The sequence below is a fragment of the Hyla sarda genome, chromosome 9 (genome assembly GCF_029499605.1).
Source record: "Hyla sarda isolate aHylSar1 chromosome 9, aHylSar1.hap1, whole genome shotgun sequence".
Classification (NCBI taxonomy): Eukaryota; Metazoa; Chordata; class Amphibia; order Anura; family Hylidae; genus Hyla; species Hyla sarda.
This window is the reverse complement of record NC_079197.1, coordinates 162,111,748-162,246,203: the sequence shown is the minus strand read 5'-3', so window position 1 is coordinate 162,246,203 and position 134,456 is coordinate 162,111,748. Positions and strand designations below refer to the sequence as shown.

The following is a 134,456-nucleotide window of genomic DNA, read 5'->3' as shown; positions in this document are numbered from 1 at the left end:
ACATGCAATATTAATATCTAATGGCTATGTTAGACATCAGGTTTTTAGAAAGAAGTAGATGGTAATTTAATGTTTTTATCTCATTTGTGTCTATTTAACCTCTATATAGTGGCTAGGTCTCCAAACTGTGAACTTCCAGCTGTTGCAAAACTACAACTGATACAGGTGAGGCGGGGGACGAACTAGGGCGGGCTACAGTTGTTTCACACCAGACTGGTGCCTACAGGCCAGAAGAAACACCAGTCTGGCGTGAAACAATTGCAGCCCGCCCTTGTTCGCCCCCCGCCTCACCCATACCCCCGCTCCCCTGCATGTCTCCCTGTTATGCGTTTTGTGAAGAAGTAAAGACAGATTTTTCTTGTGATCCCAGTGATTTTAAGCTGTTCTGTACCCTGACTTCACATAATATACCACCCAGTTTCGCATTTAGAATTTTTCAAGCCTTTAAGACCCCGGTATTTACCACATAACCTACAACATCGTGTCAAAGATCCATTCCACATGATGATAATAAATACTGTACTATACCACCACATGTACGTGTTATATCCCTATGTCTATGTATTTTAATCCTATGTATATGCACCAGTCCATAGTTTCTATGTATTACACTAGGGATGCACCGATATATCGGCGGCCGATACATATCGGCTGAAAATAGCTGTTTCGGGGAAATGCCGAAACGACAAAAAATTTGCCGATAATGACCACCTCCCCTGCCCGCCCACAGCACAAGTTACAAACACTGCCAGTGGCAGAGGCACTCGTGGGCGGTGCAGGGGGGGCCGGGCGCAACATCTGGGGGGGCGCGCTCTCCGGGATAGGAATACTTCTTTTTATGTGCCCGGGCCGGCTCCCGTGTATGGCTGCAGGCGGGGGCCGACCAGAGCATATAAAACCTAATACTGTATACTAAAAACCAGGGGGCCTCCAGCTGTTGTGAAACTACAACTCCCAGCATGCCCGGACCGGCAAAGTCTGTCCGGGCATGCTGGGAGTTGTAGTTTCACAACAGCTGGAGGCCCCCTGGTTTTTAGTATACAGTATTAGTTTTTATATGCTCTGGCCGGCCCCCGCCTGCAGCCACACATGGGAGCCGGCCCGGGCACATAAAAAGAAGTATTCCTATCCCGGACATCCCTGTGTCCCTGAAAAATCTTTTCAAGACATAAGGATGTCCGGCGGTCACTCACCATTCCCCGGCGTCCTCCTGCGATCCTCCTTCGGTTCTTCGCTTCTCCGCCTCTATGGTCGTACGCACGGGACGTCACTGACAACCATAGAGACGCAGGAGGACCGCAGGATCGTCGCAGGAGAACGCGCGCTGGCCGGGGCCTGGTAAGTGACCGCGTCATCTTCTTGAGTGTTCCAGTCACCACTCCTCCGGTCCCGGCACCTACTGATATGGTCCATAGGCCATAGCAGTAGATTTGACCCCGGGCCGGAGGAGCGGTGACCGGATCACTGTGGGGGCAGCAGTACAGACATACAGCCTCCAGCCATACACTGTATATGGCTGGAAGCTGTATGTCTGTGGGGTGGGGGGAACTGCTGACCTAATGTGGGGGGGAGCTGCCTAATATTGTGGGGGGGAGCTGCCTAATATTGTGGGGGGAGCTGCCTAATAATATGGGGGGGGGGCTGCCTACAAATGTGGGGGGAGCTGCCTACAAATGTGGGGGGAGCTACCTAATATTGTTGTGGGTAGCTGCCTAATATTGTGGGGGAACTGCCTACTATTGTGGGGGAACCTGCCAACTATTGTGGGGGAACTGCTGACCTAATGTGGGGGGGAGCTGCCTACAAATGTGGGGGGAGCTGCCTAATATTGTTGGGGGGAGCTGCCTAATATTGTTGGGGGGAGCTGCCTAATATTGTTGGGGGGAACTGCCTAATATTGTTGGGGGGAGCTGCCTAATATTGTTGGGGGGAGCTGCCTACTATTGTTGGGGGGAGCTGCCTACTATTGTTGGGGGGAGCTGCCTAATATTGTGGGGGGAGCTGCCTACTATTGTGGGGGAACTGCCTATTAATGTGGGGGAACTCCCGACCTAATGTGGGGGAGCTGGCAATCTAATGTGGGGGAATCTAATGAGCGGAGCGCTGCATTTTACCAGAAGACGAGGAGAAGTCATTTTCGGTTTCGGTATCGGTTTCGGCCGGACATTTTTTTTTTATTTCGGTTTCGTTTCGGTTCTGAAATTTCCATTTCGGTGCACCTCTATATTACACCACCATGTCTATATCATTTAATCCAATGACTATGTACACATATGCCTACGTATTACTCTGCACATACTGGATTTCTATGTGTTACTCCCCCGTGTGTATGTAGTGCACCTCTACGTCTATGTGGTGGCGGGGTGTGTGGTGCAGGGCAGATGTTGTTACCCTAGGGGCAGATGGCATTAGCCCCTTGTATTCGTGACGCCAGGGTGTGGTTTAGCCTATAACCACCTGAAGATATACCGCTGTATCCTGGGCTAGGCTTGCCCCAATGAAGACTCCGACGCCAAGTTACGGACAACGGTAGCTTTACTGTGGGTAGACAGATGGTAAAGTCTATACAGTTCAGCCAGGGCCCAAGGAGGTGACCAGTGACGCAGAGACCTTAAGGACTTGCTGGGACTTGTAGTAGGACTGGACAATTGAATGTAGACCACGCTGACTTGACAGATGACAGGGACTGACTTGACTCATAAAGCTGTGACTTTATCTTACATGACTTGATGGCGGCTGCAGGACTGGACTTTGAGGTCTCCAACACTCTGGACACACACACTAGACAAGACTGCACTGGACCTTAGCAGAAGAGAGAGAAGAGAAGCTCCACCCAGGGCTTATATGGGGGAGACTAGCAGGGAGCCCATAGGTCACCCCCAGGATCACCTGGTCACTGGTCCCTCCTGGGTAACAATCACATGACATATCACATGGTATAACTCTTAAAGCAACATTACATTTTATAACACTTCACATGGTAAAACATATTTACAATGGGGAAACAAGTGCAGGGGCCTTGGGGACACTGAAGGAGGCTGCCTGACAGGACAGCAGGAGCACGGGGGTAACACCTCCCGTACTGGGCCACCTATTCTATGCATAACACCACCATGACTATGTACCCTATACATATGTTTACCTATAACTCCGCAATGTGTTACGTATTACTCCGCACCTCTCTGCCTATGCATTACACCACCATGCCTATGTTTTATACCCCTATGTCTTTGTATTTTATCCCTGTATCTATGCATTTTATCCTTATGTCTGAGCATTACTCCATTTTCCAATATTTCCCATTTTAACGTATTACATCGCTATGTCTATGCATTGTACCACCATTTCTATTTCATTTACTCCTATGACTATGTACTCTACTGAGGTGACCCAGTACAGAATCATATGTTCTTCTGTACTCCTGCCCATCCTGTTTGGCAGATGCTGCTTCACTGTCCGTCTTGGGCCCACTCTCCTTAGAACTCTCCATTATGCACTAAATAATGTAATGTTACATAAGGGTTAATGTATTGTATTTTCTATGCACTTGTTACCTTAAGAAACCTGTTGTCAATGACCTTGTTGTTAAGGGGAGTATGCAGTGGGGAACATGTGACTTATCTGCCCAATGGGATCTCTCTAAATTCCTCCCTCATATAGTGAGGTCAGAGTTCAGTTCAGTCTCTTAGTGTTCTGCTGAGGTACAGTTTGGTGAGGAATGAAGTCTGTGAGGTGGATCTGAAAGTAGGTCTGAGGCCTAGTCCAGCAACCCTGCATCAACTACCAGTTAACCCCACTACCGAGGTGAGAGTCAAAGCCTTGCGGTAAGCCTATAGTCTCGAGCATTACTTCAGTCAAGTTAGTCAAGTCCAAGTCCCTAAAGTATAGTGTGGGCTACCTACCAGTCAAGTCAATTATATACAGCACAATCAACTATAAGTCCCAGCAAGCTGATAAGCTTCAGTAAGTTCACCCTGCAACTCCTTCACGCTAATCTGAGCTGTAACGGATTGCACCATCTTTTCAACCTCAGTAAAGCAAGACAGTTAACCGTAACCTTGTGTCGGAGTGATTATTTGCCCCATGACTGGCACAGGTGAAGCTGGCCTACCTCAGGTTGTGTATAGGTCAACCACGCCCTGGCATCACGATAAGGTTAATTACACATTACCCCGTCCAACACCACACTACACATATGTCTTACTCTGCCATGTGTATGTATTACACCGCTATCTCATGGAAGTTTTAAATATTCACAATTACTATATAGGAGGAAGTGGAGATTGTGGTTTCCGTCACTGCACAGATACTCACACTGTAATCTTATAATGATACAGCTATAAATATACTATGTTGGATGATGAAACGCGTCAGTTTCCTCGGAGACTATCTGGTCATCAGAGGACTTCTCATTGCTCACCTTCTTTATGCTCTTCCACATATTGTTTCCTGAGAAATGCGGTCTGGCCTGTGACGCTGTCCTCAAACCCTGAATAGCTGCAGTTCTCACAGACATAAAGAAATAAAGATCTGTTCTAAGTATCTAAGGCCCTGTTCACATTACGGAAATTCTGAAGATTCCGTTTATGGCGGCCTCCTTCAGAATCGGTGCCTAATGGCTTAAAGGGGTACTCCCATGGAAAACTTTTTTTTTTTTTTTTTTTTATCAACTGGTGCCAGAAAGTTAAACAGATTTGTAAATTATTTGATACAAAAATTGCCTACACCTCAAGGGCAGTATTCACATTAATAAATTGGTTGACTGAGACCGCGCTTCAATTATGAACCAAGTTTTATTAAAGTACAGCTTATGTTGCATAAAATATAGTGCATAAAATATTTCCCACACAGGGGAAAATAACAGTTGCCATAAGAATAAATGTGGAGAGCAGAAAACAAAAATGAATAGACAGTAAAATTGTGTTGTGACCGATAGTCCGGCAATTTGGAAAATCTGATAGTCCGGAAAACCAGATGGAATAGTCCAGCAAATAAGAAGATGGAATAGTCCAGAGAATAAGAATAGTATTTCCAGATGGTGGATTAATGTGACATGAAATTAATATTACCGGATAATTGGAGGTCCCGCTCTGGTGGGCTGCTTTGTGAGCGCTTGCATGCGCCGGCACGTCTGGTTCTGATGGCACTCGAACCCGGTGTATGACGTTCTCGTCTGCAGTAAATCGGAGGTAACCGAAGTAGATGGTTCCTGCTGGGTTATCTCGTGGTGATAGCGTGTGACGTCAGCAGTGGACGGAAACAGATCACAGGATCAGCAGTTCTCCCATAGCAGGCGGACCTCGATAGCAGTGAGAGATACCGATGGCAGAGACGGTTTTTTGATTAAAAACAATCTTTAGTGTTGGTTGGTATAAAAGTCCATAGAGTGGTCACTCTACACAAAGGCTAAACGCGTTTCGGGGTGCTTAAGAGCAAAGTAAATGACCCCTTCCTCAGTAGCTTCATTCCGGGGCATCACTGTGTATAAATTGGTGTATTGACATGTGTTATTGTAACGTACTGACCAGTGGATGTTATCCTGTAGGAAGATAAGGGGATAAGATGTCTGATCGCGGGGGTCCCGCCACTGGGGACCCCCGCGATCTCCCTTCTGCAGCCGGTGGTCGTTTAGAACGTTAGGTGCAACCCCGGAGGCTCGTGACGTCATGGCCATGCCACGCTCGTGCTGTCACGGCCACGCCCCCTCAATGCAAGTCTATGGGAGGGGGCGTGACGGCCATCAAGCCCCCTCCCATAGACTTGCATTGAGGGGACGTGGCCGTGACGGCACGAGCATCGAAGTTCGCTCCATACACCGGATGTCTGGGGTGCCACAGCCGAGATCGCAGGGGTCCCCAGCGGTGGGACCCCCGCAGTCAGACATCTTATCTTCCTACAGGATAACATCCACAGGTCAGTACGTTACAATAACACAGGTCAATACACCAATTTATACACAGTGATGCCCCGGAATGATGCTGACCTCTGGCTCAAAAATAACACAAAGACCGGATGGAGATCAAAACACATATTGCAATTCCGGCCATAAACACATTAACCCAATAAATACGTAAAACTACAAAAACTTACTTAAAGATATAAAATCAAACTCACCAATTACATGTAAAATACATTATCTACATATTACTAATGATTCCTGGACCGGAAGACGATTACAGTCTCTCTAGATAAGGACGCAGAACGCGGTTAAATAAAAACAAGTTGCTTTTTATATTATTCTTATTTCTAGCACTAGTTTATATGTTATTTGTACTTTATAAACTCGGCTAACCTCTCACATATTGGTTGCACTAGGGTTTGAAATATGACAACAAATAAAGAAATTAATAAAAGGTGAAAAAGGACATCAATTAATAAAACACCCAAACGACATCATCATTTGCCTCACTAACCACGGGATCCGGTTCGACAAAGATTAACTCCCAGAGGCAGCTCTCCATGTTGACAGGTTAATATATATATATATATATATATATATATATATATATATATACACTCTATGGGGGAGATTTCTCAAAACCTTGATTGCTTCTTTCATTTTTAACAAGGCCTCTGCAAAATGAAAGAAGCGATCTGATTGGTTGCTATGGGCAACGGGGCAACTTTTCCTATGCACAGGTTTTGATATATCTCCGTAAGCTACTTCGCGCCATCATGCGCTTAGTGAGGCTTAAAGGGGTACTCCGCTGCTCAGCATTTGGAACAAACTGTTCCGAACGCTGGAGCGGGCAGGGTATGACATCATGAGGGGGCGGGGCTATGACGTCACTAGCTCTCGGCACCGGCTTTAGTGTTCGGAACAGTTTGTTCCAAACGTTGAGCAGCGGGCAGGCTGTTTTATCCTCGGCCAGGCATGAGTGCCCTCCCATGGGGCTATCTTCTTGCTAAATCCCCATATGTGCCCCTGTATAGGACATAAGGGAATTGTTAATTTCTAAAGATAATTTGTTTTCCCTTAGTCCTAACAATGGCTCAACAATCCCTCCCTATTTTTTGTTGTTTTTTCTTCTTCTGCCTGCTATAACACAAGGGGGTTGGGTTTCTCTCCTCCTTTTATGGGGGAGGTGGGAGGGTCTAAAACAATTAATAATTTGAGGTTGTCAATAAATTTCCACCGGTCCTAACCAGTTTCACGGGAGGCAAAATACCCCATATGTGCCACTGTTAGGACTAAGGAAAAACAAATTATCGTTAGAAATTAACGAATATAATGGAGTTTCCAATAGGAACAGTTTTGGTTTAATTTTTACAGAAAGAAAACTGAATTTCCCTTTGTTTCCATTTTGTGCCATAGAGTTCTTCCTAATTACAGACAGAATAGAAGACTATTTCCCAGCCAGGCAATTGCTGTTCCGAGTTTGAACACTAGAGGGCTTTGATGTACAGTAGCACACTGCCATCTAGTGGCACACTAATAGAACAGTGCCAAGGTTGTGTTGGTAAAGCCAATCAAATAAAAAACATTCTGTCAGTCATATGAACTAGTTGTAAATGTAACACAGCTAAATCCTAGTCCTATGTACCTACACTGAGGTCGTAATTGACATTAATGATTTTGCGGAGAGATTATGTGGTTTAGGAGATGGAATATTATCAACTGGGGCCTGATAGTCTTCAGCTCTAGCCAAACTTTTTCCAAGACGGAACTAAGGCAGATCTAACACATCTTCTCTTATTTCTGGAAATTGGAATGGTAATAAAATGGGAACAGTGCATCCACTCAATGACTTTTTTTCACGTTGTCAGCGGGTAACACCATTTGGCAAGTGGACCCCATGTCAGTAGGACATTAGACTCTTTCACTGCAGACTTCTTCTCGTATAGTCTGACAGTCTTCCTGCTGCCACAGCTTCTTACCATCAGGGCTCAGGGCCTCTAGCTCCCCCCATCTCATGTGGTAATCACCCTGTGGCCATTCCTTCACTCTGTTATTCTGTTGGTCCCGAGGTTTGTGTTCCTGCCTCTCTTCACTGGTCCCTTCTATTGGAGCAGAAGCCTCATGCGCTTGTGGTAGCCACGGGGGGGTGCTAGGAATACCTGATCCCTTCGTGACACCAGGGCACCGTTAGCCTATACACGGTTCGAGGTTGGAGACAGCTTTCCTGGGCCAGACACGGGGAGTAAGGAAACACACCAATGTCAGGTTATGGATAACTGTCTTTTACTATGCTGGGTGCAGATGGTATTACATGCCAACTGTATGGTGCAGAGGATGCAGTGTCACCCCTTGGGAGCCCTGTTGCCTTGCTGGGACTTATAGTGCTTTTCACCCAATAGATTAATAAGCTTAAAGGGGTACTCCCCCCCTAGACATCTTATCCCCTATCCAAAGGATAGGGGATAAGATGTCTGATCGCGGGGGTCCCGCCGCTTGGGACCCCCGCAATATAAAACGCAGCACTCACCTGTTACTACTCCGGAAACGCTGGAGGGTCTGGCTCCCGACAACGGGGATAGAAGATCGTGACGTCCCGACTCCGCCCCGTGCGACGTCACGCCCCGCCCCCTCAATGCAAGTCTATGAGAGGGGGCGTGACGGATGTCACGCCCCCTCCCATAGACTTGCATTGAGGGGGCGGGGTGTGACATCACACAGGGGCGGAGTCGTGATGTCACGATCTTCCGTTCCCGTGGTCGGGAGCCAGACCCTCCAGTGCTTCCGGAGCAGTAACAGGTGGGTGCTGCGTGCTATATTTCAGGGGTCCCCAGCGGCGGGACCCCCGCGATCAGACAGCTTATCCCCTATCCTTTGGATAGGGGATAAAATGTCTAGGGGTGGAGTACCCCTTTAAGCTTTTTCCAGGTTGTTAGGATTCTGACAAGGTCCTGTAGCTTTCTCCCTTAAGGCTTGAATTTCCACCGTGCGGGTGATCCGTGTAGAATGACTGGATAAGACTTGGAATGATAAATTTGTTCTGTTCTTCCCTCTGAGCTTCTCCACATACAGCCCACATCTTTACTACACTTGTGCTCTGCGTAGACTCAGCTTAGACTGGGGAAACTCCTCCCTCACTACACTATAGAGCAAGCAATTATGGTTTCCCATTGGGCATGCAGGGTCACATGGGCTTGCACTGTTCCACTCTCTTAAAGGTACAACACATAATTTAACACATAACACATACATATGAAAATATATTGAACATCTGATAAAGTGCTTAAACATAATAACAATAACGACCAGTCCTTTAGGGGGGCCCAAAACCTGTGCTGCAGGTCCGCCCGAGGAAGTCCGAAGCCCACCGGACAGCCTTTTGTGCTGGGGCACCACACACTAGTCACAGGATTAGAGTGACTTCCCATACTGGAGTCACCTGCATGAAGTCTGGAGTCTTATTTCCCCCCTGGTCGAGCTCAGTGAGCCCCCTAGGACCCTCCACAGGGGTCTGGGGCAGAGCGTCAGCATTGGTGTTCTCCTGGCAGAGCTGGTGACTTGTGATTTGGATGTGAACTTGTTGAGGCGAGCCATTCACTGCTGTTCCAAAGCTCCATACTTGGCTGTGTCCAGGTGAATCAATGAGTTTTTGTCTGTCATCATTTCTGTAATCACTCGATCTCTCAACCTTCCTGCACCTTGGTGGGCACTGAGCCCAATCCCTGAAGGCTCCCACCCATCTATAACACAACGGGCTTTGTAAAGTCAACATAGGCTATTATGGGAGCACTGGTCAACAACCTCTTTAATTCTTAGAAAGCATGGGGAGCCTCCTCATCCCAAGGAAGTAGTCTCTCTTTTGTCTCCCAAAATGTGCCTCCAGCAAGACGGCATACAACAGTGCAGCCATCTTGGCAAAATCCATGATAAACCTTCTGTAGTAGTTGATCAGCCCCAGAATGGACCATAATTATCTTCATTTTGTGGGCACAGGCAAATGTTCAGATCTTTGAGTCTACGGGTCAGACTCCCTCTTTGGAAACCTTGTTGCCCAAGTACTCAAGGCTCTCCCTTAACAGATGACACTTGTGACCCAATTCAGCTGCTCCAGATGTTCTTTAAAACAGGCAGAGAACATGATAATGTCATCAAGGTAGATACGCACTTGTGATTTATTTCCCTTGGGCACAGATCTATTAGCCTCTAAAAGGTTTCTGGAGCAATGTTCAGCCAAAAGGGCATTCTCAGAAACTCGTACAGAACCATAGGTGTGAAATACATTGTTTTCTCCCAGTCCTTTTCTGTGACCGGGACCTGACATTATGTGGTGAGGGTGTGATGAGGACAGCTGGAATTACCCTGGAGGCAAATGGCATTAACCCCTTGTGTTCGTGACGCCAGGGCATGGTTTAACCACTACACCACCCAAAGGTATACTGCTGGATCCTGGGCTAGGCATGGGGGCAAATAATGACTCTGACGCTAGGTTACGGAACGACTGCAGCTTTATTGAGTAAGACAGGTATAACAGTCTATACAGCTTGGCAAGGCCCAAGGAGGTGACCAGTGTTTTCAGAGACCACAGGGCTTGCTGGGACTTATGGTGTACTTGGACAATTTGATGCAGGGCCACACTGACTTGAGACAGATTGACTTGGACTGACTTGACTGAGACTGACTATGACAGACTTCATCCTGTTTGCAGCTTACCAGGTTTTGACTTTCTCCTGTGGGGCAGTAGACCTGTGGATCTGTGGCTGAGTGGTAGACTTTGGGCCTTCTTAGGACACCAGACACTCTCTCAGGACTTGACCTCAATGCAACTCAGCAAAGACTTCACCCGGGGCTTACATGGGGGGGGGGGGGGGGACTCTGGAGGGGTCCCACAGGTCTAAAAGGTCCTTAACTTTAGCATTTAGCCCTTGGGGGGGGGGACTCTGGAGGGGTCCCACATGACCTAAAAGGTCCTTAACGTTAGCATAACACATTTACTATAGATCACATGACCTAAGGTTCTGTAAGTAACCGTTATATTATTAAACATATTAAATATATACAATAAATTACATTTTGATGAGGTGACTGAGGGTTATCCCACTGAGAGAATCCTAACAGCACGAAGGAACTCTGACTATGGGGACTTACGACACAAGGTACAGGACCATGTCCAGTACTGAGACACCACAACAATATATGTACATTACACTAAATAACATAGGCACTTAAGATAATACATAAGACACAAGTACATGGGGGGCCCAGAGGTCACTGACATGGAGCCTGCCTGACAGGGCAGCAAGGGTAAAGGGGTGCAACTCCTGTACTGGGCCACCACAATTACCCACTAGTCAGATTGTCTGGGTCCCAGCGCTGCCAAGAAGTCTTCAATCCGGGGAAATGGATAGGCATCACATACCGTACAGTCATTCAGGCATCAATAACTGACACAGGATCTTATGGCCCTGTCCTTCTTTTTGACCCACACAATGGGAGATGCCCATGGGCTTTTACTGGGCTTTAGCACTTGACTTTCCTATATCTGTTTGGGTAGCATTTTCCCCTCTTGGCACTGTCAGATGGGTGTTGCCTCCTCTGTCAGGATTTCATGCTCCAGTGTCTGTGTCACCCCAGAATCAGCTTCATAGTGGGAAAAAATATTTGTGTGCGCTCCCAGAACTTGAGTTAACTGGTTCTGCACCCTCAGGGACAGGTAGGTTATGTCCAGGTGTACCTTCTCCAACAGTTTCCCACCAGTCATTGGCTCTATGCAAACATCTATTTGACATAGGGTAAGAGTGAGCATATGAGTGTCAGTAGGCTCGACACATTAATGCTGTTCCTGAGCTATCTGCACTCCCTCGATTGGATATACGCTGGTAATCACTTCCCTTGGAGTCACATCAAAATTATTAAGGTTCATACATGTTACCAGAACCCTTCCTTTAGAACTGTACCCAGGGTTTAACCTACTGCCACCCCCTCTTTTTGCACCATTGGGTCAATCATAACTACAGCACCCTGTATTTGATAGCTAGTACCTACTGGAAGGGGCAACATGGCCTCCCGGCCAGCCTGTTCAACTAGGGATATAAATAGAGGAATCTTCACTGAACCCACACACCCTATCAGTTCAGAAAAGTTGTCCTGTAAGTTACACTCTTATGTTCTTTGTAGGGCTATTTTCGGGGGTTATTGGTTTGGTACCTCCTACCAGTCCTTGGGTCCCAGCTTTTGAGCCATCATCTATCTAATTCTGGAAGCATGTTCATGCCCAAAATCACCGGCAAGTTGGGGTTTACAACGTCCTCTACTGCAACCACCCCCTTCTCTTTTATGGTACGGCCCCAGACCTCAGTGTAAGCACACATATCACCAGTCTGTCAGGTGAAAAAGTGGGCCAGATAATAGGTTTTGGTTCATCCCTTCTCCTGGGAATAGAGGCTGGACTAGGGACTTCTCCCACAACCACTGACTTGAGAGAATCATGTGACCAATGCATCTTTAATCTGGTACAATAATTAATCTGTGTCATTTTAGTGTATGCTATAAATGTTAAGAAATGCTCAAAACACTTTTGCAAATAAACCTATAGTACTCTAAACACATTTATTCTGTTTGCAGAAAATTTTCCTCTCAGCCACATGACTTATAGATTTCAGCTGGAACACTGGGACACTACAGGCCCAATAAAAAAAAAAAAAAAAAAAAAAATCCAGTATTAACCGTCCTCATCACTTTGCTTAAAAATAATTTCAAAATCCAGTTATGCAACGAGAATTACTAATGTTATTCAACTGCCAGTTTATCCCCATGTCCTGTCTATTGGCGGTTGGACCTTTTTATGAACAGTCATCTTGGGTTTCTCTATAGCACTTTCTAATTATTGAGCAAGAGAACTCCACCATAGCTGAGGGCTACGCTGACTGTAACTAACGTTTACTATAAAGAACCTGACACTTATGTTGCTTCGCTGGACAACAGTTGCCGTTTGGGCTGTGCTAACGCTTCAACTTCCCCTTAGATGGGCCAGTTGAAGCGCTAGCACAGTGCAAAACCATTGCCCAGCGGAGCAATCCCTGTGGATGTCTGTCCGTGATCGTTTTGTTATGCACTTATGTTCTTTGTGTAATTCAATAAAAAAAACTGAATGTTTAACAATGGGGAGTGTTTTGGCTTCTATGAGAATGATTATACTATAAAGGTATGTTCACACTGAGGAACCTACGAGGAATTTACTTGCATAATTCCGCTCCAGTGTCCATCTCCAATTCCGCCTTGAATTACTGTTCCATTGATTTTAATGGTCTTTCCGCCACTCTGTTCAAACTGTGAAATTTACGCAGATGACATCTGATGCTGAATTGTATTCTGCATCTAACACGTTCATTTTTCTGGAGGAATCCACGGTAAAAACCAGTAGAACTAACATTTTTCTGACAAAATGAGTTTGGAGAGGATTTGATGTGGAATCCACGTTGAATTTTTGCGCAGATCAAACCCCAAAGTGGCTGAACTTCCTCTGCAGCATTTCCTGATCCTCCCCGATTTCTTCTTCAAATTCCACCATAAATTCTACACTATGACTGCACCATTCCGTGACAAGCAGAAGACGGCAGACTTGCTGAATTTCCTGACTGAGGACTCTAGTGATTAATAATGATGCTATCTGGCTGACTAGCTATCTGGCTGAATAAAAAAAAAAAAAAGTGCAATCTCCACTAATTTAAAGGATTCTTTACAGTAAGAGCAGTAAAGCTGTGGAATTCTCAACTCAAGAACTTGTGTAGCAGATACATAAGAACATGGAAGATTTGTGTATGCTGTCAAAAAGTTTTATAAAGCAACTTGCATATAAGCTGAACTGTTTGGCTTGTAGCTGTGACATCACATCACACTCTCTGAATGCAGAGCTCCCATTCCTGCTCTCCCCTCTCCTCCTGTCTGCTCAGGACAAAGCCAGTAATGTGAATGAAAGTGCTGGTATTATTGCTCATTACATTTATGACTCATTTAATAAGGCAGCAGGATGCCTGTTCTAATGGATAGAATTATAAATGAGATCAGGCTCCCTGCTGCCTTATCTAATTGGTCACAACATTTGCAGTAATATCACTGAGATCGTCCTGTGCTGACAGAAGGGGAGGAAGGGTGATGCCACAGATTAGAAGCTAGACAGCACAGCTAATATGGAAGATCTCTGCACTATAGCTAATAACATTAAATTAGTAAATTGCTTTATTATAATGTTGATACTATACACAGGTTGTTTCTTTCAATAGACAACTCCTTTAAGGTCAATGTCGGTATGTTTAGCAATCTGGTATCCAACACCATGGAAAATATGGTGTCTCCCTCTCTACTGCCACAGATCCTAAGTACGACACCAACAATGCTACCCACTGCGGTCATCTCTTGGTTCTCTGTTACGGCATCCTCCTTGCTGTTGTCCTCCACTGGCTGTGCTACCTTGTGGGACCATGGACTTTTGGACTCTTAAAGAACCCACGTGCACTGAAAATCTAATTCCTGCACCAATGCTTTGTAGTCAAAAGGTTCCTATGTTCCTCTTGATGTGTATTTGTGATCTCTGTTCCCATTTCATGCCCTGAAAGTCAAAGGTATCCATTAGAATTCAGCCGGCTTAGCTGTCACACCTCCATTGTAAACAGAAGAGATGACAACAGTGGGGAGCAACAATAACATTAATAGCGCTATTTTGGGAGTCATTGATGTCTAAAGGACTTGTCCACTTTTGGGCAAAAACTTTTTGCAACGAATGTCATAGGATTCGTCTGTCATACAATCATCTGTAGGCAAAAACGTCTTTATTTTGAAATCCTCCTGTTTCCTGCACTAAATGCTGCAACCACTAGGATGACTAGAGCTATAAAAGGAGAAAAGGGAAGAGGTCCCAATTGTATTGGAAGCAGAGACATCAGACCACCATGGGGCTCACACAACTCTTATCCATTTCCATTCTCCTCTTGTTCAGCTTTCAGACTGGTAAGTAAGGTTGGGTATAAAGGTAGAGGTGCCAGCACCTGTCTCTATTATACTGTCCCCAGACTGTCTATTGGTGTAGTAGTGTATGAGGAGTTGACACTCCTATGTGTCCTCTTGTTTGTCTATTTGTATTAGTGAACAGCAGTAGTTTTAGAACACTACTAATATTCCTTATGTGGTAGAGGGTGTGATGCATGGCAGATGGAATTACCCTAGGGGCAGATGGCATTAACCCCTTATATTCATGACGCCAGGGCGTGGTTTTTCCTCAATATCACCCGGAGGCAATAATGACTCTGACACCAAGTTACGGACTACGGTTGTAGTATAAAATACTACAACCTGGCACAAAAGATAAATGTGAAGAACCCGATAACAGATTATGGCGCTAGAATTGGGCTCCGGATGGACATTTTATAGGCCTGCGGTTTGATGTAGAGTATTTTCTCTCTTTGCAGTTGATTCCCTGAGATGCTATACATGCAGGGATCCTCCGGAATGTACAAGTACAACTATCAGGACATGTCCTCCAGGAGATTCCTGCTTCATAGCTATTGTGGAGATCGGTAAGTACACCTACACAAGGGCATAGGAACCCCCACAAATCTGGGGGAAGATAGCAATGGGTGTGGCTATGCAGGGGTGGAGCCACAAAAGGGGAGGTCCAAAGGGAGAGGAGCCAAATTGGAACAGAACCGTTCAATATTGCATGACAGTAAAAAATTTAGCTTCATTATTGCTTAATTTATTTTTGCTCCTGTGCAGTCATAATGCCCACTCTGTAGCCACTATGCCCCCTTTTGCAGTCATAATGCCTCCTCTTTAGCCACTATGCCCCTATATACAATCATAATGCCCCCTGTACACTCATAATGCCCCCTTTGTAGCCACCATACCCCCTGTACAGTCATAAGGCCTCATTGTAGTCACTATGCCCACTGTACACAGTTATAATTCCCCCTCTGTAACCAGACAGTAATATGTCCCCTGTACAGTCATAATGCCCCCCTGTAGTAGCTATGCCCCCTGTACACATCATAATGCCCCTCTGTAGCCAATAATATGCCCCTACTATACAAGGGGCATATTAGTGGCTACAAAAGGGGCATTATGACTCTACAGGGGGCATTGTGGCTACATAGGGCATACAGGGGGCATATTACTGGTTACAGAGAGGGAATTATGACTGTACAGAGGCCATAGTGGCTACAGATTGGGCAGTTTTTCCCCTTTATAGTCACTATACCCCCTGTACAGTCATAATGCCCCCATCCCCTCTGTAGCCCCTATGCCCCCCCCCCCTTACACAGTCATAATGATCCCACCTCCCTGTAGCCACCAGCCAGATATCATATTCCTTCTTTACTCGGAATGCCCCTTCAATAACCACTAATATGTCCCCTCAGAGTCAGACAGCAGACTAAAACTATCCCCATCATGATGTGGAAGTGGTGTGGTGCACATTATTCACACAAGTACCTGCCTGTATACACACACCACTCATCTCCGCCAGGGCAGCTGCCATTGCCTGACTCTACAGGTCACATGATGAACGGTAGATATTAGGAAATACCACAGAATCGGGCAATTAGAGATGTGTGCTCAGTAGGGTAAAAATGAAACGTGTACACAGTGCCTCTCCCCAGTGGGATCCCACCCACACTGTGTTCCTGCACCCCGGGGTCACCACTTGTAGGGCACTTCTGTAACTTGAGCTTTGTCCAAACCAGTCCCTAATAGCCCTCTGTGTAGATCCATCCAGTCTCAGTGCCCCTGGCATCTACCACTGATAAGAACAGATACTACACTTGATCTTAGCCAAAAGGCAGAGAAGATAATACCATAACCAAGAGTTACCCATCTCTTTAAAGGGGTACTCCACTGCCCCAGCGTCCGAAACATTTAGTTCCGAACAATGGGTGCGGGCTGCGGGGGTCGTCACGGCCACGCCGCTCGTGATGTCACGCCCCGCCCCCTCAATGCAAGTCTATGGGAGGGGGCGTGACATGCATCACGCCCCCTCCCATAGACTTGCATTGAGGGGGTGTGGTGTGACGTCACGAGGGGCGTGGCCGTTACGTCACGACCCCCACAGCCCGCACCCAGCATTCGGAACTACCAGTGGAGTACCCCTTTAAAGCTGTTTTGATGTTCTTGTCCCTTATGAACACAAGGTACAGGTTTGGGAGCTGCAGCTATGGAGGATACTGATTCTCATTAAAGGAAAACGGTCACCCGTTCACCCGCACTATAACCCAATACACCGGGGTATAGTGCGGGTGAACAGGAGACCGATGTGGGGTCTCGGACTGCTATACCTACCTGCAGTCTGGTGCTCCGATCCCCCGAAGGTCCCCCTCTTCCAGCACTGACTTGTGCTTTGAGGCGGGCCCGCTGGCTAGATTTAAATATTTATAAGCGCTGCTCACGTGAGCGCTCAGTAGGCACGAGTGCTCATGTGACCGGCGCTCATAAATATGTAAGTGGGGCTCCGGACTGCAGGTAGGTATAGCATTGCGAGACCCCACATCAGTCTCCTGTTCACCCGCACTATACACGGTGTATCGTGTTATAATGCGTATGAACGGGTGACCGTTTTCATTTAACGAGCTCTCCTCGAGAAGGAATACTGGAGTGGTGCACAAGAAGGAACAAGAACCTCGAAGCAGCTGTCTAGAGATGGGCGACTCTTCCTTTTAGAGGAGACTCTGTTCTGGCTATTATCTATGCAGGGGATTTATAGCTTTGTATGAGAACAACTTGAGCTTCAACTACTGTCCTGATGGATGATATTCAAGTGATGAAATGTCTTAATCCCATTATAATATTTATCTCACAAATCTGTACTTTATACTGCACGATCTTATTCTCTCTCTCTCTCTCTCTTGAAGGTTATTTCGATAAGCTTTACCAAAAGTGTACTCGTCCATCAGATTGTGGTCGGGGTCATTTGCCTATTGGGGCTTCTTCAGCTACTCAATATTGCTGTAATGAAGATTTATGCAATTCTGCTGTAACCAACAAGATGTCCCTCTTTACTGGTGGCTTCTTGGTCCTGGTGTCATTATATGTTTCCAGGTTTTGATCAGGTCGTTGACTACTCGTCTCAGCAGAGTGACTTGACTTGACTTACCGAGTGCCCAAATGCCAGCCATTTGAGATATATATATATATATATATATATATATATATATATATATATATATATATCTTATGTATATTTAATAAAGCAAATTCTGCTTGATATATATTAAAAAAAAATTATATTTCGCCAAATTCTGTTCACTCTAGTTCTCACTGCTGTTATTGAGCTCATTTTAGCCCCCTCCATGGAGCACAGCTATTTCTCATTCACTATATTTTAGGGCCAAAGCAGAACTGTTTGCCAGCAGTACTCACACCTGGACTTCCTTTCCCTTACTTATTGGTCCAATCACAGCATAACACATACCCCTCTCAGCTATGCTATAACATAGTACTGGTAAAAACACATCGAATAGGCTGGCACTGTGTTGGGTTGATGATTTACACAGTATAATACTAGAGATGTGAAGAGATAGTTGAGTACCGATGCATTGGGTTTGCAAGGTGTTATGTAAGCAGAAATAAAAGAAGAAGCTGCACAGCATATAAGGAGTACACTAAACTGCTGCTACTGACAAGCTTAGGGGGGTTACACAGCAGAACTGTGGACATGGCTTCAGAGGACTAGAATAGGTAAGTATTGTTTATTTTTTATTCTTAGCAGCTGATTTCTTCTGAAAACAGTACCACACCTGTCCTGAGGACAGATGTGGTGCTGTTTTTGAGAAAATCGGTTCTGTTTTTCTAAATCTGGATAACCCCTCAAAAGTTACTGTCATTTGGAAAAACTTTTGTCATATTGTCCAGACATGCCAATAGTTTAAATCACACAGAGTCTTAGTTCTGAGACCTCCTGCGATCGCAAGTTACAGCCGAGAGAAGTCATTCAAACTTGACTCAATCACATGGACTCTAATACAGAGAATGAAACAGATAATAGCACTTCAGGGGGACCAAACCACTAAGTTCTTAGTGAATGGATTAACAGGCGCCAATAAGAAGGAGAAAGATTTAATAAACCTTCTATGCTACAAAAAAAAAAAAAAGACAAAAAGTGCCAGCAGGAGACATGGAAGAACCACTAAATTCCTTCTTCAAATTTTCCTTAATATATTGCTCCACGGCTTGTGTTTAATAAGGGAAAGGACATTAACATTCTTATAAATAGATAGTTGCCCCCCTTGTAGGTAATTGCCCCCCTAGTAGATAGATAATCCCCCCCTAGTAAGAAGATGTTGACCACTAGGTAGATAGCTGCCCCTAGTAAGTAATTGTTCCCCACTAGGTAGATAGCTGCCCCCTAGTAAGTAATTGTCCCCCACTAGGTAGATATCTGCCCCCTAGTAAGTAATTGTCCCCCACTAGGTATATAACTGCCCCCTGGTAAGTAATTGTCCCCCACTAGGTAGATAGCTGCCCCCTATTAAGTAATTGTCCCCAACTAGGTAGATAGCTGCCCCCTAGTAAGTAATTGTCCCCCACTAGGTAGATAGCTGCCCCTAGTAAGTAATTGTCCCCCACTAGGTAGATAGCTGCCCCCTAGTAAGTAATTGTCCCCCACAAGGTAGATAGCTGCCCCCTAGTAAGTAATTGTCCCCCACTAGGTAGATAGCTGCCCCCTAGTAAGTAATTGTCCCTCACTTGGTACATAGCTGCCCCCTAGTAAGTAATTGTCCCCCACTAGGCAGATAGCTGCCCCCTAGTAAGTAATTGTCCCCCACAAGGTAGATAGCTGCCCCCTAGTAAGTAATTGTCCCCCACTAGGTAGATAGCTGCCCCCTAGTAAGTAATTGTCCCCCACTAGGTAGATAGCTGCCCCCTAGTAAGTAATTGTCCCCCACTAGGTAGATAGCTGCCCACTAGTAAGTAATTGTCCCCCACTAGGTAGATAGCTGCCCCCTAGTAAGTAATTGTCCCCCACTAGGTAGATAGCTGCCCACTAGTAAGTAATTGTCCCCCACTAGGTAGATAGCTGCCCCCTAGTAAGTAATTGTCCCCCACTAGGCAGATAGCTGCCCCCTAGTAAGTAATTGTCCCCCACTAGGTAGATAGCTGCCCCTAGTAAGTAATTGTTCCCCACTAGGCAGATAGCTTCCCCCCTAAGTAAGTAGTTGCCACACACTAGGTAGATAGCTGCCTCCCTAAGTAAGTAGTTGCCCCTCACTAGGTAGATAGTTGCTACCCCTAGTAAACAGTTGTCCCCAGCTAAATACATAGTTGTTCCAAAAAGGCATATAGTTGCCTCTCTCCCCCCAGTGAAGAGTTAACCCCCACTAGATAGATGGTTGCTTCCCTAGTAAACAGATGTGCTAACTAGGTAGATCGTTGCTCCCATATTAACAGTAACCTATACTAGTTAGATAGGTGTCCCCCATATTAAACATTTGCCCCCCCCCCCACTAAGTAGACAGGTGCCCCCAAATTAAATAGCTGTCCCTTAGTAGGTACATAGGTGCTCCCTATATTAATAACTTGTCCCCCACTAGGTAGATAGTTGCCCACCATATTAAACTGTTGTCCCCCTAAAAATAAATATACTTACTATCTCTGTGCTCCCACGATGACGAGGTATTTTCTTCTGCCTTCCTTTGTTTCTTTCTTGAGGTCTTCGACATGAACGCAGCGGGTAGTACACAGAAGATGTCACCATCGTTCAGCCTTGGGGGTAAAGTGTTTATTCTGTTGAAGCGGACCCCTATCCTCCATTTGATGTGCTGAGTTTGTATAGTTAGAGAGAACTCAACTTATTTTGCATCCAACCTCCTTGCAGTTCTGATTTTAGATACTAGAGAAGTGGTCTTCAAACTGCGGACCTCCAGATGTTGCAAAACTACAACTCCCAGCCTGCCCGGACAGCCAACGGCTGTCCGGCAGCATAGGGGTGTGAATCGCCAAGAATTTGGCGATTCGATTCGAATCGCGATACCAGTGTGGCGATTCGATATATCCCGATATATCGCGATACCGTCTAGGTGACGATACATCGCGATATATCCCGATATATCGCCCACCTGGGAGCATTCATAGATCCCAATAGTCGCCGCTGTCAGCTTTGACAGCGGCGATCTAGTACTCCGGTGCGCACTTTTCTCATGTTATCCCGTCCGGGCTGCAAAATAAAATAAAACGCACTTTCTCTTACCTGCCAACGAGCCCCCGGAGCTCCGGTACACTCCGGGACAGGTGTTGGGTCCCCAGGCTGTATTCTTCTTACTTCCTGTTAGTCCGGCACGTCACATGGAGCTTCAGCCTATCACCAGCGGAGGCGGGACATCGCTGCGGCTGGTGATAGGCTGAAGCTCCATGTGACGTGCCGGGCTAACAGGAAGTAAGGAGAATACAGCCCGGGGACCGAACACCTGTACCGGAGCTCCGGGGGCTCGTTGGCAGGTAAGATAAAGTGCGTTTTATTTTGCAGCCTGGATAGGATAAAATGAGAAAAGTGTGCACCGGATACTCCTTTAATAGCCAGCCGCGGCGATTGCCGCATGCTGGCTATTAGCGGCGGCCCCCGGCTACTGAAATCAGCCGGGGGTCGCATAGTACGGAGTGGGCACGAGTCGGAGCCCGCTCCATACACCCAGAGCGCCACCGTGTCAGATCCGGCCTGCCCGGCTCCACAAATGTGGAACTTTTATCTCCTGATGCCCAAGACATGACATGCTGTTCCGGGCGTCCGCAGATAAAAATTTAACATCCCTAAAAGAATCGATTCAAAAATATTTTGAATCGATTCTGTATCGGCAAATGAAAAATCGCGATTATCGCGAGAATCGATTTTTTCTTACATCCCTAGCATGCTGGGAATTGTAGTTTTGCAACATCTGGAGGTCTGCAGGTTGAGGACCACTGCACTAGAGGATGAGTATTACTATAACACACCGCCATCTAGTGACACACATACAGAACGATACCCTAGTAGTCATATATATAGCTACGCTGATCCTGTAATTGACTTCACTGACTTTGTGGAGAGGTTGTGTCACTGGATAACCTCCTATGTTTATGTCACAGGTCTGCAGGCTATGTGTATGCATGGAGGAGCAGGGAATGTACAGCTTCTTTTAGCTGCCATATGTACGCTATCACCAGAGACATATGGGGAGACATACGGCTCCCCATATCTGACCCTACTTATAGCTGGATTATAATGTCATCTTTATGCTGCTAGTGAATTTCTAGCTAACTGCATGCCTGTGTTTTTCTTGTTTTCCACTGAGGGTATTGGTGGACTATTGTTGTGCGCAGACATTGGTCGGGGAATAGAAGTGAGCCAAATCCATTTATATCTAGCTTTTTTTTTTTTTTTTTTGGTTTACACATTTCTGCTGATTTTGAGTTGCAATCCACAGATTTTGGCAATACACATGATATGGGAGGGTTTTATGAACTGCGCCTTTTTGTGAAAAGGTGCAAAAAAGGCACAAAGCCATTGAAAAGTCTCTAAAACTTCACCAGCCCAGACTTAGCTTAACTTTTTGGTATATGTGAAGAGAGAAATTTCAGAAAATGTGACCTGAACAAAATTTATCAAATTCTCCGTGACCATTTAGTAAATTTGGTGCACCTACATATTACCAGCACACAAAAAAAGGTGTAGAAAAATGCTTCACTTACACCTACAATGATAAATGCTTCACTTACATCTACAATGATAAATGCTTCACTTACACCTACAATGATAAATGCTCCACTTACACCTACAATGATAAATGCTTCACTTACACCTACAATGATAAATGCTTCACTTACACCTACAATGATGAATGCTTCACTTACACCTACAATGATAAATGCTTCACTTACACCTACAATGATAAATGCTTCTTTACACCTACAATGATAAATGCCTCACTTACACCTACAATGATAAATGCTTCACTTACACCTACAATGGTAAATGCTTCACTTACACCTACAATGATAAATGCTTCACTAACACCTACAATGATAAATGCTTCACTTACACCTTGTTACGCCTAGCGCTCCGGGTCCCCGCTCCTCCCCGGAGCGCTCACGGCGTCTTTCTTCCTGCAGCTCCCCGGTCACTCCCGCTGACCGGGAGCGCTGCTCTGTCATGGCCGTTGGGGATGCGATTCGCACAGCGGGACGCACCCGCTCGCGAATCGCATCCCAGGTCTCTTACCTGACTCGCTCTCCCTCGGTCCTGTCCCGGCGCGCGCGGCCCCGCTCCCTAGGGCGCGCGCGCGCCGGGTCTCTGCGATTTAAAGGGCCAGTGCACCAATGATGGTGCCTGGCCCAATCTTCCCAATTAGCTTAATTGGCTCCCACCTGTGCACTTCCCTATATCTAGTCTCCTCCCTTGCACTCCCTTGCCGGATCTTGTTGCACTTGTGCCTAGTGAAAGCGTTCCCTTGTCTGTTCCTAGTCCGTGTTCCTGACCTCCTGCCGTTGCCCCTGACTACGATCCTTGCCGCCTGCCCCCGACCTTCTGCTACGTCCGACCTTGCTTCTGCCTACTCCCTTGTACCGCGCCTATCTTCAGCATCTTCAGCAGCCAGAGAGGTAAGCCGTTGCTAGTGGATACGACCTGGTCACTACCGCCGCAGCAAGACCATCCCGCTTTGCGGCGGGCTCTGGTGAAAACCTGTAGTGGCTTAGAACCGGTCCACTAGCGCGGTCCTCGCCATCCCTCTCTGGCACAGAGGATCCACTACCTGCCAGCCGGCATCGTGACAGTAGATCCGGCCATGGATCCCGCTGAAGTTCCTCTGTCAGTTGTCGCTGACCTAACCACGGTGGCCGCCCAGCAAGCCCGTCAGATCGCCCTTCTAACCCGTCAGCTGTCGGAAATGTCCACCATTTCGCACCAACTTCAGTCGCAACTTCTCCAGCAATCTTCTCCTCCGCCAGCTCCTGCACCTCCTCCGCAGCGAGTGGCCACTCCTAGCCTCTGCCTGTCCTTGCCGGACAAATTTGATGGGGACTCTAAGTATTGCCGTGGCTTTCTTTCGCAATGTTCCCAGCACTTGGAGATGATGTCGGACCAGTTTCCTACTGAAAGGTCTAAGGTGGCTTTCGTAGTCAGCCTTCTGTCCGGAAAAGCCCTGTCATGGGCCGCACCGCTCTGGGACCGCAATGACCCCGTCACTGCCTCTGTACACTCCTTCTTCTCGGAAATTCGAAGTGTCTTTGAGGAACCTGCCCGAGCTTCTTCAGCCGAGATTGCCCTGCTGAACCTGGCCCAGGGTGTTTCTTCCGTTGGCGAGTACGCCATTCAGTTCCGTGCTCTTGCTTACGAGTTGTCCTGGAATAGTGAGGTTCTCTGCGCGACCTTTAAAAAAGGCCTATCCAGCAACATTAAAGATGTTCTGGCCGCACGAGAGACTCCTGCTGACCTACATGAACTCATTCATCTAGCCACTCGCATTGACATGCGTTCTTCCGGATGGCGTCTGGAGCTCCGCCTGGATATGGACTTTGTTCGCACGAAGCGTTTTTTCTCTCCGGCTCCTCTCTCCTCTGGTCCTCTGCAATCTGTTCCTGTGCTTCCCGCCGCGGAGGCTATGCAAGTTGACCGGTCTTGCTTGACACCTCAAGAGAGGACACGACGCCGCATGGAGAATCTTTGCCTGTACTATGCCGGTACCGAACACTTCCTGAAGGATTGTCCTATCCGTCCTCCCCGCCTGGAAAGACGTACGCTGACTCCGCACAAAGGTGACACAGTTCTTGATGTCAACTCTGCTTCTCCACGCCTTACTGTGCCTGTGCGGATATCTGCCTCTACCTTCTCCTTCTCTACTATGCTCTTCTTGGATTCCGGATCTGCAGGAAAATTTTTTTTGGCCTCTCTCATCAACAGGTTCTACGTTCCTGTGACCAGTCTCGCCAGACCCCTCTACATCTATTGTTTTTACAATAAAAGATTGGACTGTCTCGTACGTTTCCACACAGAACCCCTCCTAATTTGCATCGGACCTCATCACGGAAAAATTGAGTTTTTTTTCCTCAGGTTCTTTGGCCCCAAGAAGAGGGGGAGACCCAAGGGGGGGGGTACTGTTACGCCTAGCGCTCCGGGTCCCCGCTCCTCCCCGGAGCGCTCACGGCGTCTTTCTTCCTGCAGCTCCCCGGTCACTCCCGCTGACCGGGAGCGCTGCTCTGTCATGGCCGTTGGGGATGCGATTCGCACAGCGGGACGCACCCGCTCGCGAATCGCATCCCAGGTCTCTTACCTGACTCGCTCTCCCTCGGTCCTGTCCCGGCGCGCGCGGCCCCGCTCCCTAGGGCGCGCGCGCGCCGGGTCTCTGCGATTTAAAGGGCCAGTGCACCAATGATGGTGCCTGGCCCAATCTTCCCAATTAGCTTAATTGGCTCCCACCTGTGCACTTCCCTATATCTAGTCTCCTCCCTTGCACTCCCTTGCCGGATCTTGTTGCACTTGTGTCTAGTGAAAGCGTTCCCTTGTCTGTTCCTAGTCCGTGTTCCTGACCTCCTGCCGTTGCCCCTGACTACGATCCTTGCCGCCTGCCCCCGACCTTCTGCTACGTCCGACCTTGCTTCTGCCTACTCCCTTGTACCGCGCCTATCTTCAGCATCTTCAGCAGCCAGAGAGGTAAGCCGTTGCTAGTGGATACGACCTGGTCACTACCGCCGCAGCAAGACCATCCCGCTTTGCGGCGGGCTCTGGTGAAAACCTGTAGTGGCTTAGAACCGGTCCACTAGCGCGGTCCTCGCCATCCCTCTCTGGCACAGAGGATCCACTACCTGCCAGCCGGCATCGTGACACACCTACAATGATAAATGCTTCACTTACACCTACAACGATAAATGCTTCACTTACACCTACAATGATAAATGCCGGCCACAATACCCGACAATCTCCCTTGGTCGGGGGGCTCCATGCAGAATCTCAAATTATAGTGTTTCAAAAATCATGAGGACCTTGTACAATGATCTCAAAGCAGCTGGGACCATAGTCAATCAACAATTGGTTACATATTAGGGTGCATGCACATGTTTTTTTTATACAGTTCCTGTATATGGTTTCAAGTTAAAAACCATACGGAACCATACAGAAAACTGTATGCATTGACTTAACATTGTAAACCCTATGTCAAACGCATCATCCGGTTTAGTCCGTTTTGCACCTCATACTGTTTTGTCCAGTTTTTTACCCTACCCAAAACTGTAGTCTACCACGTTTTTTGGTCCGGGTGAAAAACTGTATTAAACCGTATACGTTTTTTGTTTTTTTTAACATGGGAGTCAATGGGAACCGTACAGAACTGGTTTTTATTAAAATTTTCTAGTAGCAATTAACAGCATTATCATATCAACAGCAAAACTGTGTGTAAATTCGATCAATAAAACATATGCAAATAATGTTACATAAATCAGCAATGTACACAGAGAAAAGAATAAAGTAAACCAATAAGAATAACCATCCATTCCCTCTTTCTGTGAAGTCGACATGCTCATCGGCATAACACGTATGCATATTATTGGAGGAAATGAGAAGAAACAAAATCATATCCTAATCAAAGATAACAACAAAATAAAGAAAATAAAAGAAAGGTGGAAATTATAAGCATTAGTCATTTAAACTCGGAAATGTTAAATAGTTTACGGTGGAAATTATGAGCATAATACACCCCATGGGTGTCAGTGCATGCATGGATCCTGACACCATATAAGTATATATAACTGTCCAAACTGTCTTATACAGAAGAGTAGTAACTATCAACCAAACATCTACTAGGGCTTTCTGCAAACACTCCACCTTATCCAGTAGGTTTCACAGTTAAACCATACACTATCCCTTGGATACCATTGTCCTCAACCCCTGTGGTATGTCAGTCACCAGGTTATCATTTAAGAACAAGGAGAGCGCAAGCCAGTGGTGGGGGGGGGGGGGGGATAGGGAGAGGGAGACCAGAGAAGGAGCAGAGAAGCAGACTGCAGAAAAGAAACGAACATAGGAGTAGAGAGAGCTCAGAGAAGAAGGAAAAGATTGAGACGAAACAAGAAAAAGGAAGAGAGGAGAGGGGGGGTGGGGGGGGAGGGAATGGCGGGAGGGGGGGTGGGGGGGGAGGGAATGGCGGGAGGGGGGTAGGGGAGTGGCGGGAGGGGGGGTAGGGGAGTGGAAGGAGAGGGGGTAAGGGCATGGAAGAAGGGGGGGAGAGGAGGAAGGAATGGGAAAAGAGATGGGGAGAGCCGAGGATATGATTAACTCCTCCTAGTAGTCATCTCTTAATTAATTTACCGAGTACCAAGGTTCCCAAAGTTTCATATGCTTACTAATATTCCCTTGACCTATTGCCCAAGTCTCCTCCAGGCTACAAATATGGGCAATCAAGGAATCAAGGAAACCAAGTCCTCTAAGCTGGGGGAGTGGGCCGTTTTCCATTTACGGGTGATTAAAATTTTAGCTAAAACTAGGACCTTACAAAAAAATTGTCTTACGTAAGGAGGGAACTTCTGTAGGTCCATCAGCAGCAATGCTGTTTGGGGGGAAAGGTGTACCGATCCTCCCAATATGGTACCCAAGAACCTTTCTACATCTTTTCAATATTGCGCAAGACTTGTACATGACCACAACACATATAACAACGTGCCTCTTTGTGAGCATCCTCCCCAACACTTATCAGAACTCAGCGGATACATAGCATGAAGTCTAGCAGGTGTGTAGTACCATCTAAGGTGTGTTTTAACCGCTGCTTCCACATGAGAAATAGCCTTTAAAGACAAGCGGGAGTATCTAAACGCCCTAGACCATTCGTCAAGAGGAAGCTCCATATCCAACTCCAACTCCCATGCCTTCATATACTGTGTCTTTTCTAATAAGGTACATGAATTCAAATCCTCATATAACGGTTTAAGGCCCTTAATTCGTTTAGTAAAATATTCAAGGAAGCTGAGGCTCATAGGTGGTAACCCATGCCAAGATTGTTCCAAGAAATGCTTCATGCGTAAGTATGGAAATAACAATTGTACCGGGAGAGCAAACTTAGTTAGGAGATAAGGAAATTGTAACAAGACACCATTTTCATACAGATCAGCCACACAACAAACACCCTTCTCCATCCATTTCCTCACATCCAAATCATCCAGAGACAACACAGACAATGGAGCTGTTCTGTTCCCCGTAGGAGAGACCTTGGAAGTAATCTGCTGGGCGTATGCACAACATTGCTGAGCGGCCTTAGTAAACAGGGAGGTTCTAGGTGGAGTAGTGACTTGCCAAGCACGTAAAAATAACATACATCGAGGGTCGCATCTTGATAGTAAAAAACACTCAATTTGAACCCAGGGAACCTCCATTCTTCTCTCCCAACACGGTTTCAGCAGAGACATAAGTGTGGCCGTATGATATCTCCACATATCTGGGATTCCCAATCCCCCAACATCCCTATGTTTTGTGGCTACCAAATGTACAGAACTGTATGTGCGTACGGTTCCATCCGGTTTTCACCCTACGGTTTTGGACTTCGCACAGTTTTTTTTTCTTGTAATTTCAATCAAGTGAAACTTTATTCAAAATGGAGTGAAAAGTTAAAAACTTATAAGTTTTTTTCTTAAAAAACGGATGCAACCGGACATAATTTTTCAAACCGTATACGGTTTTCAACCGTGTATGGGTTAAAATTTGTACACACTTTTTGATACAGTTTAGTCCAGTTTTGAGGAATCCGTTTTTCATCAAAAACCTGATACAGGAACTGTATTGCAAAAACATGGTGTGCATGCACCCAGAAAGGACTGCAATGCCCACAAGGTCCTCCTGCTCAAGAAAGCTCATGTACAGGCCTGTCTGAAGTTTCCCAATTAACAACTGAATCCTTCTCTGATGTTTTGTAGCCCATTTCAGCCATGTGGAGATCTACAGTCTTGTCCAAGACATCCTTGGACGTCTTTTATACAGGTAACAGACTGGGATTAGGAGCACTCCCTTTAAGAGAGTGCTCCTAATCTCAGCTTGTTACCTGTATAACAGTCCCCTGGGAGCCATAAATCTTCCCGATTGATAAGGGCTCCAATACTTATTTCATAACTTATATAAAAAATGAATTTTTCTGGATTTTTGTTGTTGTCATTCTATCTTTTACTATAAACCTACCATTTAAATGATATACTGATCATTTCTTTGTCAAGGGCAAATGTACAAAGTCAGCGGAGGATCAAATAATTTTTTCCTTCACTGTAGAATATACATTGTTACGTGTTATAATCTCAGTTGTCACAACTAAACTGTCGAATAACAATTTGTAATTCTCCAACAGAAGGAAATGGGGGAAAATGTGCAACACTTGAACAGCAGCTGTTTGTTCACTAGTGTTCTGCAATCAGTGGAAGTGGCATTGAAGAAGAATTAAAGGGGTACTCCTCCCCTAAACATCTTATCCCCTATCAAAAGGATAGGGGATAAGATGTCTGATCGCAGGGGTCCTGCCGCTGGGGACCCCCGCGATCCCGGCTGCGGCACCCCAGACATCCGGTGCACGGAGTGAACTTCGGGGGCATGGCCTTGACGTCACGATCATGCCTTGCTCGTGACATCACGGCCACACCCCCCTTTTTACATTGTAAATTAATATTGAAGACACGAAAACTATAAAGGAACACATCTTAACTTGTTGACAAAAAATGTTAAACAATCCAGAACTTTTTTTTTTTTTTTTTTATAATTAAGGTTCTTCAAAGAAGCTCCCTTTGCTTTAAATGGGTACTCCCCTGGAAAACTTTTTTTTTTTTGGGCTGTATACTAAAGAGAAATCCAAAAAAGAAATGCATTTGCTCTGATGTCATGACCACAGTGCTCTCTGCTGACCTCTGCTGTCCATTTTAGGAACTGTCATGAGCAGCATATGCTTGCTATGGGGATTTTCTCCTGTGCTGGACAGTTCCTAAAATGGACAGCAGAGGTCAGCAGAGAGCACTGTGGTCATGACATCAGAGCAAATGCATTTCTTTTTTGGATTTCTTTTTAGTATACAGCCCCTAAAAAGTACTGGAAAGATTAAGAATTTTTAATAGAAGTAATTTACAAATCTGTTTAACTTTCTGGCACCAGTTGATTTAAAAAAAAAAAAAGTTTTCCACGGGAGTACCCCTTTAAGGCTGATGGCAGCCTTAACCCCTTAAGGACTGAGCCCTTTTTCACCTTAAGGACTCGGCCATTTTTTGCAAATCTGACCACTGTCACTTTAAACATTAATAACTCTGGAATGCTTTTAGTTATCATTCTGATTCCGAGATTGTTTTTTCGTGACATATTCTACTTTAACGTAGTGGTAAAATTTTTTGGTAACTTGCATCCTTTCTTGGTGAAAAATCCCCAAATTTGATGAAAAATTTGAAAATTTTGCATTTTTCTAACTTTGAAGCTCTCTGCTTGTAAGGAAAATGGATATTCAAAATAAATTTTTTTTTATTCACATATACAATATGTCTACTTTATATTTGCATCATAAAATTGATGAGTTTTTACTTTTGGAAGACACCAGAGGGCTTCAAAGTTCCGCAGCAATTTTCCAATTTTTCACAAAATTTTGAAACTCGCTTTTTTTCAGGGACCAGTTCAGGTTTGAAGTGGATTTGAAGGGTCTTCATATTAGAAATACCCCATAAATGACCCCATTATAAAAACTGCACCCCCCAAAGTATTCAAAATGACATTCAGTAAGCGTTTTAACCCTTTACGGGTTTCACAGGAATAGCAGCAAAGTGAAGGAGAAAATACACAATCTTCATTTTTTACACTCGCATGTTCTTGTAGACCCAATTTTTTAATTTTTGCAAGGGGTAAAAAGGAGAAAATTTTTACTTGTATTTGAAACTCAATTTCTCTCGAGTAAGCACATACCTCATATGTCTATGTTAATTGTTCAGCGGGCGCAGTAGAGGGCTCAGAAGGGAAGGAGCGTCAAATGGTTTTTGGGGGGCATGTCACCTTTAGGAAGCCCCTATGGTGCCAGAACTGCAAAAAAAACCCACATGGCATACCATTTTGGAAACTAGACCCCTCGGGGAACGTAACAAGGGGTAATGTGAACCTTAATACCCCACAGGTGATTCACGACTTTTGCATATGTAAAAAAAAAAAATTTTTTTTTACCTAAAATGCTTGGTTTCCCTAAAGTTTTACATTTTTAAAAAGGGTAATAGCAGAAAATATCCCCCAAAATTTGAAGCCCAATTTCTCCCGATCCAGAAAACACCCCATATGGGGGTGAAAAGTGCTCTGCTGGCGCACTACAGGTCTCAGAAGAGAAGGAGTCACATTTGGCTTTTTTGAAGGAAATTTTGCTCTGGGGGCATGCCGCATTTAGGAAGCCCCTATGGTGCCAGGACAGCAAAAAAAAAACACATGGCATACCATTTTGGAAACTAGACCCCTCGGGGAACGTAACAAGGGGTAAAGTGAACCTTAATACCCTACAGGTGTTTCACGACTTTTGTATATGTAAAAAAAAATAAAAAAATTTACCTAAAATGCTTGGTTTCCCAAAAAATTTACATTTATACAAAGGGTTAAAGCAGAAAATACCCCCCAAAATTTGAAGCCCAATTTCTCCCGATTCAGAAAACACCCCATATGGGGGTGAAAAGTGCTCTGTTGGCGCACTACAGGTCTCAGAAGAGAAGGAGTCACATTTGGCTTTTTGAAAGCAAATTTTGCTCTGGGGGCATGCCGCATTTAGGAAGCCCCTATGGTGCCAGGACAGCAAAAAAAAAAAACACATGGCATACCATTTTGGAAACTAGAGCCCTCGGGGAATGTAACAAGGGGTTAAGTGAACCTTAAAGGGGTAGTCCAGTGGTGAAAAACTTATCCCCTATCCTAAAGATAGGGGATAAGTTTGAGATCGCGGGGGGTCCGACCGCTGGGGCCCCCTGCGATCTCTCTGTACGGGGCCCCGGCTCTCCGCCGAGATAGCGGGTGTCGACCCCCGCACGAGGCGGCGGCCGACACGCCCCCTCAATACATTTCTATGGCAGAGCCGGAGATTGCCGAAGGCAGCGCTTCGGCTCTGCCATAGAGTTGTATTGAGGGGGCGTGTCGGCCGCCGCCTCGTGCGGAGGTCGACACGCCCCCTTCCAGCGGGCTGTCGGGGCTCCGTACAGGAGATCGCAGGGGGCCCCAGCGGTCGGACCCCCCGCGATCTGCAACTTATCCCCTATCCTTAGGATAGGGGATAAGTTGTTCACCACTGAATCACCACTGGACTACTCCTTTAATACCCCACAGGCGTTTCACGACTATTGCATATGTAAAAAAAATAAACAATTTTTTACCTAAAATGCTTCTTTTCACAAAAACTTTACATTTTTAAAAAGGGTAAAAGCAGAAAATACCCCCCAAAATTTGAAGCCCAATTTCTCGCGAGTATGGCGATACCCCATATGTGACCCTTAACTGTTGCCTTGAAATACGACAGGGCTCCAAAGTGAGAGCGCCATGCGCATTTGAGGCCTAAATTAGGGATCGCATAGGGGTGGACATAGGGGTATTCTACGCCAGTGATTCCCAAACAGGGTGCCTCCAGCTGTTGCAAAACTCCCAGCATGCCTGGACAGTCAACGGCTGTCCGACAATACTGGGAGTTGTTGTTTTGCAACAGCTGGAGGCTCCGTTTTGGAAACCGTGGCGTACCAGACGTTTTTCATTTTTATTGGGGAGGGGAGGGGGGCTGTGTAGGGGTATGTGTGTATGTAGTGTTTTTTACTTTTTATTTTATTGTGTGTTAGTGTAGTGTAGTGTAGTGTTTTTAGGGTACAGTCACACGGGCGGGGGTTCACAGTAGTTTCTCGCTGGCAGTTTGAGCTGTTGCAGAAAATTTGCTGCAGCTCAAACTTGCAGCCAGATACTTACTGTAAGCCTCCGCCCATGTGAGTGTACCCTGTACATTCACATTGGGGGGGACATCCAGCTGTTGCATAACTACAACTCCCAGCATGCACTGACAGACTGTACATGCTGAGAGTTTTAGTTTTGCAACAGCTGTAGGCACACTGGTTATGTATCACGGAGTTTGTGACCTTACTCAGTGTTTCAAAACCAGTGTGCCTCCAGCTGTTGCAAAACTACAACTCCCAGCATGTACGGCGCATGGTGTAAGGTGACTGCTGGGAGTTGTAGTTTGCAACAGCTGGAGGCACACCGGTCGTGAAACACTGAGTTAGGTAAAAAAAAAAAAACTCTAAGTTTCACAACCTGTGTGCCTTCAGCTGTTGCAAAACTACAACTCTCAGCAGTCACCGACAGCCAACGGGCATGCTGGGAGTTGTAGTTATGCAACCAGCAGATGCACCACTACAACTCCCAGCATGCACTTTAGCTGTTTGTGCAAGCTGGGAGTTGTAGTTAGACAACAGCTGAAGGTACACTTTGCCATAGAAAAAATGTGCCTCCAGCTGTTGCAAAACCATAAGTCCCAGCATGCCCATAAGGGAATGCTGGGAGTTGTGGTGGTCTGCCTCCTGCTGTTGCATATCTACAGCTCCCAGCATGCCCTTTTTGCATGCTGGGAGCTGTTGCTAAGCAACAGCAGGAGGCTGTAGCTCACCTCCTGCTGCTGCTCCATCACAGGACTGTCCCTCGCCGCCGCCGTCGCTCCTGGGGCCCCGATCCCAACAGGGACGCCGGGGATCGGGGTCCCCAGCACCCGGGGTCGTCTTCCCGCACCCGCTCACGTCCTCCGGAAGAGGGGCGGAGCGGGTGCGGGAGTGACGCCCGCAGCAGGCGCCCTGATTGGTCGGCCGGTAATCCGGCCGACGAATCAGGGCGATCGTGAGGTGGCACCAGTGCCACCTCACCCCTGCAGGCTCTGGCTGTTCAGGGCCGTCAGAGACAGTAATTCCGGGTCACCGGGTCACTGGAGACCCGATTGACCCGGAATCGCCGCAGATCGCTGGACTGAATTGTCCAGCGATCTGCGGCGATCGCCGACATGGGGGGACATAATGACCCCCCTGGGCGATATGCCGGGATGCCTGCTGAACGATTTCAGCAGGCATCCGGCTCCGGTCCCCAACCGGCTAGCGGTGGGGGCCGGAATTCCCACGGGCGTAATGATACGCCCTGCGTCCTTAAGGACTCGGGATGCAGGGCGTATCCATACGCCCTGCGTCCTTAAGAGGTTAAAGGGGTATTCCGGTGGAATTTTTTTTTTTTTTAAATGAACTGGTGCCAGAAAGTTAAACAGATCTGTAAATTACTTCTATTAAAAAAATCTTTATCCTTCCAGTACAGCAGCTGTATGCTACAGAGGAAATTCTTTGCTTTTTGAATTTCTTTTTTGTCTTGTCCACAGTGCTCTCCGCTGACACCTCTGTCCGTGTCAGGAACTGTCCAGAGCAGCATTACAGCTGCTAAAAAGCATACAGCTGCTAAAAAGTACTGGAAGGATAAAGATTTTTTTTTTATAGAAGTAATTTACAAATCTGTGCCAAATATCAAGGTAGAAGTGCAGGGAGAGCACACATGGGGAACTATATCACCTAATGGCGTCTGCAGCAAGGTCCACAGTGACCTCCGATACCAGTCTCCTGCGGGGTGCACGTACAAGATATGAAATATCAAATAGAACAACAATAGGAGACGCAGGTGCACTCACCGCAAAGATAAGACTGTCGCATCTCGGTGTCCGGTGTTGGGTAGCTGGGTCACGGCATTCGGCGCTGATATCTTGTGGCGCTCAGAGGCTCTGAGCGCCACAAGATACCAGCGCCGAATGCCGTGACCCGGCTACCCGACATCGAACACCGAGATGCGACAGTCTTATCTTTGCGGTGAGTGCACCTGCGTCTCTTATTGCTCTAATTTACAAATCTGTTTAACTTTCTGGCACCAGTTGATTTAAAAAAAATGTTGTCACTGGAGTACCCCTTTAAAGGGCTACTCCGCTGCTAGACATCTTATCCCCTATTGAAAAGATAGGGGATAAGATGTCTGATAGCAGGGGTCCTGTTGCTGGGGCCCCCCGCGATCTCCTGCAGCACCTGGCATTCTAAACAAATGCCGAGTTCCTGCGGCAGTGGATGTGGCATCACAGCCACGCCTCCTCTTAATGTCACCCCATGCCCCCTCCATTCATGTCTATGGGAGGGGGCTTGTCGGCCGACAAGCCCCTCCCATAGACATGAATGGAGGGGGTGTGGCGTGACCGTGACGTCACAATCACGGCCTCCGGCTCCGAGCATTCTGAACAAAATGTTCAGAACGCTGGAGCACCGGAGCTCCCCCTTTAAACACTAATGGCATTCTCTCAACCAACTTTATGAAGTAGTCACCTGGAATGGTTTTCAGGTAACAGCCTTGTCCAGAATTAATTTGTGAAATGTCCGGCCTTTATAATGTGATACCATCAATTGTGTTGTGCAGAGTTAGGACTGGTATATAGTTGTATACAGTGTTTATCCCAACATCAACTGTTCAGAGGAGACTATGAAAATCAGGCTTGACGAGGAACAGGAATAAGAAGAAGAGAATTGCTTAGGTTCAAAAATACATGGAATATTTTTTAGAGAGTGGAAATCTGTACTTTGGACCACCATGTCTTTGTGAGATGCACCTAAAAGTAGAAGGGAAAAAAAAGAGACGGAGGCGCCTCGTGTCTTACCACTAAACCTTTTGTGGAGTAAATTAAAGGGAAAAACTTATTATTTTTATATATATATATATATATATATATATATCAACTGACTCCAGAAAGTTAAACAGATTTTTAAATTACTTCCATTAAAAAATCTTAATCCTTCCAATAATTACCAGCTGCTGACGTTGAGTTGTTTTTTGTGTCTGGCAACAGTGCTCTCTGCTGACATCTCTGCTTGTCTCGGGAACTGCACAGAGTAGAAGAGGATTAGCTATGGGGATTCGCTTCTACTATGGGCACTTCCCGAGACAGGTGTCATAAGAGAGGACTTAGACAGAAAAGAACAACTCAACTTCAGCAGCTCATAAGTACTGAAAGGATAAAGATTTTTTTTAATAGAAGTAATTTACAAATCTAGGAAAAAGGAAAAAAGAATATGTGCAGCTCACAATTATATAACCTACCGAGGACAAGCGGGTAATGCACCTATACCTATGGTGCTAATATTAAAGATAAGAAAAAGAAGAAAAATACCCAGACCTCAAGGAAGGTATAAAAATATAATAAATTCAATAATGAACCAAGGATCGTGCTTCAATTATAATAACATGTATTTTATTAATTAATAAACATGAATATCCCCTTACAAGGGGCCCCTTGTGAGAAAGGTATGTATTTACCAATTAAAAAGTGAAAATATCACTGATGTATAAAAAAAGAAGGTATTTCTTCTGCTGGTGATTCCAGTAAGAAGTAAAGCCAAACCAGGGATAATATGAAACACTGGAGTGGTTTATTGAGCATACTGATCTGAGGAAGGGGGTGGCTCCCCCGAAACGCGTCATCCACATTTTTATTGTTTTTGTTTTTATACTTCTCAATAAACCACTCCAGTGTTTGATATTATCCCTGGTTTGGCTTTTACTTCTTACTGGAACCAGTAGCGCCACAGGAGGAGCATGCAGGAGGAGGTGTGACAGTGTGGAGGTCCTTTGCTGGTGTCACTGTCACGGTGACTTATTCAAAATTCAAGAATTCTGCAGCAACATGCCATCCCACCTGGTTTGTGCCTAGTGGGGCCATTATTTGTTTTTTAACTGGACAATAGGGGGTATTTATCAACTGATTTTTGTGTGTTTTATTGCGTTTCTTTGGCACATTTCTTTTGGCGCAGGGTCTTTTTGCACCAATGTATGGCGCATTCTCTCCTCTGTCAAATTGTAAACTTGCTATGACTTTGACTGTGTATGATTTTTGCAGTGGTCAGTAATTTATCAATTGCATCAATTGTTCTGTGGCGCTATATAAGTGGTATATGGCGCATGCTTGACACAAATCACCGCCAACAATATTCTGACATTGAAAACTCACAAACCAAAGGGAGAATATGGTAAGGCTCAATTCTACTATTAAAAAGGTTGGTGCTTTTAACACGATCGCATCTTTCCACAATCATTCACTAGTCCATTGCTTAAATTTTGCAGACTTCATACAGAATATTTTGAATGTAAAAAGGACATTCCATTTAACTAGGCAGCTACAAACCCCCCCCCCCAAAAAAAAACACTCACATCGCTTGCTGACCAGCTGTAGGAGAGACTCGGGAATGGCTGCTCTTCAAGGGTAAAAGACGCTGTCTTCTGTGGCGCCTATTTCTGTGTAAAAGGCGCTGTCCACAGCTGAATTTTGCCAAAATTACCAAAGGACATGAGCCAAATAATAAATTTGGCGCACGTCCGTAAAAACCAAAGTAAAAAAACAAAACAAAATGGGTCAATGGGTTAACCCCCCCTCTTCCATTCAGAACACACGTTAGCCTGAGTCAAGCATTTACGTGCATAGAGGGGCCAGGAGAAACAGCTGTCGGCAATTGTATGTGTATTGGTAGATAGCTGCCCCCATAGTAAGTGTCTGTCCCTCACTAGGTAGATAGCTGCCCCCATAGTAAGTGTCTGTCCCTCACTAGGTAGATAGCTGCCCCCATAGTAAGTGTCTCTCCCTCACTAGGTAGATAGCTGCCCCCATAGTAAGTGTCTGTCCCTCACTAGGTAGATAGCTGCCCCCATAGTAAGTGTCTCTCCCTCACTAGGTAGATAGCTGCCCCCATAGTAAGTGTCTGTCCCTCACTAGGTAGATAGCTGCCCCCATAGTAAGTGTCTGTCCCTCACTAGGTAGATAGCTGCCCCCATAGTAAGTGTCTGTCCCTCACTAGGTAGATAGCTGTCCCCATAGTAAGTGTCTGTCCCTCACTAGGTAGATAGCTGCCCCCATAGTAAGTGTCTGTCCCTCACTAGGTAGATAGCTGCCCCCATAGTAAGTGTCTGTCCCTCACTAGGTAGATAGCTGCCCCCATAGTAAGTGTCTGTCCCTCACTAGGTAGATAGCTGCCCCCATAGTAAGTGTCTGTCCCTCACTAGGTAGATAGCTGCCCCCATAGTAAGTGTCTGTCCCTCACTAGGTAGATAGCTGCCCCCATAGTAAGTGTCTGTCCCTCACTAGGTAGATAGCTGCCCCCATAGTAAGTGTCTGTCCCTCACTAGGTAGATAGCTGCCCCCATAGCAAGTGTCTGTCCCTCACTAGGTAGATAGCTGCCCCCTGTAGTAAGTAGTTGTCCCTCACTAGGTAGATAGCTGCCCCCTGTAGTAAGTAGTTGTCCCTCACTAGGTAGATAGCTGCCCCCTGTAGTAAGTAGTTGTCCCTCACTAGGTAGATAGCTGCCCCCTGTAGTAAGTAGTTGTCCCTCACTAGGTAGCTTGTAAACAGTTGTTAGGTATATAGTTGTCCCCAATAGGTAAATAGTTGCCCCCATATTAAAACAGTTGTCCCCCACTATGTAGATAATTGCCCCTCTAGTAAACAGTTTCCCCCACCCACTAGGTAAATAGTTGCTTCCATAATAAACAGTTGTCTCCCACTAGGCAGATAGTTGCACCCAGGTTTGTGGACAATGCTTATGGTAAACACCCAAAAGCCCCTAGAGAGGTCAGGGAATTCACTTAACATAATATACCAATACCATGGGCATAATATACCAATACCATGGGCATAATATACCAATACCATGGGCATAATATACCAATACTATGGACATAATATACCAATACCATGGGCATAATATACCAATACTATGGGCATAATATACCAATACCATGGGCATAAAATACCAATACCATGGGCATAATATACCAATACCATGGGCATAATATACCAATACTATGGACATAATATACCAATACCATGGGCATAATATACCAATACTATGGGCATAATATACCAATACCATGGGCATAATATACCAATACTATGGGCATAATATACCAATACCATGGGCATAATATACCAATACCATGGGCATAATATACCAATACTATGGGCATAATATACCAATACCATGGACATAATATACCAATACCATGGGCATAATATACCAATACTATGGGCATAATATACCAATACCATGGGCATAATATACCAATACTATGGGCATAATATACCAATACTATGGGCATAATATACCAATTATAATATGTGACCAAAACAAAAAGTGATTTAAAAACTAGCTGCCCTCATATTATATGCCAGTCCTATTGTGTTAACTGGATGCCCAATGTCATCCTATATATGGATATGGGATGACATTGAGCATCCAGTTAACACAATAGGACTGGCATATTATATGACGGCAGCTAGTTTTTAAATCACTTTTTGTTTTGGTCACATATATAATAATTACTTTTAGTGATCCTAATAAAAGTTAAGTTTTAAGGGAGGTACATAAAGGGTATTTTTGTGCCCTGGACTTTATGCCCATGGTATTGGTATATTATGCCCATGGTATTGGTATACAATTCTTTCTATACTGAAAGAGAACAAAGATTTTTTTCCACATCTAAACTCCTTGCAGTTGTGATTCTGGACACTAGAGGATGTGCATTACTGTAACACATCGCCATCTGGTGTCACACGAAAATACATTAGCTACAGGTAAAATTTACATATCGTGCAAAAGTCCATTGTATTTCATTAATGCAACTTAGAAGCAAAGGAAGCATGAAGTGCTCCAAAATCTCCTGGTAGACGGGTGCGTTGACCCTGGACTTAAAGGATAACTGCAGCGGCATTACACTTATCCCCTATCCACAGGATAGGGGATAAGTGTTTGATCGCGGGGGGTCTGACCACTAGGATCCCCCCGATCTCCCTAATGGGGCGCCACCATAAGCGCTCATGGTGAGCGCTAAGGCGCGTAGCGTCGACCTAGAGGTCGACGGTGACGCCCCGTCTCCTCCCCGTCCCCATACAGTTCTATGGGGGCTGCGGGGAGGCACGAATGCTGCCTCCCCGCCTCTCCCATGGAGATGTATGAAGGAGGCGTGTCGGCTGCAACGTCATGCTGCGGCTGGCACGCCCCCTGCACGGGAGAGCCGCGGCCCCGTACAGGAGATCGCCGAGGGCCCCAGCATTTGCCCCCCCCCCCCCCCGCGATCAAGGATAGGGGATAAGTGTTTGTAACGCTGCAGATGTCCTTTAATGAAGCACAGTGAGCAACACCAGCAGATGACATGGCCCCAAATCATAGTAATTGGGGGTTTTGGGGTTTTCATGAACTGTAACCCTAATCATCACAATTATGACAAATCACAGCTTGAACTATCTTGCTTTGCATTTAATGAGTCTCTCTCATCATTTATTAGTTTCACCTGCATTACTGAAAGAAATGAACTTTTTGCAGAATATTCAAATTTTTTCGAGTTTCACCTGTATATCAGACAAAGCACATAATGTTGCACAGCTAAATTAGTCATAGGTAGCTTCATTAATCCTGTACTTCCCAGACTTTGTGGAGAGCTTATACCATAGGTCTGCAGCCTAGACAAAGCAGGGAACTTACAGCTTTCTACTCCACCATTGCATTCAAGTGAACCTGTGTCTGGAGGACACAGATGCAGTTGAAGGAGACGGTTTCTTGGAGATCTGGAATACAATGCTAGAAACACCCTTAATAGTAAAATGTCCCCTCTGCTCAGAGCTGTAGAAGAGGGTGCCATATGGTGTTACATAGACAGTCAAAGTTATACATGAATATACATACAATTAGGGGCATAGTTCAGAAGACCAGGGGAGCTTGGAATGATAAAAACTGAACACAAGCCGCTTGGGATGCAGATGAATACATGATGAGGGGAGTAGTCCCTGAACTGTCACGGTATGGACTCATTGTGGTCACTGTATTTAGGGTCTTCCATCAGACCTCCCACACTCCTTGGGCTGGCACAGTGACATAGGGGTTGCAATAGGATGATTGTAGTAAAAGTTCTCTGGAGCACTTCCTGTGTATAATGCCTAATGGCTCGATTTGGTTGGGGTATTCTTGATGCGACATCATCACAATAGAGTACAGAGTCTGGCACTGTCACTGTGTATAGAGCAATCCCTTTCCGAGGGCGCCATTCCTTTATACCCAAGGATGCATAAGGTGTGGAGGAGTCCAAAAAGATGTCTGTTGGCATGTATAGGATGTAAGGCAAGTAATAGCTTCACAGAAAGAGGAGTAATGGAGCACTCACCCGGTCGGTTGATTGTAACAGAGCTTCTCAGATCATGGCAAGTCGGTGGTCGAGCAGGGAGGCGGCAGATGGAGATGGGGGGAGTTCAGATGCCGTGCCATGGACCGTATCGCACTGTTAGGTGCTTTGTGAGGCCCCCTCAGGACTGTATCGCACTGAAGGGGCCTGACGAAGCACCTAACGGTGCGATGCGATCCGTGGCCCGACGTCTGAACTCCCCCCATCTCCATCTACCGCCTCCCTGCTCAACCACCAACTTGCCATGATCTGAGAAGCTCCATTGCAATCAGCTGACTTATCCTTGAGGTGAGAGGGCTAGGCCACTCAGCTGTGGCGCCAGCACTCATACCTCCCAGAGGTGGAGAGTTACATTTTGCAACTGTTCTATCCTGTGCCTGTGATAGCGATTTATCCCCTTAACAGAGTTCCTTGTTCCTAGTGCCTTATTACTGTTTTGACCTCCTGTGACCTGACCTTTGCCTGTGCCTTCTTGTTTAATGTGCCAAACCCATGTGAGTGGATCGGAAACAAGCTATCGCCCTCTGTAATTTTAGTGGATTTTTGGGCTGGCTTAGGGAATTCTTTGATATGTCGATTTGGCTACTTGGTGCTATGGAGGTCTGGTGAATCTATCCATGGCCTTCCATAGACACCCGGTAAGTGCGTATTGAATCATTTTGTCACTGGTGTTTGGAGTGGGGTTCAAACACTTCCTGCTTTTTTGTGATTATTCTCTTCTGATCTTTGTCTGTGTCTTGACCTTTCTCCCATCTGCTGACTTTCTACAGTGCTATTTCTAGGTTTGATCCATTGCCTGTCTTGACTTTGTTTTGCCTCAGATTTTGTACTTAGCTGCCCTCTTGGTTATGACTCCTGGCTTGTTCCCATTTAATCTTTGTCTGCTTATTTTTGTACAGTCTTGCCTGAGTGTGTCTTGACCTGGACTTTTTGACAATTTTTGATGGCCCTGCACTTAGTCCGGCATAGGGAACATTGCCCAGTTGGGGGATGAAGTTTAGGGCGGCTAAGGCACAATGCTTATTGTGTCCCATATTTTGCAGGATGTGGTTCTTTCTATAGTTTGAGAGAACACAGCTTTTTCCACATCTAACCTCCTTGCAGTTTTGATTTTGAACACTAGAGTATTACTGTAATACACAGCCATCTGCTGTCACACAAACAGAACAATACCCTAGTTGTGTTGTAAAGCTGATGAAACAAAACTTGTCATGTCATTCTAAATGTATTAGTTATATCAGACAAAGAACATAATGTCCCTGATTTACTAAGAATGGAATGTCGTTTTCTATGTGGGTTTTAGTTCCCTACAATTTTCCACAGTATTTACTAAGGTTTCCCTACATTTTCCACTTTTCCCTACATTTTGCTTTTTTTTACACATGCTCTGATCTGTCGAGTTTTCCTCAGCCCAAATCCACCACATTTTATGTGGAAATCTTAGTAAATATTTTATGTAAAAGAAAAGAAAAAACCCTTGGAATTTGGCGCTGCAGAATCTTGAAGATGGATGAAGCAGATGCCAGAAGTAGTAGAAAAAGTCCTCAGGAGGACAGTTTACTAGTAAAAAATAAAAAAATGACAGGATTATGCATTTCGGGAGGAGCCCTCCCTTCCTTAGATCAGGGTAAGGTGTTGTCATAGGTTTATATAGGCCAAAAAGGGGCACCAAAAACAAAGGGGAGTGGTGTACATTGGAAGATTATTAACAACGTTATAAACCTTTATAACTTTCCACTGTACACCCCTCCCCTTTGTTTTTGGTGCCCCTTTTTTGGGCTATATAAACCTGTACCCTATGACAATACCTTACCCTGATCTGGCTCCTCCCAAAACGCGTAATCCTGTAATTTTATTATTTTTTATTAATAAACTGTCCTGCTGGGGATTTTTTCTACTACTTCTGGCATCTGCTTCATCCATCTTTAAGAGTCTGCAGCGCCAAATTCCAAGGGTTTTTTCTTTGCTTCTACATATCCTTCCCAGGATGACTGTTGTCTTCTCCTGCAACCCACTGGCCTAGCAGCGACTCGCACCACTGGTACCCTGACTATATCTGGGGTTACATGCGCATTTATGTTCTTTCTAAGGTGAGCGGTCATCTAAAAGCTCAATGGGGTTGCCCCCCACTTATCTTCCGCTATTTAAGGGTAATACACAAGGCGCCGTCCGTCGGTCTTTTTTCTTTCTATTCCTACAGATAGTAAATATGTTGGGTTTTTGTGAAAATGTCAGGGACATGGCACCTTTTCAGTGACCACGCCCCTTTTTCAGGTTTTCTCAGTAAAATGGAGAGTTAGTCGGGTTGTTTATTTTTCAATTCTGGCACAAATTCTGCGGCATATTCTGGCACAAACAGAATTTCTGGCGCACAACCCAACAACACATGTCGGATTTACAATAGTAAATCAGGGCCAATGTTGCACAGCTAAATTAGTCATATGTAACTACACTGATAATGTAACTGACTTCACAGACTTTATGGAGGGGTTATACCATAGGTCTGCAGTCTAGACAAAGAAGGGAACAGCTTTCTACTCTGCCATTGGATTCAAGTAAATCTGTCTCTGGAAGACACATATGCAGTTGAAGTAGACGGTTGCTTGGAGATCTAGGGCACCATGCTAGTAATGCCCCCAATAATAAATTTTTCCGTGGGTATTCTGATGGTGTTGTTCAAACAGAAGCCAGAGACAGGGGTAGCTCGCACCCTCTGCAGTTTCAGTGAATTTGGGGGATGACTTTTGGAGTTTTTGAAAATCTGACTTGGCTACCTGGTGCTATGGAGGGCTGGTGAATCTATCCATTGCCCTCCATAGACATCTGGTGAGTGTGTATTGAATAATTTTGGCACTGGTGATTGGAGTTGGGTTCGAGTGCTACCTATGTTTTGGATTCATTGTCTTCTGACCTTTATGCCTTGATCATTATCCCGTCTGTTGACTTTCTACTGTGCTACTTCTAGGTTTGATCCATTGCCTGTCTTGACTTTGTTTTGCCTCATATTTTGTACTTTGCTAACCTCATGGTTCTGACCCCTGGCTCGTTCCTCTTTACTCTTTGTCTGTTGATTTTGTACCGTCTTTCCCAATTGTGTTTTGACCTGGACTATTTGAGTATTCTTGAGGCACCTCCAACGTCAACCAGATGGGGGCCGCAGTTAAGGGCGGATCATCCCAGTAGGTAGAGACAGTGGCTGTGTTAAGATCTAGGTTTGTGCGGTTCCCTACCCCAGATGTGATAGTTGGCTCACAATTTTTATTTGTCTCTGTATCAATGGTAGTGCAATTCCCAGATGTGAGATGCAGAAAAAATCCCAGCTGTGGGGTGGCAAAGATTCCAAAATGGGACACCGCTATGGCCAGTGATTGACTAATCCATCAGGTCCAGAACAGAGCGCATTTTTTGGAAGCAGGAAGAAGATTGGAAGATGTGAGTTAAATGGGAGCAGCCTGGTAACAGGGTTAGGTGCATTTTTCATCTACATTCCTCCGTTCCAGTACCATATAGTTTATTAGAAAAAATAATCCCTTTAGGAACACCCCTTAAGAAAAAGATACCTAGCATTCACTGCAGTAGACATATTAGGCGTAATAACTGTTCATTCATGGTAGCAAGGCTGCGAACATGTAGGGTTTTTCAATGATTAATTCCATTTGACACTCGGAGTGGAAAATACAGACCCATAGAGACTCAATCTGCCACTTTACAAGCCTAAAACTTCCTCAGAGCCCCATCATCCCAGGCTGGGGCTCCAGAACACAGATCTGCCTTCCCTAGCTATCTAAAAGGAGACCCAGCCAGCTTCCTGTGATTTTTTTTATTACAAACTATTAAACTAGAATTACCAAATATTTATGTACAAAGTATTAGGTACGTAAGTAGAACGATTGCCAAAATATACAGATTCTAGTCATCCACCTTCTTAATTACCTTTAATACAAAACCAACATAAACAAGTACTGTGACGTCATTGGTTTCTTTGTCCCCAATTTAAAAACCACTGTGTCACACGTTCCTGGATGTGTATACATCGCTACACAAACATTATACAATGGAAAAAAACTTTAGACTTTTTAGGAAAAACAGGAATGTTTGGTTACAGAGTTTGTAGGGTGTAGCATTGTCTGTAGTATTTATTGGTTTGGATAACCATTTCTTATGTACCAGCCCCCCAATAATGATCTTATCATGCACCACCATGACATGACAATCACTGAAATCAATATACTAGTAGTGCACTGCACAGACAAGCCGGGTGCCCCAGACAGAGGCCTAAACTTCACAACTGCTAGGGTGCATTCACATTATGTTACACCCATATGGCAGTCAGAACTGGCGGGGAAATTTCAAAACCAGCCGCGGCTGTATCCCCACCGGACGCGCTTTTCATACATAGGCCGGATTTTTTCCCCCACAGATTTTTGCACTGTATCCGGTTTTGTGGCCAGACTGAAAACTGTGGTATGCTGCAATCTGGCATTAAAACAGAAGCGGTGCACAAATAAGCCGATCGGTGTAACTATGTCCCTGCCCGATCCGGCTGCTGTATGGCTGAAACATGGTGTGAATGCAGCCTTACCCACAGTGGCCATTGAGGGAAGTTTCAATGTGGGGACCCCTCTATAGCATCTCTAAGTTCTAGAAGTGCATATAGATAAGCATGAGTCAATATAAGAACAATCAACACCAGATTTATCACATGCCCTGTACCATGTAATAAATCTGGTGCCGGTAGACAGTTTCCAAAGATGTTCACCTACTCCACTCTTGATGGATACCATGGATACCCCCTTAGTGTGTAAGTGAATTTCCCCAATACATATTGGTTGTCCACACTTATACAGGAATGTGCAATTTCTATCGCCTGACGCCCGGGACATGTGGTTCCGGGCGCTGGGCAGGTGAATTTTGCCGACATTTAGCTCTGCTTCGGGCTAGTAGAGCCGGCCAGACAACCCGGAGGTGCTCAGGGTGTTTGTAGCGGGTTCCTGACTTGAGCCTGCTCCATACCCAGTAACCCCCAGCTGATTTCAGTAGCTGGGGGCTGCTGGTAATAGCCTGCATGTGGCGATGACAGCGGCGAACTAAAGGGTTAATAGCCACCCGCTGCGATCGCTGCATGCCAGGCTGTTAGCGGCGCCCCCCAGCTACTGAAATCAGCTAGGGGTTACCGGGTATGGAGCAGGGACCTTTTAACCATCTCTGTGGTCCAGTGGGGTGGATCGCTGCCCCACAGTGGGGGGGCGTAATCAGATCCACCATGGAGGTAGCCCGAGGGCTTACCTCTCCTTCCCTACTGCCGTGGATCTGTATTTTATTGATCCTGCCTGAATTGATCTGTACGAGGAATCTAGTGATTGCTCCAAAAATTCCCCTAAGGGACTAATAAAGCATTTAAAAAAAAAAAAAAGTTTAATAATAGTTAAAAAAACACACACGTTAAACCTTTCCATATTAAAAATTCACATAACCCGGGGGGGGGGGGGGGGGGGGGGGGGGGGGGGTTGTATGTGAATTTTTAATATGGAAAGGTTTAACGTGTGTGTTTTTTTCCCATTTTAAAAATTGCATTTTTTATAACATTATATTCAGAAAAAATAAAGTTAAAAGCGGTCAAAAAGTCCGATCAATACAAAAATTATACCGAAAGAAACAGAAGATAACGGCACAAAAAATTTGCCCCATACAGCCCAGTGTGCGGAAAAATAAAAATGTTATAGGGGTCAGAAAATGTCAATTTAAGTATGAAAATTTTTGAAAAGTTTAGAATTTGAAATTAGTAAAACATGGCGGAAACTAAACAAATGTGGTATTGTTGTGGTAGGGCGACCTACAGCATCAAAATACCATGTAAGTCAGATCACTAGGTGAATGGCGTAAAAAACTTAAAACCCCAAATTCGCAATTTCACCTTACAAATATTTTTTTCTTTGTTTCGGAGCATATGTTATAGAAAAATAAAAGGTGTCCTTACAAAGTACAATTGGTCCTGCAAAAAACAAGCCCTCATATGGGTCTGTAGATGGAAAAATTGGAGTTATGGCTATTATAGGGCTAGGAGGAAAAAACTTAAGTGCAAAAACTAATTAACTTAAAGACCTTTTTTTATAGACTATTTTGGTAAAAATTAGTCTGTGTACCAGGACAAGTGGATCGTCATTAGGGACAAGTAGATTTTGCTCCGTTTTAGTCCCTTGGACAAGTAGTTATTTATTAAATTACCACACCCCTGGTATATAACCAAAAAGAAGATAGCAAAGCAAAAAAACACACTCAGAACTTTAAGTGTAAATATTATCAGATCAGATAAAACGTTTAAAAACAAACACGCACAGGGTGGAGGAGGGATAAGCGCACAACACCCTCCCTACGGTAAAGACACCAAAATAGGCACAATTAATTAAGAAAATACACATAATAGGAGGAATTTATTAATTGTTTTACCACTTTTTTTTTTTTTGCTGTTCTTTGGCGCACAGTGATTTTTTGCGCCAGAGTTTTGCGACTTTCATTTAGAAGGTTTTCAAAAAAGAACATACCAAGCTGTGATTCCAGTTGACATCATGCAGTGGTCAGGAATTTATGCTGTGTGACTTTTCAGTTTGGCGCATCTATTTGGCGCAGATACACTTACTGAGGCACAAATCTACACCAGCCCTGACTTGGCTGACAAACTGGCTGTGGAGAGCATTATTTAGAAGTCACACATCTTGTCGCACAGGTTAAAAAGTTGCACATAAAGTCGCAGATAGAAAGTGGAGTACTGAAGTAAGCGATGTGGTCAGCACCATATTTATCGCCCTTCGCCCTTCGCCAGGTAATACATTTGGTGCAGGTACACAGTTTCCACCACATGAATTCATGGAGTAAAAAGATGTTTATAAGTCTATACGTAGAGCGTTAGAGAATGATACTAATAAATAAAGTCCTAGGAGCTAGTGTTATATATTTAGGTGGTCTTTGGGGGACACAATAAGGCTATGTTCACGCAGTGGAATGTCCACAAGGAACATTTTCGTGCGGACATTCCACAGACAGCAGAGTGTTGGCAAAACATGGCGGTGCTGGGACTACTCTTATAAATGGCATTGCATTGCCATGTGGACTCTGCAAAAACATTGAACAGGTCAAAGCGGTATTCCGGCCTTTCACATCTTATTTCCTATCCAAAGGATAGGGGATAAGATGTCTGATCACCCCTGGGATCCCTGTGATCTCGGTGCAGCCCCTGGCTTGGTGCGGCCCCCTTGTGACATGACGCCCTCTCCATTCATGTCTATGGGAGGGGGCGTGACGAATGTCACGCCCCCTCCCATAGACATGAATGGAGGGGGCGTGGTGGGACATCACGTCTCGGAAGCAGCGTCCAACACAGAATGCCGGGGGCTGCACCGAGATCGCCGGGGTCCCAGCAGCGGGACCCCTGCGTTCAGACATGTTATCCTCTATCTTTTGGATAGGGGATAAGATGTTAAAAGCCGGAATACCCCTTTAAACAACATGGATCCATCCTGGTGGTAGTGTAATGGTGGGGAGGACATTTTCTGTGCACACTTTGGGCCCCTTAGTACCAATTGAGCCTGGTATAAACACCACAGCCTGTTACTGACCATGTCCCTCCCTTTATGACCAAAGTGGACCCATCTTCTGATGTCTACCTTCTATAATGCCCCATGTCACAAAGCTCTCATCATATCTCAAAGCAAAGTGTAGCCAGTGAGTGTATATCTCTCAAATAGTCAAATAGTACATTTTCAGAAATTGTTGTATACAGCATATGAAATATATTTCATTTCACATAATGCATCAGTTACCCTTACACCAAGCTTTTTTTTGGGAGAACGAATGAAAATAGGGGATTCACAGGAGTAGGACAACTTGTTCTAGGCACCATTTAACCTTCCATTGACCTGTTACCTAATTCAGGCAAATCCAGGTAAGTGACGGTTTAGATAACTGATGCGTTGGAGTCAGAGTTATTTTGGGTGGAGTTAAATTTGTAAGAAATGCTCCATTGGCTTAAAAAAAAAAAAGAAAAAAAAAAAGATATATATATATATATTGTATAATATATTAGATGCATAGCTTGCTGAATATTAAATTCCATAAGTGATGAAAAGCCTGATTTTACCTTTTTACTGCAGTAAATTCATTACCAATTATGATACATGAGCCATTTATGAAGAAAAAGTTTGAGTCGGAATTTGGAAAAATAAGGTCGGGGGTGGACGTATGGCTTGTTGGCTCCACAGCCCTGTAGATAACAGGAGATTATAAAGGACCGTCATACTATGTAATAGTACCCTGAGAATATGATTTATTTTTGTCCACAGTAATCACTAAAACACAATATTTTGGTAACCGGCATCAATGACATTTGACCATTAAGTCAACAAAAATAAGCCAATCCCATTACCACAAATATGTACATCCTGGATTCCCTTCCTCCCACTCCTTGTATTTACCACTGAAACCAAAGCCCCACCTTGATACTCCTAGAGAGATAAAGGCCCCTCATATAAACGCACCCTACATAACCCACAACCCTACAGAATAGCCCCAACTTCGGACAATAGTCACCGACCAGCTATACTAGATACAAGGCTCCAGAACTTGGTTACAGACACAGGGATTTGAGACCACTTCAATACAAGAAGATGGCCCTTTACCTGCTGCTGTGTCTCCTGGCCATAAGTGTAGTCCCAGTTACAGGTATGTAGTCATATATTTTATATAATATAGAAGTTCTTATATTTAATTTTCCTAAACCGGTTAGTGGTAAGATCACAGAAGTCTTCAATGCTGAACAAGACAAAATCCATGGTAAAGTGGACGTCTGGTATCTAGGATGGAAAGTATTCGAGATACACCATGAGTTCTTCAACGTCCAAGGATCCATTGGTGTGTCCAGCCATATACAACCTCACTTGCTTAGGCAAAGGCAAACCAATGTGTACAGGTTGCGGCCTGTACCATAGTTTAGAGCTGCGTTCACAATTTTAGATGCTTCAGAGCTTTCTCATTATTTGTACAAACTTCTTTAGGTGGGAAGTACAGTCTTTACGTGAGATGTATAACCAACCCTATATGTAGTATAGTGGCTTACATAAGATGGTAGAGATGAGTTTGCTGACATGCTTGTCTACTAAAAACAACTGGCAGAACTGTAAATGCCGCTCTGAAGTATAAGGCTGTAGCCTAGAATAAGTGGCGCAACCTAACTTTTTATAACAGGTTTTGTTTTTTGATGTACTTCTTGAAGCCAAAGCTAGGAATCCATTCCTAGATGTGTGAACAAACTAAGTGAACTTGTAGTTGAAAGCTGGCCATACCCTTTATATCCTTCATTTTCCTAGAACTGCATATAATATCGTAAAGTCCGCAACTGTAATTTCATTATTTCATGTGTTTTTTTTTTTAACTATCTAATTTTTCTATGAGGCTATGTTCAAACACACTGTTTTTCAGCCTAATTTTGCACTGTAAATGGCAAAAAAAAAAAAAAACAATATATTGACCAAAAGCAAAAAAATGGCTGAAAAAACTGTGTGTGAACAGAAAAAATAAGGCTCAAAAAACGTGGGGGAATGTATATTTAAAGGCAATCAGGGAAAAAAAATCTGAAATATGCAGTACTCTGGAGCAGTGGCATCTCCAGATTTCAACATTTTTTTTTGTGGGGGGGGGGGGGGGGGGTTTGTGGGGGGGGGGGGGGGGGCACACTGGGGGCCAGGACAAAGAAAGGGGGGGGGGGGGGCAATTATGGCAATGCTACATTTACACACTGCTTTTCTCCTTATACACCAGTAGATAAGGAGGAATATTATCACCATCATATTGTTACTGACCAAATCCTGTATACTGAGGCCAATATTACCAATAATACCAGTATACAAGGAGGAATATTATCACCATACATATTGCCATAATACTGTTATTGATCAATAATACCAGTATTGATATTATCACTGTACAAATTACCACCATACTGATCAAAACCTGTATAATGAGACCAATATTACAAATATTATGAGTATGCAAGGAGGAATATTATCACCATACATATTACCTTCATACTGTTACTGACCAAATCCTGTATACTAGGACCAATTTTAACCATAATACCAGTATACAAGGAGGAAATATTCCTTCCTTACAGTGACCGGATTGGTTGCTATGGGCAACTCAGCAACTTTTCCTCTGGACAGGTTTTGATAAATCTTCCCCTATAGCCTTAAAAAGTGAAATTAAATGTGAAGGGATCAAGATAAGATAAATTGAATAATACTGTAATCCCGGGTGTCTGTTGGTATATTGAGAGTTTGTTACTTTTTACATATTTTCTCAGCTTATTATTATTATTTTTTTTTTTAAAGAACAGATGGCCATCTTTTACTTTGCCATGACGAAGGGACGTTCACCATTATAGTCACGTGGTCCTTGTCCTACAGGTTAAACTCGAAAAATTAGAATATCGCGCAAAGTTCATTTACTGTATTTCAGTAATGCAACTTAAAGGGGTTATCCAGGAAAAAAACTTTGTATATATATATATATATATATATATATATATATATATATATATCAACTGGCTCCAGAGAGTTACTGGCTACAGATTTGTAAATTACTTCTATTAAAAGATCTTAATCCTTTCAGTACTTATGAGCTGCTGAAGTTGACTTGTTCTTTTCTGTCTAAGTGCTCTCTGATGACACGTGTCTCGGGAACTGCCCAGAGTAGAAGAAAATCCCCATAGCAAACCTCTTCTACTCTGTGCAGTTCCCGAGACAAGCATAGATGTCAGCAGAGAGCACTGTTGCCAGACAGAAAAGAACAACTCAACTTCAGCAGCTGATAATTATTGGAAGGAGTAAGTTTTTTTTAATAGAAGTAATTTACAAATCCGTTTAATTTTCTGGAGCCAGTTGAGATATATATATATATATATATATATATATATATAAATATATATATATATATATATATATATATATATATATATATATAAAAGTTTTTTCCTGGAATACCCCTTTAACCCCTTAAGGACTCAGCCCATTTTGGCCTTAAGGACTCAGACAATTTAATTTTTACGTTTTCATTTTTTCCTCCTCGCCTTCTAAAAATCATAACTCTTTTATATTTTCATCCACAGACTAGTATGAGGGCTTGTTTTTTGCGCGACCAGTTGTCCTTTGTAATGACATCACTCATTATATCATAAAATGTATGGCGCAACCAAAAAACACTATTTTTGTGGGGAAATTAAAACGAAAAACGCAATTTTGCTAATTTTGGAAGGTTTCGTTTTCACGCCGTACAATTTATGGTAAAAATGACGTGTGTTCTTTATTCTGAGGGTCAATACGATTAAAATGATACCCATTATTATATACTTTTATATTATTGTTGCGCTTAAAAAAAATCACAAACTTTTTAACCAAATTAGTACGTTTATAATCCCTTTATTTTGATGACCTCTAACTTTTTTATTTTTCCGTATAAGTGGCGGTATGGGGGCTCATTTTTTGCGCCATGATTTGTACTTTTTTTTGATACCACATTTGCATATAAAAAACTTTTAATACATTTTTATAATTTTTTTTTAAATAAAATGTATTAAAAAAGTAGGAATTTTGGACTTTTTTAATTTTTTTTCGTTCACGCCGTTCACCGTACGGGATCATTAACATTTTATTTTAATATTTCGGACATTTACGCACGCGGCGATACCAAATATGTCTATAAAAAATGTTTTTTACGCTTTTTGGGGGTAAAATAGGAAAAAACGGACGTTTTACTTTTTTATTGGGGGAGGGGATTTTTCACTTTTTTTTTACTTTTACTTTTACATTTTTTTTTACACTTGAATAGTTTTTTTTACACTTCATAGCAATACCATGATTGCTAATACTGATCTGTTCTATGTATAGGACATAACAGATCAGTATTATCGGTCATCTCCTGCTCTGGTCTGCTCGATCACAGACCAGAGCAGGAGACGCCGGGAGCCGCACGGAGGAAGGAGAGGGGACCTCCGTGCGGCGATATGAATGATCGGATCCCCGCAGCAGCGCTGCGGGCGATCCGATCGTTCATTTAAATGGCGAACTGCCGCAGATGCCGGGATCTGTATTGATCCCGGCACCTGAGGGGTTAATGGCGGACGCCCGCGAGATCGCGGGCGTCGGCCATTGCCGGCGGGTCCCTGGCTGCGATCAGCTGCCGGGATCAGCCGCGCATGACACGGGCATCGCTCCGATGCCCGCGGTTATGCTTAGGACGTAAATGTACGTCCTGGTGCGTTAAGTACCACCTCACCAGGACGTACATTTACGTCCTGCGTCCTTAAGGTGTTAAGTCCAGGGTCAACACATCCATCTACCACAGTGGTCTCCAACCTGCGGACCTCCAGATGTTGCAAAACTACAACTCCCAGCATGCCCGGACAGCCAACGGCTGTCCGGGCATGCTGGGAGTTGTAGTTTTGAAACATCTGGAGGTCCGCAGGTTGGAGACCACTCGTCTACCAGGAGATTTTGGAGCACTTCATGCTTCCTTTCCTTTTAAGTTGCATTAATGAAATTCAATGGACTTTTGCACGATATTCAAATTTTTCGAGTTTCACCTGTATGTGTAATATCCTTGATCTGTATGAGGCTGGGTTCACACTACGTTTTCTCCCATACGGGAGCGCATACGGCAGGGGGGGGGAGCTAAAACCTCGCGCTCCCGTATGCCTTCGTATGCGCTCCCGTATGTCATTCATTTCAATGAGCCGGCCGGAGTGAAACGTTCGGTCCGGTCGGCTCATTTTTGCGCCGTATGCGCTTTTACAACCGGACCTAAAACTGTGGTCAACCACGGTTTGAGGTCCGGTCGTAAAAGCGCATACGGCGCAAAAATGAGCCGACCGGACCGAACATTTCACTCCGGCCGGCTCATTGAAATGAATTACATACGGGAGCGCATACGAAGGCATACGGGAGCGCGAGGTTTTAGCTCCCCCCCCCTGCCGTATGCGCTCCCGTATGGGAGAAAACGTAGTGTGAACCCACCCTGAGCCTGAATATTATCCTGAGGTTCCCCTGAATTATTGTGAGCATTGTGCGGAGTATGTAGTGTTCTTCATGGAGTCATGTCTAGTGGAGCACTAAATCTAATGGAAATTGGGAACTCTCTTTGTCCTTGGAGACACTTATTTTGGAATTTTCTTGCCAGACTATTAGTGACTATTTTATGACTATGATTTTGTATTTTAATGAACTGTCTTGTCAATACTGTATGTCATGGAGGGAAGGAAGTGAGATACAGTGGTCCCCTGACATATGATGGCCCCTACATACAATCATTTCAACATAGAATGCTTTTGTGTTTCGGGGGGGGGGGGGCATCGCAAAAACGGCACTTCAGCTGCCGCCGGATAGCCGTTTTATGTGCCCTGCTCAATGATACTTATATGTCCCCGCCGCTCCAGCCCTTCATTTTGCCGCTCCTCTGCTGCCGTGTGCCGTCGCTCTCCATCGCTGTCATCACGTCACCGCTCGCGCCGCCTCATCGTCCAATAGGGGCGGTGTGAGCGGCGAGGTGATGACAGCGACGAAGAGTAACGGCGCAGGTCAGCGGCGACATAGTGATACGGCATCAGAGGAGCAGCAAACTGACGGGCTGGTGTGGCGGGGACATGTGAATATGATCCATGGTACAAATCCCTCAACATACGATGGTTTCAACAAACCATGGTTCGACTGGAACCAATTACCATCGTATGTTGAGGGACCACTGTATTGGGATGCTCTGTAATAGCTTATGAAATTTCAGGTTTTGTGAGGAATTTTGGGTTGAATGAATGTTGTATGGGGCTTTCACATATTCTGTTTTGTAAACCTAAGAATAACAACAAAAACACAAGATTTCTGGCTACTATGGAGCCGCCTACACAAAGCAATGGAAGACGCATCTATAACCTCAGTCAACAAGCCAGTCTTTTTAATGCTGTCCAAAAACATCATCGTGTTAATTGCGCCCTGATGGTTTCCATCATTACATGTCCCCTGTTGGGTGTGGCGGCCATTAGTGGTAACGTCCTGATCAGATAGATGAATGACAGAGTGTGTGCGACTTTGCGTAAACAAACCACAATAGCGCACCCGCTACAATGTCCATGACCACAAGGTGATATCATGAGAAATACACATGATAAAGGATTAACCACTTACACTCCCATGACTTAGAAGTCTGTGACTTGGCAATTATAATGGCCCCAGTCGGGCTAAAAATATGACAAAGTCCTGTTTAATTCACAGATGGCTAGAGTGATGCGATGAACCCCAATGTCCTCTTAGAGTCACTGCAAAGTTGTAAAGGGTGTATATAGTGTATATTTTTTGGAGCACTTCCCTGGTGATGATGTCCTTGCCAATTGTGCAGTAGAATCCAAGATACTGGAGCTTAAAGGGTGTTGCTGCATAATGGGTACTCCACTGCACCAGCGTTCGGAACATTTCGTTCTGAACGTTGGGTGCGGGCTTCGGGGGTCGTGACGTCATGGTCACGCCCACTCAATGCAAGACTATGGGAGGGGGCGTGGCAGCTGCCACGCCCCCTCCCGTAGACTTGCATTGAGGAAGCGTGGCGTGACGTCACAAGGGACATGACCGTGACGTTAAGACCCCCGAAGTCCGCACTTCATTCAGAACACAAAATGTTCCAAACGCTGGGGCAGTGGAGTACCCCTTTAACCCCTTAACGACGCAGGACGTATATTTACGTCCTGCGCCGGCTCCCACGATATGAAGCGGGATCGCGCCGCGATCCTGCATCATATCGCTTCGGTCCCGGCGCTCATCAACGGCCGGGACCCGCGGCTAATACCACACATCGCCATACCTGCCTCCTCGGTGTCCGATCGACGAATGACTGCTCCGTGCCTGAGATCCAGGCAGGAGCAGTCAAGCACCGATAATGCTGATCACAGGCGTGTTAATGCACGCCAGTGATCAGCATAGGAGATCAGTGTGTGCAGTGTTATAGGTCCCTATGGGACCTATAACACTGCAAAAAAATTTTTTTTAAAAAGTGTTAATAAAGGTCATTTAACCCCTTCCCTAATAAAAGTTTGAATCACCCCCCTTTTCCCATAAAAAAAATAAAACAGTGTAAACAAAAAAAAAAAAACATATGTGGTATCGCCGCGTGCGTAAATGTCCGAACTATAAAAATATATCATTAATTAAACTGCACGGTCAATGGCGTACGCGATAAAAAATTCCAAAGTCCAAAAAAGCGTATTTTGGTCACTTTTTATACCATTAAAAAAATGAATGAAAAGTGATCAAAAAGTCCGATCAAAACAACAATCATACCGATAAAAACTTCAGATCACGGCGCAAAAAATGAGTCCTCGTACCGCCCTGTCCGTGGAAAAATAAAAAAGTTATAGGGGTCAGAAGATGACATTTTTAAACGTATAAATTTTCCTGCATGTAGTTATGATTTTTTCCAGAAGTGCGACAAAATCAAACCTATATAAGTAGGGTATCATTTTAACCGTATGGACCTACAGAATAATGATAAGGTGTAATTTTTACCGAAATATGCACTGCGTAGAAACGGAAGCCCCCAAAAGTTACAAAATGGCGTTTTTTTCCGATTTTGTCGCGCAATGATTTTTTTTTCCGTTTCGCCGTGCATTTTTGGGTAAAATGACTAATGTCACTGCAAAGTAGAATTGGCGACGCAAAAAATAAGCCATAATATGGATTTTTAGGTGGAAAATTGAAAGGGTTATGATTTTTAAAAGGTTAGGAGGAAAAAACGAAAGTGCAAAAACGGAAAAACGCTGAGTCCTTAAGGGGTTAACTTCTTCCACATGAGACACAGTTTTTCAACAGCTCCAACAACACAGTACCTAAGGTAGATGATGGCAGATAGTACTAAAGGAGTTAATCTGTGTGGAGTGTAGATATTCACTTGAACAGTTCCTGAGATGGCAAATGCCCTATAAGAGATTGGAAAAACAGGTTGGTTCCCAACGTAAGATGTTCATCAGGCCCAAGCGGCAGGCCACAAAGGCAGAGATTGCAGAGGGGCTCTTGAAATAGTTATATCCTCAGTCTCTTGAGAAATGTTCAGAAGAATGAAGTAAGACTTAAGTCCCTTAGGTCAGGGTACAGTCCTTACAAAGGATGCTTGTAGTCCACTGCATAGTAGCCCATACATACAATCTCGGTAAGCTTTAGCAACTGAGCTTAAACTCCAGACAGTAAGACAAACAGCCGAGACTACACCTGGATGTGGCCTTGGAAAGTTAGACTTCTACAGAGAGCTAATTCGAATAACCCCGTCTATATGCTAAAAAGATTCTAGTGAGTTCTAGAGAATACCAGAAGGTTAAAGGGGTACTCATGTTGAAAACTATTTTTTTTTTATATATCAACTAGCTCCAGTTGGTCCAGTTGATCTTAATCCTTCCAGTACTTATCAAATGCTGTTTGCTCCACAGGAAGTTGTGTAGTTCTTTCCAGTCTGACCATCATACTCTCTGCTGACACCTCTGTCCATGTCAGGAACTGTCCACAGTAGGAGCAAATGCCCATAGCAAACCTCTCCTGCTCTGGACAGGTCCTGACATGAACAGAGGTGTCAGCAGAGAGCACTGTGGTCAGACAGAAAAGAACTACACAACTTCCTCTGTAGTATACAGCAGCTGATAAGTACTGGAAGGATTAAGATTTTTAAATAGAAGTAATTCAGAAATCTGAAATAGAGTTTGATTGGTTCTCTAGTTCTAGAAATGTGTAGGTAAATTGGTGATTATATGCGAATAAAAAGGTTGTTGGATGTGATGTTTGCAATGAAGGATGATGTTATGTGAAAATTAGCTAAGGGTTTGTGGTATGTAATTACATAAGTAATGCATGGTTTTAGGTCGCAGAGTCTTTTAGTAAACACAGCACACACCCGTGTACCCCTTTAATCACAGTAATGCTTTCCTCCAAAGGTGGCAGCAGAGAGCAGTAAGTGTCTGTAAATGTAAGTGGATCATTAGATAAATGGCTGTCCATGTAATTCATGAGCAGCTCAAGTCTGTTCTTTTAGGGAAGTTTTACACCCTGCCTCAATATATATATATATATATATATATATATATATATAACACATAGTGGTGAGCACCTGGTGGTCCTCCCATCTCACCTGCTCTTTTATGTTGAGTATTTATCTCAGGGTCCAGACATGACTACAGCCCCATACATTCCTAGAGCTACAGCATGGCTAGTATGACTTATCTCTTATTGTTTTATATACTGTATATATATGTTTGTTTTCTTTTAGGACAAGGTCAAGTGGTAGCAACAAAACTATGCAACGCCTGCCAATTTAGGTTCTTATCAAGCTGTTTGTTCACCATGGCCTACACTGCCGAATGTCAAGAAAACTCATACTGTGGAGTCTCTAACTACACATTAGGTATGTACATATTTCAACAGGACTATTAAATGTAGAGCAGTGGTCCTCAAATTATGGACCACAAGATGTTGAAGGACTACAACTCCAAGCATGCCCAGACAGCCAATGGCAACCTGTCTTGAGCCAACCTGCAGCCTGGGAAAGGCCCAAGACAACAATTTAAGATGCTGCTAAAAATGAACATCCAGGGCAAAGATCACAGAAGAATTGTGAGAAAACCATCACACACAGGTACAGACACTATATTATGAACTGCACTAACTTTACAGCCCTTGTAGCATAGTCAAATCCTGGGCTAGGCACTGGGGGCAATAATGACTCTGACGCCAAATTACGGACAACGGTAGCTTTACTGAGGTTGGACAGGTGGAAAAGTCTATACAGTTCAGCCAGGGCCCACGGAGGTTACTCAGAGATTGTAGGGATTGTAGTAGATGGGGTCAATGTAATGCAGGCCACGTTGACTTGACAAATGAGGACTGTGACTGACGTGACTGATGACTGACAATACTGAGACTGTGGTTACTTGTAGCTGCTTGTGGCTGCAGACTGGACTTGAAGCTCCTCTGACTCTGGACACACACTTAGCCTTGACTGCACTGGACCTCAGCAGGAGAGAGAGCAGAGGCTCCACCCAGGACTTATATGGGGGAGGCTCTGGTGGGGTCCTATTGGTCACCCCTAGGTCACCTGGTCACTGATACCTCCTGGGTAACAATCACATGACAATTCACATGACAACCTTCTTAACCCCTTAAGGACCAAGGACGTACAGGTACGTCCTTGGTCCTGCTCTCCTGATATAACGCGGGGTTACACAGTAACCCCGCATCATATCACGGTGGGCCCGGCGTCATAGTGAAGCCGGGGCCCGCCTCTAATAGCGTGCAGCGCCGATCGCGCTATTAACCCTTTAGCCTTGCGCTCAGAGCTGAGCCGCGCGGCTAAAACCGAAAGCGAAAGTTGCCGGCTAGCTCAGTGGGCTGTTCGGGATAGCGCGGCAAAATCGCGGCATCCCGAACAGCTGACAGGACAGTGGGAGGGCCCCTACCGGCCTCCTTGCTGTCCGATCGCCGAATGACTGCTCAGTGCCTGAGATCCAGGCATGAGCAGTCATGCGGCAGAATCGTCAATCACTGGTTTCCTATGAGAAACCAGTGATCAATGATGATCTATGGGACCTATAACACTGCAAAAAAAAAGTGAAAAAAAATAAGTGAATAAAGATCATTTAACTCCTCCCCTATTAAAAGTTTGAATCACCCCCCTTTTCCAATAAAAAAAAAACTGTGTAAATAAAAAAATAAAAATAAACATATATGGTATCACCGCGTGCGGAAATGTCCGAATTATAAAAATATATCATTAATTAAACCGCTCGGTCAATGGCGTGCGCGCAAAAAAATTCCAAAGTCCAAAATAGTGCATTTTTGGTCACTTTTTAGATCATTTAAAAATGAATAAAAAGCGATCAATAAGTCCTATCAATGCAAAAATGGTACCGTTAAAACTTCAAATCACGGCGCAAAAAACGAGCCCTCATACCGCCCCATACACGGAAAAATAAAAAAGTAATAGGGGTCAGAAGATGACAATTTTAAACTTATTAATTTTCCTGCATGTAGTTATGATTTTTTCCAGAAGTCCGACAAAATCAAACCTATATAAGTAGGGTATCATTTTAATCGTATGGATCTACAGAATAAATATCAGGTGTCATTTTTACCGAAAAATGTACTACGTAGAAACGGAAGCCCCCAAAAGTTACAAAACTGCGTTTTTTTTTTCAATTTTGTCGCACAATGATTTTTTTTTCCGTTTCACCGTAGATTTTTGGGCAAAATGACTGACGTCATTACAAAGTAGAATTGGTGGCGCAAAAAATAAAAGAGTTGCAAAATTGAAAGAGTTATGATTTTTTAAAGGCAAGTAGCAAAAAAACGAAAATGCAAAAACGGAAAAACCCCCGGTCCTTAAGGGGTTAAAGTTATAACACCTCTTTACACATTTTATAATACAACAAGTGGTGAAACATATGTAGGGGGGGGGGGGGACAAGTGCATGGGAGGCCCCGGGGACACTGCAGGAGGCTGTCTGACAGGACAGCAAGGGTATGGGGTATGTTGAGGGACCTCTGTAATTTTTGTTTTACTACTTTAAAAAAAACTTTTACAAGACAATTACTATATAATATGTTTTTTAATTGTGGTGGCCCAGTGCGGGAGGCACTGGGCCACCACAATTAAAAAACATATTATATAGTAATTGTCTTGTAAAAGTTTTTTTAAAGTAGTAAAACAAAAATTACAGAGGTCCCTCAACATATGATGGTTCCAGGCGGACCATTGTTTGTTGAAACCATCATATGTTGAGGGATTCGTACCAATGATATGCGCAATGATATTCACGTGTCACTGCCGCTCCGGCCCGTTACTTCGCCGCTCCGGCCCGTTACTTCGCCGCTCCTCTGACACTGTATCGCTACATTGCCGCTGCCCTGCGCCGTCGCCGTCATCACGCCACCACTTACGCCACCCCTATTGGTCAACGGGGGCAGCATGAGCAGCGACTTGATGACAGCACCGGCGCAGGGCAGCGGCAGCAGAGGAGCGGAGAGAGGACGGGCCGGAGCGGCAGGGACATGTAAGTATCATTCAGCGGGTCACATGGGGCACATTACATGGCTTTCCGGCGGCAGCTGAAGCAGTGAGCTGCCGGATAGCCGTTTTTGCAATGTCCCAACACAGAAGCATCGTATGTTGATATGATCATATGTCGGGGCCATCGTATGTTAGGGGACCACTGTATATAAATTGGTGTGCTTGTACTAACCACCCAGAATAAAGTTAAAGGAGTATTCCAGAATTTTTATTTTATTTGACTATGCTACAGGGGCTGTAAAGTTAGTGTAGTTCATAATATAGTGTCTGTACCTGTGTTTGATGGTGGTCTCCCAATTCTTCTGTGATTTTTGCCCCAAGGTTTATTTTTAACAGCATACAAAATGAGTGTTGTCTCAGGTTTTTCCAGGTTGCAGTTCGGCTTGAGACATTACATAACTAGTCAGGTGATCAGAGGGAGCCTGTCTTTGCTTCAATGGGTGGAGCAACCGCTGGGTGAGGGGAACATCATTCTGTTTTTGCAACAACTGGAGGCACCCTGATTAGAAAACACTGGTCTACTGCATTGAAAAGATCACAGGTGTGTTTCAATGGATGTGGTGGCTGAGGTGTGGAAGGGTGACCTCACACTTACAAACAAGGAATCATGGGATTTGTAGTTTAAGGAAAAACTTCAACAGAAAATAGCCAATTGGTTACAAACTCCAGCATAAAATAGCCATTGGGTGGTCTGGGGGTGGTTAATATCAGTCCACAAAATGTTCCACGTAGATATCCGTCTTTCTGAATGACTACGTCCTATGAAAACAAGTGGGCTTGGTGAGTGGGCTTGTACTTTTTGATCAAAAATGTATACTAGCAACCTGTTAGTTTTTGATATTATGCTGAGAAGCAGTCAGATCATTATACAAGATTGTAGATGTGCACCATGTCTGTTTTTCTACCCGAATTCACCCTATGAAAACAATGTTCAATGACTTCTTTTTTTTTCTCCAAAACAGGAAACACGATTACGTTTTTCAAATATGGATGCATTGAAGCAACAAGCTGCAACCAAACCCTATCAGGTTCAGGATTGCTCAAATCAATCACTATCAACAACACCTGCTGCAACACGAATTACTGCAACGCGGGCTTCACAGCCCAGGCCCCCCACCTTGCTGTTATAGGACTGCTCAGCGGGTTCCTACTCTATATTACATCCTGAAGGCTCCCAAACGTCTGCAAAGGCTTTTTATGAACAAAACATATTTTTACGCCAGGTCCTCATTCACTTCCCCTGCACTCAAAATGGATGGATAATGGCCTAACTTGATGGGTCTAACTTTGAAGATATAAGGGGTGGCACTCACCGAAGAGTCTATGGTGAAATTAACCTTCTTTATTCAGGTTGCGGTGCACGTAGTAAAAGGCAGGGGAGCCCGGACGCCGGTAACGTCCACGAAGTGGACGTTACCGGCGTCCGGGGTCCCCTGCCTTTTACTACGTGCACCGCAACCTGAATAAAGAAGGTTAATTTCACCATAAAGGCTCCGGGGAGTGCCACCCCTTATTTCTACCTTATGTGTATTCAAGATACCGTTTTGTGCATATTCACGGTGTAGAGCGCCATCATCCATGGATGCCTTTACCTATTTGAAGCCATAATGGACTCCGTTTCTCTTTGCTTGCGTACATAGCAGATAGATGATCCCAACTTCACCAGTTACACACATTGGGGGAGATTTATCAAAACCTGTCTAGAGGAAATGTTGCCGAGTTGCCCATAGCAACCGATCAGATCGCTTCTTTCATTTTGCAGAGGCCTTGTTAAAAATGAAAGAAGCGATCTGATTGGTTGCTATGGGCAACTCAGCAACTTTTCCATTAGACAGGTCTTGATAAATCTCCCCATCATGTCCACAAGAGTATGCCCTGCTTATCCTATCACTAGAACATTCTACTTAGTTCTTGATGTAATGCACCTGCACTTTTGAGCCCTCAAAAAACACAAAAAAAAAAAAAAAACACAATAAAACACACCAAAAAAAACAAAACAAAGCTATACACATTCAGAAAGGTACTGAACATAGTCACTATGGGGTACATTTCTCAAAATCTGTCCAGAGGAAAAGTTGCTGAGTTGCCCATCGCAACCAATCAGATCGCTTCTTTCATTTTTAACAAGGCCTCTGCAAAATGAAAGAAGCGATCTGATTGGTTGCTATGGGCAACTCAGCAACTTTTCCTCTGGACAGGTTTTGATAAATCTTCCCCTATAAGACTAAGTTTAATTCATTTAAAATTGATGGATCCGGTGCAGGTACATTGTAGTATACGTCGGTATACCACCATAGTCTATTTTTCAGATCCAATCGAACAGCGTAGAGAAGGACAGGTCATTCCCTTATACTTCTCATTCTTTTTGAATTTACAAATGGTTTTGGCTAAAAAAAATTGCAACAAAAGCTGCAGCATTTTTCCAGAACAAATGGATGTGTGACACCGGTTTTATGGGTATTTCTCCGGTTTTATGTATTAAAGCATACCTGTCATATCCCAAAAATTAAAAAGTTATGTTACTCAGTACCTAATCCGTATCATCTACATATGATTTTTATGTGTCTAGCACCTATGAGGGACATTTATCAATGTTTGCTTATGTAGTCTTTTTTTTTAGTAATTTTGTCCTTACTTTTTTTTTTGCTTATGTGCGACTTATTTATCAACTGCTTTCAGCCTGTTGATAATTTTCTTTCACGTAAGCAATTTTTCCTTTTTTTACTTTGGTAGTAGCTTTTTCTGCTCCATGTCTGAGCTGGAGTAAATTTAGTCAATTTTTAACCCTGTTGCGACTTTTTTTTGCGCAGTTGCGACTGTCGCAGATAATAAATACCTGACTACCCGTAGTCCATTTTAAAATTATTACTACGTAGTTAATTTTTGGAAAACTTGCTTTTCTCGCTTTCCAGTCAAAATGTCGCACAAAAAATCGCGTAGTCGCAGTTGCGACAATTATAGTAAAGAAAACCTGACTAAACCCGTTGATAAATGTCCATATTTCTCACAAATACCTTCTACCTGTTGTTCACTCGGTTTGTCATCCTGTGCTTTGGAAGGGGCATGTCCTCACACTGAATAACTCATCTTCCTCCCTGAGTCTGCTGTGTTTGGTCTCTTCATCCAATCGCTGCAGGCTGCTCTGTAAACCCCTCCTCTCTGTTTTCATGCTGCAGTCTGATAGGACAGGAGTGAGTACAGAGGAGTGCTAGTCCCGCCCTCCCTTCCTGGACTTTGTCCCTGCCTGTGCTTCAGCTGGGACAAAGATGATTCTGTAGCCGGACAGGATTATGTTCTGGATGGTATGGGGACCCCTGGTGGTCTTGTTTATAAGCCATGATTTCTATAAAAAGATGATAACATTTTCTTATGAAGTATATTAGAGAGGTTAGTTTTTCCAAGATCTAAAACATATAAAAAGTTTTGGAATCTGACAGTGCCCATTTAAAGCTTACTCACTGTATAATTAAAAATCGTGGTCAACTTTCTAAATGACTTGCTTCGATGTTTGACTATTATTCAGATCTCGTTGTCAGTCAATGGGAACATCGTTAAATGGGTTGTCCAATTTATTTTGAAGTGTTGTTACTATTTGGGATTTTGATAAAATAAAACAAACCATTGTAATTTTTTACCTCATCCATCGCAACAACTCCGGTCCTCATCTTTGTTTACATGGCTGATGTGAGGATGTGCCTGTATACCCGCATCAATTTCTGACCTTGGTAGTCTTATGCTTTATGCCACTGAGGCCACTGATTGGCTGCAGCTGTGACGTGGGTATATGGACACAACTATGCTGCAGCAGGAAGGACAGAGAGGAGGTGCTGTCCGGGCATGCTGCGAGTTGTAGTTTTGCTGGAGCTGAAGGCACATGAGTTGGGAAACACTTGTAGATAATGCAAGAATTTTCTGTAAGATTATGTAAATCGTAAAAAATTGCAGGGCAAAACTGTAAAGTGGAATTAGATCCACGGTATAAAGGTGGAGGTTCTTTTCTTCTTTCTTAGGGTGGGTTCACGCTACGTTTGTAGTGTACGGGTGCTAGATTTGTTTTGGAGGACAGAAAACCGGCCGCTCCCGTATCCCAGCCAAACCCCATTCATTTCAATGAGCCGACCGGAGTCAAACGCTGGTGGGAAAACCGCATAAAAATCAGGTGACCGAAGTCAGCGTTTGACTCCGGTCGGCTCATTGAATTGAATGGGGTTCGGGCCGGATCCAGCTGGGATACGGGAGCAGATGGTTTTCGCTCCTTCCAACCGGATCCGGCACCCATACACTATAAACGTAGTGTGAACCCACCCTTACTATTCATTTATGGATCGTATTACTTATGGATGAGATGCGGGAGGATATTACAGAAACAACTTGTGTGTGGTTGAAGTCATTGAAGTCAGGTAAAGCTACAAGCAGGGTACATGAGGGGTTACATGAAGGGACCCCGATAATCTTGCTTGTTGATTACATTTTCCCTCTTTAATAATCGCTCGTTACCTCTATACCACAGCAGTAAGCCGGGAGATAGATATATGTTTAAGCTATGTTCACATGTCATGGCCACGCCCCTCATGATGTCATGCCACGCCCCCTAAATGCAAGTCTATGGGAGGGGTGTGGCATTTGCCACGCCCCTCCCAATGACTTGCATTGAGGCGGCGTGGTGTGACATCACGAGGGGCGTGGCCGTGACTTCACGACCCCCGTCACCCAGCATTCTAAACGAATGCCGGGTGCTGCACAGAGATCGCGGGGGTCTCAGCTGCAGGACCCCCGCTATCAGACATCTTATCCTCTATCCTTTGGATAGGGGATAAGATGTCTAGGGGCGGAGTACCCCTTTAAACTGTGCCTAAACCTATGCTGTGGTATACACCCATAGACTTTCATTATTTCAAAAGTTACCAAAATTTCTGTCAGTTTGGACTTTTTTTTTTCCCCCCTGTATGCTTGTGTATGATTTTTTTGTGGGACAAAAAAATTCTGCATGTACTACTGTTCTGTACCACAAAAAATCCTATGCGGTTTCCCTTATTTCTTTTTTCCATAGAAGTATATTAGTGACGTATTGTGTGGTATATGTTTTTATTTTGTTTGTTTGGGGTTTTTTTGTGCTTGTTTTACAATTTAACATACAGCGGGTGAAATAAGTATTGAACACGTCACAATTTTTCTCACTAAATACTCTTTCTTTGAGACAACAGTCCCGGCTAACTCCAGGTCTTTTTGACACTCTCCACAAGTGTCCTTGGCTTTTGGACAACTCTTCCTCTATTGTGAGGAGCACCTGGCCAAGGCAAATTTATAGTGAAATGATTGTCTTTTCACTTCTGTATTATGGCCCCAACAGAGCTCATTGGAACATTCAGAAGTTTAGAAATACGCCTGTAACAAACACCATTGTTATGCTTTATATCAATTAGGTTGTGAAGGTCTGGAGGCAGCTCTTTGCTTTTACCCATCATTAGATGTGTCTTGTGTGACACCTTGGCAATGAATGAGACCTTTTTGTAGCCATCAGTTTCGACTGAACCAGCTGATACTTATTTGCACTGACAATGGGGCTGGATTGCTTTTTAATTACTGATAGATCTTAGCTGTTGTCTTGGCTTTCCATACCTTTTTCATGTGTTCAATACTTTTTCCCTGTGTCATTTCACATTATTACACATAACTTAATTTCTGATCTCATTTGTTTTTGTATATATGGATTACTTGGGTTGTTACCAATATCTGGTGAAAACTTCATGTCAAAAGCAGTTTTGGGAATATATTTAGTGAGAAAAATGGAAAACTGGTGTCGTATTCAAAACTGATTTCACCTACTGTATTGACGACAAAAAGGTATACATATAACACATATAGTGATGTGTGGTATAGATGTGAATCTACCCTTATTGATGGTTTGTTCTACTGATTAAATCAATGGATTTGCCTAAAACTATAAAGCTTTCGGTAAATAATGTAGGCGGCCATTTTGCATTCTGACCTTTTTAATGTGACATTTATAAAAGCTGATTCAATGGTTACTATTATTAAAATGTGTTTTAACAATAAGATGTTTGTCTTTTCTTGTCTTGTATTGAAATGTATGGCATATTAGCAAAAATGAATGAATCTCTTGTATGGGCCCCGTCTACTTACCCATCCTCAGTGCGCTCTGACCCCCATCTTCCTGGATGAACACAAGTGACGGCCTGTTCAATTTACCATCTGCACCAGGACATGACTGCAGTTGTCGATTGGCTGAGCGAACCATAATTTGCCCTACAGGATAGGGGATAAGTGTCTGATCGCAGGGGGTCTGACCCCAAGCCCCCCACAATTAGACTCATACTGTGGATAGAAAATAAGTTCTCCAGACTACCCCTTTATATTATACATGCCACTAAAAAGATTACATAGACCATGCTGCATCCATGTCATCTCTGTACATTCAGCTAGAGAAAAAAACAGACATGGTCACACATCCACAACATGCACCTTGATCTAATGCTTCTCAGCAACGTTCATTAAACTAACAGGTCGTTAGCGTACTTTATGATCATGAAGTGCAAACCCGCTAGCCACGTCATGGCCACCTGTAAGTAGCGGGTCCCTAACATCCCTAGCATATAATGGCGCAGCACTAAGTGGCGACCACCAAAGCCCCAACACCAGTGTCCACAGGGGGAGCGACCCACTGGCAGAGCAGCCCCAATGCCACGCAAACCAGTCGCTGGGCCATGCCTCCCCACAGACACAGCACCTGGGCAGCAATGGATGCCACACAGCACCGCACCAGTGTGAACAGATATAAAAAGCTCACTCACCATGTGCTCCCAGCCAGAGACAGGGAGGCAGCCAGAAAAGGATAGGGCCCTAATGCAGCTTCCTGCTAATTTATAAAGGCCTGGGCTGAGGGGGAGGGGCAGATTGCTGACCAAGTGAAAACAGAAAAAGAGAGGGGAGGCGTGGCCCGGGGACAGGTTTGAGTGGCATTGGGGCTGCTCTGCCAGTGGGTTGTTGCCCCTGTGGACACTGGTGTAGGGGAAGTGGTGGTTGCTACTCAGAGCTGCGCCATTTTATGCTAGGAATGTTGATGACCCGCTTCCTACAGGTGGCCATAACGTGGCTAGTGGGCTTGCACTTCATGATCATAAAGTACACTAACAACTTATTAGTTTAATAAATGTTGCTGAGAAGCATTAGATCAAGGTGCATGTTGTGGATGTGCGACCATGTCTGTTTTTTTTTTCTCTAGTTGAATTCACATTGTGTTTTCTATCACCCTCTTTTTTCGTTTTCACTTGGTCAGCACTCTGCCCCTCCCCTCAGCCCAGGCCTATATAAATTAGCAGGAAGCTACATTAGGGCCCTATACTTTTCTGGCAGCCTCCCTGTCTCAGGCTGGGAGCACAAGGTGAGTGAGCTTTTTACATCTGTTCACACAGGTGCAGTGCTGTAACAGTGAGCGCTCCGGTCCCCTCCTCTGTACCGGAGCGCTCGCTACCTCGGCCTCTGCCTGCTGTTCCCCGGCGCGTCCCGGTCAGACACGCTGACCGAGAGCGCAGGGATTCCTCTGGCGGGTTGCGGTTAGCGTGGCGGCTGATCACCGCACACGCGCCGAATCCCGTTCCTCCTCACCTGCAGCTCCGTCCTCGTGTGCTGCCTTTGTCCCCCTGAGCGCGCGGCCCCACTCCTTAGGGTGCATGCGCGCCGGCTTCATGAAATTTAAAGGGCCAGCGCACCATTGATTGGTGCCTGGTCCTCACTGTTCTATAAATGTCTCCTGCCCCTTCCTGCCCTCGCTGGATCTTTAGTGCCTTGTGAAACCGTTCCCTCTGTTCAGTGTTGCCCTTGCCTGTTGCCGAACCGTTGCCCGTGACTACCGCTAGTGAACCTGTGCTGCCTGCCCTGACCTGTTGCCTGACTATCGCCTGTGAACCTGTGCCGCCTGCCCTGACCTCTGCTACGTCCGACTACGCTTCTGCCTGCTCCTCCTGTACCGCGCCATTCTCACCAGAGGGGTCGAGTCGCTATTGGGTGGAACGACCTGGGGGCTACCTGCCGCAGCAAGACCATCCCGCTTTGCGGCGGGCCCTGGTGAAGACAGGTAGTCCCTTAGACTCCATTCCCCTGGTATGGCCCACATCATCGCCCCTCTGGTTCAGTGGAACCACCTCCTGTCTCCTGACCGGTACGTTACAAGTGCTTTGTGGCATCCATTACTGCCCCGGCGCCGTGTCTGTGGGGTGGCGTGGCCCGGCGACTGGTTTGAGTGGCATTGGGGCTGCTCTGCCAGTGGGTCGTTCCCACTGTGGACACTGGTGTTGGGGCGGTGGTGGTCGCCACTCAGTGCTACGCCATTTTATGCTAGGGATGTTAGGGACCCACTACTTACAGGTGGCCATGACGTGGCTAGCGGGCTTGCCCTTCATGATCATAAAGTACACTAACAACCTGTTAGTGTAATAAATGTTGCTGAGAAGCATTAGATCAAGGTGCATGTTGTGGATGTGCAACCATGTCTGTTTTTTTTTTTCTCTAGTTGAATTCATCTTTGTACATCCACACACATTGTGAGCGGTGAATACATTGAACTCTATGCACGTACCTTGGGAGGCTTCTCAGTGGGTATGCACAATGATACAAGGGACACTTACAGCTCAGCTGTGTGCTGGACATCATGTGTCCACAAGTGTCTCCTCTTATAGCTTTCAACTACAATTTTAAGCAGGATAATGCTTGTCCATACCAAGGAAGAGTTTTCAAGGAAAATCTCCTCCAGATTGTAACTTCCTTGGCCTGCCAAGGGTGGTGTAGGGAAATACTTTATGCCTTCGTGACGCTAGGGCACCGTTAGCTTCTCCTGGGCCAAACAGGGGGAGTAAATAAACCGTCAGATAACGGATATCTGTCTTTACTGAGCAGGGTGCCTATCAAGGAGACACACTGTCCTGTCACGCCAGGCATGTATCAGACTGTCAAGAAGATGCTGGCTGACATGAAGGAGGCGGACGTGATACAAGAAAGTCAAAGTCCCTGGGTGGCGCCACTCGTCCTGGTCAAGAAAAAAGATAGAACCATCAGCTTCTGTGTCGGATTCAGGAAACTGAACATTGTCACACATAAGGACGTTTATCCTTTGCCTAGGATTGAGAAGTCGCTTACTGCCCTCGGGTCGGCTGCTTACTTCTTCACCCTGGATTTAACCAGTGGTACTGGCAAGTGCCCATGGCCACGGAGGATCGGGAGAAGACTGCCTTTGTGACACCCATGGGGCTGTTCGAGTTTAACCCCTTGGAGACGGAGGGTTTTCCAGTTTTTGCACTTTTGTTTTTTCCTCCTTACCTTTTAAAAATTCTAACCCTTTCAATTTTAAAGCAAAAAATCCATATGATGGCTTATTTTTTGCGCCACCAATTCTACTTTGTAATGACATCAGTCATTTTAACCAAAAATCTATGGCGAAACAGAAAAAAATCATTGTGCCACAAAATTGAAGAAAAAAATGCCATTTTGTAACTTTTCGGGGCTTCTGTTTCTACGCAGTACATTTTTTGGTAAAAATGACACCTTCTTTATTCTGTAGGTCCATACGATTAAAATGATACACTACTTATATAGGTTTGATTTTGTCGTACTTCTGGAAAAAATCATAACTACATGCAGAAAAATTTATACGTTTCAAATTGTCATCTTCTGACCCCTATAACTTTTTTATTTTTCTGCGTATGGGGTGGTATGAGGGCTCATTTTTTGCTCCGTGATCTGAAGTTTTTAGCGGTACCATTTATGTATTGATCAGACTTTTTGATCACTTTTTATTCATCTTTTCAGGATTTAAAAAGCGACCAAAAATACCCTATTTTGGACTTTGGAATTTTTTTGCACGTACGCCATTGCGGTTTAATTAACGATATATTTTTATCATTCGGACATTTCCACAGACGGCGATACCTCATATGTTTATTTTTATTTACACTGTTTTTTTTTTAATTGGGAAAAGGGGGGTGATTCAAACTTTTATTAGGGAAGGCGTTAAATGATCTTTATTCACTTTTTTGTAACTTTTTTTTGCAATGTTATAGCTCCCATAGGGGGCTATAACACTGCACACTCTGATCTTTTACATTGATCAATGGTTTCTCATAGGAAACCATTGATTAATGATTCTGCCGCTTGACTGCTCATGCCTGGATCTCAGGCACTGAGCAGTCATTCGGCGATCGGACAGCATGGAGGAAGGTAGAGGCCCTCCTGCTGTCTTTACAGCTGTTCGGGATGCCGCGATCCCGAACAGCCCCCTGAGCTAACCGGCAGTGCTTTACTTTCACTTTAGACACGGCTTTCAACTTTGAACGCCGTGTCTAAAGGGTTCATAGCACGCGGCACCGCGATCAGTGACACGCGCTATTAGCCACGCCATGGCCCCGCGTTATAGAAAGGGAATGTAATGCCCCCAGCTACATTCCAGCGTCTGATGGAAAGTTGCCTGGGCCACCTGAACTTCCAAAGTGTCTTACTAAACCTGGACGATGTCATTGTGCATTCCAAGTCTTACCAGGAACACCTCAGTCATCTGTCAGACATCTTTCAAGTCTTGATCAAACATGGGTTGAAGATCAAACCCTCAAATTGTCACTTGCTCAAACCTCAAGTCCATTACCTTGGCCATGTTGTCAGTGCAGAAGGAGTTTAGCCAAATCCCGAGAAGGTGGATGCTGTCAAGTACTGGCCTACACCGTGCACTGTGAAAGATGTCAGGAGCTTCTCTCTCCTATGGGGAACAGTGAAGGAGAACTACAATGGGAGGCTACCTATTGATTGGGCCGAAGAGCAGGAGACAGCGTTCCGAGCTCTCAAGCGTCTGCTGACAGAACCACCCATCTTGGTGTATCCAGACAAAAGTCATACTGTTGCCAGCTTTGAAAGTCTGGGAGCCATCCTGTCCCAAGTTCAAGAAGGGCAAGAGAGAGTGATTGCCTACACCAGTCGTAATCTGCGAGGAGCAGAGAAGAACGATGGTAATTACAGTTCATTCAAATTGGAACTTCTTGCCCTAGTATGGGCCGTGACACAGAAATACAAGGATTACTTGACTGTCTACGCAGATAATAACCTATTGGCCACGTGAACACTGCCAAGCTGGGTGACCTTGAACAGCTATGGGCTTCAAGATTAGCTAATTACAGCTTCACCATCAAGTACAGGAGTGGAAAGTCAAACGTCAATGCCGATGTACTGTGTCAAATGACCCCTGGCGAAGAACCACCTAGGTTTGTGAACCAGAATGCTGTTACCGCCTTCGTGGATGGTGAACCCACGTCCGAAAAGGTTAAAGAAGACCTATATACATGGAAGACTCTCCAAGATGAAAGTCGAGTTATGGGGGATCTGTTGGACTACGTTTTGGAGAAAAATGTACCAACCTGTCTACGCCAGGCCCATTGTGACTACAAGTTGAAATGTCTGTGGCGACAGAGGAAGCGACTGTTTGCGCACGAAGGACTGTTGTACCAAAATTCTTTGGATCCAGTCTCTGGTGATCGACTTCATCAGATTCTAGTTCCCCGAAGAGAAGCGGAGATGGTCTTCAACGCATATCATGACCAGTCAGGACACTTTGGAGTCCACAAGACCAAAGCCACTGTCAGGTGAAGATTCTACTGGATTGGAATGCGGAGTGACATTGAGAAATGGGGTAGTGAATGTTCTGTCTGTAACATCAACAAGAATGTGCACAAGGACACAAGAGCACCCCTCCATTCCATCCAGAGTGACAGACACAACCAGCTGGTCGCCATAGACCATGTGAAGTTGTCTCCTACCTGGTCTGGGTATACCTATGCTCTCACCATGGTGGATCACTACTCCAAGTGGGTTGTCGTTGTCCCCGTTGAAGATCTCACAACCAAGACGGCGGCCCAGATGTTCTATCTAAGTGGGTGCAAGCCCTTGGAGGTCCTGAATCTGTCTTAACTGACCGTGGAATGGCCTTTAAGGCCCAACTCTTCCAAGAACTGTGTCAAATCCACAATTTCAAGAAACTCCAAACCACCGCCTATCACCCTCAAGGAAATGGGTACTGTGAACGGATGAATAAAGTCTTCATCCATATGCCGCGAGCAGCCTCTATGTCACGACAAGAGAAATGGCCCCTGTTGCTACCTGAGTTGCTGGAGCTTTACAACAATACCGTGCACTGTTCCACTGGGTACACCCCTTCTACTTGATGATGGGACGACACGGCAAGTGCCAAAAGATTGGACATTGGGGTTGCAAGCCCCGATCAACAATTCCCCTCAGGCATCCCTTGAGTGGGTTTCTGATCATCAAAGGCCGGTTCAAGAAGCCAAAGAGATTGTCAATAAGAAGATGGGTGAAGCCCGACAAAAGCAACAAGATGACTACAACCGGCATGCCACGGCTAAAACACTCCAGTTGGGCGACCAGAACAGACAAATAGAATTCCATTGAGAACAGACAAATAGGATTCCATCTAGGAAACGGAGCCCTACACAGTGACGGCTATAGTTCCAACCTCTCCAGTTCATGTTACAGCAGTTCCGATTCCATAAACTCCTGATCAAATTACAGCTCCCATGATTGCTGAAGAAGAGCCAGTTGAGAATGCAGAAGTTCCATCAGTTCCTGATACTCCAGAGGTGGTGCTGCGCAGGTCCCACACAGTCCCACACAAGGCCAACTAACTGCTAGGTATAGAGAATAAAGTACCTATGTATATAAAAGTTACCAGTCTATAGCATATTAATGTCCAGTCATTATAGAATAACTAATTCTAATATAATTTCATGTACAGGTAGTCAGTAATGTATATAGCATATTGTGTATACCTAAAATAGTCACATATTTAGTCAGGACTGTAGCTAAATAGTCATATATTCAGTCCACATCAGTCAACAAATGTCTAATGTTTATTGTTTCCTGTCCACTGTGCACAGAGAGTGGCCAGAGATTTCTCCTGAAAGGCGTAAGTAGCACGTAAAGTGGTAGAACTGTTAGGGACCGACCGGGGGATAGGAAGAGTGAGCCCTAAACTGACCCTAAAACCACTCTCCCTGCCTACTTGCCCACTCACCCTAATTGTGAGTCAACAACTGGGCACCGGTCCCTCCCTGAACTAAAGTGCTGGGGCCTAATTAAAAACACATACTAATAAATAGTCAATCACCAACCAGAAAACTAACAGGAACATACAACTCTATGACATATAAGTTCAGAGGACACAGATCAGTGAGCAGCACAGAGGACACCATCAGCGGCCATGAACAGAGGACACTAAAGATCGTCGGATATGAACAGGGGGCACAGTGGCCGTGAACAGAGGACTCTATAGATCTGTGGTCATGAACAGGTCACTATAGATAAGTAGACATGTACAAAACTCAAGCGATCAGAATACAAGAACTAATAAACATAAAGAGATCAAAACACAGCTTAAAATCTACTAAGAGCATGCTATAACATGTCTAAATTCAGAAAATACAAAGGTGCATGCTAAAACAGATATAGTAGATAAAAGTTATAAACAAACAGAGTTCCACCCAGCCTCCATAGCAGCATGGCAGAATGTTAGCAGCTAGTCTCTGTAATCACCAGCCCAGAGACTAACCTGGGCTGACATTAAATAGACACACCCTAGCAGCTATTGACTACAAGAGGCCTGGGCTGAAAACAACCATGCAATTTTAACTCTTCCCTCACCAGGGAAGATAAAACTGTTAAAACTGTTAAGAAGATAAAACAACACAGCAACCCCCTTTAGGCAGTGTGTGAACCATACAGACATGACAGAGCTATTGTGTACATATGTAAACTTTTCATGTGTTGTCAGAAAAAATGTATAACTGCTAGTCCAATGTTATGGGGGGGGGGGGGGGAATAGCTTTAGCCGAAGGGCCCCATTAGCACAGGCATCAGGGTAGAGAGCCTCAGGCAGCCCGATCCAAACCAACTATTGACCACAAAGCAGTTACAAGGTCAAAACCATCACAACAATAACCTTGTTCAATTCATCCTGGTTAAATATTCCAAAAGACTGAGCATGTGTGGACGTTGTGTAAAAATACCACATGGACTCTTCCCCAGTTCATTAACCCTGTGAAGGACATTGGTGCAATACCCCAGGAACTGTCTCTGTTATAATTTCATGGTCCCCAGTGGCCACTTTATATCATCCGCCCTCCAGAACTGGGTGCCAAGGATGGCTGTTGTTAAGAGGGGGAGTTTGTGGTGGCCCAGTACAGGAGTTGTACCCCTGGACCCTTGCTGTCCTGTGTAACAAACTCTATTGCAGTGTCCGCTGAGTCCCCCCTTAATTTGTGTATCATAAATGGTTAACAAATGCCTCATGTTATGTAAGAGAATGCTTTTATAATGTTATATACACCTTTAAATGTTGTTACCAAATCTTGTAACCAGGGAAGGTGACAGTGACCAGATGACTTGTGGGTGACCTATAGGACCCCTCCATAGTCTCTCCCATATAAACCCTGGGAGAAGCTAGCTAGTTAGTTCTATGCTGAGTGCATTTACGTCAAGACCTGAGAGTGTCTGGTGTCCTGAGGAGACCCAAGGCCTAGTCACTCAGCAACGCTTCCATCCCCAAGAGCCCCACAGTTGAACATCAAAGCCTGGTAAGCTACACAAGGGGTGAAGTCTAGTCAGTCCTAGTCAAGTCAGTCAAATCTGTCTAAATTCAGCATGGGTCTGCAGCATTCTGTCCAAGTCCACTACAAGTCCCAGCAAGCCCGCAAGTCTCTAAAGTCACTGGTCATCTCCTTGGGCCTAACTGAGCTGTAAAGACTATTCCAACTGTCTGCCTCAGTAAAGTTGCAGTTATTCCGTAAGTGATTATTTGCCCCGTGCCTAGCCCAGGATCCAGCGGCCATATTTCGGGTGATGCAGAGGTTAACCATGCCCTGGCATCACGAACACAAGGGGTTAATGCCATCTACCACTAGGGTAATACCATCGGCCCTCATCACACCCTCACCACAGGTACACCTTTGTTATTCACTAGAATGTGAAGCTCGGCACTGGGGAGGAATCAATAAATAAGAGCAAACTGCAGAAGCCTGGTGTGGTCAGCAAGACGACAGAGAAGAAGAATATTAAAGGTTTATCAAAATAATCATATTTGGTATCACTACATGCGGAATAGTTATTAGTTGAACTAATAAAATATAACATTATTTATCTGAATACTGAATGGTGTAAACATAAAAAAAATACAAAACTCACGAATTGAGTTTTTCTGATCACATCGTATACGGAAAATGTACAGTAATAGGGGTCAGAAAATGTCATTTAATTTTTTTTCTAAAAAGTTATGGATCTGTGTTTGGAAAAATAAGGAATTTGTGGATTTCAGAAAATGAGGAGATAAAAATAAAACTGTGACATGAAGGGGTTAAAGGGGTACTCCACTGGAAACATTTTTCTTTAAATCAACTGGTGTCAGAAAGTTAAACAGATTTGTAAATTACTTCTATTTTAAAATCTTAATCCTTCCAGTACTTATCAGCTACTATTTGCTCCACAGGAAGTTCTTTTCTTTTTGGATTTTTTTTCTTTCTGTCTGACAACAGTGCTCTCTGCTGACACCTCTGTCCATATCAGGAACTGTCCAGAGTAGGAGAAAATCTCAATAGCAAACCTCTTCTGCTCTGAACAGTTCCTGTCATGGACAGAGGTGTCAGCAGAGAGCACTGTGGTCAGACAGAAAGGAAATTCAAAAACAAAAAAGAACTTCCTGTGGAGCAAATAGTGACTGATAAGTACTGGAAGGATTAAGGATTTTTAAATAGAAGTAATTTACTAATCTGTTTAACTTTCTGGCACAGGTTGATTGGGAAAAAAAAACGTTTTCTAGTGGAGTACCCCTTTAAAGTTCCAGAATGGGCTAGAGGGGAAAAAAAGGTTCAAATCCCACAAGTCCCCTGCATTATACATGAAACATTTACACAGAACAGAAAAAAACAGATGCGTCACACATGACTTCCTGTACACATAACATTACAGTAAAACATGGCTGCCGTCCGGCCCCACTTCCGGTCACATGACATTGTTTTATCGCGGTTGCTAAGACATCAAAAGGAAATAGGCTTCGCTCGCCTTCTCCCCGCCCCCTGTACCCATCTTGTCCAATCAGATACTCACTTCCCTATTTATTCGGCATTTCATTGGCTCTACTGTTGCTAAGCGACACGTCTGGAGGTCACGTCCCTTCTAGACCACGCCTATCCCTAAATTCAATCAATCAGCTCTTCGGGTTCAGGAATTAGACCCCGCCCTTCTGTCACGGAAGGCCCCGCCCTTTCTATTGTTGGTGCGCGCTGATTGGGCCGGGTGGTTGTCGGTCACCGCGTCTTTCCTCCGTTCTCCTTCTAACGGTCCCGGCTGTCAGAGGAGGAAACATGGCAGCCGGCGGCGAGGGCATCATGCGGAGGTGGATCCGGGGCTTCGGGCTGCTCTATCTGTGTATCCGGGGCCCTCGGCTCTATCGGGTTTACCGGGTAAACGGGCGGGCGGCGATCGGGAGAGGCCGGCCCCTGCAGGAAGGAGACGCGGAGAGCTCCTGGGTAAGAGAACACATATGGCGTTATATACGGGGGGCCACATGGCTGCCATGCCCACTTTTCTGTCTGCTATAGAGCTGCGGTTTACGGCTGCTGCAAAACTGCAACTCGCAGCATTGCAAAACTACAACTCCCAGCATGCCCGGACAGCCAAAGGCTGTCCGGGCATGCTGGGAGTTGTAGTTTTGCAATAGCCAGAGGCACCCTGGTTGGGAAGCACTACCTCTACTTGCTGTCAGTAAATGGAAACCATGTTGCATATGTGCCTGAGCCAGAAAACTGTTCAGACTTCCCACAGCTGGGGATTTGCTACAGTTGTATCCAGTCTAGACAAGGGAACACCTCAACATATCTTATAGACCACCAGTACTGTCGAAATAATATCGAGTGCGTCTGCAGCGGACAGAGACCCTTTAAGGGTCTATTCACACATACAGTATTCTGCTCATAGTTTACGTTGAAATCTGCAGCAGAAAATCCTGCACATCAAATCTGCGCAGAATACTGAACGTGTGTGAATATTCCCCCCCAAAAACAAAACAAAAAAACCAATATGGTGTGTGGGATAATAAAGCCATACTTACCCCCCGGTCCCCAGCAGCTCCGGTTCAGCTCTATCCAATCGCTTGATCATCCTTTTATTTTTTCTTGGAGCAGGACCTGTCTTCTCAGCCAATCAGTGGCTGCAGTGGTCTCTCATCTCGGCCAGTGATTGGCTGAGCAGTAAGGTCCTGAACTGAGCACTTGTCTCGGAAGAAAAGATCGGAGGCAAACAGGAGATGTGGGGGCTGGGGCTAGGTAAGTATGCCTTTTTTTTTTCTGCAGCATATTGTTGTGCGTTTTTTGTTTGTTTGTTTGTTTTGTTTTAAAGCAAACGCTAGAATACCCCTTTACGGTCTATTCACACGTACAGTATTCTGCGCAGATTTGATGCGCAGGATTTGAAGCTGTGTTCACTCATTGAGTTTATATTGAAATCTGCAGCAGAAAATCCTGCGCATCAAATCTGCATAGAATACTGTACGGGTGAATAGACCATAAAGGAATATTCCCTGCCCCCCGCCCCCCCCCCCCCCCCAAGAAATAACAATATGGTGTTTGGGGGGGAATAAAGCCATACTTACCCCCCGGTCTCCAGCAGCTCCGGTTCAGCTCTATCCAATCACTTGATCGTCTTTTTTTTCTCTTGGAGCAGGACCTGTCTTCTCAGCCAATCAGTGGCTGCAGTGGTGTCTCATCTCGGCCAGTGATTGGCTGAGCAGTAAGGTCCTGAACCAAGCACTTGTCTCGGAAGAAAAGAAGATTGGAGGCAAACGGGAGATGTGGGGGCTGGGGCTAGGTAAGTATGCAACTTATTTTTCTTTAGCAAATGCTGGAATACCCCAAGGGTACATTCACATGTACAGGATCTGCTGCATATTTTGTGCAGGTGATTTTTCTATTCATAAAATTTCAATGGGTAATAAAATCAGCAACAGGAAATATGCAGCAGATACTGTACATGTGAACGTACCCCTTGGGGTAAGTACCAGCGTCTTTATTTTTTGCTGCTGATTTTCTGCAGAAGACTTTGCTGCCCATAGACATTGATGGGTGGTAAAATCTGCTGCAGCAAAAAAATAAGGTAATGTGAACTGACCCCAAGGGTGTACTCACACATAAAGCGTCCAATGTAAAGTCTAAACTAAATGATAAACAGAGCTTCAAATATGAGCAAGATACTTAACTTGGGAATAGAACCTTAGAGAAGATTCACACAGCTAGAATTTCAGCGAGTTTCCCACTGAAGGTTTAAAGGGGTACCCCAGGGAAGTGTGTGTGTGGGATGATGGAAGTTATAGTTGGGAAACACTGATATAGATAATACATGATATTTAGACAATTTAAATAGGTTGATGAGAGGGAAATGATGGGCTATGGGTAAATTTCCCCGGAGTACCCCTTTAAGCCACAGAGGAAAATCCGCAGCTTAGACTTGTGAACCCAATGAACGAACCCTAAAGGTGTCTCAGTATTATCTGTGGAGAGATCAACGTGCCGCCGGGTGGCAGCGGTCCATCAGAAATCCACTGTAATAAAGATGGTAAGATTGAAACGCATCGCAGTGTATGTGTAACCAGTCTGTGATGTCATTATCCAAGATGAAGTAATAAGAAGGGGAAGTTATTTACCCAGAAGAGACAAGTCCTGGATTATTTTCACTTCTCTGTACATTGGATGAAATGGACCTGAGGAAATGTTGTTTATTTTCTTCTTTGCAGGAATCGTTTTATCAACCAAAAGCTTTGGAGAAACACACGGACAGCATCCTGGCATGGGTAAGTCATGTATACAGCCTGCAGCATCTATATACACCTGTGTCCACCAACCTGTACCTGCAGCATCTATATACACACCAGTGTCCACCAACCTGTACCTGCAGCATCTATATACACCAGTGTCCACCAACCTGTACCTGCAGCATCTATATACACCAGTGTCCACCAACCTGTACCTGCAGCATCTATATACACCAGTGTCCACCAACCTGTACCTGCAGCATCTATATACACCTGTGTCCACCAACCTGTACCTGCAGCATCTATATACACACCAGTGTCCACCAACCTGTACCTGCAGCATCTATATACACCAGTGTCCACCAACCTGTACCTGCAGCATCTATATACACCAGTGTCCACCAACCTGTACCTGCAGCATCTATATACACCAGTGTCCACCAACCTGTACCTGCAGCATCTATATACACCAGTGTCCACCAACCTGTACCTGCAGCATCTATATACACCAGTGTCCACCAACCTGTACCTGCAGCATCTATATACACCAGTGTCCACCAACCTTCACCTGCAGCATCTATATACACCAGTGTCCACCAACCTTCACCTGCAGCATCTATATACACCAGTGTCCACCAACCTTCACCTGCAGCATCTATATACACCAGTGTCCACCAACCTGTACCTGCAGCATCTATATACACCAGTGTCCTCCAACCTGTACCTGCAGCATCTATATACACCAGTGTCCTCCAACCTGTACCTGCAGCATCTATATACACCAGTGTCCACCAACCTTCACCTGCAGCATCTATATACACCAGTGTCCACCAACCTGTACCTGCAGCATCTATATACACCAGTGTCCACCAACCTGTACCTGCAGCATCTATATACACCAGTGTCCTCCAACCTGTACCTGCAGCATCTATATACACCAGTGTCCTCCAACCTGTACCTGCAGCATCTATATACACCAGTGTCCTCCAACCTGTACCTGCAGCATCTATATACACCAGTGTCCACCAACCTGTACCTGCAGCATCTATATACACCAGTGTCCTCCAACCTGTACCTGCAGCATCTACACCATACACCAGTGTCCACCAACCTGTACCTGCAGCATCTATATACACCATACACCAGTGTCCACCAACCTGTACCTGCAGCATCTACACCATACACCAGTGTCCACCAACCTGTACCTGCAGCATCTACACCATACACCAGTGTCCACCAACCTGTACCTGCAGCATCTATATACACCAGTGTCCACCAACCTGTACCTGCAGCATCTATATACACCAGTGTCCACCAACCTGTACCTGCAGCATCTACACCATACACCAGTGTCCTCCAACCTGTACCTGCAGCATCTACACCATACACCAGTGTCCACCAACCTGTACCTGCAGCATCTACACCATACACCAGTGTCCACCAACCTGTACCTGCAGCATCTACACCCCATACACCAGTGTCCACCAACCTGTACCTGCAGCATCTACACCCCATACACCAGTGTCCGCCCCCACCTGTGGCTCTCCAGCTGTTGGAACACTTCATTTCCCAGCATGCCCTGACAGCTGGAGACTTGTAGTGTTGCAGCAGGTCTAGAGTCACAGGTTGCTGATCACCGCTATAGAACATCCTCCAGAACAAGGGGCTTTAGCATTGCAGTAAAGTGTTTTTTGATTGGGTATACATTCAGTGAATTTCTTTGGTCTCTATTAGGTCATATGGGCGCCATAGTGGAGAACTGCTGCTCTGAAGGACTTAGTGCATTCATGGTCACCAATAGTTTAAGGGGTTGTCCAACGACAGCAAAACCTGTGTACGGTGTCAGAATGTGTAATAAGGCATCTTACTAATATAATGTTATTCATCAAAAGTAGCCAGATCATCCATGTCAGCTGTGTTCTCTGCTTGTAAGCTGTGAGGTGTCTCCGGTATCAGATAGTAGTGAGCTCCGTCCCTGTCCCAGAGTGTCAGCCCTTTTCAGTCACAGCAGTCTCCGTCCATCTATGTCATAGCCCATGGCTCACCAGCCTGATGACATTTATAGCGTTAGTCTGCTATGACTGAGAACGGGGCCCATGGCTGCCTTATCTAATGAGCTGTAAAACCACCCCCTTCCTTCATATTACTGGGGTCCCATGCTGGAATTCTAGGACAGGGACAGATCTCGCTGCTATCTGATATCGAGGTCACATCACAGCTTACAAGCTGATCCTGCACTTCCAGGAAACGGAGGGAGCGCAGCTGACCTGGACCATCTGGGCACTTTTATAAATTAATAGTAAAGTTGCTATATTACACATTTTAGTACCATACACAATTTTTTTATTTTTATTTTTTTGTTTTTTTTTTTTGTCCTGGACAACCACTTTAAAATGTCAGGGTGATCAGCTGACCAGCAGTGAGTGTCTACATAGCACAAGCCCTTTACATATCCTGCTAGTCAGTCATTGGGGCTAATGCACTTAGTATAATATGGTGATGCTTGTAACAGACCTGAAGGCACTAGGGTGGTTTTCTGTTACCCCTTTAGCGGCAATGTTTCTTTCTCTTTCCCCCTTTTTTTTTTTTTTTCTTCGTTTTCCTTTTTAATTTTTTTTATTATATTTTTTTTTTCTTTGCCTTTTTTTTTTTCTTTTTATTTTATAATTTTTTTTCTTTGCCCTTTTTTTTCTTAGCCTTTTTTTTCTTAGCCTTTTTTTTCTTAGCCTTTTTTTTCTTTGCCTTTTTTTTCTTTGCCTTTTTTTTCTTTGCCTTTTTTTCTTTGCCTTTTTTTCTTTGTTTCTCTTTACCTTTTTTTTTTCGTTTTCCTTTTATTTTATAATTTTTTTTCTGCTTTTTTTCTTTGCCCTTTTTTTTCTTTGCCTTTTTTTTTCTTTGCCTTTTTTTACTTTGTTTCTCTTACCTTTTTTTTTTTTATTAATTTTTTCTTTCTTCTTTTTCTCATCTCCTAATATTCATTAATTATTATTTTTTTTCTTCTTAGTGGGTACATTGAAATAGAAGTTGCACATGTGTTTCCAGGCTAAGTGCCTTCATAGGTCATCTTCTTTATCCCTAGTACAGTTGAAAAAAGACTTGTGTCCATCAAGTTCAACCAAGGAGGTGACGGGAAGGAGGATGGGTGGATGAAGGGGAGGGGGTGTTATCATTATTTTATTTATTTTTCTGGCAACATTAACAGCCTAATACTAAATGATTCTTTTGGGGGCCAGGCCAAAGGTAACAAGTATAGATGAGCGATCTTGCAGTATGTAGCCCCCAATCTACACACGAGTGCTGATTCACAGAAAATGTTGTACCAGGCTTTTCCAGGGAATCGGAATACTCGGAAAGTTGGACTAGCTTTTCTAGACAAGACGAGCCGACCACTGCTGCTTCAGATTTGTATATTATGATAGTGAGGTCTGATGGCAAATGGACTGGTCCAGTGGTTCCCAACCTGTTGGCTGACAGCTGTTGCAAAACTACAACTCCCAGCATGCCCGGACAGCCAAAGGCTGTCCGGGCATGCTGGGAGTTGTAGTTTTGCAACAGCTGGAGGCAGACTTGTTGGAAAACACTGGGCTAGACAGTCATAGAACACATCCTGCTGCCATTTTATTGGGTGGAGCCCAAGAAACGCGTTTCAGAATGTGTCCAACAATGTCCCCGTTTTTTCATTCACTTTCTGTCTCCCTTCCAGGTATCTGTCCTGTGGACCATTTCTTACTACTCCTCCCCCCTCACTGCCTTCTATATGTACAGAAAAGGTAGGTGTTAAAGGTATATCCCCTTCAGCTCGGTGGCGGACCCCCACCAGTGCACTTAGATGACCATGATCTTTGTTGCCTATAGTGTATCATGGCTGATGACCTGTGTTCTGACCTGCAGGGTATATAACCGCGACCCGGCTGATACCTCTAACACAGTACGGCTTAACCCTTATGTTCCTGCTGGCGGGAATAGCATGTTTGCGAGGTGAGACCCTTGTAAAATCAACACAATAACCAGGCACTGGTTTGTCGATGGATGACTTAAAGGATCGGTTATGGATTAGTTTTGACTTATTTTTTTTATTTTTCCTAGGTTTGGGCCGATGGAGCAATCCCCAGTATATTCAGTTCATCAGCATTTTACAGAGAACCAAAATGGATGATTGTCCAGAGAACAAGGTAACGGCTACAACGCGATGGGTGTAATACTAAGGGATCGGACATCATTAAAGGAGTACTCTGGTGGAAAACTTTTTATTTTTTTTTATTTATTTTTTAATCAATTGGTGCCAGAAAGTTAAACAGATTTGTAAATGACTTCTATTTAAAAAATCTTAAGTATTGGAAGGGTTATCAGCTGCTGTATGCTCCAGAGGAAGTTCTTTTTCTATTTTGAATTTCTTTTCAGTCTGATCACAGTGCTCTCTGCTGACACCTCTGTCCATGTCAGGAACTGTGCAGAGTAGGAGAGGTTTTCTATGGGGATTTGCTCCTGCTCAGGACAGTTCCTGGTGTCAGCAGAGAGCACTGTGGTCAGACTGAAAAATTCAAAAAAGAAAAGAACTTCCTGTGGAACATACAACAGCTCATAAGTACTAGAAGGATTAAGATTTTTACATAGAAGTCATTTACAAATCTGTCTAACTTACTGGAACCAGTTGATTTAAAATATCGTATTTTTCGTCCTATAGGACGCATCGGCGTATAAGACGCACCCAATTTTTAGGGGCAAAATCTAAAAAAAAATAAAGATTTTGAACCCAATAGTGGTCTTCAACCTGCGGACCTCCAGATGTTGCAAAACTACAACTCCCAGCATGCCCGGACAGCCTTCGGCTGTCCGGGCATGCTGGGAGTTGTAGTTTTCAACATCTGGAGGTCCGCAGATTGAAGACCACTGCATAGGAGGTAATACTCGCGTGTCCCCGCCGCTCCGGACCCGTCACCGCTGCCCTGGATGTCGCCCTCCATCGCTGTCGCCGTGTCCCCGTCGCTCCGGAACGTCTCTGCTGCCGGCCGGGTATCCTCGCTCTCCGTCGCCGCCATCACGTCGTTACGCACGCCGACGCACGTACGCGACGACATGATGACGAGGAAGGAGAGCGCCGGCCATACAGGGGATCCCTGAACGGAGAAGACACCGAGGAGGCAGGTAAGGTCCCACCCGGTGTCCTGTAAGCACTAACCCGGCTATTCAGTCGGGCTGTTCGGGACCGCCGCGGTGAGATCGCGGCAGTCCCGAACAGCCCGACTGAACAGCCGGGTTAGTGTCACTTTTGCTGACCGCCGCGTCTGAAGGGTTAATACAGGGCATCACCGCGATCAGTGTTGTCCTGTATTAGGCGCGGGTCCCGGCCGTTGATGGCCGCAGGGACCACCGCGATAGGGGTGTATTCGCCGTATAAGACGCACCAACTTTTCCCCCCCAGTTTTGGGGAAGAAAAAGTGCGTCTTATACGGCGAAAAATACGGTAAATAAATGAAAAATTTAAAAAATCCCACCGGAGTACCCCTTTAGTGCTGCCTACAAATAGTCTATAGCATTGGTCTCCAAACTAAGGACCCCCAGCCATAGCAGAACTACATTTCCCAGTCTGGGCATGCTGGTAGTTGTAGTTTTGCAATATCTTTGCTTCCTGTAGTGTCAGTGGGGACAGCCAGGCAATCTAAATACTCTTTCAGGGGACCCAGTACCCTGTTTGAGGAATATACCTACTTTCCTTTATTTTTTTGTTCTACTAATCTTGTTTTGGCAAAGCTGAATCCCTAACGATATGGCTACATGAGTTATCACCAGGGGATTTTGAGTGACCAATGAGTTACACACTTGCTGCCCACTTTATTAGGTACACCTGTACAGTTGCTTGCTAACACAAATAGCTAATTTGCCAATTGCATGGCAAGGGAACTCAATGCATTTAGGCATGTAGATGTGGTCAAGACAACTTGATGAAATTCAAACCAAGCGTCAGAATGGAAAAGAGAGGGGATTTAAGGGACTTTGAATGTGGCATGGCTGTTGTTGACAGACGGGCCAGTCTAAGTATTTTCAGAAACTGCTGATCTACTGGGATTTTTACACACAACCATCTCTAGGGTTTACAGAGAATGGTCCGGAAAATAGAAAATATCCACTGAGAGGCAGTTGTGTGGATTAAAATGCCTTGTTTATGTCAGAGGAGAATGGACAGACTGGTTCGAGATGACAGGCAACAGAAACTTGAAGTACCACTGGTTACAACCAAGGAATGCAAATTACCATCTCTGAACATACAACTTTAAAGCAGATGGGCTACAGCAGCTGAAGACACACAAGGTGCCACTCCTATCATGTAAGAACAGGAAACTGAGGCTACAGTTCACACTGGTCACCAAAATTTGACAATAGCAGACTGGAAAAACATTGTCTGGTCTGAGTCTTGATTCCAGCTGTGACATTCAGATGGAAGGGTCAGAATTTGGTGTAAACAACATGAAAGCATGGATCCATCCTGCCTTGTATCAGGTTCAGACTGGTAATGGTGGGGGGACATTTTATTGGCACTTTGGGCCCCTTAGTACCACTTGATCCTGGTATAAACACCACAACCTACCTGAGTATTGTTACTGACCATGTCCATCCCTTTATGACCACAGTGTCCCCTGTATCTTCTGATGATACTTCCAGCAGGATAATCCCCCATGTCACATGACATCATCTCATACAGGACAATGAGGTCACATGATATCATCTCATACAGGACAATGAGGTCACATGACATCATCTCATACAGGACAATGAGGTCACATGACATCATCTCATACAGGACAATGAGGTCACATGAGATCATCTCATACAGGACAATGAGGTCACATGACATTACCTCATACAGGACAAAAAGGTCACATGACATCATCTCATACAGAACAATGAGGTCACATGACATTACCTCATACAGGACAAAAAGGTCACATGACATCATCTCATACAGGACAATGAGGTCACATGAGATCATCTCATACAGGACAATGAGGTCACTGGACTCCAATGGCCTCCACAGTCACCAGATCTCATCCAATAGATCACCGCTGGGATATGGTGGAACCAGAGATTCTCATCATGGATTTGACAAATCTACAGCGACTGTGTGATGTCATCATGTCCATATGGAGGAACTGTGTGATGTCATCATGTCCATATGGGGGAACTGTGTGATGTCATCATGTCCATATGGAGGAACTGTGTGATGTCATCATGTCCATATGGAGGAAGTGTGTGATGTCATCATGTCCATATGGAGGAACTCTGTGATGTCATCATGTCCATATGGAGGAAGTGTGTGATGTCATCATGTCCATATGGGGGAACTGTGTGATGTCATCATGTCTATATGGAGGAAGTGTGTGATGTCATCATGTCCATATGGAGGAAGTGTGTGATGTCATCATGTCCATATGGAGGAAGTGTGTGATGTCATCATGTCCATATGGAGGAAGTGTGTGATGTCATCATGTCCATATGGAGGAACTCTGTGATGTCATCATGTCCATATGGAGGAACTGTGTGATGTCATTATGTCCATATGGAACAAAATCTCTGAGTAATGTGTCCAGCACCTTGTAGAAATTATGGCACTAAGAATGAAGACAAAAGGGGGGGCCAACCCATGACTAGCAATGTGTACCTAATAATAAAGTGGCCAGTTAGTGTATATTAGAGGGTAGCAGGTTTACCCCTCAGGTGTCTTGGAGAGGCTGTGACCACCATGTTTGTGTTTGGATCCACAGAAATCGCTCTCCAATTTCAACTTTGACTTCCGCAGTTGGCCAGTGGATTTCCGATGGGATGAAACCAGCAGGTACGTCTCTATAACAGAAAATAAACCCTGATTCTAGTCGTGAGGATTGTTAGACCCTGAACCGTTTATGGTCTCTACTCAGTAAAGATCACGAGAAGACGAGACTGTCCGGAGGGGTATCGCTCCTGAAGGCCGAACCCCGGACACGAGGCGCAGCTGACGGCTTCCTACAACGGGTGCAGAAGTTGCCTTGTCAGATAACCAGGTAGTGTCTGTGCAGTCTGGATATATGTGACCATAGAAAGACTTGGAGGGGAGAATAGGGACTGATGACAGGTCAGAGGTTTAGAAAAAATCCTGGATCATATACAGCGGTCCCTCAAGTTACAATATGAATCGGTTCCAGGACAACCATTTTATGTTAAGCCCAGAACTCTATGGAAACCTGGTAATTGGTTCTGAAGCCCCAAAATGTGAAGATTAAAGGGGTACTCCAGTAGATAACTTTTTTTTTTTTAAACGAACTGGTGCCAGAAAGTTACAGATTTGGAAATTACTTCTATTTAAAAAAAAATCTCAATCCTTTCAGTACTTATTAGCAGCTGTATGCTTCAAAGAATTTTCTCTGAATTTCTTTTTTTGTCTTGTCCATAGTGCTCTCTGCTGACACCTCTGTCCGTGTCAGGAGCTGTCCAGAGCAGCATAGGTTTGCTATGGGGATTTTCTCCTGCTCTGGACAGTTCCTGATATGGGCATCAGGTGTCAGCAGAGAGCACTGTGGACAAGACAAAAAAGAAATTCAAAAATAAATGAATTTCCTTTTGTAGCACACAGCTGCTAATGAGTACTGAAAGGGTAAAGATTTTTTTGAATAGAAGTCATTTACAAATCCGTTTTAACTTTCTGGCGCCGGTTGATTTAAAAAAATAAAAAATAAATAGTAGTAAAAGTTTTCTACCGGAGTCTCTTTTTTTTTTTTTTTTTTTTTTTTTTCTTTTTAAAGAAAGGAGAGTAGATAACTAATACAAATAAAGCAAATCCTTACATATAAAAGTAAGAAGGATCTGCTGGGAGCTGTAATCACTGTCTATGTAGAGAACAGGAGCTTCTTCAGGGTCCTGTACAGTACACAGTGTCCTAAAAAAGTAACATGGAGCCGCCCTCACCTGGTGTCCAAAGGAGCAGCTAACCCTGGTACAGGTAAAGAATACAGAACATGTAATACCTCCCTGTACTGTAGGGGGCGCTACCAGACACCAGTCAGTGCATACGCTTCAGTAATACAGATAAAGAGTACAGAACATATAATACCTCCCTGTACTGTAGGGGGCGCTACCAGACACCAGTCAGTACATGCACTTTAGGAATACAGGGGTTTGACCAGTAAAATGTCCATTCTGATTTGTCGGTTCTTCCAGCCATTGACAGGTATCACAGATCTGGACTGTCTGTACATTGTATGTTGAGTCTGGTTTCAAGTTACAATGGTCCAGAAAAGACCGGAAATATTGTAACCTGAGGCCATTGTAAGTTGAGGGATCACTTTATATATCATACATTACAGTGGTCCCGCAAGTTACAAAGGCTGTCCGGGCATGCTGGAAGTTGTAGTTTTGCGATCGTACAGCAGTGTTTTTCCAGCCAAAGGCTGTCCGCGCTGATAGTTGTAGTTTGCAACAGCTGGAGGCACACTGGTTGGAAAACACTGCTGTACGGTTGCGAAACTACAACTACCAGCATGCCCGGACAGCCTTTGGCTGTCCGGGCATGCTGATAGTTGTAGTTTGCAACAACTGGAGGCACCCTGGTTGGGAAAAACTGCCTTTAGCTTGTCCGGGAATTCTGGGAGTTGTAGTTTTGTAACTGTACAGCATTGTTTCCCAACCAAGGGGCCTCCAGCTGTTGCAAAACAACAACTCCCAGCATAATCGGACAGCTGAAGGCTGGTTGGGAAACGCTGATCTAGGCGATGAGGGTAGAAACTATAAAAGGAATTTATCTTTTGGATTCAGTCCTTGGTTTGTAAACTACGGGGGGAGATTTATCAGAACCTGTCCAGAGGGAAAGTTGCTGAGTTGCCCATAGCAACCAATCAGATCACTGCTTTCATTTTGCAGAGGCCTTTTCAGAAATGAAAGTAGTGATCTGATCGGTTGCTATGGGCAACTGGACGACTTTTCCTCTGGACGGGTCTTAATACATCTCCCCCCCCCCCCCCCCCTACATGTTTACTACTCTATGGTAACCCACATTTCGGACCGGTCTCCTCTCTCGCAGTTACGTTGTAGCGCACTCGTTCGGCAGGCGGATGCTGTACCCAGGCTCTGTGTACCTCCTACAGAAGGCGCTCATGCCTATGTTACTACAGGGACAGGCCCGCCTTGTAGAAGAAGTGAGTATGAATAAAAATGTTACTGCACGTTCCTTCCCACCCCCCCACACTAAGGCTGCACTCACACCTCGTTTTGACAGTACGGGTGCCGGATCCGGCTGGGGGAGGGGAAAACCCGGCTCTCTCGTACCCCAGCCGGACCAGCGCTGAACTCCATTTACTTTAATGAGCCGACCGGAGTAAAAACGATGACTCCGGTCAACTCATTTTTGACCCATATCCAGTTTTTTGACCGGACCTAAAACCGTAGTATACTACGGTTTTAGGTCCGGTCAGGAAACCGCATACGGGTGAAAAAATGAGCCGACCGGAGTCATCGTTTTTACTCCGGTCGGCTCATTAAAGTAAATGGAGTTCAGCGCCGGTCCGGCTGGGGTACGGGAGAGCCTGGTTTTCCCCCTCCCCCTGCCGGATCCGGCACCCGTACTGTCAAAACGAGGTGTGAACGCAGCCCGATACCAGTCCTCACTTTTTCTCTTAGTATAATGGAAAGCGAGCCAAGCTGCTGGCATGTGACGGGAACGAGATTGACACCATGTTTGTAGACCGTAGAAGCGGCGGTGAACGTAACGGGTCAAAGCTGGTAAGCATAGCACCTGGTTATCTTCATTGACTACTTGTTGTCTTGTTGCTCCAGGCCAGTGTTTCCCAACCAGGGTGCCTCCAGCTGTGGCAAAACTACATCTCCCAGCATGCCCGGACAGCCTTCGGCTGTCCGGGCATGCTGGGAGTTGTAGTTTTGCCACAGCTGGAGGCACCCTGGTTGGGAAACCCTGCTCCAGGCACTCATTCCTCTTTCTCTGGACAGGTTATCTGCTGTGAGGGTAACGCTGGCTTCTACGAGGTCGGCTGCATTTCCACTCCACTTGAAGGTCAGAGCTCTGGGTTCTTATTCCGTATATATTTCTACCATTCTGTCTATCTTGGTTAAATAAGCCCTGAATTCGAGGAGTAGCACGCGACGGAACCAACCAGCTATAGATTGTGCGGGAATCAAAGTCAATAGAGAGGGGGGGGGGGGGCAGGGAATGAATGGAGAACCTGCCTTACATGTGTAGGCCTCACTCCCCTCACGTCTGGGAAGGTCAGGCTGCACCATATATCGCAAAAGCAATCGAATCGCGATTTGTGCTTTTTGCGATATAGTGATACGGCCCCCCGGGAAAACTTGAGATTATCTGCTTGGGCCGCCTCCTGTGTGCTAAATACTAAAAGCCAGTGTTTCCCAACCAGGGTGCCTCCCAGTTGTTGCAAAACTACATCTCCCAGCATGCCCGGACAGCCAAAGGCTGTCCGGGCATGCTAGGAGTAGTAGTTTCACAACAGCTGGAGGCACCTTGGTAGAAAAAAAACACTGAGCTAAGTAAAAGGGCACAGGGAGATAAATAAATTAAATTAAAAAAAAACTTCTGTTCACCTACTCCCGATTCCTGCAGATGCAGTTCGTCTCCCTGTGGTCCGATGTCTCCTCTTTTTTTCTATACAAGCAGTAGGACCTTCCCCTTTTCAGCCAATCACTGGCCGCAGCAGTGTCAAGTCAATGATTGATTGGTTGATAGGGAAAGGTCTTTTTCGGCTGCAAACGCACTGGGTTTCCCGGATCCCGCGGAAGATTTGAAAACCACCCAGGAAGCCCAGTGTATTGCTGCAGTACAAAAAGCTACCTACAGGGGGGAGAATGGGACATAGGGGGCGGGGGGGAAGAATGGGACATAGGGGGCGGGGGGGAAGAATGGGACATAGGGGGGGGGGGGGTAGAATGGGACATGGGGGGGGGGGGGGTAGAATGGGACATAGGGGGGGGGGGAAGAATGGGACATAGGGGGCGGGGGGGGGGGAAGAATGGGACATTTGGGGGGGGAATGTGATGGGGGAGATGTGAAATGGGCGGTGGGCATAAAATAGGTGGATAGATGTGAAATGGAGGAGATTAGACATGAAATGGGGGGATTTCATGATTTATTTATTATATCCCATCGCATATCGAAATCACAATATTCAGGCCCATAATCACAATCGGACATTTTCCCCATATCGTGCAGCCCTAATCCACATCACAATCGGGTCATACGGCAGCCAAATCCGGCGGGGGAATTTGCAATCCGGTTGCTGCTGTATCCCTGCCGGACCTGCGCTTTACCACATTGATTTTGATGAGCCGGACGGAGTCAGCTTGTGACCAGATCAGTTTCTTGTCGGTCTGAAAACCTAGTCGCTAGCTGACTCTCTTCGGCTCAATAAAGGGGTACTCCTCCCCTAGACATCTTATCTCCTATCCAAAGGATAGGGATAAGATGTCTGATCGCGGGGGTCTTGCCGCTGGGATCTCTACAATATCTGTGCAGCCCCCAGTGTTCATTTAGAATGCTGGGTGTGGGCGGTAGGGGATGTTATGGCTCCGCCCCTCATTACATTACAACACGCCCCCTCAATGCAAGTCTATGGGAGGGGGCGTGTCGACAGACACTCCCCCTCTCATAGACTTGCATTGAGGGGGGCGTGCCGTGACATCACGACCCCCGCCGCCCGCACCCAGCGTTCGGAACAAAATGTTATGAACGCTGGGGTAGCGGAGTACCCCTTTAAGATCAGTGTGGTGCAGCACAGGTTCGGTGGGGATACAGCAGCTACTGTTTGCAAATTCTCCTACCGGATTTGGCTTCCGTATGTCCCAATTGTAATAAGATTCAGAAGCCGCAGGTTTTCAGACTCTCTCCCGCCATATCCGGCTTCTGCATGTCCCAATGGTGATGTGATCGGAAACAGTCCTGATGCTTTTATGTACAAGATCTGCTCTTTCTGCCCTTGCTTTCTTGAAGCGCAGTAAAAGTTCAGAGCTCAGGTCACTTTATTTGTAAAGTGTCCCTGTTATTACGTAAGTTTTTTAACTTGTCACAGAGACTTGCCAAAAGTTTTGATCGGACTTGGACTCAGACCTGAGATCCCTACTGATCAGCAGAACAAGCAGGGAGAAAGTCTCTTTTTCTACTGCATAAAATCCACAGCATTTCCACTCTTAAAGAGTACCTATCATGAACTAAACTGTCCCTGGCACTAACCCTGCTCTTATTTTTTTTCTGTAAACACCCCTTTTGCACCTTTTTCTTCTCTGCTTCACTGCTCACTCTGCTGCCCGTGTGGAGGGAGGAAGGGGGCGTGGCCCGGCAGGTGTAACTTCATGTGAAGCCTGCCTGGGCTCACTTCCACCCTTCCTCCTCTATGCCGCGCTCCCTCTCTGGAGCATTCATAGAGGCTGTGAACACAGTGGTGCTGGCAGCTCCTGTGTCTCCTCCTCTCTGTTTACTACAGCATGTGCCATACAGAGAGGAGAAAGATTGGAGCACAGAGCTGCCGTGCCACTGCTGGTGCCTGATGATGCGGCCGGCCATGTCAGGAGCACGTTCTGCTGTGCTGCAGGCACAGCAGTCTCTCCTGCCTGTATGATTGACAGACAGGGAGCTGAGCTGTGCTTGCTTGTCAGCCCGGCTGCGCTGAGATTTCTGACTCATGCCAGTTGCCAGAGACGTGCGGCCGGGGAGATGTAAGGAGACCCCTAGTGGTCATATTTTAGATTGAAAAATAAATATATGAATGAACATTTTAGGTAATGACATGCAATTAGAAAGTTGTTGGGGAGACATTAATGAACAATATATTAAAAGTTTTTTTGATGACAGGTACACTTTTTTTTTTTTTTTTTTTTTTTAATTAACAGCATAAAAATTGCACCATATTGTGTGGATTTGTTGGATTCTGCTATTGTGGGGATTTTGCTATGGATTATGCAAATGCAACATAGAGGTACTCTAGTACTTTAAAACTTCTCCCCTGTGCGCAAAATAGATCTGATCGCGGGTGGTCCGATGACAAGAACAGGGCCTCGGCCCTTCCTGAGCACGGAGACTGTCGGCATGCGCTCCATGCAGTTTCTACGGCAGTGCCTAAGATACAGGCGTAAATGATGCAGCAAAATTCACAACCCTCCCTATTCATTGTCAATGGGGGAAATCTGCAGCAACAATTCACAGGCTGCTCCATTAATTTCTGCACACAATTTTTTACTTTTTACTGTAATTTGCATCTTTTTACCATTTCCTTTTTATTAACTATCATGTATTGGGCCCATGCTTATTGTTTTCTACCACTAACAATAGCCTTTGTGTTTCAGCTGGTTATTCTGTCCTTGGTTGGAATCATCCTGGATTTGCGGGAAGTACGGTAAGTCGCTGACCAGAAGATCGGGAAATATTTAGTGCAGACAATGCGTTTCTTAGTTCACTGGCTGTCCGGGCATGCTGGGAGTTGTAGTTTTGCAACATCTGGAGGTCCGCAGGTTGGAGATCGCTGACCTATAGAATACTTACAGATCTCCCTTTCTTCGCAGGGTGTCCCTTTTCCTCAAAACGAAGCAAACGCCATGGATGCGGTGGTGCAGTATGCGGTGTACCAACTCGGCTTCAAGCTGCAAGACATCATTGTGTACGCCTGGTCTATCGGGGGCTTCACAGGTGTGAGACCGGAGCCACGTGAATGTAGGACAGATGGGAGACTAGGGTTGGGTTATAGCTAGAGAGATATTACGAATGAGATGGTGGGTATTGGAAGTAAGAAAAATTCATGGATTAAAGGGGTTATCCAGGTAAATAAATTAATTAATAAAAAAAAAAATATATTCTCAACTGGCTCCAGAAAGTTAAACAGATTTGTAAATGACTTCTATTAAAAAAATCTTAATCCTTTCAGTACTTATGAGCTGCTGAAGTTGAGTTGTTCTTTTCTGTCTAAGTGCTCTCTGATGACATGTGTCTCGGGAACTGCCCAGTTTAGAAGCAAATCCCCATAGCAAACCTCTTCTACTCTGTGCAGTTCCCGAGACAAGCAGAGATGTCAGCAGAGAGCACTGTTGTCAGACAGAAATCAACAACTCAACTTCAGCAGCTGATAATTATTGAAAGGATTAAGATTTTTTTAATAGAAGTAATTTACAAATCTGTTTAACTTTCTGGAGCCAGTGGATATATACATTTTTAATTTTTTTCCCCCTGAAATACCCCTTTTAAAGGGGTATTCCAGGTTTATACATCTTATCCCCTATCCAAAGGATAGGAGATAAGATGTATGATCGCAGGAGTCCTGCCGCTGGGGACCCTCGTGATCTCTGTGCAGCCCCCGGCATTCTGTGCGGGATGCTGCTCCTGAGACGGGGACATGATGCCACGGTGAAATCACGCCACGCCCCCTCCATTCATGTTTATGTGAGGGGGCGTGACGGACGTCCCAGTGGCGGGACCCCTCTGATCATACGTCTTATCCCCTGTTATTTGGATAGGGGATAAGATGTGTAAACCCGGATTACCCCTTTAATGAAGAACAGCAGCGCCGGGTGAATGGGGCTTCTAGGAGTAAGAAATGAAGGTTCATGGATCTTCTCTATCTTGCAGCCACGTGGGCCGCCATGTCCTATCCTGACGTCAGCGCTGTTGTCCTTGATGCCTCCTTCGATGACCTTGTTCCTCTTGCCTTGAAAGTGATGCCAGAAAGTTGGAGTAAAGAAAATATTTATTACATTTCTGAGCTGCTGAACTCTTCCCATACTTATCACCTGCTTCTATTCAGTCTTATTTCTGTCTTATATAAATACTTGTTCCTTCCCGTTCACAATACACTAATGACTTCTCCATTCCATATTTCTTTACATGTTTGTCCATCTAAATATCTCAACCGTATTGATAACTATTGTCCTGTGCACATTAGGAAGTTGTGTTTGTCTCATTGTAAGACTAATCCCCCACCTCCATTTTTCATAGGAGGACTCGTAACCAGGACTGTTCGGAAGTATCTAAACCTCAACAATGCGGAGCAGCTCTGCAGGTAACCATTCTACTTTCTGTGGTCTCCAACCACACGTGGAATACTGTGTACAGTACTGGTCAGACCACACGTGGAATACTGTGTACAGTACTGGCCAGACCACACGTGGAATACTGTGTACAGTACTGGCCAGACCACACGTGGAATACTGTGTACAGTACTGGCCAGACCACACGAGGAATACTGTGTACAGTACTGGCCAGACCACACGTGGAATACTGTGTACAGTACTGGCCAGACCACACGTGGAATACTGTGTACAGTACTGGCCAGACCACACGTGGAATACTGTGCACAGTACTGGCCAGACCACACGTGGAATACTGTGCACAGTACTGGCCAGACCACACGTGGAATACTGTGCACAGTACTGGCCAGACCACACGTGGAATACTGTGCACAGTACTGGCCAGACCACACGTGGAATACTGTGCACAGTACTGGCCAGACCACACGTGGAATACTGTGCACAGTACTGGCCAGACCACACGTGGAATACTGTGCACAGTACTGGCCAGACCACACGTGGAATACTGTGCACAGTACTGGCCAGACCACACGTGGAATACTGTGCACAGTACTGGCCAGACCACACGTGGAATACTGTGCACAGTACTGGCCAGACCACACGTGGAATACTGTGCACAGTACTGGCCAGACCACACGTGGAATACTGTGCACAGTACTGGCCAGACCACACGTGGAATACTGTGCACAGTACTGGCCAGACCACACGTGGAATACTGTGCACAGTACTGGCCAGACCACACGTGGAATACTGTGCACAGTACTGGCCCGACCACACGTGGTATACTGTGCACAGTACTGGCCCGACCACACGTGGTATACTGTGCACAGTACTGGCCCGACCACACGTGGTATACTGTGCACAGTACTGGCCCGACCACACGTGGTATACTGTGCACAGTACTGGCCCGACCACACGTGGTATACTGGCCACAGTACTGGCCCGACCACACGTGGTATACTGGCCAGACCACACGTGGTATACTGGCCAGACCACACGTGGTATACTGGCCAGACCACACGTGGAATACTGTGCACAGTACTGGGCACCAGTGTACAAGAAAGATATAGTGGAGCTGGAGAGGGTTCAAAGACGGGCAACCAGGGTAATATGGGGAATGGGAGGACTACAGTACACAGAAAGATTATCAGAATTAGGGTTATTTAGTTTAGAAAAAAAGAAGTCTTAGGGGAGACCTAATAACTATGTATAAATATATCAGGGGACAGTACAGAGATCTCTCCATGATCTATTTATACCCAGGACTAAATCTATAACAAGGGGGCATCCTCTACTTTAGAGGAAAGAAGGTTTCTACACCAGCACAGACAGGGGTTCTTTACTGTAAGAGCAGTGAGACTGTGGAATTCTCACCCAGAGGAGGTGGTCACGGTGAACTATGGGGTCTGGATGCATTTTTTGAGAATAATAACATTACAGGTTATGTATATTAGATTTATAGGGACAGAACATTGATCCAGGGATTTATTCTGATGCCATATTTGGAGTCGGGAAGGAATTTTTACCTCTAGTATGAGGGTTTTTTGCCTTCCTCTGGATCAACTCAGTAGGGACTCATTAGGGTTATAGGTTGAACTTGATGGACTCTGGTCTTTTTTCAACCTTATAAACTATGTAACCTTTTGACTTTCCAGTAGAGATGAGCGAAGTTACAGCAATTCGATTAGTAACGAACCTCGCGGCTCAGCGGTTGCTGACTTTATCCTGCATACATTAGTTCAGCTTTCAGGTGCTCCGGTGGCTGGAGACTCTCCTAGGACTGTATCCATCTTTTCCAGCCCACCAGAGCACCTGAAAGCTGAACTGATTTATGCAGACTATCGTCGGCAGCCGCCGAGCCGCGAGGTTCGTTACTAATGGAATCATTGCAACTTCGCTCATCTCTACTTTCCAGCTTTTGCAGAACTACAGCTCCTAACCTGCAAATGAATGTTGGGAGTTGTGGTTTTGGAATAGCTGAAGAGCTGCCGGTTGAGGAAAGGATCACCTAGATTTTTCTATTTATTTTATTTAACAATTTTTCATTCTTTATTTTTTTTGAATTTTGTGTTTGTAATATTTTTTTTTTTTTTTTTTTTTTAGTACATTAAAATTGAAGCAGCCATATTGCCTGAGCTGCTTTTAACAGCATTTAGAGGTTTGCTTTACAGCAAGCCACATAGGCACAACAGGTGGGATTTTATCGTGGGAGGTGTAGGTGAACGATCTTTCTACACCTTTTAATTTGTGTGGTGGTAACATGTACGTGCTCCAGACCTATTACATTGTCGCATGACGTGATACATTTTTTTGCAAAAATTTTTAAAAACTTTTTTTGCATTTGTTTTGCTGTTACACTTCAGTGCATCACTTTTCATGGATCCGCCTTTTCAACTTTTTTTTAATCCGTTGCGACAATTTGTGCAACTTTTTTACTAATTCTGTCCACAGCCAGTTTCGTAAGCCAGGTCGGCACTATTGAAGATTTGACACAAATTGAAGGCTTCGAATTTTCACCTAAAGTTGCACATGATAAATTCGTGACCACTGCAGAATAAGAACTTTTATTTTTGTCATTCCTAAACAATCCTGAGGAAATAGTCGACTTGAAAAGCCGCAAGAAAAAGAACCAACAAATTTAGAGCACAAACACAGTCTACATACAATAATAAATCCCCACCCAATAGGACCAGACCCTATTAACTACTGTGGGAGAGTTTTCTGGGAATGCTGTGTGACCTGTGCAGAGGTCACTCTACTGTGACCTTTAGCTATTGTAAATGACCTAAAACTAATCTTATCTATCAATTGGCATCAGCTTATTATGAGGCCTAGTGGCCAGTATGGAAACTGCAAGATTTATTTTATGTGTTTTACAGCCAGTGTGTATCCAGCTGTTGCAAAACTACAACTCCTAGCATGCCTGGACAGCCAAAGGCTGTCCAGGCATGCTAGGAGTTGTAGTTTTGCAACAGCTGGAGGATGCACTGGTTGGAAAACATTATAGTAGAATGGAAAAAAAAATAAAATAAAATTGCCAAAAATATTTAAAGCATACAAAAATTATGCTTCTGTATGTTACTCAATACTGTATGTGTCTTGCTTCTGTATTTGACTCTAATCCCTCTGTTCTGCTGCTCACTCATTCTGGCATCCTTTGCTGAGGAAGAGGCGTGTCCGAGACGAGCACTGAGCCTGCCCTCACTCTGCCATGCATTCACTTCCTCCCTGAGTCAGCTGTGCTAGGTTTTTTCGTTCAATCACTGCAGTTTGCTCTGTAACCCCCTTTTCTCTGTTTTCATGCTCCTAGACCATCCTTTTTTGTTTGTAATTTGTGATAGGACAGGAGTGAGCACAGAGGAGTGCTAGTGCGGTCCTCACTTCCTGGACTTTGTTCCAGCCACATTTTTTATTTTGACAGTGCTCATTCAAAAACAATTATTTAACATGAAAATGTGATTTTTTTTTTTTAAAGGGGTTCTCCGGTGAAAAACATATATATATATATATATATATATATATATATATATATATATATATATATATATATATATATATATATATATTTTTTTTTTTTTTTTTTAATCAACTGGTGCTAGAAAGTTAAATAGATTTGTAAATGGCTTCTATTAAAAAAATCTTAAACCTTCCAGTACTTATTAGCAGCTGTATGCTACAGAGGAAATTCTTTTCTTTTTGGATTTATTTTCTGTCTGACCACAGTGCTCTCTGCTGACACCTCTGTCCATGTCAGGAACTGTTCAGAGCAGGAGAAAATCCCCATAGCAAACCTCTCTGGCTCTGGACAGTTCCTGACATGGACAGAGGTATCAGCAGAGAGCACTGTGGCCAGACAGAAAGGAAATCCGAAAATAATTTCCTCCGTATTATACAGCTGCTAATAAGTACTGGAAGGATAAAGATTTTTATTTTTATTTTTTTAATTATGAGTAATTTACAAATCTGGCAGCAGTTCATAAAAATAAAAGAGTTTTCCACCGGAGTACCCCTTTAAACATTAGGTCATTTTCTGACAACACATTCCCTTTTAGGGCTGTGTTTTACATCTTCAGGTTTTTAATCACAATTATTGACTACAAAGTAAATGATCAGAAAACCTTTCTTTAAAGGGGTAGTCCTGTGAAAACCTTTTTTTCTTTTAAATCAACTGGCGGCAGAAAGTTAAACATATTTGTAAATTACTTCTATTATAAAATCTTAATCCTTCCAGTACTTATTAGCTGCTGAATGCTACAGAGGAAATTCCTTAATTTTTGGAACACTGATGACATCACGAGCACAGTGCTCTCTGCTGACATCTCTGTCCATTTTAGCAACCGTGCATAGCAGATGTATGCTAAGGGCAGCATGGTGGCTCAGTGGTTAGCACTGCTGCCTTGCAGTGCTGGGGACTTGGGTTCAAATCCCACTAAGGACAACAATAAATAAAGTGTTATTATTATTATAATAACGTCAGCAGAGAGAACTGTGCTTGTGATGTCATCAGAGAGCATTCCAAAGAGAAAAGAATTTCCTCTGTAGTATTCAGCAGCTAATAAGTACAGGAAGGATTAAGATTTTTTCATAGAAGTAATTTACAAATCTGTTTAACTTTCTGCCACCAGTTGATTTAAAAGAAAAAAGGTTTTCACCGGAGCACCCCTTTAACTCTCTGCACATCCCCTGGGAAAAGGATAAAGAAACTATTTTGTTTTTCCCAGGTATCAGGGTCCCGTATTACTGATCAGAAGAACAAAGGATGAAATCATCACAACCACGTGAGTTTATGGGACAGTGTAATGTAACTGATCCGGAGTCATGGCCGCGTTTATTGGTTGTTTCTAGAGCTGAGCGAACTTACAGTAAATTCGATTAGTCACGAACTTCTCGGCTCGGCAGTTGATGACTTTTCCTGCATAAATTAGTTCAGCCTTCAGGTGCTCCCGTGGGCTGGAAAAGGTGGATACAGTCCTAGGAGACTCTTTCCTGTATCCACCTATTCCAGCCCACGGGAGCACCTGAAGGCTGAACTAATTTATGCAGGAAAAGTCATCAACTGCCGAGCCGAGAAGTTCGTGACGAATCGAATTTACTGTAAGTTCGCTCATCTCTAGTTGTTTCTTGTTTCCAGAAATCCAGAGGACATCGCATCCAATCGAGGGAATGACCTCCTCCTCTGTCTGTTACAGCATCGGTGAGCAGTTTTTATTTAAAGGAGTACTGTAGTGTTAGACACTTATCCCCTATCCCCCTAGGGCAGTGGTCTTCAACCTGCGGACCTCCAGATGTTGCAAAACTACAACTCCCAGCATGCCCGGACAGCCATTGGCTGTCCGGGCATGCTGGGAGTTGTAGTTTTGCAACATCTGGAGGTCCGCAGGTTGAAGACCACTGCCCTAGGGAATAACGGTCTGATCGCGAGGGGTCCGACCGCTGCCCCCCTGTGCTGGTCTGGGTCCTTTTCTTTAGGTGCTAAAATTCGAGCAGCACCTTCAAGACCTTTTTTACTTCCTGTATACTTGCTGTTAGAGTCTGACAACCTTTTTTTTTACACTTCGCACTTTCCAAAAAAATAAAATAAAATCTACTTTAGATGGAAAAACTGTAGTACAGCTTTCTTTTAACCCTTTGGCGTCGTTGACTCAATATTTATTTATGACATGGTGCTATGTAGTTAGTGCTCTGTCAGGCAGTGTTTTCCGACCAGTGTGCTTCCAGCTGTTGCAAAACTATTACTCGCAACTTGCCCAGAACAGCCTTTTACTGTCAGGGCATGCTGAGAGTTGTAGTTTTGCTATGCTATCGCACAGCATTGAATAGAGAAATCGGCGCTCTACTGATACAGCCTGTATTATAGGAACAAAGATCCAGATGCAGGTACAGGCACCCTCCGCCACAGTTTTAACTCATCGGTCCCTTGCAATCACGTTGTGGGGGTCCGATGAGAACCCTGAGGTAACCGGCTTCTTTGATTGTTCCTTTCTTAGACACATGATTATTGATCAGTGTCTAGAGGGTTAATGATGGGCAGTGCTGGGTTTTCAATCTGGCCACGGCATTTTTGGGCCTTTTTTTTTTTTTTATTTATTTATTTTTTTTTTTTGCTGGTATCTAAAAAAGGGACCTCTAATCATTGTAGTTTTGCTTGTTGTGTCCACAAGTGGTTAAAGGGGTTATCCAGGAAAAAACTTTTTTTTATATATCAACTGGCTCCAGAAAGTTAAACAGATTTGTAAATTACTTCCATTTAAAAAATCTTAATCCTTCCAATAATTATCAGCTGCTGAAGTTGAGTTGTTCTTTTCTGTCTGGCAACAGTGCTCTCTGCTGACATCTCTGCTTGTCTCGGGAACTGCACAGAGTAGAATAGGTTTGCTATGGATATTTGCTTCTACTCTGGACAGTTCCCGAGACAGGTGTCATCAGAGAGCACTTAGACAGAAAAGAACAACTCGACTTCAGTAGCTCATAAGTACTGAAAGGATTAAGATTTTTTTTTATAGAAGTAATTTACAAATCTGTTTAACTCTCTGGAGCCAGTTGATGTTTTCCTGGATAACCCCTTTAATGATTCCACAAAAACAACTATATTGAAGAACTTTCCTTTGCACCTGCAGTTACCCCAATGTGATGACCGAGGAGGGCAGGAGGGCCGTGAAACTGTGGCTGTCGGCCAGCACTCCAGAAGAAGAAGGTGAGCCTGCCCATCCTGTTGTGCAGTGTTTCCAACCAGTTTGCCTCCAGCTCTTGCCAAACTACAACTCCCAGCATGCCAGAGCTGAAGGCACACTGGTTAGGAAGCACCGCTGTAGTGTGTGACATTTTATTGGTGGTGTGATCCGGCTCGTGGAATTCTCAATTTGCTTAATGTTATTTTGTCTTCATGCAGCCTCTGTACTAAGTCACTATGGGGTAGAGGAGGACTGGTGTCTGTCTGTCCTAGAGTCGTATAAAGCTGAGAATTTGGGACAATATCCATGGACTGTAGGTAGGTACTAGTGCCCATCATAGAGCCTGGGGAAGGGATAGCTGAACACAGAGAACCCTAAGATAAAAGGATTAAAAAGGTTGTCCAGCAAAAGAAACAGCCTGTGCATGCTGTCATAAGTATAATAAAGCAACTGACTAATAATGTCATTATCCATAGTGCACAGAACTTCTATATCAGCTGAGCTGTCTGGCTCGTAGCTGTCACTTCACTGGCTGTGAATGCAGAGTTTCGTTCATCTTTCCCCCTCCCCTCCTGTATGCTCAGGACAAGACCAGCGATGTTAAGGTGGGGAGCTGTCTTATTGCTCATTAGATTTGACTCATTAGAGAAGTAGCAAGAGAAAGTACTGTGATTAAGAACAGCTTCCTGCTGCCTTACCTAATGAGCAGTAATACCAGCTTCCTCCACTTCACATCACTGGTCTCCTCCTGAGCAGACAAAAGGGAAGGAGGGGGGTTCTGCATTCACAGCCTGTGATGTGATGTCAGAGCTACAAACCAGACTACACAGCTGATATGAAAGATCTGTGTACTATGGCTAATGAAATTACTGTATATTAGTAAGTCACTTTATTATACTTTTTGACACCATATAAAAGGTTGTATCTTTTGACCGATAATCCCTTTAAGTAGCCCTTACATACTTTGGACACTTTCTGGGTATCAATTTATGTTTGTGACGATGACATGTATACATATTGGGTAAGTGTCCACCAAACCCTCCATTCTCTGTAGAACTGAAATCCCATCTAATGTGTATGGTGGCCTCTGACTCTCCCCCTCGTGACCACCTAATGTGTATGGTGGCCTCTGACTCTCCCCCTTGTGAACACATAATGTGTATGGTGGCCTCTGACTCTCCCCCTTGTGAACACATAATGTGTATGGTGGCCTCTGACTCTCCCCCTTGTGACCATCTAATGTGTATGGTGGCCTCTGACTCTCCCCCTTGTGACCATCTAATGTGTATGGTGGCCTCTGACTCTCCCCCTCGTGACCACCTAATGTGTATGGTGGCCTCTGACTCTCCCCCTTGTGAACACATAATGTGTATGGTGGCCTCTGACTCTCCCCCTTGTGACCACCTAATGTGTATGGTGGCCTCTGACTCTCCCCCTTGTGACCACCTAATGTGTATGGTGGCCTCTGACTCTCCCCCTTGTGACCACCTAATGTGTATGGTGGCCTCTGACTCTCCCCCTTGTGACCACCTAATGTGTATGGTGGCCTCTGACTCTCCCCCTTGTGACCATCTAATGTGTATGGTGGCCTCTGACTCTCCCCCTTGTGACCATCTAATGTGTATGGTGGCCTCTGACTCTCCCCCTTGTGACCACCTAATGTGTATGGTGGCCTCTGACTCTCCCCCTTGTGACCACCTAATGTGTATGGTGGCCTCTGACTCTCCCCCTTGTGACCACCTAATGTGTATGGTGGCCTCTGACTCTCCCCCTTGTGACCACCTAATGTGTATGGTGGCCTCTGACTCTCCCCCTCGTGACAGATGTTGGTGGAGAGAACAGTTAGACATGTTGGATTTCAGCTGCCCAAGTCCTTTTATTAGCTACTTTCAGAAGAGTTTGGTAGTGGCATCCACCCCTCTTCCCTGGGGACAAGGCTACTACACCTGGGTTGTCGAAATACAGGGTAACTAGGGCACCCCCCTCGTGATGTCATAGCCACGTCCCATCAATGCAAGTCTATGGGAGGGGGCATGACGCCCCTCCCATAGACTTGCACTGAGGGGGGCGTGGTCGTGATGTCGCGAGCAGGCGTGGCCTTGGCGTCACAAGCCTCCGGGGCTGCACCAGACACTCTAAACGAACGCCGGGTTCAGCAGGAAGATCGTGGTGGTCCCCTGCGGCGGGACCCTCTGATTTAGAATTCTTATCCCTTATCCTTTGGATAGGGGATAAGATGTCTAGGGGTGGAGTACCCCTTTAATCTCCCCTGTCTGACCTGTTGCCAGTATCTGTGTGTTGGAGAGCGTGCTCCTGGCCTTGTCATGAATGCTGTAGTAGGGGATGACTGACGGCCGGCTCGAAGGCTGCATACCTGAGCCAGGGAAGCTTGGCGCATAGAAGCATCTATTACTAAGCTCCGAGGCTAGTAGCTACGGCTGCAGTGCTGGAATCAGGAGGTCACAGAGGAGACCGACATCAGACAGGTGGAGCGCACCCTGCAAGGTTCCGCACAAGGCAGGAGGCAAGGTCTGGAGTCTAGGAGAAAGTGAGTGATCCCAATGTGGTGGAGTGCACTTGGAGAAGGCAGGGACAATACAGGGACAGAGTGGAGCCTCTCAGTATTCTGTGTCTTAAACCCTCTGTCTGAACTGCTGTCAGGAAACCATATACCTGCTGCACTGAATTATATTTTTAGCAGTGGTCAGTGTAATATCTGATATCTTGAAGTATTTATTCCACCCTGTGCGGATGAGTTGACTGTGTGTAGAACCTCTGCTATATTGTGTCTTAAGGGGATACTCCGCCCCTAGACATCTTTCCAAAGGATAGGGGATAAGATGTCTGATTGCATGGGTACCGCCTCTGGGGACCCCCGCGACATCCTGTGCGTGGAGCGAACTTGGCTCCATGCCGGATGACTGGCGATGCGGGGCGGAGGCGTGTAACGTCACGGCCACACCCCCCTCAATGCAAGTCTATGGGAGGGGGCGTGACGCCCCCTCCCATAAACTTGCATTGAGGGGGTGTGATGCCCCCTCCCATAGACTTGCATTGGAGGGGTGTGGCCATGACGTCACAAACGTCCGACGCTCTAAATGAACGCCAGATGCAGCAGGGAGATCGCGGTGGTCCCCAGCGGCAGGAACCCTGTGATCAGACATTTTATCCTTTATCCTTTTGGGTAGGGGATAAGATGTCTAGGGGTGGAGTACCCCTTTAAACTCCCCTGTCTGACCTGTTGCCAGTATCAGTGTGGTGTTGTACCCCCCCCCCCCCCCCCCCTCCGTCTGGACTACTGCCAGCCTCAGTTTGTTGTTGTATCCCTTTCTGTGTGGACTGCTGCCAGCATCAGGGTGTGGAGTGGTACTAACATGTAATCTAAGTAAAGAACAGCACCTGAGCAGGATAGTACCAGGAATGTACCAGTTCTTGTAGCACTGAGTCATATGTTCAAGTAAGAGGAGAATAAATACGGATAAAATACTTGACTAAAATGCAGCATTAGTGCACTATGAAATTGTATTAAACAGCAATGGGCTAAATAGTTTAATATCTGATATCTTGAACCATTTATTTGGGATGTCCCGATACCGACACTGGTAACTGTATCGGGACTGATATTGGACATTTGCACAAGTACAGTAGACCGCCTGCACTCTCCGCAGATCAGCTTCCAGAGGACGCAGGGCATAAATGTGTGTCTGCTCCCGAGCTATGAAGCGCGCTAAGGAGCTGGGACCCGTGGCTAATGCCGAACATCACCAATCTGGGTAATGTGCGCCATTAACCCTTTAGACGCTGCAATCAAAGTTGATCGCGGCATCTAAATGTCCTGATATTTACTGCCAGTTAGCTCAGGGATGCCGATCTGGATCACTGTGGTGTCCCGATCAGATGAGAGGACAGCAATGGCTGAATGGTGTCCCAATCAGCTTAGAGGATAACAGTGGCTGAATCCCCCCCTTTTTTCCAAATAAAATAAACAAAAACATGCGGTGTCGCTGCGTGCATAAATGTCCAAACTATATCTTAACTAGCTGAGTACCCGGCCTTGCCTGGTTTTTCCTTCCTAATCCTTGTTGGAAAGGAAAATCAACTAAAAGGAGGAAGCTTTTGACTTCATATCCTGACCTCATATCCCATCATCGTCTCAACCTTATATCCCATCGTCCTATCCTGTCCTCAGGTGGGACTGATTTGTGATGAAGATATTGTAAGCTGAAAATAGAAGGGGACGTGGCTTAGTGGGACTGGGCGTGAGTTGCAAGCCAGACCGATGCACAAAAAGGCTAGATAATAAAAGGGTTGGGGCTTAAACAGTGGGCGTGTCTGTGAGATGGGGTGTGTCTTGCAAGCCGGATTGACACATTCACCAGGAGATGCAGAGCGGAGCTTATGGAGTAAGGTACTGGAAGTCCCATATACTTTGTGGGACTTGAAACAAAAACCCATCTTTTATATAAGGGTGTAGGTAAGGGTTAATTTAACTCTTATTTTTTTTTTTTTTTTTTTTTTTACATAAGTAATGTGACCAGGTATTATTGAAATATCTCCAGCTGTACAGAAGTTACATGATAACATACATTTTCCCATTGATTTGCATGGGACTTTAAACAAAAACCCCGACCCTCACAAATGGGGGTAGTTAAGGGTTAAATTAACTATCCTATATTTTAAGTGGACGTATAAGTAACATGTGACCAAGTATTATCGAAATATCTCCAGCCGTTTGGAAGTTATGCAGTAACATATATTTCCCATAGACTTGTATGGGACTTTAAACATAAACCCCGCCCCTGGCAAATGGGGGTGATTAAGGGTTAAATCACCTATCCTATGTTTGTTGGTGACATATAAGTAACATGTGGCCAAGTTTCATGTTAATATCTTCAGCCGTTTGGAACATACATACACACACATTGAGAGAGATATATATATATATATAAACTGCAGTCAATTGCTTAAACAAGAAAAAAAAATAATCCAGAATTGTGTGTTATTGGTTACTTCATATACCATAAAAAACTACACAGTGCAAAAAATGAGCCTCCTGTATGCGGAAAATAAGTTAGAGGTCAGAAGAGGCGTGCATACTGTGACTGCCTGTCACCCAGCTTCTCCAGTCTCCTGTAGAGACTATATGTCAGGAGACTGGGAAAAGTGGGTGACAGGCAGTAAGTACATAGGCAAGTACCTCTCTCCCATTTATTTGGAGTACTGTACGGCCTTCTTAACACAATACAACTGAATGTCCTTCATAGTACTCTGCACTATTCATACTAGTTGATTGACCAAGAACCATTGTATTGTATTGTATTCTTGGTTTTCTGATCGATCAATACTGGTTGATACTATTCGATCTTCCTAATATTGGAGTTAAGATTAGCATGTGAGCTGGATTGTATCTGGGTGTACAGACAGCGGAGGGTTAAAGGGGTACTCCACTGGCCAGTGTGGAACTAAATGTTCCTGTTTTCGCGCTGCGTGGGTCGGTCACGCCCCCTCAATTTTGTTAATCTAATATATTTTAAGTGATCTTTTATTTAACTACAGTGATCCCTCAACTTACAATGGCCTCAACATACAATAGTTTCAACATACAATGGTCTTTTCTGGACCATTGTAACTTGAAACCAGACTCAACATACAATGCTACGGACAGTCCAGATCTGTGATACCTGTCACAACTGGAGGAACTGACCAATCAGAATGGGCATTTTACTGGTAAATCACCTCTATTACTGAAGTGCATGCACTGACTGATGTCTGGTAGCGCCCCCTACAGTACAGAGAGGTATTACATGTTCTGTACTACTCCTTACCTGTGCCAGGGTTAGCTGCTTGGTTAGACACCAAGTAAGGGCGGCTCCATTTGGGACACTGAGTGTACTGTACAGGACCCTGAAGAAGCTCCTGTCCTCTACATAAACCATTGTTTCCCAACCAGGGTGCCTCCAGCTGTTGCAAAACTACAACTCCCAGCATGCCCGGACAGCCGTTGGCTGTCCGGGCATGCTGGGAGTTGTAGTTTTGCAACAGCTGGAGGCACCCTGGTTGGGAAACACTGACATAGACAGTGATTTACAGCTCCCAGCAGATCTTTCTTACTTTTATATGTAAGGATTTGCTTTATCTATATTAGTTATCTACTTATTTTTCTTTAATCCTCACTTTTTTCCAATTTTTGGATGACATTTTGGTGGCTTCAGAACCAATTACCAGGTTTCCATAGAGTTATGGTCTCAACTAGAGATGAGCGAACTCACAGTAAATTTGATTCGTCACAAACTTCTCGGCTCGGCAGTTGATGACTTATCCTGTATAAATTAGTTCAGCTTTCCGGTGCTCCGGTGGGCTGGAAAAGGTGGATACAGTCCTAGGAGACTCTTTCCTAGGACTGTATCCACCTTTTCCAGCCCACCGGAGCACCTGAAAGCTGAACTAATTTACGCAGGATAAGTTCTCAACTGCCGAGCCGAGAAGTTTGTGACGAATCGAATTTACTGTAAATTTGCTTATCTTGAACAGAACATCCTCCTCTTTGTCTGGAGTCAACTTACTTCACTAACATTGCATATGAATATTTTACATACTATACTTGGGCTATGTTTTATGATAATGTATGTGCATTTCATTCACGTTTGACCAGACATACATATATGACTGGTACCTATGACTGACGGACCCGGACCTGTGTATTATCATATTTATCGTTGTTAATGGTTTTTTGCATCTCCTGTATATTATTTTGTATTTGTTGTGCACTATTTGAACTGTGAATATTATCCTCTCATCCCTGATGAACTCCCTTCAACCCGGGAGAGAAACGCGTTGGCCAGAGAGGTTGATATATTTATTTTTGTACTAACTGTACATATTGTAATCACTCCTATAACCCTATCCTTCACTTAATTGTTAGATTTTTTTCTAGGCAGGGAATTAAATTAGGGCATCACCTGTAACCCTACTCCCCTGTCTTTCCCCCTATTTGTGCTCATTTTCACTAATTGTGTACATATTTACTATTAATTTTATTATATCTCAAGTAAAAGTTATATTTTATTCTAATTGATGTTTATAATTTGTTGGATTCTACACACTACCTTCCCCTAAGCTGAAGTGTGCCTGTGTGATTGGTCCTGATTGACTGAGGCGCATAGACCTCCCTCATCTATATTCACTTCTTCCCTAACCATGTGACCTGCTCAGATGTTAAGTCACCCCCTCCCTCAGCTCACACAGGAAAGAATGGGCTATCTAGTTTTCTGCAGCTCTCTGCACGATCCAGAAAGTACCTGGATTTTCAAAGGCTGTTTATGGGGGCTATAGATTTTGAAACCAAATCAGCTGGGATGCCTTGTGGAGTCATGGTGGGCTTGTATCTCCAGTCTTGGACCCCCCGATCAGACATTATAATGAAGGGAATTCATCAAGCCTAAAATTGTCGCTCCAAAAGTCTGTCACTTCCCATGTGACTTTTGTACGACATTAGCTATTGAACATGAGTCTGAAATCTGCTCAGTGCAGCTCCCAGCCTGTCAGTCAGGAAGGAGGGGGAGCACTCAGCTCATACACAAGCAGGGAGCAAACAGAGAGGATACATTCCCTCTTTTCTTTTTCTCAGTTCCTCTCCCCTCTATCCACTTTCCACATGGCTAATTATATATGCACTGCTTATCTGCTCTCTCCACTGACTTGCCATTGCTATGACAACCTCATGTGCATTGTGCAGTTTAATTAAGCTACTGGAGAGCATAGAAAAAGGTATTTTTAGGGTTTTTTAAAACAAAATTAAATGCAGGGATAGAGTTAGTCAGGGACAGATGGGGAGGGGGATTAGGGAAAGTTTAGATGGTGATAGTTACTCTTTAAGATGTATATGGGTGCAATACCCCGGTGGGGATAGAGATATATATATAATAATCAATTGATGCCAGAAAGTTAAACAGATTTGTAAATTATAGAAAAAGAAGTATGGAGAGGCTCTAGACAGCAATTAAGACCTGGGCTACCAAACAGACACCTATACCTCAGGTGTCACAAAATATCTAGACAATAAAATATAAAAAATGGGGCTCAAGGTCATGGATATATGGAGTAATGGTTATTTATTAGAATAAATGGTATAACATTTATTAAATATTAGTTGATGCCTGGCTACCCACAGGGCCCTTGCAGGTGCACAGGAATCATATAGAAAATGTTAGACAATCAATCATAAATGCATATATTAAGAAAAACCTCTGGGATCACTCCAAGAAATAATAGAAATAAATATTGTCGTTGTGGATCAACACCAAAAATCATAAAGTTCACAAAAGTTCATCCAAGTTTATGGTGAGAGTCGATGGTCAAAAACCTCCAAATAAGCCTCGGTCCGGGCGTCTGCTGCACGGGGGCCGTGATGGACTCTCCTGTTAATGCAGTGATGTCTCCGGTACGTGTATAAGATCCCCGCGCAGCTCCTCCTGGCAGTCTCTGTGCCGCCTCTCTTAGCAGGAGAGTTCACCGCTCGGAGACTCGGCCGTCTCCCGATACGAGCGGTGGATATTGTAGTGGGCCTGAAATCGGGGGACTGCAGCGCTGCGGCTGCACCGCTTAGATGGTGGTTCCGGTGCTCTACTCGTGTCTCTCCAGCGCGCGCTGGGAGCAATTAAGATTGACAGGTGGCAGTCACTGTAAAACTTCATTATTGGAGGCAGGAGTACAGATGATAGTGATCACAAGAGTGTAGTATAGTGGGCTGGACGCGTTTCAGAACCTCCTAAGTTCTTACCTCAGCAGCATAAAATAGTCTATTTGTAAACTACTTATATTAAAAAATCTTAAACTTTTGAGTACTTATCAGCTGCCGTATATTACAGAGGAAGTTCTTTTCTTTTTGGATTTATTTTCTGTCACTACCACAGTGCTCTCTGCTGACACCTCTGTCCAGAGTAGGAGAAAATCCCCATAGCAAACATATGCTGCTCTGGACCGTTCCTAAAATGGGTGTCTGTAGAGAGCACTGTGGTAGTGACAGAAAAAAATCCCAAAAGCAAAGAACTTCCCTTGGAGCATACAGCAGCTGATAAGTACTGTAAGCATTAAGATTTTTTAATAGAAGTAATTTACAAATCTGTTTTAACTTTCTGGCACCAGTTGATTTAAAAAAAATAAAATAAAAAAAAGTATAATTTCCACTGGAGTACCCATTTAAGATCAATACTCTGTGTCCCCTTTATGTATTACTACATACTGACTCTGCTCTTCTTGTTTCATTTAGGAGAAGAAATGAGTATGGAAGGAAGGCAGCAGCTGGCTCTATACCTTGTACGTATGGGAGGTGCATCCTGCATGTTCTGTCACTTTACCTGCCCCTCTGATGTCCCTATGGAGAATCTCCACTCTGTTCCTCCACATTCCTCGCTGTAGGAATTGCACAACCCTGGAGTTCGGCTTCTTTGTGTTCTTGGCATAAAACTCCTATGGTTACGTTCCCACCCTGCCCTGAAAAATTCTCTTCTTGCACGACAGTCCGTCATATCACTTGCTTTGCAGTTCAGACTCGCTGTGTTGTTACCCCTCCCTGCAGAAGAACCACCCATTAATAAGGGACACATCCACCTATCCCAGCATGCCAGCAAAACCTGGTGCTCCGTGCTCCCATCTCCCACTATCTGCCTCCGGTCGGCTCATTCAAATGAATCAGATGAAAGTCCCACAAATTTTGGGCAACACACATTTCTGCGCCTTTTCTACACCAAAAAAAGCTGATAAATCCCCCCACTGTCTCCCCGTGTACCACCACCACCACCCCCTCTCCCAAGACCTCTATAGGCAGCTGTAACCTGATCCCTCAGTGAACTGAGAGAAAGGAGACAATTTTATCATTAACTCTGAAAAATTGCTGAGGTAAGAAAAGGAGGCTGATATTTTTGTTAAATACACTTAACTAAATACTATTAATTTATACAACCCTATCTTATGTAAAACCGATGTTAGTCTGGGTTCACACTACGATTTTATCATACGGTCACTTGCCGGGGGGAGTGAAAACCGGGCGCTCACATACCAGCCGGATCCGGTGACTGTATCGTCAAATCGTAGTGTGAAACCAGCATTACATCGGTTTTATATAAAATATGGTTGGTCTCCTTTCTCTCAGTTCACTGAGGGATTAGATTACAGCTGCCTATAGAGGTCTGGGCAGAGGGGGATTTATCAGCCTTTTTTTTGGTGTAGAAGTGGCGCATAAATGTGTGTTGCCTAAAACTTGTGCAACTTTCTGCTGGAGGGACTTTTGCTTTTTCACCTTCAGTGGCTGCTAATTTATAAAATGCTACTTTTCTTAAATAAAAGTTGCAGATTTGTCACAATACCCTCAGTTACACTACAAACATACGCCAGCCCAGACCACGCTTCCAAAACTGGCTGTGCACAGCATTTTTTCAAAGTTGCACAAGGGGTGAAAGAATCTCAAAAAATTCAGAGAAGGAATCATACAAGTGGAGTTCTTAAAGGGGTACTCTGTCCCGAGACATCTTATCCCTGATCCAAAGGATAGGGGATAAGATGTCAGATCGCCGGGGTCCCGCTGCTGGGGACCCCGAGGATCACTCCTGCAGCACCCCGCTATCATTGCTGCGCAGAGCGAGATCGCTCTGCACGTAATGACGGGCAATACAGGGGCCGGAGCATCGTTACATCACGGCTCCGCCCCTCGTGACGTCACTGCCCGCCCCCGTCAATGCAAGTCTATTGGAGGGGGGCGTGGCGGTCGTCACGCCCCCTGCCATAGACTTTCATTAAGGGGACGGGCCGTGATGTCATGAGGGGCGGAGCCATGACGTCACGCTGCTCCGGCCCCTGTATCACCAGTCATTACGCACAGAGCGAACTCTCTCAGTAATGATAGCGGGGTGCTGCAGCGGCAATCCCGGAGGTCCCCAGCAGCGAGACCGCGGCGATCTAACATCTTATCCCCTATCCTTTCGATAGGGGATAAGATGCCAGGGGCGGAGTACCCCTTTAAGTAAAAAAAAATAAAAATGTACTAGCCCCGTGTATATCATATGCCCTGCACCATTTAATAAATCTAGTGCATGTACACTATGGGGGGGGGGGGGGGGGGTGAGAGATCAAAACCTGTGCAAAGGAAAAGTTGCCCATAGCTACCAATCAGTTCTCTTTCATTTTGCAGAGGCCTTGTTAAAAATGAAAGAAGCGATCTGATTGGTTGCTATGGGCAACTTTTCCTCTGGACAGGTTTTGATAATCTCCCCTATATTTTCACCATCAAAACCTGTGTATAACATCAGTGCACCTACACTGACTTTGAGAAATGTCCACAACAGTGAGGCTGCAGCAGCTTTGAGAGAGTGTTGTATCTCACTCAGTGCTGGATTATCACTGCTTAGTACTGCTCTATAATGTCCTCTATGCTGCTGCTTCTGTTACAGACATAGGGTACAGGATCTCCATGGTAGACATAGTGGCTAGGGGAAAACTGACCATGAGAGTGAGCCTTCATAGGGGAAAACTGCTGAGAAATAGCCATATAGAGGTTATAAATTGGCCAGAGATGGTTCTACCTGTGTACACACCTGACAGCTTATCATGAAAGGATTGTTGAAGGCTTAGTGAGCATTTAAGTGGGATTGGCCAACTATAACAATGTATTGGGGGGGAGAGACTACAGTAATAATCATAATAGGGCGCTTACTAATATGACCCTTCACTGCAATGATACAGCTCTGCCCCTCAACCCATTTTCTTGTCCCTGTGTGTGGCTGAGTTCCCCTTTAAAAGGGGCACTTGGTGGAAAACTCTTAATCAACTGGTGACAGATTTGTAAAAGACTTCTATAAAAAAAAAAAATCTTAATCCTTCCAGTACTTAATAGCTGTTGAATACTACAGAGGAAATTATTTTCTTTTTGGAACACAGTGCTCTCTGCTGACATCTGTCCATTTTAGGAACTGTCCAGTGCAGCATATGTTTGCTATGGGGATTTTCTCCTACTCTGGACAGGTCTTAAAATGGACAGAGATGTCAGCAGAGAGCACTGTGCTCGTGACAAAGAAAAGCATTTCCTGTGTAGTATACAGCCACTAATAAGTACTGGAAGGATTTAAGATTTTTTTAAACATAATTATATTACAATTCTGTTTAACTTTCTGGCACCAGTTTATTTAAAAAGTACCCCTTTAAAGTCTCCATGTCTTCTGTGTAACAGTGTTTGGCGAACAGTGTGCCTCCAGCTGTCTGGGCATGCTGGGAGTTGTAGTTTTGCAACAGCTGGAGGCACACTGTTTGGGAAAACTCCAGTGTAACTTGTTTCTCTCTCTCTCTTTTCACAGGCACAGAAGTATCTAAGCAGCTTTGAAGCTACACACTGTACCCCCCTTCCAGCCAGCGCCTTCCAGATGCCCTGGAGTATATAGCCCCAGGATTTAACCCTTGGATGTGACACTGCTGCCTCTGGTTTAGATGAACCTGCTGTAACCTTCCCTCCATCCCCTAATCTGTGACTGGCAGCTAATACAGACGGGAGAGACAAGGCCGCCTTCCTATCAGCTCTCATACCTCTCGGGACTACTTTTTTTCCTTTTTTTTTTTTTTTAACAAATGGATTAAGAACGCGATTGAATGAATTGCTGAAAAATTTCAAACGCTGCTATTAAAATGTGAACAGTTCTTGTACAAAACGTCTGGCCCTGTCCTAGCACTGATCTGCACTACGGTTTTCTCTACCTTTCTCTGGGGGGGGGGGGGGGTTCATTGTCCTACTAAGGGAGGGGGGGGGGGGCGCTTCCAAAGTCTGTGTCCTTCACGAACCTGTGATATTTCTGTGCAGTCTGTGCTCTTTACCACTGAGCTGGAGCCGGTCGTATAAGCGGAGTTCCTGGTGGAGAGATGACCCCCCCCCCCCCCCATTACTGTAGCAGCGGTAGAGAAGCTACAGCGATCGACGGCTATAGAGAACCCATCGGGATGTTCTAGCGTCGTCATTGCTGGATAAGTGTGTTGTGTTTCTCCATAACTTCACGGTGGTCAAATATTTCATACATTCCATTTACTGTCCATAAATGACTTGTCGCGGTCCCCTTCATCAGACGTCCTCCATTAGGCTTACGACCTCAATAAATTCATGTGCATGTCTCCATAATGTGGTGTTACTCTCTGTTTTTAGGTGCTAAGAGTAAGGTGCACCCCCATGGGAATCTGCAGTGAAATGCGCATCTGTGAACTTTATATGGCAAGGGGTGAAAATCCACAACAACAAAACATTGATTTATTGCAGGTCTTCAAAAGGGGTACTCCGCCCCTAGACGTCTTATCCCCTATCCCAGCCCTGGTTCCTTGATTTCCTGTCTTCCAAGACGAGCCCTCTGTGCAGGACCAGCCTCCTCCACCAATGACTGGCTACAGCTTTGTCCCTTCTCAGACAGCGATTGGCTAAATAGGCAGGTCCTGAGAGAAGATTCAGGAACCGAACAGGATTTGAGGGGCACTGGGGGCTAAGGATGTATAGTGTTTTTTTTGTTTTGGTTTTTTTCTGTGCCCAGCAGGATATGAATACATCCCCTTTAAAGGGGGTATTCCATGATTTTCCCCCCCTCAGCCTTTGAGCCCCTGATGGCAAGTTATAATACTGTGTAATTTGGTTCTATTACATCCGTGCGCCGCTTTGTCCAGTTTCCATGCACTTGTAGTGCAAGTCTTTTTAGTTGTCTCTGACCTTTCCCAGCATTCCATGTGGCCAAAGACAATCGGTCATAAGTCACATGGTCTCCAGGGGGCGTGGCTGTGCAGTAGTGGGTGGGGGATATCATTACTTCAGTAAATCTCTCCCACCCTGCTATCCACTGCTGCATAGCCACGCCCCCTGGAGACCATGTGACTTATCACATATTGTCTCTGACCATTCCCAGCATTCCATGCAGCCAGAGACAACAGTAGAAATAAAAAGACCTGCACTTCAGCACTTCCGGGTGCGGGTCCTGTGCATGGAAATGGGACAAAGCGACGCACGGTGGTAATGGAAGAAAATGACACAGTATTATAACTTGGTATCATGAGCTCAAAGGCTGAAGAAAACAAATCCTGGCATATCCCCTTTAAAGTCTGATCAATTTCTGTATGGAAAACTTCAGCAGCGGGTAGAGGAGTTTTGTTTATATCTCTAATGCAGTGTTTGCTAACCAGCGTATCCATGCCTGGACAGCCAGAGCCAGTGTTGCAATCCAAAACGTTTTAAATGTTGTATCTTTGCAAAATATTAGCCTTTCTGATAAACTTCACAAAAATAAATAAAAAAGGCCACTAGGGGTCCTCAAACCATCCAGAACATAATCCTGTCCAGCTGCAATATAATTTTTGTCCCAGCTGAAGCACAGGCTGGGACAAAGTCCAGGAAGGCCTTAAAGGGGTACTCCGGTGAAAACCTTTTTTCTTTTAAATCAATTGGTGGCAGAAAGTTAAACATATTTGTAAATTACTTCTATTAAAAAATCTTAATCCTTCCTGTACTTATTAGCTGCTGAATACTACAGAGGAAATTATTTTCTTTTTGGAATGCTCTCTGATTACATCACGACCACAGTTCTCTCAGCTGACGTTATTATAATAATATAACGCTTTATTTATTGTTGTCCTTAGTGGGATTTGAACCCAAGTCCCCAGCACTGCAAGGCAGCAGTGCTTACCACTGAGCCACCATGCTGCCCTTAGCATACATCTGCTATGCATGGTTGTTAAAATGGACAGAGATGTCAGCAGAGAGCACTGTGCTCGTGATGTCATCAGTGTTCCAAAAAGAAAGGAATTTCCTCTGTAGCATTCAGCAGCTAATAAGTACTGGAAGGATTAAGATTTTTTAATAGAAGTAATTTACAAATATGTTTTACTTTCTGCCACCAGTTGATTTAAAAGAAAAAAGGTTTTCACCGGAGTACCCCTTTAAACTAAGCTTGCTGTGGTGATAAGGAGGAGTCTACTGGAAAGTGCCCAATACAGCATTAGGGCTTGTTCACAAGGGCAGATTAGTGCAAACTTGCATTGTGTTTCCCGCTGCGAGTTTAAATGGAATTTCACTGCCAAAAATTTGCCGCTGAAAGACTGCCGCCATTAACACTCACAATGGGAAACATGCTGCGAGTTCACAAATCCTCCTGTGGGAACAAGCCCTTAGACTTAAAAGTGACCAATAAACAAAGACAAATAGATGAAGCTTACAGCTCAGCCTGCCCCTCCCTGGGGAATGATTTCTACACAGGTCACAGAGCATGCTTACAAGCCTGCCCCATACCAAGATTAGGGTCGGGAGTCGTTCATTATTTCTATATCCATGGGGCCTACAGTAAAACAGTCACTAAATGCTGTTAAAAACAGTTGAAGCAAGATGACTGCTCCTATAATAAAAAATATATATATACAAATCAGAAAACAGAACATATCAGTATCTGACTAAAACCGTAAAAATAAATAAATAAAAATTCGGCAGCACATTAACTTCGTTAAAGGGGTACTCCGGTGGAAAACTTTTTTTTTTTTTTTTTTTTTAAATCAACTGATGCCAGAAAGTTAAACAGATTTGTAGATTACTTCCATTAAAACAATCTTAATCCTTCAGGTACTTATTAGCTGCTGAATACTACAGAGGAAATTCTTTTCTTTTTGGAACCCAAAGCTCTTTGCTGACATCATGACCACAGTGCTCTCTGCTGACATCTCTTTCCATGTTAAGAACTGTCCAGAGTAGGAGAAAATCCCCATAGAAAACATATGCTGCTCTGGACAGTTCCTAAAATGGACAGAAATGTCAGCAGAGAGCACTGCGGTCATGATGTCAGCAGAGAGCTCTGTGTTCCAAAAAGAAAAGAATTTCCTCTGTAGTATTCAGCAGCTAATAAGTACTGGAAGGATTAAGATTTTTTTGATAGAAGTAATTTACAAATCTGTTTAACTTTCTGGCACCAGTTGGTAAAAAAAAAAAGTTTTTCACCGGAGTACCCCTTTAAGTCTTTAGCATTGATAGAACCTACCAGATGTTTTATGAGTAGATCAGTCATTGGTTCTTCTAAGACAGTGGTCTCCAAACTGAGGACCTCCAACTCCCAGCATGCCCTCCCCACTAACGTGCAAACATTTTTCAAATGACATGCACTGTATAGGTGCAGTAATATAAACATGTATGACCTGGATCTGTAATATGTTTGTGTGCACAAGGTCTCATTCATGTTCCCATAGTGCACCTTTTCATATAATAAAACTTTCATGTATTAAAGGGTTACTCCGCTCCCCAGCGTCCGGAACATTGAGTTCTGAACGCCTCGTGACGTTACACCCTGACCCGTCAATGAAAGTCTATTGAGAGGGCAGGGCGTGATGTCACGACGGGGCGGGCGTGATGTCACGAGGGGGCGGGTGTGAACGCGGAAGCCTGCACACAGCGTTCAGAACTCAATGTTCCGGACGCTGGGTAGCTGAGTAACCCTTTAAAGTGGTATCTGCATTATTAGCCGCCATTGTGGAATGAAGAAATTCTACCCAAATATAACACTGTGTTTACTCTGCGTTTTGTCTCCATTTGACTGGTTCCCTTAGGGCCCATTCACACTACAAAATTTCCAAGCAGATAAATTGCGCTAGATAATTCTGGCTGCAACAGTCTTCCATTGTCTTGCTGAATTTTCGCCACCGAATTTCAAATTCTGCATGGACTGCTTTGCCACCAATGGTGATAGCCCCAAAGGATTTCGGCATCGCCCGCAGCAGATTCTATAGTGTGAATGGACCCTTACAGTGCATTGAGTTTTGCTATATATAAAGACGTAGGGGGAGATTTATCAAAACCTGTGTAGAGGAAAAAAGTTGCTGAGTTGCCCATAGCAACCAATTAGCTCACTACTTTCGTTTTTAACAAGGCCTCTGCAAAATGAAAGAAGCGATCTGATTGGTTGCTAATGGGGGCACTAACGCCTGGGTTCTCAACCCGTGGTACGTGTACCCCACGGAGGGGGGGAGGGTTGATTATCCCCCCTCTCCATCTTTATCCCCTTGTGTTATTATTCCTCCTCCATCTTTATCCCCTTGTGTTATTATTCCTCCTCCATCTTTATCCCCTTGTGTTATTATTCCTCCTCCATCTTTATCCCCTTGTTTTATTATTCTTCCTCCATCTTTATCCCCTTGTGTTATTATCCCCCCTCCATCTTTAACCCCTTGTGTTATTCCTCCTCCATAAAGATGGAGGAGGAATAATAACACAAGGGGATAAAGATGGAGGAATAATGACACAAGGGGATAAAGATGGAGGAATAATAACACAAGGGGATAAAGATGGAGGAGGAATAATAAAACAAGGGGATAAAGATGGAGGAATAATAACACAAGGGGATAAAGATGGAGGAGGAATAATAACACAAGGGGATAAAGATGGAGGAGGAATAATAACACAAGAGGATAAAGATGGAGGAGGAATAATAACACAAGGGGATAAAGATGGAGGAGGAATAATAACACAAGAGGATAAAGATGGAGGAGGAATAATAACACAAGGGGATAAAGATGGAGGGGGAATAATAACACAAGGGGATAAAGATGGAGAGGGGGAATAATAACACAAGGGGATAAAGATGGAGGAGGAATAATAACACAAGGGGATAAAGATGGAGGAGGAATAATAACACAAGAGGATAAAGATGGAGGAGGAATAATAACACAAGGGGATAAAGATGGAGGGGGAATAATAACACAAGGGGATAAAGATGGAGGGGGAATAATAACACAAGGGGATAAAGATGGAGGGGGGATAACACAAGGGGATAAAGATGGAGGAGGAATAATAACACAAGAGGATAAAGATGGAGGAGGAATAATAACACAAGGGGATAAAGATGGAGGAGGAATAATAACACAAGGGGATAAAGATGGAGGAGGAATAATAACACAAGAGGATAAAGATGGAGGAGGAATAATAACACAAGAGGATAAAGATGGAGGAGGAATAATAACACAAGGGGATAAAGATGGAGGAGGAATAATAACACAAGGGGATAAAGATGGAGGAGGAATAATAACACAAGAGGATAAAGATGGAGGAGGAATAATAACACAAGGGGATAAAGATGGAGGGGGAATAATAACACAAGGGGATAAAGATGGAGGGGGAATAATGACACAAGGGGATAAAGATGGAGGAGGAATAATAACACAAGGGGATAAAGATGGAGGGGGAATAATGACACAAGGGGATAAAGATGGAGGAGGAATAATAACACAAGGGGATAAAGATGGAGGGGGGATAACACAAGGGGATAAAGATGGAGGAGGAATAATAACACAAGGGGATAAAGATGGAGGGGGGGTAATAACACAAGAGGATAAAGATGGAGGAGGAATAATAACACAAGGGGATAAAGATGGAGGGGGAATAATAACACAAGGGGATAAAGATGGAGGGGGGGGTAATAACACAAGGGGATAAAGATGGAGGAGGGAATAATAACACAAGGGGATAAAGATGGAGGAGGAATAATAACACAAGGGGATAAAGATGGAGGAGGAATAATAACACAAGGGGATTAATATGGAGGAGGAATAATAACAAGGGGATGAAGATGGAGGAGGAATAATAACACAAGGGGATAAAGATGGAGGAGGAATAATAACACAAGAGGATAAAGATGGAGGAGGAATAATAACACAAGGGGATAAAGATGGAGGAGGAATAATAACACAAGGGGATAAAGATGGAGGGGGAATAATAACACAAGGGGATAAAGATGGAGGGGGAATAATAACACAAGGGGATGAAGATGGAGGAGGGAATAATAACACAAGGGGATAAAGATGGAGGGGGAATAATAACACAAGGGGATAAAGATGGAGGAGGAATAATAACACAAGGGGATAAAGATGGAGGAGGGAATAATAACACAAGGGGATAAAGATGGAGGAGGGAATAATAACACAAGGGGATAAAGATGGAGGAGGGAATAATAACAAGGGGATAAAGATGGAGGAGGAATAATAACACAAGGGGATAAAGATGGAGGAGGGAATAATAACACAAGGGGATAAAGATGGAGGAGGGAATAATAACAAGGGGATAAAGATGGAGGAGGAATAATAACAACACAAGGGGATAAAGATGGAGGGGGGATGCATTAGTATAAAGGTAAGAACACGCCTTTTGTCCACAGGTACCCTTCACGCGCAAGTTCCGTGCGAGGGGGTACCCGCAGACATACTTTCAGCCTTTGGGGGTACAGTCGCGAAAAAGGTTGAGAACCACTGTACTAACGCAGTGTAAACCTAGCCATAGACCAGTGTTTCCCAATCAGGGTGCCTTTAAGCTGTTACAAAACTACAACCCCCAGCATGCCGGGGGTTGTAGTTTTGCAACAGCTGGAGGCACCCAGGTCAGGAAACACAGCCATTGACAATGATAGGACATAAACAACAACGCACCTCATCATACATCACATCAGTCATAAGGAGACTTGCAGCGTTTCCCATTGGCCGACCTATAACAGAGAAATATGACCCACAGCGCTCCCAGGTGAGGATTACGCCATCTGGTCGTGCAGGTCGTAACCATATCAGAAATCGATCGGTTGCTTAAAAGCAGGTGTGATCCCTGGATCAACTCATTTAGGGCGTGTTCTTATGGTCAGGTATTCGATGCAGTTTACCAGAAATGGATCATAAATGGAGGATGTGTACAGAGGAAAGACTCTTTTTTAACTCCAGTCCTGGCTTTGGCCTTCAAAAACTGCATTGAAAAAAAATAAAAAATAAATAAAAACAACATGAGAACACGCCCCTACAAAAAACGATCCAAGACTATAAATCCAGTCTGACCACATGGGAGCTGGGACTGTGTTCCTGCTGACCTGAAAGGTATGTGCTGCAAGGCCTAGTAAATTGCTTTATGGGTGCGTCCCCACCTGGCATATACGCAGCGTATTTCATGCTGTGCAAACTTTGTGGCAGCAGCGGGAAATATGCTACGTATTCCTTGCTCACTATACACACAGGGCTTTCCGGCGGCAGCTCTATGTGTGCAGTGAGTTTTGGAGGCGGGGTCCGTGTGCTGGCGTGACTGTGATGTGTGGCTCCGCCTTCAAAGCTCACTGCACACATAGGGCTGCCGCCGGAAAGCCCTGTGTGTATAGTGAGCAAGGAATACGCAGCGTATTTTCCGCTGCTGCCACAAATTTTGCGCAGCTTGAAATACGCTGCGTATACACCAGGTGGGAAAGCAACCTTAAGGGTACGATCACACTGCGTTCCTGCCCCTGTTAGTTGTACTGTTTTTTGTGTGATGCTGACAGATAAGATTAACGGGGGCAGGAATGCTGGGTGATCTATACCAGTGATGGCGAACCTATGGCACGCCGAGCCCCCTCTGTGGGCACGTGGCCAAAGGCCCCCGTCACATTCCGGACATCCCTGTGTCCCGAAAGGTCATTTCGGGACACAAGGATGTTCTGGTTACCTCCCTGCGGCCCTGCGTTAGCTTTAACCCCTTAAGGACCAGGCCATTTTACACATTAAGGACCGGAGCGTTTTTTGCACATCTGACCACTGTCACTTTAAACATTAATAACTCTGGAATGCTTTTAGTTATCATTCTGATTCTGTTTTTTCGTGACATATTCTTCTTTAACTTAGTGGTAAAATTTTTTAGTAACTTGCATCCTTTCTTGGTGAAAAATCCCAAAATTTGATGAAAAAAATGAAAATTTAGCATTTTTCTAACTTTGAAGCTCTCTGCTTGTAAGGAAAATGGATATTCAAAATACATTTTTTTTTTGGTTCACATATACAATATGTCTACTTTATGTTTGCATCATAAAATTTATGAGTTTTTACTTTTGGAAGACACCAGAGGGCTTCAAAGTTCAGCAGCAATTTTGAAATTTTTCACAAAATTTTCAAACTCACTATTTTTCAGGGACCAGTTCAGAAATACCCCACAAATGACCCCATTATAAAAACTGCACCCCTCAAAGTATTCAAAATGACATTCAGTAAGTGTATTAACCCTTTAGGTGTTTCACAGGAATAGCAGCAAAGTGAAGGAGAAAATTCAAAATCTTCATTTTTAACACTTGCATGTTCTTGTAGACCCGATTTTTGAATTTTTGCAAGGGGTAAAAAGGAGAAAATTTTTACTTGTATTTGAAACCCAATTCCTCTCGAGTAAGCACATACCTCATATGTCTAGGTTAATTGTTCGGCGGGTGCAGTAGAGGGCTCAGAAGGGAAGGAGCGACAAATGGTTTTTGGGGGGCATGTCACCTATAGGAAGTCCCTATGGTGCCAGGACAGCAAAAAAAACCCACATGGCATACCATTTTGGAAACTAGACCCCTCAGGGAACGTAACAAGGGGTAAAGTGAACCTTAATACCCCACAGGTGATTCACGACTTTTGCATATGTAAAAAAATATATATTTTTTTTACCTAAAATGCTTGGTTTCCCAAAAATTTTACATTTTTAAAAAGGGTAATATCGGAAAATACCCCCCAAAATTTGAAGCCCAATTTCTCCCGATTCAGAAAACACCCCATATGGAGGTGAAAAGTGCTCTGCTGGCGCACTACAGGTCTCAGAAGAGAAGAAGTCACATTTGGCTTTTTGAAAGCAAATTTTGCTCTGGGGGCATGCCGCATTTAGGAAGCCCCTATGGTGCCAGGACAGCAAAAAAAAAACACATGGCATACCATTTTGGAAACTAGACCCCTCGGGGAACGTAACAAGGGGTAATGTGAACCTTAATACCCTACAGGTGTTTCACGACTTTTGCATATGTAAAAAAATATATATATTTTTTTTACCTAAAATGCTTGGTTTCCCAAAATTTTTACAATTGTAAAAAGGGTAATAGCAGAAAATACCCCACAAAATTTGAAGCCCAATTTCTCCCGATTCAGAAAACACCCCATATGGGGGTGGAAAGTGCCCTGCTGGCGCACTACAGGTCTCAAAAGAGGAGTAGTCACATTTGGCTTTTTGGAAGCAAATTTTGCTCTGGGGGCATGCCGCATTTAGGAAACCCCTATGGTGCCAGGACAGCAAAAAAAAAACCACATGGCAAACCATTTTGGAAACTAGACCCCTCGGGGAACGTAACAAGGGGTAATTTGAACCTTAATACCCTACAGGTGTTTCACGACTTTTGCATATGTAAAAACATATATATTTTTTTTACCTAAAATGCTTGTTTTCCCAAAAATTTTACATTTTTTAAAAGGGTAATAGCAGAAAATACCCCCCAAAATTTGTAACACAATTTCTCCCGAGTACGGCGATACCCCATATGTGTCCCTAAACTGTTGCCTTGAAATACGACAGGGCTCCAAAGTGAGAGCGCCATGTGCATTTGAGGCCTAAATTAGGGACTTGCATAGGGGTGGACATAGGGGTATTCTACGCCAGTGATTCCCAAACAGGGTGCCTCCAGCTGTTGTAAAACTCCCAGCATGCCTGGACAGTCAACGGCTATCTGGCAATACTGGGAGTAGTTGTTTTGCAACAGCTGGAGGCTCCGTTTTGGAAACAGTGGCGTACCAGACGTTTTTCATTTTTATTGGGGAGGGAGGGGGGCTGTGTAGGGGGGTATGTGTATATGTAGTGTTTTTTACTTTTTATTTTATTGTGTGTCAGTGTAGTGTAGTGTTTTTAGGGTACAGTCGCACGGGCGGGGGGTTCACAGTAGTTTCTCGCTGGCAGTTTGAGCTGCTGCAGAAAATTTGCCGCACCTCAAACTTGCAGCCGGATACTTACTGTAATCCTCCGCCCATGTGAGTGTACCCTGTACGTTCACATTGGGGGGGGGGGGGGGGGGGGAAACATCCAGCTGTTGCAAAACTACAACTCCCAGCATGTACGGTCTATCAGTGCATGCTGGGAGTTGTAGTTTTGCAACAGCTGGAGGCACACTGGTTGTGAAACACCGGGTTTGGTAACAAACTCAGTGTTTTGCAACCAGTGTGCCTTCAGCTGTTGCAAAAGCTACAACCCCCAGCATGTACGGACAGCGGAAGGGCATGCTGGGTCTTGTAGTTATGCAACAGCTGGAGACATACTACTTTGGCTCGGGATGCTGGGGATTGTAGTTATGCAATAGCTGGAGACACACTGGTTTGCTACTTAACTCAGTGTGCCTTCAGCTGTTGCAAAACTACAACTCTCAGCAGTCACCGACAGCCAACGGGCATGCTGGGAGTTGTAGTTATGCAACCACCAGATGGACCACTACAACTCCCAGCATGCACTTTAGCTGATTGTGCAAGCTGGGAGTTGTAGTTATACAACAGCTGAAGGTACACTTTTCCATAGAAAAATGTGCCTCCAGCTGTTGCAAAACTACAAGTCCCAGCATGCCCATAAGGGCATGCTGGGAGTTGTGGTGGTCTGCCTCCTGCTGTTGCATAACTACAGCTCCCAGCATGCCCTTTTTGCATGCTGGGAGCTGTTGCTAAGCAACAGCAGGAGGCTGTCACTCACCTCCAACGATCCAGCTGCACAGGTCAGTCCCTCGTCGTCTCCGCCGCCGCCGCTGCTCCTGGGGCCCCGATCCCAACAGGGACGCCGGGGATCGGGGTCCCCAGCACCCGGGGTGCACGTCCCGCACCCGCTCACGTCCTCCGGAAGAGGGGCGGAGCGGGTTGCGGGAGTGACACCTGCAGCAGGCGCCCTGATTGGTCGGCCGGTAATCCGGCCAACGAATTAGGGCGATCGTGAGGTGGCACCAGTGCCACCTCACCCCTGCAGGCTCTGGCTGTTCGGGGCCGTCTCTGACGGCCCCGATCAGCCAATAATTCCGGGTCACCGGGTCACTGAAGACCTGATTGACCCGGAATCCGCCGCAGATCGCTGGACTGAATTGTCCAGCGATCTGCGGCCATCGCCGACCTGGGGGGTTATCATGACCCCCCTGGGCGATATGCCCCGATGCCTGCTGAACGATTTCAGCAGGCATCGGGGACCGGCTCCGCTCCAGATGGTTGCGGGGGGCCGGTAAAACACATGACGTTCTCTTACGTCATGTGTCCTTAAGGACTCGGAAATGGAGACGTATGAGAACGTCATGTGTCCTTAAGGGGTTAAAAACGCAGGGACCGCCGGGAGGTAGAGCACGCAGGGACATCACTGACGTCCCGTGCGTGCGCCCGTAAAGCAGAGCGGAGCATCGGGGAGGACAGAGGATGACGCGCGCATGGTAAGTGACCAGCAGGACGTCATCTTCGGTGTTCTGACACAAACATACAGCCTCCAGCCATACACTGTATATGGCTGCAGGCTGTATGTATCTGGGGAACACTGCCTGCCTAATGTGGGGGAACACTGCCTGCCTAATGTGGGGGAACACTGCCTGCCTAATGTGGGGGAACAATGCCTGCCTAATGTGTGTGTGTGTGTCGGGGGGGGGGGGGGGAACACTGCCTGCCTAATGTGTGGGGGGGGGGGGGGGGGCACTGCCTGCCTAATGTGTGGGGGGGGGACACTGCCTGCCTAATGTGTGGGGGGGGGACACTGCCTGCCTAATGTGTGGGGGGGACGGACACTGCCTGCCTAATGTGTGTGGGGGGGGGGACACTGCCTGCCTAATGTGTGGGGGGGGGGGACACTGCCTGCCTAATGTGTGTGGGGGGGGGGGGGGGGACACTGCCTGCCTAATGTGTGGGGGGGGACACTGCCTGCCTAATGTGTGTGTGGGGGGGGGGGGACACTGCCTGCCTAATGTGTGGGGGGGGGGGGGGCACACTGCCTGCCTAATGTGTGTGGGGGGGGGCACACACTGCCTGCCTAATGTGTGGGGGGGGCACACACTGCCTGCCTAATGTGTGTGGGGGGGGGGGGGGCACACACACTGCTTGCCTAATGTGTGGCGGGGGGGGGGCACTGCCTGCCTAATGTGTGTGGGGGGGGACACTGCCTGCCTAATGTGTGTGTGTGTGTGTGTGTGTGTGTGTGTGGGGGGTACACTGCCTGCCTAATGTGTGTGTGTGTGTGTGTGTGTGTGGGGGGGGGGGGGCACTGCCTGCCTAATGTGGGGGGGGCACTGCCTGCCTAATGTGGGGGGGGCACTGCCTGCCTAATGTGTGGGGGGGGGGGACACTGTCTGCCTAATGTGTGGGGGGGGGGGGGACACTGTCTGCCTAATGTGTGGGGGGGGGGGACACTGCCTGCCTAATGTGTGTGTGTGTGGGGGGGGGGGGACACTGCCTGCCTAATGTGTGTGTGTGTGTGTGTGTGTGTGTGTGGGGGGGGGGGGGGGGGGGGACACTGCCTGCCTAATGTGTGTGTGTGTGTGTGTGTGTGTGTGGGGGGGGGGGGGGACACTGCCTGCCTAATGTGTGTGGGGGGGGCACTGCCTGCCTAATGTGTGTGTGTGTGGGGGGGGGCACTGCCTGCCTAATGTGTATGTGTGTGTGTGGGGGGGGGGGGGGGGGGGCACTGCCTGCCTAATGTGTGTGGGGGGGGGGGGGGGACACTGCCTGCCTAATGTGGGGGGACACTGCCTGCCTAATGTGGGGGGACACTGCCTGCCTAATGTGGGGATGTGGGGGGACGCTGCCTGCCCAATGTGGGGGGACGCTGCCTGCCTAATGTGTGGGGGGGGGCACTGCCTGCCTAATGTGTGGGGGGGGGGGATACTGCCTGCCTAATGTGTGGGGGGGGGGACACTGCCTGCCTAATGTGGGGGGGGGGCACTGCCTGCCTAATGTGGGGGGGAAACACTTCCAGCCTGCCTAATGTGGGGGGGGGGGGAACACTTCCAGCCTAATGTGGGGGGAATTATACTGCCAATCTTGTGTGGGGGGGGGGGGGAATTATACTGCCAACCCAAATGTGGGGGAATTATACTGCCAACCCAAATGTGGGGGAATTATACTGCCAACCCTAATGTGTATTCTGATTTAATTGCTGTGCTGGCACTTTGAGGGTAAAAAAGTTGGCGTGCATTACGGTTCGGGCACTCGGGCTCAAAAAGGTTTGCCATCACTGGCCTATACTATTAACGGAGGCAGCGGACACCATTTACTTCTATGACCGAACTAAGTCCCTTAGTGAATCCTCTTTAGACATATGTGCTGTTTCAAAAGCGCAACAGCCTCCATTACAAGTCCCCTTAAAATGGTGGATATATCCCAAACTCAGTCACTAGATGACTTAGTTCAGCCGTAGAAGTGAATGTGGTCTGCTATTCCCAATAACCATGTACGTTGGCATTCCATTTTCGGTGGGGTGCAGACAAATACGATTAAAGGGGGACTCCGCCCCTAGACATCTCATCCCCTAACCAAAGTATGGGTGAAAAGATGTCTGATCGCGGGGGTCCCGCTGTTGGAGACCCCCTGCAATCTCCCTGCTGCACCCAGCATTCGTTTAGAGCGCTGGGTGCAGTGCTGCCAGCTCGTGATGTAGCGGCCGTGCCCCGCTCGTGATGTCATGGCCACGCCCATAGACTTGCATTGAGGGGCATTGCCGTGACATCACAAGCCTTCGCCCTGCATGTCCAGTCATCCAGCGCACACGCTCCGTGCACCAGATGTCTGGGATGCCGCAACAGAGATCACGATCAGACATCTTATGCCCTACACTTTGGATAGGGGGATAAGATGTTTAGGGGCGGAGTATTCCTTTAATGGTGGGCAGGAAGCAGTGTGATCAGACCCTAAGGCTAGGTTAACACTGAGTTTCTGGCCACCAATTGAGTGCGCCAGATGCCAACTGCGATGTATTCCGCCTCAAGAATGACAGAAATCACACTTTTGGCAGCGGAATTACAGCAGCAGAAACTCCTCCTCCTGAAATTCTGCAGTGGAATCCCATTGTTATCCCTAGCCTTAGGGTAGGTTCATACTACGTTGGTGTACCTGTTAGATATACCAATTGACATCCCACCAAAAACGATATCTATACTGTTAACAGGAGTAGCGTACCTCATTGATTTCTATGGCTGAATGGAGTCACCAAGTGGCTGTTTCAGAATTTTGCGCTAGTTCATAAGCACAGGAGTCTGCACCTTTGAGTCCCCAAATAGGTCCCCAATGGAGTCACTAAGTAACTCTGTTCAGCCACAGAAATGAATGAGGCCGCGGCTGGCTTTAAGGCCTTGTTCACATTGCCGTTGGACAATTCGCATTTTTGTCACAACAACGGTAGTTTAGCGAAAAAAAATAATGCATGTACTATTTTCCTTCTCCACTAAACTACCGGATCCATGATGGATCCCATTCAAATGTATGTGGTCCTTCGGGACCAGGCAGTGTTCGTTGTGTTCCGACCCATTTCGGGGTCCATTCTGCTCAAAAGGAAAAAGACGAACGGACTCTGAATGGGACAGGAGACAACGTCAATATGAACCTAGCCTAACAGTATATGTCAGCCTCCGGTTGTTTGGCGGGATCCTGACTGATCAGACTTCCGGGTGCAGAAATTTGGTGTAAACCCAGCCTAAACCAATCATCTGTACCGAGACAGTGGCCATATTGGATTTGTGCCTGTGCAGTACTGTCCGTAAAAGCTAGAAATGCTCAGTTATTAGGCTGTCTACTACTCTTCTGATATAAAATCATGTTCCATTAAACGTAGCAGAGCTTTTCTTGCCGCTTTTTATAAAAACTTAAGAGGTCTCCTCCACCTGAGGTAAATCTAGCTAATGCCTCCTGCAGTACCACTATTGGCCACTCTGCTGCCAGCAGATAATTCCCATAGACGCTAATGCAACAGCGCCACCATCCAAGAACTATCACTTATTAATCCTTGAAATCTTGGAAAATAACCGTGAGCCTCCCAGTTTAACCGTAAAAAAAATCTACTTAAACCCCCATAACTAGCTGGGAGCTCACTCAGCAGTCCCTCCTGTGACTGCCATTGGCGCATCTGTAGCGGGAAATATGCTGTGGATGCGCCCCGTGTGACCCCGCCCTAAGGGTATGTTCACACTGTATTCCGCATGGACATTCCGCAGTAGCAGACTCCGATTGATTTCAATGGGATTCTGCTGCACTGTTCAAACAGCAGACTTTCAGCGCCAGATGTTTCTGCTGCGGATATTCCATTCCGGGGTCCGCAGAAAGAATAGACATGTCGTTCTGCGCATTTTTCACCATGTGAACATGGCCTGATGGTTTTCCCATTTCTGTTGTGACTTTTTAACACGTCCTCACTGCTCCCATTAAAGGGGTACTCTGGTGGAAAACTTTTTTTTATTTTTTATTAACTGGTGCCAAAAAGTTAAACAGATTTGTAAATTACTTCTATTAAAAAATCTTAATCCTTCCCGTACTTATTAGCTGCTGAATACTACAGAGGAAATTCTTTTCTTTTTGGAACACAGAGCTCTCTGCTGACATCATGACCACAGAGCTCTCTGCTGACATCTCTGTCCATTTTAAGAACTGTCCAGAGTAGGAGAAAATCCCCATAGAAAACATTTGCTGCTCTGGACAGTCCCTAAAATGGACAGAGATGTCAGCAGAGAATACTGTGCTCGTGATGTCAGCAGAGAGCTCTGTGTTCCAAAAAGAAGAATTTTCTCTGTAGTATTCAGCAGCTAATACGTACTGGAAGGAGTAAGATTTTTTAATAGAAGTAATTTACAAATCTGTTTAACTTTCTGGCACCAGTTGATTTAAAAAATAAATAAATACATCGGCATCCCAGATGCGGACATACGACTAATGGGGGCACTAATGCAGTGTAAATCTAGCCACAAACCAGTTTTTCCCAACCAGGGTGCCTCCAGCTGTTGTAAAACTACAAACCCTAGCATGCCCAGACAGCCTTTGGCTGTACGGGCATGCTGGGGGTTGTAGTTTTGCAACAGCTGGAGGCATCCTGGTTGGGAAAAACTGGGTTGGAGACTATTGCACTGATGGGTTTGCAATAGTTTTTGCAGCTATTCTATTGATTTATTTTTTTCTAGATGGAAATTCCAGATTGGAAAATCAAAGACTCAGAGGACTCCGACAATGAGGTGAGGGTCTCTTCTATGTGTCACTTATTCACTGCTCTGCACAGGGTCTACCGTGTTTCCTCGAAAATAAACCCTACCCCGAAAGTAAGCCCTAGCAGGATTATCAGGGTGGGCTGCAATATAAGCCCTACCCCGAAAATAAGACCTAGGCCAGGGGCTGCAGGAGTGTGGAGGATGGGGGAGGGGGGGGGGGCTGCAGGAGTGTGGAGGATGGGGGGGGGGGGGGGCTGCAGGAGTGTGGAGGATGGGGGGGGGGGGGGGGCTGCAGGAGTGTGGAGGATGGGGGGGGGGCTGCAGGAGTGTGGAGGATGGGGGGGGGGGGCTGCAGGAGTGTGGAGGATGGGGGGGGGGGGGGGGCTGCAGGAGTGTGGAGGATGGGGGGGGGGCTGCAGGAGTGTGGAGGATGGGGGGGGGGCTGCAGGAGTGTGGAGGATGGGGGGGGGGGCTGCAGGAGTGTGGAGGATGGGGGGGGGGGGCTGCAGGAGTGTGGAGGATGGGGGGGGGGGGCTGCAGGAGTGTGGAGGATGGGGGGGGGCTGCAGGAGTGTGGAGGATGGGGGGGGGGCCTGCAGGAGTGTGGAGGATGGGGGGGGGGCCTGCAGGAATGTGGAGGGGGGGGGGCTGCAGGAGTGTGGAGGATGGGGGGGGGGATGCAGGAGTGTGGAGAATGGGGGCGGGGGGGCTGCAGGAGTGTGGAGAGGGGGGGGGGGGGGCATCATCCACACTGCTACAGCCCCCCATGTTGTTCAAGGTACATACCATAAATAAATAAGTCCTACCTTGAAAATAAGCCCTAGTGTGTGTTTTTTGTGACTAAAATTAATATAAGACTCGGTCTTATTTTCGGAGAAACACTGTAGTTATAGGGGACACAGAGGCAGCTTTTGCACTCAGACCCTGGTGTCTGGGATGGCCCAAGAGCCAATCTGTATCATAAGAATGCAAGGTGGTCTCTGCGTATACCAAAAAAACGTTATGTTCTGTCCTATTCCATGTTATGGAGAACATGGTGCAGAGTGCGGTATGAAGAGCATATTAGAATATATAGAAAAACTGGTAACAGAAAATGAGTGAATATGAATGGCGTATACATATGGAAAGACAATGGTGTGGAAGAAATGTATATGAGATGGTGATTATTATTAGTGTTGCTCAAGAATACGCAAATATTCACAAATATAGCGCTATGTATTCAAAATTAGGAATATTCGCATTTTTTTTCACAGTACACATCACAGTGATCATCCCTCTCTGCTTCCAGCTTGTGTGGTGTAAAGAAGGATCTAATACTACTGTGTGAGACCGCCGGGCGAATATTCGCATATGCGAATATTCGCGAATATTGATCCCTCCCTTCTGCTGCTTCTATACTTGCTATAAAGGTCATGAATTTCCGCATGTGCGGAAAAAAGTGAATATTACGAATATGCGAATTTAGCGAATATATGACGAATATTCGTCCATGTATTCGCGAAATATCGCGAATTCGAATATGTCCTATGCCGCTCAACACGAAATTTATTAGGAATTCTTGTATGCTATTTATAAGTAAATAGTATATAGACCATATAAGAAGACTCAATATTAGACTGGACTATATCAAGTGCATGAGGTGGCATAAAAAAAGGGGAAAGGGGGAGGATATATAAAAAACGAATAAATATATTGAATATATAGAAACATTGGGGCTCAGTCATGAATATTAGATACAAGTTAATTTATTGATAAGATATTCGTAGTATTTGTGTCTTTTGAGCCACAGGGCCCGTGTGGGTCAGTAGAAATACAGTGATATATTAAATAGTCTATACATAAAATATTCAAAGCATAAAATATGGCAAATAATTATTTAAAACTAATAAAATACATAAAATGTATAAAACTAATTATTTAAAATATTCAAGTTTTAAATAATTATTTGCCATATTTTATGCTTTGAATATTTTATGTATAGATTAGAGATGAGCAAACTAACAGTAAATTCGATTCGTCACGAACTTCTCGGCTCGTCAGTTGATGACTTATCCTGTGTAAATTAGTTCAGCTTTCAGGTGCTCCGGTGGGCTGGAAAAGGTGGATACATTCCTAGGAAAGAGTCTCCTAGGACTCTATCCACCTTTTCCAGCCCACCGGAGCACCGGAAAGCTGAACTAATTTATGCAGGATAAGTCATCAACTGCCAAGCCGAGAAGTTTGTGACGAATCGAATTTACTGTAAGTTCGCTCATCTCTAGTATAGACTATTTAATATATCGGTGTATTTCTGCTGACCCACAAGGGCCCTGTGGGTTAAAAGACACAAATACTACGAATATCTTATTATCAATAAATTAATTTGTATCTAATATTCATGACTCTGAGCCCCAATTTTTCTATATATTTTGTATAATTTTTGGCGCCTTGGGTACAGGTGTTATTTGGGCAGCCCAAAGTCACTGGTTGTCTGGGAGATAAGAGCCTCTCTAATATTTCTTCATGATAAATATATCGGGGGAGATTTATCAAAACCTGTCCAGAGGAAGTGTCTGAGTTGCCCATAGCAACCAATCAGATCGCTTCTTTCATTTTTAACAAGGCCTCTGAAAAATGAAAGAAGCGATCTGATTGGT

At 45.1% G+C, this 134,456-nt stretch overlaps 2 protein-coding genes, 1 long non-coding RNA gene and 1 pseudogene across 3 annotated transcripts; 3 read left to right on the top strand and 1 right to left on the bottom strand.

Moving 5' to 3' along the window:
* Positions 1–14,530: 14,530 nt before the first annotated feature.
* On the top strand, positions 14,531–17,984 carry LOC130290583 (CD59 glycoprotein-like). Its single transcript, XM_056538413.1, has 3 exons — positions 14,531–14,899; positions 15,358–15,465; positions 17,791–17,984. Exons 1-3 carry the CDS (start codon positions 14,842–14,844, stop codon positions 17,982–17,984), a joined length of 360 nt encoding a protein of 119 aa, XP_056394388.1. The 5' UTR covers positions 14,531–14,841.
* On the bottom strand, positions 16,624–16,737 carry LOC130292083 (U2 spliceosomal RNA; annotated as a pseudogene).
* A 17,185-nt stretch (positions 17,985–35,169) lies between the features above and the next one.
* On the top strand, positions 35,170–62,335 carry LOC130290584 (uncharacterized). Its single transcript, XR_008847639.1, has 3 exons — positions 35,170–35,255; positions 58,465–58,599; positions 62,222–62,335. It is a non-coding gene; the product is annotated as an uncharacterized LOC130290584 (long non-coding RNA).
* A 15,033-nt stretch (positions 62,336–77,368) lies between these two features.
* Positions 77,369–115,453, top strand: ABHD16A (abhydrolase domain containing 16A, phospholipase). The gene is made up of 20 exons (XM_056538409.1): positions 77,369–77,848; positions 80,107–80,163; positions 83,828–83,894; positions 84,016–84,102; positions 84,211–84,296; positions 87,885–87,955; positions 88,038–88,160; positions 90,173–90,287; positions 90,769–90,870; positions 91,096–91,159; positions 94,456–94,505; positions 94,672–94,795; positions 95,729–95,833; positions 96,095–96,158; positions 100,908–100,964; positions 101,318–101,380; positions 102,804–102,880; positions 103,076–103,174; positions 112,126–112,172; positions 115,202–115,453. Exons 1-20 carry the CDS (start codon positions 77,684–77,686, stop codon positions 115,283–115,285), a joined length of 1,707 nt encoding a protein of 568 aa, XP_056394384.1. The 5' UTR covers positions 77,369–77,683; the 3' UTR covers positions 115,286–115,453.
* Positions 115,454–134,456: the final 19,003 nt, after the last annotated feature.

What these genes read in the sequence shown, in the direction of transcription:
- LOC130290583 (XM_056538413.1), top strand. Translation starts at nt 14,842, where the DNA reads ATGGGGCTCACACAACTCTTATCCATTTCCATTCTCCTCTTGTTCAGC. An exon ending in CTTGTTCAGCTTTCAGACTG is followed by an intron (nt 14,900 to 15,357) that starts GTAAGTAAGGTT and finishes CTCTCTTTGCAG; the next exon opens with TTGATTCCCTGAGATGCTAT. An exon ending in CATAGCTATTGTGGAGATCG is followed by an intron (nt 15,466 to 17,790) that starts GTAAGTACACCT and finishes TCTCTCTTGAAG; the next exon opens with GTTATTTCGATAAGCTTTAC.
- ABHD16A (XM_056538409.1), top strand. Translation starts at nt 77,684, where the DNA reads ATGGCAGCCGGCGGCGAGGGCATCATGCGGAGGTGGATCCGGGGCTTC. An exon ending in GGGAATAGCATGTTTGCGAG is followed by an intron (nt 84,103 to 84,210) that starts GTGAGACCCTTG and finishes TATTTTTCCTAG; the next exon opens with GTTTGGGCCGATGGAGCAAT. An exon ending in CTGGATTTGCGGGAAGTACG is followed by an intron (nt 94,506 to 94,671) that starts GTAAGTCGCTGA and finishes CTTTCTTCGCAG; the next exon opens with GGTGTCCCTTTTCCTCAAAA.